At 43.8% G+C, this 129,567-nt stretch overlaps 1 protein-coding gene across 1 annotated transcript; it reads left to right on the forward strand.

Moving 5' to 3' along the window:
• The first annotated feature begins 28,130 nt into the window (after nucleotides 1–28,130).
• Nucleotides 28,131–100,586, forward strand: TET2 (tet methylcytosine dioxygenase 2). Its single transcript, XM_082051735.1, has 10 exons — nucleotides 28,131–28,230; nucleotides 76,111–79,495; nucleotides 81,712–81,802; nucleotides 85,289–85,382; nucleotides 86,503–86,711; nucleotides 87,514–87,664; nucleotides 89,791–89,880; nucleotides 92,355–92,492; nucleotides 94,210–94,570; nucleotides 95,847–100,586. The coding sequence occupies exons 1-10, from the start codon at nucleotides 28,201–28,203 to the stop codon at nucleotides 97,256–97,258; spliced, it is 5,961 nt and encodes a 1,986-aa protein (XP_081907861.1). The 5' UTR covers nucleotides 28,131–28,200; the 3' UTR covers nucleotides 97,259–100,586.
• Nucleotides 100,587–129,567: the final 28,981 nt, after the last annotated feature.

A 129,567-nucleotide genomic window follows, 5' to 3' on the forward strand; every position in this document is an offset into this window, starting at 1 on the left:
CGTGCACCAGCACAGACACTTCTGGTTAATCCACCAAGGAGAACGTGCAGTTTCATCGCTTTTCCCTCCAGTGCATCACCGCCAGCCCCTGCAGCGCTTTGCTGTTAGAAGCGGCAGATCCCGAATCCCACCGGAGCAGGTACCACCAGTTTGCACCACTGAAGCGGGGAAGGTTGAGGCCAGTGAGCGATGCAAAGGGCAGCGAAAGCCTCGCCACCTCCCCTGCCCGCTTCCAGCCAAGCGCGAGGCTGCAGGAGCAGCCGTTTCCTCAGGTTTGTACATGCCTAAGAACTAGTCGGATGTTAGGCTCAGCGAATTGTCGGTCTCGTTGAAGCGCAAACGCGGTTCCCCATGAAAACATGTGATCTCGGTCTCGACCTGTTGGTTCAGGTTGGCGCTCCCAGTACCACCTTAGCAAAAAGCTATCAGGGAAGGAGGGAGGTAGCTATTAGGCTTCTGAGTGCTTTGATCTGCTCTATTACGTTTTACAAGGCTTTGGAGCCGGACAAAAGTTAGGCGCCTGTGCCTCTCATCCACCGCCGGCTTGGGAGGGAGCGAAGCAGCAAATGCAGCCGGGTGAGCCCTCCCCGCCTGTCCTAGGGGCATCCTTTGGTCTTCACGTTTTTTTTGGGATGCATTGCAGTCGGTCCAGGGACCTGGAATGGGAATTAGCTCTGCGAGGGCAGGGCAGACAACAATCCTGCTCCATCCCGGCCACACAGCACTGCCCCAGGACGCCCTCACCCCATCCCATCCATAGCGAAGCTTTCAGGGTCTGCAAGGGAAGGAAGAGCTGGACCAGGCAGCAGGGCTTGACAGCAAGCCCTCCTCCGACCAGCCATCTCTTTGCTTTTAAGGGTTTGCATAGGTAGACTTTGCCACGATATGGCTTTTCTTGAAGTTTAGTTGAAACGTAGCATGTCTGACCTCACTCAAACGCAGCCTGTTGCTTTCCTGGTATTGATGCTGTGCTTTGATACAAACTGAAGTTGTTTAGTTGGATATTTTTTAGTGCCTGGCAAGATTTCCCTCTGTGTGTTTTCCTATGATACAGATCTCTTTAAGCAAAACTATTTTCTATTTAGCAAAAGCTTGAAATATTTTCAAGACACTGCATGCCAAAAAAATAAAATAAATAAAATAAAATAAAATAAAATAAAATAAAATAAAATAAAATAAAATAAAATAAAATAAAATAAAATAAAATAAAATAAAATAAAATAGTGTCTACCAAATAGCCGCAGCTACTGGGAGAGCTGTTTGTGCACTTCATAAAACACAGCCTCCTTTGGGCCAGGAGAAACAAAATGGGTGAGCACATTGCAACAAAGAGGTCAGAGTATGTGGCTCTTTCTTCCCTTTTGTTTAAAACATCTACAAAGTGGCTGCTATTGTTTTCCCATGTTGGTTGTGGCCTGCTCAGCCAGTGGGCTTGTTTTGGAGCTGCAGAGGATCCCATGGGGGCCTGGGGCAGCCACAGCTCCGCACCTCTGCCAGCTGACAGCAGAATGACTGTCCCAAATGCACACAGCTCTGCATGTTGGGTGCTGCTTCTGAAAGTGTGGGGCTGAAGGAGTGAGGTTCTCCACTGCAGAGAACCATAAAGTCAGTTGCAATGAGCTTGGGATGTATCATAGTGGCCTCACTCTAAAAAAAGCCTTTATGTTCTTTTATAGAGTAAAGACAAGACAAGACCTCTCTGCTCCGCAGAGAAAACTCTGTCTCTAGCATAAAACATCTGCAGAGTTTCAGAGTTCTGTAGCATGCAAAAACACCACAACTATGGTTGTGTTATAAACACCTGGAAAAGCAGATTACATCCATCTGATTAAATGCTTAAACAATACCCCAGGTTAATTTTAGTGCAGTTAAAATTTCCTACAGCAGTCCATTAATGGAGATGTCAGTGACATTTTACTGTACAGCATGTCTTGCAATAACTCACAGTGACCCTTGCCAACCCCTCTCATACCAGTCCTCGGAGCAGCAGCAAGTTTGCATCAAAGCATCCATTCCCTTGCACTGAATCCCATAAAATAACAAGGAGAGCATCTGAAAAAGCACTGAGCTCTTTCATTTGACAGTATCACATTAACATTAATGAGGATGGCTCTCACTCAGACTGTAAAACTAATCAATAAGCTGTGAAGTTTAGCTATTGGCAGGAGTAACACAAGTCCTACAAACAATAAACATCATGGTCAGCTGTCAATTAAACTTTATAATAAAAAATAAAAAGCCCTTTTGGCCATTACGGATATTAGTGCTTCCTCATCAGAAAGTCTTAATGACCTTCAGAAAGGGAAAACATCCTGTGGCTATTCTAGCTCCGGCTGATTTCTCTGGTGGGGAATTCTTCAGCACATCCCTGAGCTGCCCATCCATGGAAAGGCAGCTCCAACACAAGGACGTGCAGATGGGACTTTTAGTGCCACCTAAAGACTAAAGCAGAGGTGAGGAATAAAGTTGCAAAGCAAGAAATGCAGAAGACTGCATTACATTCACCCCTCAGGATGACAGATGGAGATCTGGATGCAGGAAGAGAGGCAGGGAGGGTGCAGAGTTTGGCCACCCCTCTCTTTCCCATCCTGGAGAAAAGCAGAGGGGTGCTCAGTTCCCATCAGCACTGGCTCGCCGTCTCTTCCCATGCCCAGCACCTGGCTCAACCTTCTCAGCATCCTGATGGAAAATTTGCTTCCACTCCAGCCCTGGCCCTGAGGTAGGATATTTGTCTTCACCGTATTTAATATGGAGAAGGGCATATCCTCCTGTTGAAGGATAGCAATGTCTTGGCATACATTCCAAGAAGGAAAGTTAAACTCTGCCTATTTTCCATCTGAGTTGCGTCCATCAGAGCCAACTCTGCTCCGCCTGGGTGAGAAGTACAGCTGCTTTGCTTCTGCTCAGTGTCAGTGAAAAGTCTCACATAAAAAAAGAGCACCTCCTCTTGGCTGAAGTCTACAGGTAAGATACATCTCTGGCAAGTTGCTCTAATGGAGATAGAAATATTTTAAACATTTTCATCTGCTGAGGAATCTGGCCATTGATTTGTCCTTGTAAATTCCTAAGTGGCATTGGTTTTCCAGCACTGAAAAAAGGGAAGCAGTATTTGTGGGAATATCCAAATCCATAAATGTTGCACAGACATGCACACACACTCATAGAAAAAAAGTGTGGCTTGTAATGGAAAGGCTTGCTCTTGCCAGTTAGTGTGAGGATTTTAGGAGTGCTCACAAACTCTTCATGAAAATGGCCTTTTAGGCTGGCTGACATCACCCAGATGTTTTTAATTACAATGACTCTGGGACTAATTTCTCTGCTTATCTGTTACTGCCCTCCAGCACTGGTTCCTGTTGATTAAATCTGCCTCAGTAACACAGTACAACTTTGCTTCTGGATACAAAATGGCTGGAGATCTTCAGTTTCCTGATGCCTGGGTGTTAAGTATTTGCTGCATTTTCACATAAGCTAACACGAATAAGGGAGATCAGATCCATAGCATGCTACTCCTTTGCCCTACCATGGGTTCAGAGTGCATTCCTGTCCCTCTCTCTTCTCAAAAGTTGCCCTGTGTGTCAGAAGCCAGTGGCCATGGTTTCCAGAGTTGACCAGGACCCACAGCTTCACTTTGAAAAGCAAGAAGATAATCTTCTTTGAACACAAGGTCTTGTGTCCTTAGTGGTGGAAATAGCTCATCCCACAAGTGCAAGCTCTTCTCCCATTCACAGGCATACATGAGATTTCATAGTTTCAGACCAAGAATGTCATTCAGTTCAAGTCGATGATGAATTGAATGAAATGAAATGAATTGCCATTGAATCTTCTATTTTAGGCTGTGGCGAGAAGGGCTGGGTAACACATCCTGCCATGCATGACGTTTGATGCACTAAGTAGCTGCAACTGTACTTTCAAAAGGGAGTTTTGCAGGAACCAGCTTGCCAATATGCACGCTTGCTTTGTGTAGGAGATGACACGACCTGCATGGACATCCCTAGACACCATCTGTGGTACCTGAGCTCCCAGAGCTTGTCTTCTAGCTGTAGTCAAGGGCTTCACACACATGGCAGCCCTCTCCCGGATAGAATCATAGAATTATGTAATGTTTAGTTTGGAAGAGACCCTCAGGATCATCGAGTCCAACCATAATCCAACCAAACTCCGGCACTAACCCATGCCCCTGAGAACCTCAGTCTAAATGCCTTTTAAACCCCTCCAGGGATGGTGACTCCACCACTGCCCTGGGCAGCCCATTCCAATGCCCGACAGATCGTGCCTGCCAGGAGAAGCCCCTCTCGTGATGGGCAGTGAAACGTTTTCACAATGCAGAAAATGATAGTTTCTCCAGGCAGACAGCTGCTGTGCCCGAATGGAGGGGGAAGGAAGGATTATGGACCGAGGCCAGGGCTCTGAGCTGGAGCGAAGCAGCTGTACTGATGCAGTTTGATAAGAAAGCAAAAGCAACATGGGAGACTAGCAGCCCAGGATCCCAGCAGCAGCCCCCGAGTGGTGGTTTTTCTTCTAAATCATTAGTGATTATTTGAGTTTCAGGGCACTTTAAAAAGCCCTTATGAGTGTGGAGCAGGGTTTGGATTTATTAAATTAAGTGCTGTTTGTATTTTGCAAATATCTGGGAGGACATCGCATCAAAGCCTGATCTTTAGAGGTATTTAGAGTCATTAATTTTCACTGGCTTCAGCAGAGAGCTGCATATCGCATACAGCTTGGAAGTGGTTTCTCCCAGCAGCATCGAGAAAGCCATAGAGAAGAAATGCCTCTCCTGTCCACAGATGCAGCTCCATTTGAAACACCCATTCAGTACCTAACACAGGGTCTGGGGTGGCCTTCCTCTCTGTTTTGTCCCAAGAAATCCCTTTCCATGGTAACATTGTTAGCTTTTATGGACCTCCCTTTACATATTTAAAGTGACTGTAGTTCCACTAATGACTCTAATTGTTCCAGACACCCATTAATTTTGATTTATTAACTTATTCAATTTCCCATATTGTAGTCTTGCCCACTCTATAAGTAATTTACTGTTTTAATATTGTGGGTCAATACTAATCATATAATCTGTAAGTTGTTTAATTAATAACTATTAGCACTTCCCATGAAGAGCTCATTTTCCTGCATGAACACTGTTAATGTGATTTTTCAGAATAAATCTACCTGTTTCCTCCCCCAGCTGTCTAGTCAACTCATTTCACTAGAAAAGATGCTTTAAGCAGCCACAGTAGATTGCCATATTCCATTATTTTATCAAGCATCTTGTCATATTTGCTTTTCTTTAAGCCTTGGCCCTTCAACAGAGTAATATCACAGGAGTCTGGTTTTAAATATAGCAAAAATCGTTGATATAGCATATGAGCGTAGGAAAGCCCTTGCAAGCACAAACAGCAGTCTCAAAAAACAGAAGGTAAATAAGAACTAAAGATGTATATGTATTCCTTTCATTCTTATGATTTCGGGCTGACTTCTGTTTTTTCTGAGCCTATCATATTTTTTTAATATATTGGCCAGCGGTGTTCCTGCAGTATTTAACAACGACTGTACCAGTCTAACAGTATTTAAGCCCCTTTTGTAAAGACCTCTGCAATCCCTCTATGGTGTGGCCACTTAGCAATTGCTTCTCATCCCACTTCCTACTAGTATTTCGCTATGAGGATGCTGTCTGCTAGAGGTAACCAGGTTAAGCCACTCGCAAACCACACGTTGCTTTTATTGTCACGTTAGTGTAAACGTGGACTTTCCATGTGGTCAAGAGAAATGCACACGGGGCAGCACACACAGCAGCTATTACGCTCTTGGTCCCTCCTGAACCAGCCCAGGAAATGTGGTTAACCCCACACGTGGTACGTCAGCACTAGCAGTGACATAGCAAATGAAACAATATGGAAAAAAGAAGATCAATATTACTATTTTTACACAGATAAGCAAAGAGAGCTCAAGCACCACAGAGAAAGCCTGTGACAGACATTATCCAGGTCCTCCATCCATCCTTCCTCCTCATGTTCCCCAGTGGGATGGTCCCTGCTCTGCGTGGTTCCACCACATCCTCACCTTTCCTCCCCTGCAAGCGGCTTTGATGCAGCAGGTGTCCACCCCTAGTTTGCTCTTTCCCAAAGGAACAGGAGGCAATGAAGCAATTAATACAAACACTCAAGTTTTCAGAAAAATACCAGACATGGGAGTTAACATTAACTGCTCCCAGGAAGCTTTAACACTGTCAAAAAGATGTTTACCCCAAGGTAGCTGGAAAAGGTGTTACAATGGCAGTTGCTTTATCTTAATCTTCCATGTTAAAAATTAAAGACTGTATTAATACAATGTCAGACTTACTTAATAGTACTCTTTTATCAAGTTGATATGATGGTAGCTAATTATTAAATGAGTTAATGTATGTCTTGTTGTTTAATCTACCGTGACTGATAATGAACTGTGTCAAATACTTATTAGGCACACGCTCCCTCTACACCTGGCTGACACTAACATGGCCCACAATTAAACACCAATGCTCTCTCACTGCCAGCACAATCGTGCTGTCAAACATGATCCCACCAGCTATTCCTTGCTCCTAAGTGGGAGATGTGTCATCCTCCATTTTTCTGGTCCCAGAAACCGTCCAAGGAAGAAGAAAACCAGAGAAAGTCTGAGGGAAAGCCATCAAAGTGGCTTAGGTATGCCCGGAGGAACCCAAAACCATTGTCTTATGCAGACCTTCCTTCATCCAGTTCAACATCAACCTTTTCATTAAGGTGGCAGCTGTGTCTCAAACAGAGCCCAGATACTTAAGAAACTCTAGGGTTCATCAGGCTCTAGAAACTTCATTGAAACATCTTTGAAGCTTCCTTGCAAGAAGCAGAGCTGCAACCGATTCAGACGTGGCTTTCGGTCACAGTCCTGCCAAGACTGAGATTTTCTTTGACCACAAGAAGTCTTGCATTGCCAAAGGGTCACCACCCCTCATCAAGTGGCAGCTACCACAAGGCCACTAAGGACTGCTTGGGGTAAGCACATTTCTTGAGCCACGTTCTTATTGCCTCTCTGCACCACCATTCAGCCCTCCCTCACCCCCAGTATCAGCATCCCCCCAAAAAAGGTAGACCAGCCACCCACCCTCATCTTCAGCCGGACTGACTGATCCCCCCTTTTGGGCTTGCTGTCAGGGCCAAACTGAGCCTGGAGGTAGAAGCGGTGAATGCTGTTGGACTGGAGCAAGGCTACAGCTCTTGGAACCAGAAAGAGTAGAGAAGGAGAGAAAGAGCAAGATACAAAGCTCCACACGTGTGATTTGCTTTAGGCCTTCTCAAATAGCTGCTCTCTCACCACTAGAAGAAGAATTTAGTCAAGCTGTCAAGCAGCCTTCTATTGTGCTCACTTTGCACATTAAAAAATATATCTTTCCCTAGCAGAAACCTCTGAAATTTCTCACAGTCATCTAGAAACACCAATACAGTGGGGAGATTTCAGCCAGAGGAGCATTTTCTGAAACACTGTGTGGGACACACTAGCTTAGCAACCTGCCCCATGGTTTTGACTTTGTTTCAGGGAGCTGAAGCTGGGATATCAAATGCTTGACTTCATCAGTTAGTTATGGAGCTGACTTTGGCTTGCGTCTACTTTTGAACATCCTGGCCAGGGGAATGTTCCTGCGAGCAGCCTTCAAGTCCCGGTTGCGTGTTAGCTTGCTAAGCACATGGGGTGCATGGGGTTTAGCGAGGCATCTGTGTCTCTGTTTATACCTCTGGAAAGCAGCCCAGTGGGCTTTCATAGGAATCTGAAGGCTGGGAAAATGAAGAGTTTGAGTTATTGGCACACTATTCTCATTTATCTGGAGAAGTTTATATAGCATCTAGCAGAGTTATGATAAATCTTGGCCAGCACTGTTGGCCCCTACCTTGTAATAAGGCCTTGTAAGATGCAAGGGCATTTTGGAGTTCTTTTTACAGGAGAAAATCAAGAATGAAGCAACAGGGTATTTTATTTGCTGACTTACTTTGGCAAAAGGGCACAAATCAGAACGTATAATATTAAAGCCCATACAAAGCCTCAGGAACAGGTTTAGTCCTAAAAATGGAAGAAAGTTGTTTGTTTGCTTGTCAAGAAGTCAGTGGAAAATAAATGAAAATACAGCCTGTATAAGAATAGCTTCCCACCTGCTTGTGAATGCCTAAGGGAAATTACCTGAAAATGCAGAAACTGTTATACAGATCAAACAAAAGTACTTATCTATAATTACTGGACTTATCTGTTTGTCTCGGGACTAGCAGCAACAGCTCCCTTTGTTAGGAATAAATTTGGAGCTGTGATTTGTATTCTCTTCTTCTATCTCTTCCACCAAGATCACTCAGGAAGGATTCCGTTTATAAAAGAAAATGGTTTCCTTAACTTTACTAAATAAAGGCAGATTGGAGAGATTTGGCCAGGTAAATAAGGGAGGGGAAAAAGAGCGAGAAAAACAGTCAAAAGTTCTTCAGAGAATATTCTCTTTTAATAACTTTACAGCTGGACCTGCTAGTATCTCAAAGACTGGAAGGTCTCCTGAGAAACTCCTCACATTTCTGCTATGTCCTGGCTCTCATCCTACCTATTCAATAAATAATTATTAAAGTTTTAAGTATTTGCAGAAGAAGCTTCCTGTTGCTAAGACCGCATGGGCTCCTGCCAACTCAACAAGACGTTGCACTGATGATACCAGCATCAAAGCCAAAGTGTAATTATCTGGTTTATATGAAGCTGAAGGAAGTGGGTGCCCCTGTAGTTTGTAATCGTTTGCCGTTGGCCAGTGGCCACAAGGATTTGTCTCCATTGTACGCCCTCAAGTTTACAGCTTTTTGTTGGGAAAAGCTGTGCTTGTGCAGCTCCCACTCAAAGACAAGAGCAGTTAATCATGCTTCGCTAAGCATATTAGAGTTTAGGGAGGTAATTTTAAAGTGAATCGAAGAAATCTGTCTGCTGTGTCCTAGGTATGTCCAAAACACATCTTTAAACAGGGCAGGATGGACAATGTACAACATTGACATCCGGACACCTGGATGACACCTGCCCCATCCTCCATGAGTCCTTGCACCTCCAACTGCAAACACACATGACCCTACAGCTGCTGAGAGAAGACACGTCACTCCTACCTGAGCTTCTGCACAGCGTTGCTGAGCCTCCAGTGTCAGCAAACGTCAAGATCCTGGGTGAGAAATGAGACGTCTGTGCCCCAACTCCAGTGCCCAGCGGCCACCCCCACCTCTGCCAGCACCTCCCTCCAGGAGGGGTAAAAGGCACAGAGGTGGGGATCAGAGCTGCTCCCAGTAACTTCTAAGCCATGAAACTGTCATTTTGGAGAGGATGTAATTGCTAGAGGAATTTCTTAGTTAATCATCAGGGGACAGATCCATTACACAGACACAAAAAAAAGAAAAGCTCTATCCGCAGGGCTCCCAAAAAATCAATTACTGGAAATGGTCTGCTGTGGCTCTCCGCAACTGCTGTTGGCTTAACTGATTATTTCTAATTTAATACAAATCACACATTCCCCCTCACACTTCCATCCACCCACTTCCTTGAGGTCAACCTGCCTGTGCCTGGATAAAATATTCGATGGATCCCAAATCAGCATTGCTGCCGCCTTTCAGAGAGGAGAATTTAGCTGTTACATGTTTCTGAGGACTTGATTATGCCCTTAGGCTCATTCTCCAGCCCCCTGTGCAAGAGCAGGTCCCGGGAAACACTCAGATCATCATCTGTTTCCAAGGGTAGTGTTTCCATCTTTCTTCCTTCTTCCCCAAAGGCAGGGGAAGTCTGTACTGATGTGCATCAACAGCAAACTGTGGTGTTCTTCCCTGGAGAAAGGTCCAGGCTCTGTTCATCTTTCTCCCGCTTGTTTCTCAGAGGAAAAGTGTAAGCAGATAAATACATGTGACTTGGTACGGCGAGTCTTCTGACCAGGGTTAAGATGCATTTCTCAGTCAAACACAGTTTGGGGATAAAATTAGATTTTTCCGCTAAGCAATGTTTTTGCAGCCACTTGGAAAGCTTGCTTTTTCATTCAACACCTAACATCAGAATCCTTGGATGAGGAGGAGGGAGAAACTGAGAAATTTTGGCTATAAAGTTCTGTATTTTAAATCTCTTTCACAGGAGATGGAATTCCTTTCTCCAGTGCCTTTTCCCCCCGACCTCAGGCTCCCTGGACAGACATATTTCTGCATTTTCCATGCTGGAGTGTCCCACACATCCCACCAGTAACCCTGGGGGTGGTACCTGAAGGAGGTGGTGCACCTGCTTAGCAATGCAACACGACACAGCAGCACATGGAGACCACGGAGGTGAACCCCACAGGTCGCTTTGAGGAACCTCAGAGTTTCCCAGAACACAGTCACCACCTCCCCTGCTCCCCACCAGCAACAAGCCCTGGCTTCAGCTGCCGAGGAGGAGCAGTTCATCACACACCGTGACCGGGGAGCCAACAGGGGAAAAGCCATATAGAAAGAAAACCTGGATCCTGACAGCTCTGGAGAATTTCTAAGCAAGTATTTTTATATTTATAAGGAAACCAGCTTCTGTCTGCATGCAGCTGTAATGGTTATTCAGGCCCAGTTGCGGCAGATGTAAAACCCATCAGTTTGCCTCTGCATGCTCCCATCCCACGGGTTTCGGTCACTCGCCCGCCCACCTTCTCACATTGCTTTCTCCAGCCTCGCTGCAATGGCTTGCAAAACAAAACGCTGCACGCTGGGAGGACAGTTAGCAAAATTTAGCCCTTTCTGTTTTGCTTTAATAATGACTAAAGTCACAGGCCAGGTGTATTTCTATGGTGAGAGTGCAGAAGGCTGTATGATGTCAATGTTTTCCCCTTTGAGGGTGAGTGATACTGAAACTAACCTCTCTTTCTTAACTTCATCTATTTTTACTAGCTTTTTCTTTTAACATGCAGGACAGGGTGTTTTAGGAAATGTTTCCTCTTCATAGTTTTTTTTTTTTCCCCTACAGTAACCCTTTTAAAATTCAGAGTATATGCTTGCTCAGATAAATGTGTATCTGAACACACTGATTATCCTATTTTCATATAATTAATTTTTTTTTTTGTTTCCATGTGCATTTCCTGCTCATTTGACCATGTAATAATTAATTAGCATTAATTATCTTAGATTGCACTTTCACTGTCTACACATACACACAATTAGAAAGGCAGGCTTTTTACAGCCCTCTGCTTTTCAGAGGGGGCACCCACAAGCAGTGAAAACACATCTGTGGCAAGGACACATTTCACGCTTGCTAGGGTAGTCTGAAAAACTATTACTATTTGACAAAAAACACTTAAAATCTAAGCCATGAGCCCACATGGTTTCTGCCACATCCATGTCAGGGCCTGTGGACTTTCCCTCCTCTCCCTCATTCTCCCCATTCCCTGCATCCGTGGGAAATGGGGATGGCAAGGGAGAAAACCCAACTTTTAGATATTTCCTTCCTCAAAGGAAGGATATTTCCTTCCTCTGGATATTTCTTTATCTTCAAAGTCCTCTCTCTGCACTAATCCCAGGGCTCTTTGACCTCTACCCGCCCTTCTTCCATCTCCCATCATCTCCAGCTGGTGCTGGCAAACACCCAGTTTAAAGCCCTCATGCCCCTCACCCTTCTTATCTTCAGCAGCTCTTTCTCCCCACCTCATGGACCACCAAGTACATCAGAGGACCGATATCTAACTAGATTCATTGCTGTCAGCTGAAAGGGTTTCACCTCAGCACCCTGAAAAGCTGAGTATGGGCTTTATTTTGGTTTTCTTCAAGGGGGAATGTGCCCGCTCACTCCAGGGAAGACCCTTCTGGTAGCGTGACATGTTTTCAGCCAAACCATCTCACCACCTTCAGCCAAGTCCTGTAGGAGCACATCTGCAAGATGCCATGGTAATCACTGCCCTCCTAAAATACAAGGGATGAGACGTCAAGGAAAACTGTTGCCCCCAGATAACTGATACTGTCTGGATGCCACATAACCCCAACTCTCAGGAAATAAGAAAGCAAAGAGCAGAGAGTACAAAAAACCCAGATGGTGCTGCTCAGCAGGGAGGGAGGGAAGCGGTGGCACAACTTTCCTAGAAGACCGACTAGAGGAGACGGTGCCCCTGGGACTGAAGCATTTGAAGCACCAACACGAGGAGATGATTCATCTGGGCATTGAAATAAAAAATCTAACCTGAGACTGTGCAGATGAGCACCGTGCTGATGCCAGAGATGAATCATCTGCCACCTGCAGTGACTCAGAGAAGTGACAGCCACATGTCACGGGAAGCAGCTGGTGCCGACAGCAGCGCTGCTGAGCCCCTGTGCCTGCACACCAACAAGACCACGCTAAACCCCTCAGAGGGACGGGGGGAGGGACACAGGGATGGCGGGGGATGTGATCCGCTTCATCTCTGTGTCACTGAGCCAGACCCTGGTGCACGGGTGCATGTGCTATATATACACATATGTGTGTGTGTATATATGTACATATATGTGAATGTATGAACATATTTGTGTGACTGCCTGTATAGTCATACATATACCCACAGGAAGCACGCATAGTTTGGCAGTTATTTGCACTGATTGCCATTTGTGACTTATGAGCATCTTTAAGGTGCATGTCACAAACCTGTCACCAGGAAGAGGGAACGGAGTTTTCCCTCAGAGGCAGGTAAGTGGCTTTATGCTGCTCCCCAAGAACAGATGAAGCTCTGGCAGATGCCTGTGGTGGCAAAGGGATACTCCCGCTGGAAATAATTTTTCTCTAGTAAAATTAACATCTTTACCAAAAGAGGGTACCACAAAATGAACCAAACCCACGTGTCATCATCAGTGGGCTCCAAGCGAAGGGCTGCCTGCACCCCATGCCACCCCCTTCCCATCCCACACCTACCAGGGAGCTCTCGGTCCATCCTCAGCAGCCTGGTCCAGCCACCCCTTCCCTGCCCTGTCTCTGCACAGGGGATTTATTTCACCATCAGCATTTTGTGGTGCTCCTGAGGTTTCGCTTCCTCGGAGGGGAAGTGGCAGCGAGGTGAAGCCCCTTCCTCTGGGAGGCAGGGCTCTTTCTGTGGTGGGGGCCATTTCCTCCCCAAATAGGTGCTGTGAGGAACAAACCTGGCCTCTAGGAACAGCCACAGGTGTGACAGCTCCAAGCTGGAAGCTCAGCTGTGGCGGGGAGGGCACCATCAGCACTTCTCTGCCCCCAGCAAAAGCACAGGAGATGGGAAAGCAGGGGGAGAGAGGTGAAGGGGCTGCTCCTTCTGTCTGGTCCCTCGCAGGGCAGGGGGAGGAAGCCCAGGGAGTGGTGAAAGGGAAACGCTGAGCGGGGTGGCAAACCCCTGGACTGTTTTTTCCAGCTAAAATCATGCACTGACACATATGTATGTTTTTTTTTCACAGAGTCACAGAATGTCAGGGATCAGAAGGGACCTCGAAAGCTCATCCAGTCCAATCCCCCTGCCAGAGCAGGAACACCCAGATGAGGTTACACAGGAAGGTGTCCAGGCAGGTTTGAATGTCTGCAGAGAAGGAGACTCCACAACCTCCCTGGGCAGCCTGGGCCAGTGTCCGTCCCTCTCACTGAGAAGAAGTTTCTTCTCATATTTAAGTGGAACCTCTTGTGTTTCAGTTTGCACCCATTACCCCTTGTCTTATCATTAGTTGTCACCGAGAAGAGCCTGGCTCCATCCTTGTGACACTCACCCTTTATATATTTATAAACATTAATGAGGTCACCCCTCAGTCTCCTCCAAACTAAACAGACACAGCTCCCTCAGCCTCTCCTCATAAGGGAGATGCTCCACTCCCTTAATCACGTCTTTATATACCATTCTTGCTTCAGCTACCTCCAGGTTTCCCATGGCCAAGGCCCCAGGCACTCAACCCTTCTCTCCTGATGGCTCCATCACCTTCTCCTCCCAAACAAGCTGGTGCAGGGCAGAGAAGCAGGTGATGTTGTCACTGCTAATGTCCTCGAGCAAAGGGGTGTAAAACTAGGGTAAGGGCAAGGACAGAGAGCCCCTCTCTGGAGCACATCCCGGGCTCACACCCCTCCTGCTGGCACTGGGACACCACGGTCCTGACGGCAAAGGGGGTTTTGCTGCCTCTTTCTCACGTTATGTTGTTCTTTGCTGCTTTCCTGAAGTAAAGTCATCTAACTTCTGCAGCTTTTCCTTTTCAGTTCCACCCCACACACACTGCAAATAACAGCCCTCCTAAGAATAGCAAGTGTTTCTTCCTTGGTGGGCTTGTCGGTATGAGAGCACATGGGGAAGGGGATGTCCACATCTCATGCCAGCACCTGCTTTGGACTAAAGCAACGTAGTCCCATCCACATGAAGATGGGGGGTCTCTGCTCCTTCCAGGGGGGACTGGCCTCCCTGTCCCCTGCCACTCCAACTGATTTTTCTTGAGCTAAAAGAGCAAACCTACTTTGATCCTCCCACACAGCAAGAGCCACCCTCCCTCTCGGGCTGCCCTTGCTGCAGGCTACATCAGCCCAAAAACGGGCTCCTGGTGCTCAGCCCCATGGGAGATCAAGCTCTTCCCCGGGCTGATCTCTGGGAGCCGCAATGTTCTCATGGGAGCAGGGAAAAAAGCCAGAAAAAGGAGAACAAAAAATAAGCCCCCACCCAAGCACTCCTGGATTTTTCTAAATTAGAATTTAAACGGCCGTGAGCCTATCTGCTGATAGCAGAAAGCAGATTGTGAGTGTAACAGGATGCAATTGAGTCAGACAATTCCAGGGAGAGCACCAGAAGGCTTAATATTAGCACTACTGGCATTCACAGCCTTTGCTAATGACTTAACGATTGTTTGTGCTGATTTGTGTTGGCTTCGATACTCAGAGAGCAACACTTTCTGTTTAAAACTGGGAGAGGCCATCAGGGTTCTTTACTATCTGATGGCTGCTTTCTCATAAATATATATTTTCAACACCTTATTGTTAAATAAATATGTGGAGGAAATGAACAAAACCCCTTAAAAAAACAACAACAAAAAAGCCAAGTCTCCAGATTGCACGCTGAAAGGATGGGCACTTTATAGGCCATTTCCTAGCCAGCAGCATTACCTCAGGAGATGGAACACACCTGCAGGACTCCACAGGATTTAGTGCCATTGAAATCCAGCAAAAAGCACCCAAAGGAGAGAAATTGTTTCAGTTGTGCAAGGCTACGTCTCTCTGCGGGGAAACCCCTCTCTAAATCCCCACTCCTGCAATGACGAGCATTTAAGAGGATTTGGATGGGTTAAAGCCCAGATGTGTTGGACCACGCTGTTGCTCTCAGAGATTTCTCCTCTGACTTTAAGAGCCTGTATATTAAAAGCATTTCTCTGTGCTTAGGATGTGAGTTTTGCTACTCATGCCAGTCTGAGCCCGTTCCTCCTCAGGACACCTGCCCTGAAGGACACTTTGCCCTTATGGTTCATCTTTTACGAGCAGAGAGGCACTTTGGGAAGAGGTCCCCATCCCTCACCTCAGGAGAAGCATCCCTGATCACAGCGGGCACATGGGGATGGCCACCCTGTGGGTGCACACTCCCAGCCACATATATGAGACTAATTAGTGTGCATGAGGTAAATAATGACAGCTCAGCGCCTATTGTTGAGCTCCTAACAGCAGGAAGAGTGTCAACACTTGGTTTTTGGGAGGGTGGGGGGCTTGGAAATAGATGTTGATTCGTAATTCCTGTTTAGCACTTCCCTTGGGATGAGGCCTTGCGTACTGCAAGTGTGTGTTCAAAATCCACTGCGGGAACGAAAGCCTAAAATTTAAGTGGGGAAAAATAAAGGAATAAATAAATAAATAAATAAATAAATAAACCAAACAACCTGCAAAACAACACAGCAAGCAATAAATCTATTAGGAGGGACAACCCCAGCCCCTTGGGAGCCTGCAGCATCCCACTTAGGGCACCTGGCCTGTTTCTTCTCCCCTCACTGAGTGGTAGCACCGATAGCGTCCCACTTGCCCCGCGCTTGGGCTGATCAAAATTTGGGAGCCCTTAAAAGGTCTGGGCTGATCAGATCATGGGGTTCTGTATTTTTTGTTTTAATACTTGACAGCACACTGGCACATTCCTGTGCTGCAATCCATCATGGTCAGGAGGAAAACAACATCCTTTTTGACAAGGCTACTAAAAACCCTTCCAGAGCAGATATATCATGCCCCAAGCAGCTGGTGGGTTCTCTGCCCCATGGTCTCTCCTATGGATGGCCCCACAAGGGGCACACATGAGGCCATCCATGGGGATGGGGAAACCCCCCAGAGCGGGAAAACAATACTGCCAGGGCCAGAGGGGTGAGGACATCACCGGTGCTTCCCTTCAAATGCTGGGCAAATATGAAACAGGAGCAAGCCGTGCCTGTGTGGTTACCTGTGCGCCAGGGAAGCAAGAAAGGAGGTAACGAGAGAATCAGTTAAAAAGTTTCAAACTCCTTGTGGCTCCTGGATAAAAAGAACATACACACAAGGTGTCCGTGCTGCCATGTGGCTCTTCTCTATTCACCCCCCGCCAGATACTGCTGCAGATGTGCATGACCCAAAAGGGTCCAAAGACATCGCAAAATCAGGCTGTCCCCTCCAGACATCAGGTGGTGCACATGTCAGGTACAGCGGTGGCACGAGGAGGCTTCAGAAAGGGATTTTTGCCTCCCCCATTGCCACTGATTTGGATGTAGCAAAAATGAAGTTGGGAGAAAAATATCAATTAGTTTAAACAGACTGAAATGAAAAAAAAAATCTGTTCTTGATGATGTTCAGCTCCAAGACCAAATCCTTCCCTCCTCGCCTTGGCAAAGCTTGTCCTCAGTGAGCCTTATGGACTCTGATCCATATTGAAACCCCCATTGACAAAACACAAGAGCTTTGCTGGAGAAGATCTGGATGAAAAAAGCAGCAGCACTGGGGGCCATGATGAGTGCTATCTGCCAGGAAAACATTGCATTTGAAAGGTCAGAGGAGGAAAACAGAAATTAAGAGCTTGTTTTCCAACGTGGAAAGTGTGAGTCTCACCTAAGTTTGGAGTAAAACAGTATACATTTCATCAGCTGAAAACTTTTAGGCTAAAATGTCTTTCCTGAGAAGAAAACATTTATGCATATGTATATGTAGATATCCTTGTCACATATGTAGATATCCAGTCTAGTATAGACACATATGTACATAGATGGCACCTACTTTTACTTGAGAGAAGCATCTTTACCTTTGGCGCAGCTGACCCAGCAAAATCCCCCAGCAGACACCCAGAGCTGCTACAAGCAACCAGCCCCAGCAAACATCAGCTCTGTTGCTTGTTCGTTCCCCCTAATGAAATTAGAACAGATTACCATGGGTGACTAGATGTGAAAGGCAAACGCACCTCACTATCTCCATCCCACCCGCATTTATTAATTTGAGTCCTGCCCTTTTCATAAACTTGTTGCTCTCTTGACCTCCCTCAGATGGAGAACCCTTTTTTTTGTTGCTTGAAAATTAAAAAGAGCTCTGTCAGGGAGGGACAACCAGCTGAAGCCACCAAATCCATTAGTCCCACAGCAGCACAAAGTCCCTTTTACCAAGCTAGGCACAAGTGGGAGCTTCAGGGGCTCAAAGTGAGCCAGCAGCTGCTTTCTTGACTCCTTTGGCAATCCCTGGCTTCAAAAGTCCTTGAAGGACTGTGCAATTAATACCTTTACAATTCTTTTGCATGGGGTGTCTTGCACTTTATCTCTCGAATGCCAGACATCTCCTCACTGAATAGGCCTCCAGTGCACATATCTTCAGGTTAACCACTCACATTGCACTATAGTCACAGTAACAGAACAAAAGACAAAAAATCGTGATACATGGACTAGATTAGACCCCACTAACCATCTCGCCTGACCTCTCACACAGGTAACCTTAAGGTAACCAGCTAAAGCAAGCCATGACATGTATTTTGGACAAAACCTTGATGGGAAGGCTCTGCCATTTCCCCTGCTAAATCGTTGCACAATTTAGGAAAATAATATTGCTCTTAAAAAGAAGAACCTTTTGGACTGAATTTGTCTCGATTTAGCCCATGCCCATGGTGTTTTGTTTTGCCTTTCTCTGCCTGATTAAAGAACTGGCAGCTACTGAGAACTTTTCCCTTTGTAGACATTTGAAGACTGTGATCTTAACCTTGCCTTTCTTAAAATAAGTAGGTTGAACTTCTTTACATCTCTCAGAGGGAGACAAGTATTTCTGACCTCAGAAAAAAGGTCAGGAACTGATGGCAAGCTGGCAGGTCCTCTCCAAAGCCTTTCCAACCTGTCAGCATCATTTGGATGCATGTCCCACTCCCAAACGGGTATAACCTTTCAGTAATTACATTGAATGTTCTTGCTTCCCTCTGTATTTCCCACTAGAATTTTATTTCCTTAATTTCAGTTCACATTTACACAGTTTCTGAAGCTTGGCTTTCTTGGACTGCTATCTCTAGAAATCAAAGAATGTCTTCCATCCATGTCACTCCTCAGTTTACTAGTCATATTTTTTCAAAGCATATTTTAATATTCCAGGTTCAGTCCACTCCTCAGCATTTCAGAAAAAAAAGTGGTGTAAATTGTGACCCTTTCTTCATCCCTGACCATGTGGCCAGTAACTCTACAAGTGAGAATAGCCCAGGAAATGGCACATCTCCACTATTCTTACTTTCAGCACCCAGATTTTATTTTCCATATGGTCTTCCAACTGGGATGCTGTGGTTCTTCCTGGGGCTCTTTAAAAAAGTCCATAATTTTCACATTGTGATGGAAACGTGGCTCTGAGAAGGTCTGCAGGTGGTTTCCTGGTCCACCCTCAGCCTGCGTGGGTGGACGTATCCTGACAAGCTCTGTCCTGCTGAGTCTCCACTGCAATCCCAAACATACTGTGATACTGTGATATCTTCTCTAGGCAACTTGTTTCAGCACAGAACTACCTTTACAGTCAGAAATTATTGTCTTGGCAAGAGATGTGTCTTGCTGCCAATTACCCCAGGTTTTTCTTGCTTTATTTCCAGCGGATGTGATGCTCAGCTTTTGAACAGAATTTAACACGGAGCAGATAATTTACCACGTCCTTACATCTGCCCAAACCCCGATTCAGCTGCCCCAAGCCTTTCTGCTCGGGGGGAGAGCTTCACTGTATGAGCTGTCATTCCCGCAGACCATATCTGAACTCCCTGCTCTGCTATATTGCTGGAAGCACAGCTCTCCAGCTGGCTGCATTTCTCCACCTGAAGCCTCACCAAGCAGTGAACAGCAGAGATTTCCCCATGGCAAATTCACCATGGGGCGCAGTTTGCCCTTGGACAGCACTGTCTGGCTGCTGGCCCCAGAGCAGCACCCACCTTTGGAGCCTTTTCTGCCGTACATCCCTGGTGTCCCCAGGCACAAAAAGCCTGTGCCCCTCTCAGGGATTGTCCCCATGAGGTAGGGGGTAGGTGAAGTCCTTCATCACCAGTGGGTGACCGCTTAGGAGCTGCTTATGTGGTACCACCCCAAAATCTCCCTTCTGATCAACTGGGCTGTAACAACCCTCCTCTTGCCATCCTCCACTTTTGCCTCTTTATCTGTCTCCAAAATCCTTCAATAAATCTTCCTTTTGCTTCCTCGGGAACGTCAGATGAAAAACAGCCTTTCTTGGTGTTTGCTGCAAAATTTAACCCCTGTTTTCTCTGCTTAGTTTTCTTAAATCTGCCATGCCCTTTCTTGTCTGTCTTCCCAAGCTGTGGCCTGTCCTCCAGAGTCTCTGTGGTGCCTTTTAAATCCCGGTTTGCTTCTGTGCTGAGTCTCCAAATATTTCCTGTTTATTTTCTGTAATTCTGGCATGATTTCTGAAGGAATTAAAAACAAATCTGTTTATCTTTGCTAAATCCCTCTGCTGATAAGGGTATTAGTGGTCTTATTTACAAATGGAAAAGCAAGGCTGAGTGGGACTGGAAGTAAAAATCTCATGAAGCAGGTCCCTAATTTGAGATGTTCTGAAAGCATCTGGCAGTTGAATTTTCTGAAAACACCAAATAACTATCCTCTAAAAGTCATGCCCCTTAAACCGCTTCTCTTTAGGGACCTCCAATTAGTGGCACCCCCACTTCCTTGGCACTGCAGAAAACCCAGGATGCTGTCACACAGGTGGGGAGCTCATCCACGGCTTTTTCCTGGATGGAAATAAAACAAATACAGCGCAGACTATGTGGCCATCAGAGTCTGCAGCCACAGACGATCTCCTTCTCTCACAGCGATCGCTTTTTAATGCATCTTTTTTCAGTGACGGAATTAACAAGGCACAGATTGTCCCAGCAGCTATTTTATATATATATATATATGTATATATATATATATTTTTTTTTTTTTACCAGCATTTTTTCATTATCTCTCAACACCCCATTAAGGGAAGGAGAAGCCAGGGCAGGTTGTCACCACCGAGCAGCGCCACGGCTATTTTTCATTTTGACAGCCAGTGGCACATTACATTGGAGGCACCAGCTGCACGCAAAGGTGCACGATGCCAACTGAGGGCTGAACACGGGCTGTGTTTTGGCCAACAGCCCCCACCCCCCCCCTTTAGGAACCCGCTGACACCAGTGACCAAAACTGACTCCCACCTGCTGCCACATCACCCCGCTGCCTGCCAAAAAGGGGCACGGGATGGTACATTTTTCCCCACAGAGAAAGGCTGGAAAGGGCAACAACTGTGCCAATGGGCTGTGAAAGGCAGACAGATTTCCCCACTGTCCAAATCCCCCCAAAACAGACAGATTTTTAAATTTTATTTTATTAAGTTGCTCAGGGCAGTGAGGACTCTGCTGGTGCCTCACAGCTGCGGAGCCCTGCCAGGCTATTTCTCTTGCTCTTCAAATCTCCAGACATAAAATGTACCTTATAATACATATAATGTGGTGACTGTGTGTCTGATGTATGTCTGCAGCTTTCAGTAGAGCTTTTTACAGCTTTTTGAAGAAGGGAGGAAGGAAGATCGTATTTACCATCCCCACATTGACAAAAAAAATCCAGGACCAAACGCAGAGGTCCTTCCCAAAGCTGCAAAACCCCAGGCTATTGCCAGGTCATGTCCGAACCCAGACCTCTTGCCCCCAAGGAGCTACGGTGCTGACTCTCTGCCTAAAACAGTAGCAGGCATGCAAGAAAAAATCAAAGCAAGCTGACAGCTCAGCTTGGACCACAGACGGTCTGCTCTGCCAGAGGAGGAAATCAAGAGACAAAGACAGCTATAACATCTTCTTTATGTATTGCTTCTAGATTAGAAAACCCGCACTAAGGAGATCACAAGTACACAAGCATTTACATTGCTTTTGAACACCACTTAGCTGCTAAAACGCAGGCTGCAATGCAGTTAGCTTTGCGTGTAGCTTTTCTGTGATTTAAGCAGAATTTAAGTCAGTATAATTGTGCCTGCACTAAGGGTATGAACAAAAGTGATGCTGTCACGTCTGCTCAGAGGCTGAGAGTTTCTGAATCACGGAGGTGATAGCAACCCTGTGATTCTGTTTGGGCTCCTCATCTAGATGTGCTCAGAGAAGGGAAACAAACAAGCTGAGTCCCACCAAGCTTGTTAAATAGGCAAATGATGATTAAAAACTAAACGGTAAAGCTTGTCACAAGTTGTCTGACCATGCAGCCCCTGCCTTTCCCAGCTCCTGCCTGGGTGCGCAGCTCAGGCTCCTTCTAAGGGCTGGCATTAGCCATGTTGCAGCCCAGGTCTTTGTGTGTCACCTGGTTTAGCTGTTTCATCAGCCCCCAATGGTTTTCCCTCAGCACTTTTCCCTTTGCAGGACTTTCTTGGGAGCCCGATTTTATGTCTGACAGGAAATCACAGGCTGCAATGCAAAAAGTGGGAAATCTCCTTGGCTTGTCCTGAGTCAACAGCAAGAAATTTTCCTTCCTACTTTTGAGATGAACAGTAGAAAATGACCAAATTCCCAAAATCTAAAGTTGCATGTTTAATCCCTATACTGGAAAATATTGAAGTAAAAGTGACTATTACTGATTCACTGACACTGTCACTAGTGACACCAGTGGATGTCAAACTCACCTGAAACAAAGCCACCTTTCCTCAGTGCTTAACTACAGATACACAGACCCTGGCTTCAGACACCTAATACGAAAATGTGGTTGCAGGAGGTAAGTGCTCAATCACTTCTTCATCTTCTACTCCAATTTTCTGAGGAAGCCAGAGTCAGTTTGCAGGGAGAAGGGACACCGAGCACCTCCCAGAGACCAGTACCCGCAGGAATTTTAGCCCTCCGTCATTCCCCTTAAATCCATACTTGATGAAAAGTCATGCCCAGGGACAGAGGGCAGAGTGGCCGCTGAAATCAAACCACTGTTTAAATTGAGACGCTTTTTGGTAAAGCCAAGGAGAAGGCAGGGCCCAGGAGCAACGTGGTGTTGGCTGGAGCCAGCGCTACCCATGTCCATGTCCATTCAGAAGCGCTGAAGTCCCCCACACCCATCCCTCTTCACATGGGCTCTGCTCACACAGATACCAAGGGCTCGTACACAAGGATCCTCCTCCATCCCCACCATCAGCAGAGACCAGGGAGAGCACGCAGGAGCTTTGCTACGGCAGGTACTTGTGTGTGGGAGAGCATCCAGCCACAGCAAGCAAGACTGATGGAGCAAGACTGGTCACCCCTCTGCTCCCAGAGGCAGATATTTTGGGGGAAGAGCTCCCACACTCTCTCTTGTCCCCCTGCACATGTTGGTGTATGGTACCAGGTTGATATAGTTGCTTTCTCGGCTTGGCTGCCCTCTCAAAGGCCCTGCAGTCCAGGGGTGGAGATGCCTGAGGGATGCTGGCAGGCTGGGGAGGGGGATGAGCAGAACAGGGAGAGCTGACTTTGGTCTTGAATGTCACCGACTCAGCTACAGTCAGGATCTATACACACTGCTGAGAGCTTTGGTCCTTTTTTTGGCAGATCATTCCTGGAAGTCAACAAAGTGCTGCTCCTCAGGAGAAAACAGAGAGCAAGTCTCCATCCCTCAGCTCTCACCTTTCCCTTTGAGCCCGTAGGAGGAGGCTCCACTTCCGTTGCATTAAGGATTCGGGATTTTACTACCACAGCCATGAAAAAGAAAACCTGTGGCCCCAAAAGGGTGAGCTGTACCTTCAGACCTGCAGAGGGTCATCCCGCTTCACGTCTCCTTAAACCTCCCTTACGCCTGCCTGCTCCAGGCCAGGGGCTTCCTTGCCCCAGGGTCTGTGTCCCAGCCACGGTCCTGGGGCAGTCGCTGCCCAGCAGGTGCCTGATGTGCCCAGATTCAGGCTCTCCAGCCACAAATGCCTGAGCAATAACGAGGCTACAGTCACTTTCAGAGCCACACACGCTGCAGAGCAGCTTAAAGACATCTACAACCGTCGGCAAATAGCCACGAGCTGAGAAGTTGGATCATCTGCAGCATGTCTCCATCACCAAGCAACACATGCATTCCACCAGCAGAACAATGGTGCTGGGCAGATAACATACAGAAGTTTCAATGTCATCCCAGCAGGCAGCCCAATCATTGGGCACTTTGCTCCCCAAACTCCACACCGAGATAACACATTTCCTCTACATCATCTCATCTGTGTTGTCCTGGAAAAGCCCCCTCCTGTCCAGGGAAGGAACACCAAGAAATGACAAATAGTGACCTTTGATGAATTCAGAGAGAAAATAAAGTGGTGTTCTGTTATGTTGGAACCCCAGGCCACCTCCAAGCCCCACCAGCAGAGCCACCCTCCTGCTGCCCACCAGCACCTGAAAAAGCCCTGCTGAAAGGATAAACCAAAGCAAAACGATGGCTCGCTGAGCTGGTCCCGTTGCCTTTCCCACCGGCAGTGTAACACCTCGTCGCTGTAGGGCTTCTGCTGGATGCTGCTGTGACCTGGACCTGGGCCCATAAGAAATCAGCGTCCCTTGGTGGAAGACAGAGATAAATGTTTACATGGAGAAAAGACCTATTGTGCCGCAGTTGCCAGTCCTCCAGACTGCCGGGTTTTGCTCAAGGAGGTGGAATGGGCTATCTAGCACATTTATTTTCCCTGACCTCATGTGGCTGTTCACACTTTATCGCAGCAGGGAGAAAACATGAATAAAAGAACATGGAGAGTTGCAGGCTCAGTAAAACAATTTAATTATGGCCCTGAACTTGTTTTTTTGAACAGAAATTTTGAGTCAGAGTTGAATTTGGCTCAGCGAGCTATGTGAAGTGGGTAGTTAATATAAACTCCCTTATTCTTCAGTGTGGGTAAAGGGTGAAAAATTATTTGCACTGTATATCTTTCTGAATGTTTCATGCAGGGATATGGGGGGGCGGGAAGTACATTTTATTCCTTCAGATAGTCCAAGTCAGGTTTGCTCATTGCAGTTTTTGAGTTAGGAGGAGACTTTGGCTGTGATTTATGCCCTGGTTGCCCCAATATCCTTCACAGGGAACGAGATTTCCCTCCAGCAGAGGGGTAAGGTCCAAAAATCTTTTAAACTGTTGATCTAATTGTGTGCAATTACACATTGTACACACAAAATGCTCTAATTGCCAAGTGACAGGATGCTTTTCACCTGCATTTGGCCCATGACATGTTTGCTTTGCCGCCGCGCCAGCTGGGGAAATAAGAAACACGGCTTCGGCTGAGACCTGCAGGGATTCCTCCCGAATCACACTGTGTGACAATCAGGCCTCTGGACCTTATTGCTATTAACCTTCTGCTCTGAAAGACAGATTGAAGCAGATTATTCTGTTCCCAGCAGATCTCAAAAGGAGCAAAAGCTGTTCCTGACAAGGACAGCAGTGGACACACATAGTGTGGAGAGGATTTTTTGGTAGGATTCTCAGTGCATTTAATCAGTTGTTGAAATGTCCTTTTTGTTTTTGCTTTTCATCGCTTGCAGATGCAAAGACCAACTGAGGAGATAAAGGCTGGGATAGCCTTAGAAACTGCTCCAAAATAACGCTTGAGCTGAGCGAGTTTCAGTGCATTTCTGAGGAAGATGCACATCTGTTCTTCACAGCAGGTACATCTCTTGAAAAACGCATGCAACTCCAGGCTGGGAACAGCATGTTCCAGAGTTTAAAAGTTTGGGGGGTTTTCCCCCCCAGTTCTTTAAGGGTGAAAGGGTGTGGGGTTTTTTTACATCACTACGGTCAAGTTCAGGCATATTTTTCTCCCCGTTTGATACGCAAAGACACGGCAACACAAAATGGGTCAAATTTTCTCATTAAATAGATATGTTGAAGCCAAAAGAGCTACTCCAAGAAAGAGATTAGATCCATATCCTTCCCATTAGGTTACTAACTGATACCAAGAAACGTGCATTGAAGAGCAAGCTGCATTTGACAGAGGCATGTGTACTAGAAAGCAGTTGTTCTGGAAGCCAAAAGATCCTGCGGTCTGTCAAAATGTGGCAGGGCTGTGGGAGGGCACCAGGTCAATTAGGAGGCTTGTAGGTCAAGAAAGCTGAGCACAACCCAGCCGAGCAGGGGAGGCTCCGGTAAATGTGCCTTGTGCTCCAGGAACAGCACTGCTGGTTCAGCAGGATCGCTCCTGCCGTTGTTGGCGCTGGTGATTACAACAGGCTGTCATTAGAACAGTAAAGGGTTGTTGTTTGTTTGTTTGTTTGTTTGTTTTGTTTTGTTTGTTTTGCTTTGTTTGGGGTTTTGTGTGTGTCTGTTTTTTGTTTGTTGTGTTGGGGGTTTTTTGTTTGTTTTTTTCTTTTTTAAGAAGAGAGAGGTAAAGAAAAGAATAGAGAAGTGAACCACACCTATGACAGGAAGCATTTAAAAAATGCATGCTTCTCTCACATTCATACATGCAGGTCAGATATACATGGGTTGTTTCTTTATCTTCAGCACAGGAGCACAGTCAGAAAAGAAAAGAATCCCAGCTCGGTGTAAAACCCCTGCTTGTGGCTTTGGGGTTGGTTTGTTGCTTATTGGGATTTTTTTTTCTTTCTGTTTTCATTTTACCCACCCAGTTTGCCAGGTTTGCAGCTGCTTGCTCATGCAAAGGGAAGAGAGGTCTGTGCTCCCATTAGCCGGCCTGGCAGAGCACTGGCAAAACCAGACACCTGCTCTTGCCAGCCGCAAAGGGTGGACGGGCACAGGGAGGATCTGAGCCATGCAATGGGGAGTCACCTCACCCAGCACAATGCAAATACTGGAGAAAAGCAGAAAGAGAGGCCTGGCTGAGCCCTGTCAATGCCGTGCCCTGGTTAGGCAGAACAAGATGGTGCAGAGAACAGAGGTGTGTGCAGGTGCTGTGAGAGCGGCTCAGCAGGAGACAGCACTTTGCACCCACTACGAGGTCGAGTGTGCTCGCTCCTGGTAATGTCAGCTGGATGTGCCACTGCAGGGGAAAAAGCAACCCTAGGCTTTAATAAATATGCACACTTAAGTGTTTGAAATAATGATTAAAGGTGCTGGAAACCAAGTAAGTACCATGAAAACACAACAAATCTGGCAACATTGAGGCAGATCTTGACCATTCTTCGCATCATTTACTCTTCAAAAGAGAGACACAGACTGAGCCTATTTGCACAGGTTTAGGCTGCACAAAACACTGCTGAAGTCAGTTCTGCGGAAGCAAAAACAAAGACCTTTGTCTAGAAAACTTGCTTATTTTCCTATGGGATAGGGCTAACTGGGCCAGCACCTTTCTGAGGGCTGTGGAGAGCGAGCACGGGTGCAGGAGTGACATCCTGCTGGCAGCGCAAAGAGATTTTAGCAAGTTGAAAGGGCAACCTTTTATCTCCAGTCTGCTTCTGAAATGTTTCGCAGAAATTAAAGCAAAACCAAAACCCAGAGAACAAGCTGTGATGTGAAAATCAAATTACTCAGTGATGACCTGAACTTCCTAGAAATCACTCTGATCTGCATCGAGCGCGCTGGGTTTGGTATCTTGCTAAAGACCTTTCTCACCATCCTGACTTCCCCAGGCACGGGAGAGCTGGGGACTCGGGCGCCGCTGGTCACCAGAGCGGCTGGAGATCCCTCCTGTCACCCCCGCGGTGAACGACACGTCCGCAGGTGGGAGACGGTGTGTCTGGGAAGCGAATTTTCGCCTAAAATTCCACCCCGGCCCCGCAGCGCGTCCGGGACAAGCCAGAATAGAGCAGCCTGGGGGATGCTCTAGTTCTCGCAGCGGTGGCGGTGCCGTGGAGGGGAGACCACCGGCTCAGCGCGGTGCCCAGGGCTCCGGTGCGGTGTTTCGGCCGTGAGAAGCGCCGGTTCCCACTGAGGCGGGTTTGCATACTCCCGCTCCCCGCAGCCGCTCCGGCGAAGGAGGGGCGGCGTGCGGAGGGGACGGCAGCGGCAACCTGCCGAGGGCTGGCCGGCCGGGGGGACACCGCACCCCGCACCGCGGGGCTGAGAGCGGCAGCCAAACCTCCAGCTGCCGCGGGCACGGAACCGCTTCTCTTGCGGAGAGCAATACAAGGGAGGGGGTCGGGAGGGGTGTAATTGGCCCCGTTCGCGAGGGACGCGGGAGGAATCACGCACACCGCGGGGCTGCGGCTTTGCGGAGTGGGGAAGCGGCGCTGGCCCGGACGGGTGTGCGGGGGCCCCGGCACAGCACGTGGGCCCTGGCGCCAGTGGGCACCGGACTTCCTTTTGGGGAAACCTGGGGAGATTTTGTTCTTTTCGTTACTTTAGCTTTTCTTTCACGCTGCCAGCCTCCCACCGAGCCGCAGCCCCCGCAGCTGCCCGCCGCCCCCCCGCGGGGACGGCAGACGGGCGGCCGTGGGAAAGCGCCGCCGGCGCCCGGGGAGGGGCTGCGTGCGGGAGGGGTGCCCCGCACCCCGCGGTATCCCGCGGTGCCCCACGGACCCACCAGCTCCCGCGCAGCGCGAAATCAAAAAGAAAGGCGGGGAGGGGGGAGTAGGAAGAGGGGGAAAGGGATGGAAAAAACCCCCAAAAGCCAAAAGCGGCAGCAGCCGGTACAAAAAGCCCCGGGCGGGGCGGCGGTCCCGCGGTCGGTGACGGGGACGGTGACGGGGGCGCCCCTCTCGCGCGCGCTGCACGGGGGCGCCACGCGGAGGGGGGCGCGGGGCAGGGGGGGTTGTGCCGCGCGCGCGGGGCGGCGCGGAGCGCGGGGCGGGCGCCGACGTCAGGGCGCCGCGCGCATATTGATGCGGGGGCCCGGCCGCTTTCGTCAAGGAGCAGAAGGAAGCAAGATGGCGGCCCTGTAGGAGCGGGGAGCGCGGCGCCCGGCTGTGCGTGCTGGATGTCGGCAAGGCTGAGGGACGCGGCAGAGGTCAGAGCGGGTCCGCCGCGCCGGACACCTTCCCCACGGGCTCCCCAGGGGTGTCGCGGGGCCGCGCCGCGCCGGTGGGCATCGGCGGGGGGGTGGGCGCCGCCGCGGCTCCCCCAACATGGCTGACTGACTGACAGAGGCGGCGGGGGGCCCGCAGCCCCCTCCCCGCGGGGCCGGCCCCCAACTTTGCCTCGCCGCCCCTCCCCGCGCCTTTGTCTGCGCGGCGGCGGCGGGGGGACGGGGACAGCGGCGGGAGACGCCCCGCCGCCTTCCAGCCCGCGGGGCTCCCGCCGCGGGGCTGTCCCGCCGTCCCTCCGCCCCGCGGGGACCCGGCGTTCGGGCCGGCCCCGCGCACAGCCCCGCGGAGCGCGGCCGGGGGTCGGGCCCCGGCTTTGTGCCGCTCCACGGCCGCGGGAGGACACAAAGGCGGGCGCAGCCCTGGGGAAAGGGGGAGAGGGGAGGGGGCGTGAGGAGTTTGGGGAGAGCGGCGGGGGTGGGGGGCACGGAACCCGGCTCTGGGGGGTGAAGGGAGAAGTGTGTGCGGGTATGTGGGGGGGGCTCGCTGCGAGGCCTTTCCTTGTTCTGAGCGATCCACACGCGCGTTTTGTCCGCGTTGCTAAATGCTGCCGGCGGGGCCACTTGCACAATGTGGCCACGGGAAGGAGAAAAGAAAAAAAAAAAAAAAAAAAGAAGAGAAAAGAAAAAATTACTTTCTCGTGCATGCTCCCCTAAAATGACGCTTTCGGCGCGGTCGGACTTGTCCCCCGCCAGATGACAGACAAGAGCAACAACCTCCGCGCGTTTGTGAGCCGGACGCGCGGCTCCGTGCGCTCGCACCGTGAGATGTGTCGGCGTTCATCACCCCCTTACACACCAACGGGCATTTTCCTGCCCTTCCTTAAAATGAGGCTTTTCGGCTCGCGGTTTGAATCTTGGAGATTCAGCAGACCCTTTTTCTGCTAAGTGATTTTCCTTTTCAGAGAGTGAGGTGAAGGGAGAAGTGTTGCGGTCTAGCGTGCTTCCATTGAAATGTTGCAACCAAAGATCTCATGGCAAGATCTGTTCTCGATGCTGAGCAGCATGCAAATGTGCAGGCTTTGAGCAGAGATCAGTTCAGCTTTTTTTTTCTCTTCCTTTTTTGATTGTGAAGTTTAGGAGTTTCAGAGATGAGGAGATACTGTCCCTAGTGAAAGCAGGTCACAGGGTGTTGTTTGTCGGCTAATGAGGCCATTCTATTTGCATGTTAATGACAGGTTGACTTACTGCAGCAGGGGGTGAAGTGTAGTAACATGTATATTCGCTTGTGTATCTGCATGTGTATTCTGCTATGACACTTTCTCTGGAGGTTGTAAAGTGCAAAACAGGACGTGGTTGCCAAAGATATTCAATAGGGAGATGTTAATGTTCAAGGGTCATGTATAAACTCGACGTGGAGTGGGATCTGACTGAATAAAAGGTGACGAGAACACCACCTCGGTACATGCAGTGTCTTTTTAAGAGAAGCCCTTGGCATGGCAGACTGACCATAGATTATAAATCATTCCTTCTCTTATCTTTTGGGAGTTAGACAAATTTCCTTAAGTGGTGTGTGATGAATGTATTGGTTCCTTTTAACAGTAGCCACGGAAAATGAGTGCATTTCTTTGAGCCCTTAGGGCCACTTGCCCCCCAACTATTGTTACATTTCCCCAAACTTTAATTCTTGGTAGGTTTTTTCTTTTCCTTGTCACCTTGCAATCAATTTCTCTCACCTCTCCAAGTAAAGGGAAGCCTATGTAGTTTCTAGATAGATTACCATTTGTATATGGTTGCTAAAGGTCCGTGACCAACAATGGTCAGGTAACAGTTTTTAACCGACTATCATACAGAAACAGAACTTATTTTGGCTCTTTCTCCCTCAAACACATGGCGCTTTGGTTGCTGCTGTCCTTTGACACTTCAGTTCTCAGTTGCTAAATATCTGATATTTTTCAAAACACTCAAAAATGAATATAAACACTGATACTATTTTGCTGCCTCTCTGTTAAAGACAGTTTCGCATATTTCTTTTCCTGCTTCTAAATTATATTCTTTCTATTATATTTAAGTCTGTTGTGTCTTGAAAACATTAGTAAATCTAGCAGGTGAAGAACTTTTGGTCTGCCAGATCTGCTGCTGTTAACATTTTGAAAGAATGTGTGCATCTTGGATTTTATCTTGCAGAAAAACAACGCTTTTGAACCAATGTAAATAAATCACTGCTGGGCAATATTTTGTCTCTCTTCCTCAGTGTCATGGAAAGTGTAGTGTGAACCCTGCCAGTGAAGTCAGAAAACATTTAGATCTAGCGACCAGGGTGTAGGGAGAAGGGGGAAAAAAGAGGGGGGACAAATGATAGTGCTTAGGTGGTGGGACTAAACCGCTGTTCACATGAAGAACTCAAAAGTCATCTTTTAGTGGAGATTTTTGTTTCATTTTGGGAAGCAACATCAAAAAACTTTGTGAATGCATCCAAGGAACCTTATAAAGTGTTTTTGTATTGCGCGTTTCAGAACTAATTATTAACAAATCTTCAAAAGAAGAAAAGGTTAAATGGAAGACACTGAGGCTCCTGAATTTGCGGAGCTATCACTTCGTAGTAAGGCTTTTAACGAGGACTTTGGCATTGTGCTGATTCCTGGCTTTTAGCCAGGGAAACTGGTATTGTTTTGATATAGTGCGCATGGTCCTAGACTTTGGCACGTCAACATTGTTTAAAGAACAAGAAACGTGTACCCACTGAGGAGTTATTATGACGGACAGATTTCCAAGGTCTCTTGTTGGCACCAGTGCTGCGTTGGGTAACAGAAGTAGGTGGTTGTAAATATTTTGGTTTCTGCGTGCAGAATCGGGGGACCCCGTAGTTGCTGCTGGAATGGGGATTTCAGCTGCCAGAATTGGAGGGGACTGTTCCCACTTCCCCCAAGCACTTCAGATGCTGCTGGGACTCCATCTCCCATACAGTTCCTTTAAATACTAGCAACAGACAGACAGCCCTAAAGAGGAAAAAAGGAAAAAAAAAAAAACCCAAAACACAACAACCTTACTGTGTTTTGGAAACAATCTGCTGCTCAAGTGTTAAAAAACCTGAAGTTTGTGTTGGGCTGATGTTACGGACCCTGTTTGGGATTACGGGGAGTGCTTCACTTCTAAGTTACTTGCATGGGCAGTAGAGTGGTTTTCTCAGAGTGTGCTTAAGCAGTGCCTTTAAATCCCTTGCTCTGTTTCATTCCAAGTGGAAGGTGTGTCTCTTGTTTCTACTGGAGCCAGCTAAGGGCATTTTTTAAAAATTGCCCGTTCTTCAAGGTGGAATTTCAGATGAGCTGTCAAATTTGGCTTGTCACAGCAAGTGACCCTTCTACCTCTCTCACTTGACTACCACACAGTAGCTCTATGCGTGGTAGCAGCATCTGTAAGCCAGCTTCACAATTGGAGCCTCAAAGTGGTAGAACAAAGTTGCCAAGTTTCAAGTAGAGTTGGTGGTTATCTTGGAAACTGTGCTGGAGAACACAACCACAAATGATTTTGCCAAATAATATACAGTATTTATTTAGTCCAGCTCTCTGATTGCTGTTAAGGCAGACAGCCAGCAGCAGTAAGTGTTGTGACATCATTTTGAAAGGCAATGTGCTGGTTCTGAAATGGAGTGGGATGTACTATGATTCATTATTAAAAAAAAAAAAAAAAAAGCTGTAGTCTGAACAGAGATAAAGCATATGACTGCATTATGGCTGAAAGCCAAAAAGGGAATTATATGAATCAATCACACTTGTAGCATTTTTCCAATCCCATACTCCATAAGGCAGTGAATACCGTCTTACTCATTCAATTATATTCTGCAGGAAAAATATCCTTTTGAACAGTGAACAAGTGACTAGTAACAAGTTGCCATAGTTCCGGTTGTTGCACTTTCAGATCGTCACTGCTTGCATGTTCCATTTGCATAACTCGTCCCAATATCCCAGATAATAAAATGTTACAAATGGAAAGTACCGTGAGTAATCATCTTCTCAGTCATCCATGGAAGTCACTTCTGCCTTCCCTTAGGGTAGACAAGGCTCTTAAGATCGTCATTGATTTTCCCAAGGAATTGCTCAGTGGGTGGAGAAGACAGACGTGGTGGGGTTAAGGAATAGAATTCTGAACCTCCAGCATTAGTTGGACTAATCCCAAGGACAGCTGATGACTGGCCCAAAAAAAGTTGTTTGGATTAAAATACTGGGAATGTGCCTCGTATTACGTAGCAGGGAGTAACGGAAGGAAGGTAGAGAAAAACAAGGTTTGAGAAATAGGAAGAACAGCCAACTGATTTCACCCACGTATCTCACACTGTTCTTGAAATGAAGAAAAAAAATATCCTGCCTTATAAGAGGATCAGAAAGAGTTGTTCATAGGAAAGGATTTTACAGAAAGATGTTGTGTTTTGAAAAACACTTTAACAATTAGAAGCCATAAATATTTAGATTCCTGTCTGTCTTTTCAAGCAGGCTTGTTCATCTCCGTCAAACACCTTCCAGAAAGCTGAATCATCTTAGCAACCTGAACAAAATTCAGGCTGTCCTTCAAAAACAAAGTGCTCTGTGGAGGTGTGGATTCCAAGTTGGAGTGTTGTTGCCTTGTAGCATACATATGGCAAGAAACCCCAGTAGGATTATTCTTACAAATAAAGAAAGGCTTGCAGTATTGAGGCTTCAGTTTGACCTAATTCTTGGTGTGTGTGTTTTTTTCCTTTTTTTATTTATTATTTTGTTAAGGCAGCATTTCTATTGCAGTATGCAAAGGAATAGGCTTGTTCTATGCTTAAGTTCAGCAAGAAAGGAAAATTCAATGTTTTAATCCTAATCAAGTACATCATATCTTTTAAGACAGTTTCATAGAAGTAGCAAAGAGAGCAGGTGAGTGGTTAGATAGCTGAGATAACCAGGAATAGCTAAATAACCGAGTACCCCTTGGAAGTGTTTTCCATGGGTACAGAGCAGTAGCCTCGGCACCTTCCGATTAATTACTGTGATGTGATTTAGTCAACATGAAATATCTTCACGTGTTCTACAGCATTACCTCTAACAAATATATTCCATGTGGGTTCCCAGCATATGAATACTGGCTTTGCCAGGTGTACGCATGGGGGTGGAGAAGTTTCCAGGTTTAAGCTGAATTTTTCACAGACATATGAAGAGGATAATGACTTCCGCATTCTATACTCTACATGAGCTATCCTTAAACTTCGTTTTCAGTGATTAAAATTTAAACGACAACTCTGCTTAATCTATTTTCTAATTATGCATAAGCAGTCCAAGTTTTGTCTTCCAGTGTCCTGGCATGAGCTGCTTTAAGTCACATTGTGTTGGAAAAGGATTTAACTCCATTGCAGTAATACCCCGGCTTACGAAGCGGGTAGATGTTAGGTCAGGAGGATGACTCTCCATGCGGTTGCACACACGTGGTTAGAGTGTTTACAAACAGTGTCCCAGCACCCTCAGCAGCTGCCTTGACGCAGCCAGCGAGGACAGAGTTCTAGGAATGTCCCTAGTCCTCACGGGCAGCGGAGCAGGGGGAAAGAGATAAAAACCACAGAGTTTAAGAAAACATATTGTAGTTTGGGTTTTGGCTGAGCTTTCTGCGTCTGTGTTCCGTTCTAGATCACTGGTTCCTTTGTCAGATGCTGCTGTTTTTTTCCCCCCACTCAAGCGCAATCTGGGTTGTATTGATAAGTTTCCCTGGAACGGACTGACCTTAAGTGAGAGATGGGGCTTAACAGAATTGGTGCAAAGGTTTCCAATGATTTCCCTGCCCCCTTCCCTCTTAAAAAATGTATAAGGAATTCAATCCCTGAAAGGTTTTATGACAAAACAGCTCTTTACCATACAAGAATCCCACTGTAAATGGTTATATTTTTTCCTTAATTAGGCATGACTCACTGACTGTTAAAATATTAGAACAATTCCCTTTTTAAAGTTCAAAAAAATAATGAATCCGACTAACTTTATAAGTAAAATCAAATAGCTGAAAGTCTTTACTTAATGAGACATGTTGACACAAAGAGGCGTTGCTGTTACGAAAGCTAATACCACTGCAAGGCAAGTTTTGGATCTCCATTAGACATAAGAAGCTTGGTGGAGATTTCTGTATTTGCTCAACCAAACAAATAATGGCCACCAATCTGTTGCTTAAAAGTAAAAGGAGAGGGGAGAAGTGGTGGTAATTATTGGGGGTGTCTTGCCAAGATGGTTTCAGGAAGCACAGAAGAAAATACATAATAGCCTGTCAGAAGCACCCAACTGACAACGTGTTTCATGCCCGTGAACCTAAACCAAAGCTGCCAGACAGGTTCTGGTCTCTGGAGACACTTGAAGCCTGTGTTGTGAGTGCATTGTGAGACCTTGTTATTATAGGTTCTCTTCTTCACCCAGAAATACATATTTTCCAGTCCCATGCACATTTTTCAGACTTTCTTGTGTACTTTTGCAACAAGCACTCAAGACAGTGTGCAAAACACATGGATTGCTTTACAAAATTAATCCTAAAAAGTGGGTTTTCCTCACAGGAGAAGCAGTGGTGCAAGTGTCTCTTCCATATTCTGAACTTGTCTAAATGAGTCATAGTATTTACCATCATACAACAGAGAATGAAGGCCAGTCTGCAGGTCTTGTTATACACATGACTTCTGCTGTTAGTTGTATGTTCACACTGGTTGCCTCCATTTTTTGTTAAAAACACAATGACTTTAATTAACATTATTATTACACTCCAGTGGTTTGTTTCTCACCTGTCTTCTCATTTGTGAGACAGAATTTTTTGGGTCACAACCATAACCTGCTTCTCTTTCACTAAGCTCTTCACTCCTTTTTGTTTTTTTTTCTGACTACTTTTTGGCTTGCAGTTCCCATTACTCTTGCAGCAGCTGGGTAGCAGAAGGTAGCAAGCAGGAATAAAGAATATATGAGAGAATATGACAATGGCATTTTTGAGTTTGCACTGATTATTTGTTCCTTCTCTTGCCATTTTTAGTGCTGTTAGATCACAGGTTAAACATTAATCCTAGGCCTGATGCTGACAGGAGAGTTTTGCCCTCAATTTCAGTGTCCTTTAATAACTTTCCATATTTGTCCCTTAGCTTGAGAGACAACAACTGTTCGTGCAGAACTCACCCCCATTTCATGCCCCTGATACTTTTTTTCATCTTTGTTTAATCTATTTGTTCTTTCTGTGCTACTTCACTTGTGTTTGAAGTCACATACTTTGAAGTTATACAATTTTTATACTTGCCAAAGGACACAAAACTCTTTCAGCTCTTATGTAAGCAAAAAACAGAAAAGAATGATTGAATATTTCCTCTTGTGTGCAAGTAGCGTTACTGTCCTGCCCATGTTAAAATTAGGAAAATGAGGAGTTGCAGTAAAACAAGAGTTGCTTCCCTTCCCCCAAAGTTACTGAAGTTCACAAAAATGAGATATTTCCTTGAAACTTAAACTGCGTGTATATAATAGCTTAATAAAAAGAATGCAATTTATCCCTGAAAGAGAACATAAGAAAGCTGGAAAATACATTGGACTCGCCTCTCCCCTGGATTTGAAGTGGGGGTGCACGTGTGTGTGTATTACAGACCTTCACATAATTTATTTTCAAATGACCAATTTTCTCTTCCCACTGCAGTCCTTTGCTTGCCTGTCTAAGTTTGTGTGTCCAAAAAGGCCTGAAGTATTACTAAAATGGGAACAGTAAAAATCAAAACCACAAAAGCTAAGCAACTGAAAAGGGTCAGTTTTAACACTTATTTAACTCATAAAACCAGTAGACATTTTTGGGGAAAGAAAACCTATGCTAGTGAGTCTCTGTTCCACACACAGTCAGTTTGCCAGTGTACACATCACACACTCAGAAGCAAATAAAAATATTGACCGAATCGGGAAGAGCACTTGTGATATTTATAAACAGGAAAAATGCACAAAACAGAAAAATACAGCCTTTCAGTTCTCTGTTTCTATGGTGCTCTCCATACTTTCCACAGAACGTTTGTTCTCTTTAAATGAGTTTAGACCTGTTATTTTCTGCTTCCCTGTAATCGTTAATGCAGAGAAGCAGCTTTTGTAGCTGTGAGAAAGTAGTAAGAAAAATAAGAATTGTGCTGATCTATTTTCTTTCTCTCTGTTACTACATGTAGTGCCTGAGAAGTGGGAGACCAGGTAGGAAAACACACATTTCTATATATTTTTCTATTGTGCCTATCTTGTGCAGTTGACAATATGTTAGCTATAGGTAGCTTTTTTCCTTTTCCCCCCCAGTGCTGTCAGCTGACTCGTGATCCTGCAAACTGATGGCAGCCCTTGCCATTTCCACAAAGCTCTTTTCATTTTCCTTGGGCTCGCAGAGCTCTAACAGTCTGCCTATGTACAGACACTTGCAGGAGGACGACGCCCAGCCAGTCACATACTTTGTAGCAACTGAAGAAAAATACTTCTGGGAGTATTTTTTCTTTGATGGACCACAAAGAGAAAATGGAGGAAAGACTTATAGGCAGGTATAGAAGCTAAAAACTAATTTTTACTTAAAAACTGGGATAAAACCTTCTTCAGGGCAATTGCAAGATAACATGTTTTTTATAGTAAAATATAAACTCTAGCTTATGGATTGGAAAGAAGTTTTGTCTCTGGAAGAGTGAGTCTGTAACTACCTACTGAATAGCTGCTTTTTCTTGAATCAACTGCTACTAGCTGGTTGGAGATATTTTGTTGGACAAGCTGGAGCATGAGTCTAATTCAGGATGGCAACTCTGCTTCTAAATATAAGGAGAGTGGATAGAGTGAAATTAATTATTGCATGTTAGGAGGCATCTCATATTCCAGCCACAAAACAGAATCCCACTGTGCTTGAAGCTGTACAGACATAAGCCATTTTTGTACTATTTTGCTGTTTAATTCAGAGAAAGGGGGTCTGGCTGCACACAAGGGGCCAGAGTGTTAGTAGCTCTTGTTTATAATGCAAAGCAGAGGCAGGCAGCTCCCTTCCAAAAAACTAAATATTTGCAGTAAATAAAGCAAAGCTGCTATTGCTACCTGCTCTGTGTGTGTGCGCAGAGGAGTTCCTAACCAGCATAGCTGCAGTCTTTTCCCTAGGGTGCTAATATAAATTATCAGGCAAAACGTGCAAAGAGTAAGAGGAAAGGGTACAAAATTAACAAGCAGCAACTGAGAGCCAAAGCACACAGCAGAGATCATGCAATGTGGTACAAACCCTGCTGGAACCATTCATTTCAGTGCCTTTTTTTTTTTCTTTTACTCCTAAAAGTCATACAGGAAAGCTGTGGTATAGCTGGGAACTGAACCCATATCTCCGAAGCCCCAGTGCTTTACCCATGATACCCTCCTTCCTGCTCATTCAGAGGTTTACAGATAGTTTTCTCTGCTTACTAAGATAACAGAAGTATCAATTTTAAGAAACAGAAACTAGACTCAGAAACAAGTAGCTTTTCACTTTTTTTTCACAAGTTGGTTTTCAGTAGCCTTTTCTGTTGATTGACAACACATACTTTTTTTTTTTTTTTCTCTGCATAAGCCTTTGGACCTTTAAACTATCAGTGTGCTCATCCAAAAAAAGCCCTCCAAACTAAATACTGTTGCTTATCTCCTCAATGAAGAGGACAGCTTTTTGTGCACTGCCTTGACTGCAGCACTGTTGAAACCCTCCACTCCCAGTGAAAAAGGGTGCAGGAAAGGATGTTATCTCAGTTTTACTGGCACTGCAGATGTCTCCGTGCACCTCCAAACAAATAAGCAAAATTTCACAATGAGCTAATTGTAATTAAAAATAGTATGTTGTGTCAGTTAATTGCAGTGCGTGAAACCAAGTTGTGTAATGTCATTTCAATAAGTAGGTACTCCAGTAACTCCCATTAACCTTTAATACCCTTGATCCTCCTATTCATTCAGGCAAGATTTCCCACAGTCTGCAAAGTGTTCCCGTACACCAGCTCCAACCTACCACACGACTCCTGTTTTGTTCTGTTTTATGAGTTCAATGTTTGTCAAGGTTCCTCAGCCTTCATGCTGACAACATAATTGGTAGTGGAGCTTAAGCATGGGGGGAAGAACAACAAAAAACAAAAAAAAAACCACCCCAAAACAATAAAACAACCACCAAACCAACTTTCATTTGTTGCCAGAAATCTCTGTGCTGGAGATGGGATGCACAAACACGTGCAGGTGACACAACCTTTGCAGCATTCATAGCCACCTGTGCAACAGTCACCTTTTACCTCCTAGACCTGAACTAGAGATGGTACATTTTAATGGTATCTCTCTCTGGTCTTAGAGAGTTCTTTTGCTGTGAGTAGTCATAGCTCAGCCTGCCTGGTTTGGAACGTAGTGCATTTAGCTGAGAGCCTACCCTAAGTAACTTCACATTCACAGACTCGTGATACAATCCATGATGAAATGCATTTGGAAATAAAATCCGATGGGTGATTTAGCTCATGCAGTGTCTCTGGATGCTGACCGAGGCAGTTGACTGTGAAGGACAGGTGGGTTTTACCCTGTCATGTTTGCAGATCCAATAGCGCCGCAAGCCCCTTTGGAAAAAGATGGAGCGGGAGCATTCAGACTCGCTTCCCCCAGTTGCTCGTCTCTCCATGTGGTTTGGAGGTTCAGCGGCCAAGCCCACACGTGGCTGGGGTGCACGTGGCCAGGGTGCACGTGGCCGCACTGTTTACAAACACCCTCCCAGGCATCCCCCGGGTGCCATGCTGTGGGGACAAGCTGCCTTCGTGTGGCCTGTGCGAGCCCGTTTTTCACCCACGTCCGGGGCTGCTCGTAGCAGTCACGGCCAAAGGCAGGGCTGTGACGGGCTGGCGGAGGCTGCTGCCTCGTCTGGGTTTGCTTGCTTCACATTTAAGCAATATTCAGGCCAGGGGGTTAGAGCAAGGTCGTCCACAGTGAGTGAAAAATAGAAACTTTATTGCTTGATAGAGTAGCAGCGCTGACTAGACATATGCACAACAGCGAGGAACGTACTTTTCTGCTTTCCAGAGATGCTATTAGGGAATTGGGTAACACTTACAGTAGTGCAGGATTTCAGAAAGCCTGTGGAAATCAATGGGCACATTTTTATTTCCTGCTAACAAACCAGGGACCACCTTTTGTCCGGGTTTGAGAGATGGGTTTAAATGAAACACAAGTAGCTTGGAGCAGCTAGTATTTGAAACCACAGTTGCATTATCCCTCAGAGAAAGAAGACTGCCTTGTCTTGGCTTTGTTTTAGCAGGCCATTGGCATACAGCAAGAGGTTTGAACAGCTGTGTGTTGCTGCATTAAATGGCCTCCCATAGCTGAGCCACAAAAAGACAAAGCATGCTTCTTTCCAGTCGCTCAGCTAAAATTGTATTGACTTACTTTTGCTACTCTCCTCATGAGTTCGGAGTTCAAGGACTCATGTATCTACTGTACCTTGAGTTCAGATAAGAAGATATAACTCCACGGAGGGAAACAAACAGAAAAGCTCGTGTTCTTGAAAAGACGAGCATTTTTCTGTGCCTGTTCCCCTGTTTTGTTTCGGGGTGTGCACTGTTTATTTTTCTCCTTTTGTTTTACTGTCCCTCCTGGCGCTGGTTCCCGCTCACCCTCTGCTGCGTGCACACCCTCTCGCAGCCGCCTCCCCGCCTGCCCGGCCCGCAAGTGCAGACTCAGCAGGGACTGGTAACGCTTTAACTCTTTGTCCTATTCTCAGCTCTCCCAGCAAAGGTCACAGCAAATGAGACTTACAGCTGCACTTGAAACAGAGCCCTATAGGAGGGAGGGACTCTGACCTCAAACTGTTGCCCTGCTCCCGTGTTTTTTTTCTTGACGCGTATGAAGTATGTGGCTAGAGTGAGATGAAACTTTCTGTAGGTTTAGTGTGACTGCATCTGCTAATTTCTCATTAAGAGGAAATGAAAGACTTGTGACTTTTGTTTGTACTGGCCATATCTAGCTTTATGCAACCTCTGCTGATACACAGAAATAATTTAGAAGTTACTTCCTCAAATGCCTGAAACGTGGTCTTAATTTCACCAGTGCAAAGCCAGCAAAAAGCTATTACAGACATGAAGTCTTAGTTATCTGTCTTTGAAGTCATTTTGGAAACTTTGGCAACGTTCCCTTATACAATTCTTTTTCCTAATAGCCATAGTTTTGCATTGTGTTGTGGGACCACATTGGCTCCAATTTCAGTGACTTAGGGCAGAAATGAGGTTTATTTTTCTCGAGAACAATTCAGTGCTGCCATTAGCTTACAGCTGAGAGAAGGAACCTGCCTGGAGACCGTCAACACTCGCACACATCCACATGTGCCATGTATAGGGAAGAGGTTCCCGTCTACCCTTCGAATAGCCCGCCGCAGCGTTTCGCAGGGCTGCGAGGGGCACGTGCCAGCCGCCGAGCTGGCGCTCGCTGGTTCAGCGACATCGCCGCTGACGCCAAGGTTCACCTCTCCGCTCGGCGCTCCAGGTCATGCTGGTGTCTCACCACGTGCTGCCGCGCACATGGCAGCAGTGTTTACAAACATGACCCCAGAACTCCAACGGGCAGCTATGAAAGAGCCAGCGAATGCCACATCCCCGCGTACGAGGGTGACCCGGATCGCCGGCGCTGGGAGCGGACAGCGAGGTGCTCATACCAAACGCAGGCTGTGAGAGCACGTGCGATGTTCAAAGTGGATGATTTTGCTCCCAAACTGTTTTGAAATATCATTGCCACCATGAGAGAGTTTTCCACCGTAAACTAAAAATAGCTACTATTAACCAGCAGGAGCGGCGGGTGATTCAGCAACTCGGGGATAGAAGTGACTCTGTTCTTCGGCACCATAAGTGTGTTTCTGTGTTGAACTGAGTCAGAAAGTACATAAAATTTTCAAAGCAGGAAGGAACTGCAAAGCTGGCTTACTTTGGCTGAAAGAAAAGGACACTGTGTGATCCTGTGGTTCCTGATTGACAGTTCCTTTTTTGTTCCTTTTATTAACGCTTGCACTTGGGCACTATTGGACACTTTGTAGTCCGGTTGCGACAATCTATTTAGGAAAAGGATGCTTTAGTAGTTTCAAGTGACATACCTCCATCTACAAAATACGAACACCACTGTATGAAAAGAAAAAAATGCATAGCTGAAACGCCCCTTTAGCAAACCAGGCATTGTATGCTCAGCTGTCAAATGTCCATATCCTATCTTCATATATAATTTTTAAAAATCACTTTTGGATGCAGTAGATGTCTACTTAAAAAAAAAAAAAAAAAAAAAAAAGGAAAAATAAAAGGAAAAAAAGTATCTCTTCCTTACCCTTGAAGTTTTTCAAAGAAGTTTGTGTTGTATGCCAAGTTACTGTAAAGCAGTTTGCTTCCTAGAAGTTAGTAGCTTATTATAAAATGGAAGTATGTGGTCAGACAATTAGTTTTTGACAGATTCTACTGTTCCAGTTTTCACAGAAACACACGTATGTGGAGGAAGACAGGCTACATAACTGTGACTGGCTGTGAAAGATAATCAGAACTTTCTTGAAAAAGCTGCTAAACTAGCAAAAATAACCCATACTTGTTAATAAATCACTTCCAGTTTTTACTTTTGGAATAAAAGAATTTAAGCCTAGCTTTACAAAAGCCTACTAAATGGTGAAGGATTTTTTTTTCCCCTCCCAAATAGAAAGATTGACCTTTTAGAGGGGTCAAGATGGTAGAAAGATAGTAGTTCTATTTTATATTAGTTACTATGATACATCTCAGTGTTTGTCAATATCATAATGACAAAGCCCTTAGGAAAGATACACTACAAGCTTCTCTGTGCATCTTTTCCAATGCGATTCACTCCCATTACTGAATAAAACTTTTAGTAAGTATAAAGCTAGTCCATAGTCTTCACCTTTTCCATCCAGCTCTGCATTAGAGGTGTCAAAGCTCCTGCAGAGTAAACAAAATAAAACAGGAGAAAGCCAATATGTGTCCACTCTGGTCTGGTCGCTAACTCATTTCATATGGTGAGATAGCCCCAACCTGAGCAGGTCAGCCCCTGATCCACTGCTGGTTTTGTCCAGTCTTGTAGCCGATTTCTAATGTCACATTCAGAATGTGAGCGAATGTGCTTGCGTCAGTTTTCGATGTCTTTTCACTGCTGCAAGTTCATTACAATGTTCATTACAGTGTATATAATAGACCTAGAAATAAGAATGGAAGTACTGAAAAGAGGTCACTGCTGTGCTCCTATTTTAAGAGTTCTTTGTGGCATTTCTGCTGCCTGAGGAAAGCAAATCCACCTTGCTGTGAAACTGTGCAGGTATGGGCAGACTTGGAGAAAGGAGAACCAGAGCCTCACTGTAAAATCTTCTCTATATCTGTATAGCTTTTTTCCTGAGTACATAATTGCACGTTTTCTGGAGTCTTTCTTCAGAAGCCCTGAAGCACTTTTTACAATGTTCTGAATCAGAAAGTACTGAGGTTTACAAGGACTGGTTTATTTATGATGTCTGTGGGCTTTAGCAGTACATTTAATTTTACTGGTGTAAGATCTATACAGATACATAAATTCTGTGTCTGGTGCATCTTTGACTCAGAGAATCTTATTATTTTTACCATGTATGATGTTTTCTTACATTATATGAAGACCTTCTTTAGTCACCGAAATAAGAGAATATAAGGGAAGAAATGCTGCTTATGATGAGGATTGTTTTAGTCAATACTTTTAGTTGGGGGCTAGATGTAAGTGAATAGTGTAAGATTACCATTGTATTCTACAGAGTGAATACAGCCATTGTGTCAGTATCTCGAAATAAATACAGACTCTGTCATGGGTTTGTCCTCTAGGTAAAAAAGTAATGGAAATCTTGTTTAACAAGTTCAGCGAAGGCACACCTAAAGTGTAATTATGTCTTCAGATGCATGGGTGCAATTCTTACTAAAGAGTTGTACCCAACTAACAGAGAACAGACTTGGGACTTTTGGTTTTTCTTAGATCAGATGCTGATGAATAATCCTGCCAGTGCATAGTTTTTGGAAAAGAATCCTTTGGCAGAGTTAACAACTATCCTTAGCCATAGCTTTTTCTGCCAGTCCACTTGTCATTGTTGCCCCCCCCCGCCTCCCTTCTTCCCAAAGCAAATCTACCAAAAGCAAGGGGAGATGGAGAAGAGATGAAACAGCATCAGTGGTAGTTACCAGAGGGATTTTTCATTGGTGTCTCTTGGAGCTGGGAAACTTGGATGGGATCTGAATTGCGCTACCAAAATTTGCAGCACTGAATGAGGCAGCAGGAGGACTCTCTGACCTGGCAGGTGGACAGAGACCAAGTTGTTCCTCTATCCCTTCTCTTACTCATTGCTTTCTCAGCAGAATGTGGTTCCTTATCAGACCAACTGCTTATTCTTTTTGTGGACAGAGAATAAAGTATACATAACATCTGCTGGACAACACGTTATGTTAACAACTGTCCACAGCACTCAAAGGCAAGGTAGGAGCATGCAACAGGCCTGCACAATATCTGCTCAGCACAAACCACAGGCAGAAAATGCTTCCCATCACCCTACTTAAAAACAAAGCAAGTCCTGTTAATTCAAGAGTCACAAGGACTACCATGTGTGGCAAAAGAGAACAAAGATAGTGAAGGGAACAAGAAGTATTTAAGATTTTTACAGTCCTGGGGAACGTATGTGGAAAAACACCCAGAGATGTTTTTAAGAAGGCAAGAAAATCCTACGTTATAGAGTAAGTTTAAAAAGAGTTGGCTGAGTCATACCAGCAATGGCTCTTCATGTTCACAGGATTAAACCAAAGAGGTGCTGACGTTTCTTCCCACATCTTTCAGTACCAGAACAAACACTACTGTGCTTTGCCCACCAGCCTGCCTTTGGCCAGGGCCAACCTCCAGAGCTTCAAAATATGATGAAACCCCCATTTCTAGAAGCTAAATTATACATCAGCAAAATAAAACAGCCTTTAGTATCTAACAGGCAAAGCACAGAAGCCATGATTTATTAATTCAATAGAGATATACCAGACACAGCAAAATCAGGCCTTCTCTTCTACTCATGTTCCACTATCCTGGCAGCTTTTTTTCTTTTACTAGTTATTTTTCCTTGCCATAGGTCCACAAGTGCGGAGACAACGGATGTCTCAAGAACAGCAAATATCATGAAACTCCACATGAAAGAATGTTGTGCTCCGGCATAAAGTTTTGAGGTGGAAAACTGGGGTTTGTTAAATTTTAGGGGGAAGAGCGGTCATTGTCTTCCCTTTGTGAGCCCCTTAAGGCCTCTGCAAATTTGCTTGCACCCTTGTCCAGGAAGATTCCCACCAGGATATACTAAATGGAGTTTTGATCAGCTTTTTTCCTTTTGGGCAGATAGAGCATACCAGCTGAGGCCTTGCGAGGGCTGAGAGAAAGGTAACTTAATGCTTGACAAAGCCACACAAACAGGACTGTAGCCTGTGCAAAAATTGCCTTTTTTTCTCAAAAGGATTGACATCAGCAGTTCAGCTTGATATTCACTGTGACTCTGGGAACTGCTGTTCCTCATTCAGTGATTGTTCCTGCCTTTTGAGACATTGCCCTTGGGCTACCAATGCGAGAAACCCCAGAAGAACTTCAGAAAAAAAGCTAGTGTGAAAACAGAAGTTGGTGTCATCAAGGAGGAGGAAATGCATACTGAGGGAATCTTAAAATAAGTAATTATACTTTTTTTGTGAGGATCTGGTGATCCACTAGACTGTAAATTTGTTGGACAAGGACCGTATCTGTGTTACCTGGGCACACTGCTGCTGTTCCATGCATAATACAAAGAGTTCTCTCCTGCCAAAGATGATCTGGACAATATCATGAATAGCTTAGTGTAGTCACTTGCTCAATGTAGCACTAAAGAGAAGTGGGAAAAACAGAGGCAATATAGTACTTAACCTTAGTAGTATGTGCGGTTTTGTTAAGCTGTAGTGGATAGAGATAGAAGTGTGTTTCAGGGAACCCAAAACACTAGAAAAGATTTATCTTGAGCTCCAGTCCCAGAGGTGTGTGGTTTTTGCCATGGGAAGAACTAAGATCTCCTCCTCTTGTTCCAGCGAAATTTTCAGATGAAATTTGCAAATTAGGAGCATGCCCATGTATTCTGACTTCAAATACAGACCCAGGCTGTGCTGGGTCAGGGACTCAAAATGGGCAGCACGAAGTAGAGCACAGTGAAAATGATGTTGGAAGGTGAGCTAGGTACCATACGATAAAGGCAGAGAAGGGCTCTCAGGAGCTTACCTTTGGCCCTCTAGCACAGTTTGAGGAAAGAGAGTGTTTGAAGAAAGAAATTATTTGAAGAAGTAACAGCCAACATACTTCAAACTGCTGAATCTAGGGACCTTGCTGTCACAACCTATTGCTGGTGCAGGTTCTTCTGTAAGTAGCAGGCGTTTCTGTGAATTAGGAGAACGTCTAGGCTCCTGCTCCTTAGGATACAATCTACAGGGGGCTTTAAGTCTCATGGTTTTGGCTCTAAGCTGGAGGTTGGCTGAACACATTGCTGAGTGTTTATACCTTTTCGCTGAGGCATCTGCCCTTTAGCAGACTATGATAAAAACAGACAGTTGTTTGCTGCAGTGTGGCACTTCTCAGCTGCTGCTGGCTGTTGCCTTGCGTGCTCTCTCCTCTGAAGACTTGGGAGAGTACTGCTATGAAAACAGAGACAAGAAAATCTCCTATTAGGAGGAACATATACAAAGTGACCACCTACCCCAAGAAGCTATCTTCTTCATTTGCTTGTTTTTGGAACACCCAGAGAGTTGTTTTTTATGCCACCAGCAGCTAGTGTGGTCATTTAAACAGTTCTTTCTAGAGCAGTGGCATGAACTGTTAAATTATCTAAAAAGAGCAAACCAGTGTTGGGGGTTTTTTTGAAGATTAGATTGAAAAGAAAAGGCTCTCTGCTGTAGTTCTCTCCTTTTGTTTCTAGTTTTAATATTTAATGAACATGTGATATTGTTCTAAGCTAGTCCTGATAGTCTTGTGAAGTTAATATTTAAAGCAGATGGCTGCAGCGCTTTAATAAGATGGTTACCATAAAGACACAGCACTGTGAAAGCAATAGTTTCTGTAATGCATGGTCTCCTCACTAAACATTTTAAAGACTCCTGATCTACACGTAGCAGGCCCAAAGAGGACTAACCAAGAAATGGAAAAGACAGACAGTGTTCTTGTGTGCAGTATTTACTTCAGCTGGGGTCCACTCAAACCTAGCTGGATAGCTAACATTTTTGTGGCTCATTAAAGAGCTGCTTGAAACAACATGAAACATGAGAAGAGAGATAAGCAAAAATATTGATGGAGGAGACAACTGTGGGCAGGAGATAGATTATTTCAGTTATCTCATTTTGGAAGGTGAGTTGGACTCAAACGTTGATACAAACAACTTTAAAAGCACAAAACACCCACAAACAGTTAGCTAATACACCCAAATATTTACTTTGCAATCCTCCGGCTTCTTGTTTACTTCATGCTTGTATATCTAACATGGCCTTTCAACACACTTGTTGCAGCCTAATGCATGGGGAAGGACACATTGTGTGCTTTCAGGGATTTGGGCTTTTTATTACTGCTTCTAGTTTTCTTTATTCTGCCAAAACTGTTTTAACCTGAAAGTACCTAAATTCCCCTGCATGTGCCAAAGAATTTTATAGGCTATGACACAGACTTCAGAAATCCTTTTAAAATGTTAATTATATCTATGAATATGAGTTTGCACTAAATCAGGATATTCAGGGGGGTAAATGGCATCCTTTTTGGAAGGGTTACTGGTCTCCTGTGCAGAACTGGGCAGGAAAGTGCTGCCTCATCTGCCTGTTTCTCTTCCTCCAGGGAATTAAGAAGTAGTTTTCAGCAGTCACAGAGGACCAGTACACAGAGATATTGGTTGTAGGTTGTAGAAATTATGAAGCAAAGGAGGTTTCAAAGCAACAGTAACCAGAAGTGAAGATAGCACTTGTGAGAAATATCCATCCTTTCATAAAATATGGGCGTCCTGCTGGAACTCTGTCTTGCGGTATAGCTAGCAACAGTGCTGAGTTGGAGTAGGTTCAGAGGGAACTGGAGACAACCTGGGCATTTTCTTTGCTTCATCCTTTCTCTTGTTTCTTTCTGTTCTCCTAAACTCAGCAGGTGTTTGTGTTTGCATTTGCATGTTTTTGCTTCCCTTTGCACTTTAAAACACCTCAGCTGGGCAGGCCCAGTTGCAGGGTTTGCCACTTCTATGAAGCTGAACACATCATCATTTAAATAAAAAGAAGGGGAAAAAAGCTGTAAGAAACCCTCAACTAATAGGGTTTTCCTCCACCCTGAGACTTAATTTGTTTCATTGGTTCTTTTTTCTGTATGGTCATATCTGATTCCTATATGGGCTTTTTCTATGACTTAAAACTTTCAGAGAAAGAAAACCACATATGACCTAAAACACCTCCCACCTTTCTGCTTTGTCACTATGGTCCTCACCACTATCATCCTCTACACACCAAAGTACATCTTGCCTACTTCTCACTGTCCTTTAGTTTCTTTCCTTGTAGGCTTTCATGTATCCTACCTCATCTCACTTGTGAGGCTCAGCCTGTTGCATTCCTGGTGGTATTTTTCTCTCTCACTCCTGTGAAGTGTTACTGTGAGAAACACTGCCCACAGCTTTGCAAGTTTAGCAAGTCTAGAAGTCAGAGGTATTCCCTGCTCTGCTTTACATATTGTCTGCTTTGGCTAGAAGTATTATAGTGCAGCAGTAGAGCTATAGACAAATACTCTGAAACCAACATCAAGCCCTTATTCATGAAACTCATTGTTGTAGATAATTCTTCAGTACAGCGTTGGCGCTCCATGGATGAGGACACTCACCCTCAGACTTACTCCAAATGCACTTACACTAACATAGAGGCACAGCACACAAAACCAGGCATAGTATCTCTGTCTCTATTTTCATAACAGGAATATTTTTAGGCATGACAGATATTATGAAGGAACTCTGCCCAGCTGCACTCAGGATGGATGGGGCAGGCTATTTTAGGTTATTACATAGCACTTCTCAAAAAAGAAAGCTTTGTAGCATGCAAGCGAAAGCTTAGCAGGGAGATCTCTCCCTGGGACACCAGCAAAAGGAGCCCTAGGGGAATGGGTAGCCCTGTGGTCTATGTAGATTTAGCCTTGGACCCACTTGATGGCCCCAGGAGGGCTTGATATATGAGCACCTGTTTCCAGTCCCAGCCTTTGCTGATCTGTGTAGGAGCGTAGTCCCTGAAGAGCTTTTTCTCCTTTTCCCTTCATTAACTATAAACCTGAACATGAGCACTTTTCCACAGTGATGGTTAGTTAATCTCACAAATAATGTCATTGACTGCAGTGAGATCCCATGTGGTTTTAACTGCATCCATGTAAGAAACTCACAATATAGCCCTTTGGGAAGAAACAGATAACAGTAAGGGGAATCAAAAGCACATTATATATCTTTACAGTGCCTAACAGAATGAGGCCCCAAGCTCAGCTGAGGCTTGAAGACATTGCTTTGGCACATAAATATTTTTTTTTCTTTATAAGCTGTTAATTATTTGTAAGTGCAAATACTGGATAGAGCTGCAAAAGTCAGGACCCCACCAAGTGAGACAGCATAAAGTTGAGAAAATCCTTGCACCCTAGAGATTAAAATACTGCTTTTGTGGCAGAATATAAGAGTCAGAAGAGGCAGATAGCTCTTTGTAGGAAGATAACAATGGAAAAAAACAAGCCCAGGCTTAGTAACGCTTGCAGTAGTAACATTTTGCCACTTGTCTGTGGCGCAGTGGCTTATCATTCACACAAGCAGAAGCTGCAAAAAAGTTTGGTGATCACAACCTCTGGGAGCACTGCTGTTGTGATTATCTCATAGCACTATCTGTTTTAGTCCTAAAGGGCTGGAAATCTTTTACGTTGATGCAGTCATAATTAAATGTGATCCCATTGCAGTCAGTGGAGCTATTTGTGGAACTAACTAATCACCGGTATGAGTAAGGGGCTCATAAGTCAGCCAGTAGTTACAGTGGAAAACCTCTGTGGGTTAAACTGAAAGCTGTTGAGAAATGTTGATATTTAAATGGCAGACACAGTAGCTCAAGAACATGGGGAATAAGAAACTCTGCTTCTAACATTTCCTGGCATATGACAGTTTTGATAAGGGGATTACTCTAAACAAATTTCTCAGTCTCAAGTATGTTCGTGGCTTTAATTAGACCAAGTGTAGATGGAAATTCACAGCCTGCTTAACCTTCTATTTAAGTCTGTCTGATATATTCGCTTTGCACACGTGTTTGAAATAAAGTGTGAGTGGAAAGAATAACCTCGTGGTGCTCTTTCAGGCTTTCATTGTACAAGATAGGTGGCTGTGTCCGGGTAAGTTGTCGTAGTTAGTTGGTATTTGAATTTTGTACTAGACAACTGGGATCTGTATGTGGAGAATGCTTGTTAGTGGGTGCAGCAGGCAACTGCAAGGCAGTGGCTACAAAAGGAAACTGTGACCTAAGTAGCGTGAAGACTCTCCACTACCTAAGTTTCATAAGTTGCCATGATAATATGCACCAGATGTATAACCCTGTCCCAGTTCTGTCTGTAAATTATATTTTATTGAGTAAAAATACACTGTTCACTCTTCTAAAACCATGAATTTGAATGTTACAAACTAAGGGGGTTACTTCTGAGGGAACAGACCTACCTTCATAGGTGGAAGTGTGAATATCAATTATTGAAATGCGATTTCACGTTAACTTTGTAATACACTCTGTGTTTGCTAAAAGAGGGTCTTACATTTGTTTAATTTTGGAAAAGCTATATGCAAGGAGGCTGAAGATCTACTACAAAATAAAAATTCACCATTATGTGGTAAAATTAAAGGCCTGAAGTGGCAGCTGACAGATTACAGCATTGCAAGGATTACACAGCTGTACCCACCACAACCCGTGACCTGTGTTCTACATCACAGGCATTGCCTATATGCTGACACTCTTATACATAAATTCTGAAAAGACCTTCTCACAAGATGTAACCACATGAGAAGACTCTTGATTTATTAAAAAGAAAAAAAAGTGTGCTCCTTAAATGCCCCCAACTAGCCCCCATAAAAACGGTGCTTTTCCAAACGTAATCCTAAAACCACTGAAGTAACTGAAACAAATCTGATTTCAGTGACCTTGGGATCAAATCATTATGTTCGATTAAGCAAATGCTGCCCAAGTGTAAGGATATAAAGAACTGCATTGACTTTTCATTAGAAACTCCTGTTAAAATCCCCCCTGAATTGTGTTTCTAATGAGCCCGCCAACCTTTGGGATCAAAGTTTCTGATGATTTATAGTTTAGCAGCGAGCTTGCTTAGATGCTGAGTATTCTCTTTTCTGTGCCTGCTGGCTTCCCTTCTCCCCTTTCTCCCCCCCCTTATTTACTCTGTTCTTTTGCTATCAGTACGTGACACTGTACTGTACATTGTGCAGCTACATTACCATTTATCTGATGGAGCTGAAAGCCTAGATCTTTCTCTGTAACTTTTGTAAGCCAAACTTTAAAAGCTTCTCCTTCTCCTCCCCCTCCCAGATCCCTTCAGGGAAGAAGCAATATGAACAAGAATATGCACATATCTCTCAAGAATACAAATTATGTTCTGAACAGAAAGTTGGCTCATGCATGTCAATTACTTGTTACAAAGAGTAAAACGTTCACCTATAGTTAACCTTTAGAGGGAATGGAAAAAATAAAGTTATTGCTTGCTATATGCTATTTACTAAAGTGGCAACTGGCAGGATGAACTGTAGAGGGGAAAAAAAATAAGTTGCTCTGGAGCATTCTGGGAGAGTAATTTTGAGCTGGCGGAGAGAGAGAAAGTCTCACAGCAAAAGACAAAATTGATTTGTTGCCAGGGTGTGCAGCATGGGAAGAATAGACATGCTCAGCAGTGCTGCTTAATTGTCCTTTTTGTACTCTGTGCACTGTCTGTAGTCAGGCAGAAATAAAAGCCCAGTCCTGAGTCAACTAATGCAAATGCAGTGGAGTTTTGGCCTGCCTGATCCAAAGGCCCTGCTTAAGCTCATTGCTTATGTGTGTTAATAAAACACTTGTGGTTTCGGTCACTAGGAGATATGCCATGGATTATTTGCTTCAGAGAAAGCCTGTTTCTGGCGTATCTACTGTTATGTGCCTTTACAGAACACTTTTGCTTTTTCATTGAAGAGGATCCCTCCCTTTGTCTTAATGCAAGTAGCATTTGAGGTGTGCTTTATTTCTTTCTTTATTGTGGATTTTTGCCCTCTATTGCAGGTTCTTTAAGAAGTAATATCTTCAGGAGAAGATTGCATTGGTCTGTAGTGGCATAATCGTAAATCTGCCACTCTCATTAGATAGGATTAGCATACTCCATGACTTACTAATATAAGCATCTGCAGAAGTAATAGTTAGGAGGGCAGGGGGAATAGAAATTGCCTTGCCAGTCATAAAAGCATCAGAGCTGCTGGACGAGGTAGTGAAACGTGTTGCCAACAGAAATCAGATATAACATTTTTTGTGAAGATGCATAAATACAATTTTAGCACCTAAGTTTGAAACTTTTTTTGCACAATGTTCGTGAGAAACTGGACCTCAGTGAGTTCTCCCCTTCGCTTGAACCCGTGCTGCTCCACAGCGCCATGGAGAACAGACTTACACCCTTCGCACTGGAGTTGTGCTCTGTGTCTCTTCATACCTGGCAAGGTCCAAAACATCCACTACAATTTAGTGGATAAAATAAACCTCTTAGGGCACACTGTAAGACACAAATGAATAGTGAGGTGGTGGAGTTTTATAAAATTTATTTTTATTTTTGGTTGGTTGGTTTTTGTTGTTGGTAGTGGTGGGCTTTTTTTGTTTGTTTTCTTTTGTTGTTTTGTTTGTTTGTTTGCTTAATAGAAATGTTATTTGCTTGGGATCTCTCCGGTGTCTGAATACAGGTATAAAGTCTGGCTTAATAACAGAAGCCACAGGTTTCTCTGTTCACAGTTCAGACCCAAGTGGCAAGTTGCTGTGTGAAGTTATTTGGTATCTAGATCCTGATCTGCTGATGTGTGCCTCAAAAGGCACGAGGAGTAGTTCAGTCCCACACTTGCTCCAGACACTCACATTCCTGAGAGAGAGGCTGATGCATAGCTGTAATATTACCCATGGTGACAGTCAGGTGATGGGGAGGTGGCTGGGACTGCTCAGGTCTTTATATTACTCTTGACTTCTGGTCACCTTCTGGAGGTGAAAGCAGAGCACTTGAGCCAGTCATCCAGCTAGACCACTGGGTGCACAGGAGCTGCGATAAGTCACTCCTGGTTTGTTTGGGGTGGAAGGTGTTAAACAAGGGCATTTCCTTCTTCGGGAAATGGGTACTTGCAATAGAAAGTTATTTTTAGTCTCTCTGTGCTCCAGGAGTTGATACATAGAGCCCTGACCTGTCTGCTGATAACACATTACCTCATTTGCAGCTCTACTGTTGACGTGCGCTCCACTATGTCCTTGCTTGAACCTGGCAGGCACCATGTGGTACAGTTGTCATGGCACTGTCTGACGGATTAAACTGCAGCAGTGAGGTTGCTACCTGTTCAAACCGACACAAGAACCCCAAACAAACTCCCAGCAGCAAGGTATCTTAGCAGTAACACATGAGGGAACAGGGTTACATCTGTGTTATACCAGAAATATCTGGAATGGTACTGTTTTACAGCAGCATAGCTGACAGAGTCTCATGATGTTAACACCATTGCTCAGACCTTGAGCCAAAACTCAACCAGTATGGCTCTGCTGAAATCAGTGGAGCTACCCTGATCTACCGCAGTGCAATATCTGCCCTTGTCTCCTCGACGTCTTGCAAAATTACTGAATTTTTTTGGCCAAAGCAAACAGGGCATCTTCGACAAGTGTTTCGTCTCCTTAGAAAGCTGGACATGAACAGCCATTGACTACCCAACAGCCTCCCTTCTCGCCTCCGCCAGGTTTTCACTGCTGCCAGCACAGCGCCACATCCATCTGGACAGCCAGACGAGTCGCTCTCTTTGGAGGCGGCCCGGTTGCCTTTCCATGAATTGGCGCGGAGATGGCGTGGCGGCGTGCCGATCGGCTGGAACCCTTCCGCCAGGAGGACGCGCGTCACCTCTGTGGCACGCTCGACATCCCTTGGCCCGAGGCCCATGGCCTGCAATCCCGAGTCAATGCTCAAACTAGGTTTGTCACCCAGCTGACAGTGTAGTGACCTTACTCCGTGACACAGATTCAGTTCCACGGGTCACAGAAAAGATATCGTATAAGCCATTTGATCGTTTTGAATGGGATGTTCATAGCAGCTATTACGAACTAGTTAGATGGGTACATTCATCCTTATGCGTATTTTTGCCTATGTAGTCGCTAGAAACCTTTCTCTGATCACGTGCATCACTATTACCATTTGGTCACATGCTAACTCTGAAAGTAGGTGAGATTGACAATTGTCATTCACAGAAATTTTGGTGGTGGCATGGCTTTAAAAGGAAAGAAAGAGAAAGTCTTATTTCTTTATCCTCTCCTTTCTTGGCTGTATAAACTTTGTTTCACCTCTTGCTTGCTCTGTTCTCTTTCTATAAGCTGAAAAGCATTACTGCTTTATTTCAAAGCCTGCTTTTGAAAGCTTTTACTTCCACTGTATCCAGAACCTCTTTTTTCATATCTAGCCTTCTTCATTTCACATTCTAACTCATCTATTCTTCCCCTCCTTTAAGATCCTTCCTTTTATCTGACTGCTTTTTTTTTTCCCAAGGGCCAGATATCTGATTAATCTAACCAAGGTCTGCATCTGTATCTGGATACACACAGCACTCTCCTAACTTAATTCTTTGCAGCCTGCTTGCTCCCAAAGCACCTACACATGTTCTGGTTGCGTGACCACCCTGCTTCCCTTCACATCCTTTGAACTTCTCTCTACAGTTCCCACCACCAACCTTTGCAACTACATTCAACTGTTTCTGAAACAGTTCCCTTCCTAAATTAAAAATTAGGAAGGGACTTCTAATACACTAACAGCTTTCTGCCCCTTTTGGCTTTGAGACTCTCCAGTCTTTCACATGTGTGTCACTTTAATGTGTGTAAAATTGCTCTCTGGGAAAACTTGTTGACTGGCACGAAATTCCTACCCTGCAGTTGCATGACTTAACATGCATTCAAACCACCCAGAATTTTTCTAAACTGCACCACCTCTCTGCCCTTCCCCTTTCAGAAACACTGCTCTAGGTGCACTGCCGAACACTTCTGATTTGCTTTCCCCAAAACATCAGTTCCCGAGCTTCTCTCCATAGAAGACAAGAAAGCTATCAATCCAAAGTACTGTCCTCTAGTCAGTCCCAATTACAGTAAGTCTATTTCTTGAAAAAGCCAGGCTTGGTTTTACTTCTTACCTTCTCACCTCTCTCTGTGAACTCAGACAGTGATTGTCTTCCATTAAACCATTCCATTTGCCTCCAGAGGAGCCCTGCACACAATCCTCACTGACCTTGTAGGGTCCAGGAGTCAACTACTGTCCAGGCTTGCTTGTGGATTACCCTTCTCTGTTGCCTTCTCTCCACTTCCAGTTCTTGCAGATAGTGTTCCCTGGTGTCTTCTGACTTGTGGCTAAGGTGGTATGTCTGAGAGCTTTCTGCTCTTTGGTTTAAATAGATTTCCCTTACTCATTTTTACCAGCAACCATTCTGCTCACTACCACCAGCTACTGCTGTCATACATCCCTCTTGTGACTAGAAAAATATATATTAAACTAGTTTCCCAGCAAAATTAATAATACAGGATGATACCATGCCTGTCCATCCCCCACAAAGAGAGTCTGAGTCAACTGGCTGGTTTCAGCCATGTGTGATAAATTTAGTGCTCCTACTGTTGTGCATATCGGAAGCTGGGTAAAGGAGAAAAAAAACCCTGTAAACATCCCAAATGGGGGAACAGCAAATGCATGACTTCACATGTTATTAAACGCCAGAAAACCCTCATGGGATAGAGCCCTTATACATGTTTCAGCCATGGGAAAAGCTGCTTCTGAAATTCACAGTTGCCCAAGAAAAGCAAACCAGTGGGACTCTCAGGCTTCCTGAGACTTGCTGCTCCCACAACTACCTGCTTGGAAGCACGACACGGGGCCCAAATCAGGAACAGTTCCCACTCCAGTCAGAATCATTAAGTGTTTTGCATTTCAGCTCAGGAATAACAAATACTAGCTCACAGCATTGTGTTCTTAAACTTCAAAATACAAGTAACAGTACTGAAATCCCTTGTGTGGTTGTATGGCCTGGAAAGATGTTATTTCTCAGGTGAATGTTCAGGTCTAAAAAGCTCTGTAAGTAATTCTGGATAATGAATGGTATGCACCAATTCTGGAGGAATCATCAGCCTGTTGGAGTTATTGCTACTGACTCTCATGTCACAGCATTTCTCGAGCAATGAGTTTTTCTATAAACTGCTCGCTGCAGAACAACTTACTTCAATGGGATAGAGTTAGAGATTTACAATATACTAATAAAGGTAGAAATTTCAAGACAAACTGGGAGGTTTTGAGCAAGTCTCAGACTAACTAGTATTCATAAAGCAATAACTACTGTAAAAGCAAGAAAAAATATTTTACATAATGCTAAAGTGATTTAGAATAATCTGTGCAGTCTAAAGAGGGGAAGGAAAGCACATGGCTGAAGCCACTTGGGAATATCCTGGCTTGCACACAGCATCACGCTCACTAATAGAGTTACTCACATTTCTATATATAGCTCTGTGTATCCCAAAGATTCTCAAGGTGTTCTGTATAGTTTATATAAATAAAAACCCAACATGTAAAGATCATTCCTTTCACTTCCTGCCCCCTGCTTACTCTGAGCAAAAATGTAGTTAACTGTTTCAGAGGAAGACAGATTTTTTTGCCTGTAGATGAAGCTACATAGTCTTTCCATGTTGAGGCTTTGGTGTTAACAAAAGGGGAATGTGGTTTTACATATGGAAATGAGCCCTGCTTCCTGCTCATTTGACTTTTCCTTGCAACTGAATTAGTTCACCTGCGTAGCAAGGGAGGTCCAGGGTGGACTAAGGCAGAGGGTGGAACTGACCAGTGGCTCAAGCTGGAATTGCTACTGCATTTTGTTTTGCATAACTCTTTGACCTCAGCTTCACGGGGCTGATTCTGGCGACTGTCCACATATTGACAGGATCTCGCTGAGGTCGATGGCAGTTCCACCAACTATATATGAGCCTGCTGATCAAGTGCCAGAGGCAGGTGTTTTGGAAATCTGGCTACCAAAACACCAGCAGTACGCAGCAGAGTTCAGGTTCCCTGCAGTGGAGTTGCATTCGCAAGCAACTGATGTGTGCATACTGTTGGTCACCAAACCTGCATGCCTGACTTCTGGTAAAGCAGGCCCTAAGGACCGTCCCTCTGGAGGCATTTAGATGTCTAGAGAGTCATATGGATGCTTCTGTAATTCTCAGGAAGTTTCTAATTACGTTAACTACCAAAATGATTTTGTAAACCCCTTTGAGGTGCCCATCTGCATGTCTATGTGCTTAAACACCACTGCACCTTTGGGCCCACCTTTTGTTCATTTCTTCAGTCTCGTATTCAAGTTTTGTTAAGGTTTCCCGAGCAGTTGCTGGGAAGAACAGCCACCAGCCAGCTGGAGGGTGGGCCCTGTGCCACACCGTGTCCCTTCCTAGCCCGGGCAGGAATAAACACGGCTTCCCCTCCATGTCCCTGTGCATTGCGGGCGCTCGACCAGCAGCCGGGCTGCACGTGGAGCCGAGAGCTGCTTCCTCAGCATGTTCCTATCGGGCAGCTGGCCGCAGCCCAGCGAGGAGGCTGCCTCCAAAGCACGTGGATGCACATGCAGCTTTTTCCAGCGCAGCAAAGCTGATCCTCTCCAAGTCTAGAGATCAAGGTCCTCACAAAGAGCCAACTCCTTTCTCTCTTGGGGATTTGTCCGCCCTGCCTACAGCAAAACTCTTACGCGCTTGAAAGTTTCACAGCAATTATTCCCAAGTTTAGACAACAACGAACGCACATGTAGCAGAGTAACAGTGAAAGCAGTTCCTCAGCTTTTCATGTATGCATGGAACTCCTATTAGTCACGTACAACAGCTGCGTAGAAGTCCAGCCTGCTCTTCATGATCACCAGTCAAAGTGGAAATCATTCTGTTGCCTGCTTTGCAGCAGTCACCTCACCATTGCATTCTTCTCTTGCATTTGCTGGTTTTCCCCATTACACAACCCGGTTAGCTATTTTTCCTGAATTAAAGCTAGTCCCATTCCTTGCATGTTTCCGTGATTACACCACGTTTATGATGTAATTAAGAGCTCTGCCCATTTGGCATCATGCGTGCTTTCTGGAGTAACGCGGCACTCCACACTCCTACTTGTGCTTTCTGGTTTCCAAGCAAGGCCGTGGGAGGACAGACTGAGCAGCAGAATCCAAAGGGTTTCCTCACCGACACCCAACCTTTTTGGCTTCACCAAAAATCTTTTTATTCTCATATTGAATACTCAGAGAAACAGAAGTCTTACACCTAAGCATATTTCCTCCTTTTTCACTGTAATTAGAAGTTGCCTGGAACAACCCACCTTTCCCCATCCACCCCCTCTTGCACGACTTCCTTCTGGTTTGTACCTTCCCATCAGGGTGTGGGAGAAGAAAGGAACAACCACCCTTGGTATTTTCTTCAGACAAAACTGTTCCCGAAGTGCTCTTTCCTTAGCATGTTGGTTATTGTTGTCCATAAAATAATGAAAGGAAAAACGTGCCTATGTGAACTTGTCGAGGGAAGGAAGCAGGGCAAGAGGCTTGTTTTTAATTAGTCATTTTGTGAACGTTTGTGCAAGGACAGAGTCTGCTGCCAAACAGCATCTCAATTAGCATGTCCCTGTGGGCAGACCTCGCTTGGGCTGATCTGCGGCTGACAAAGGTGGCAAGGGGAGAAGACACAGAAAGGATTTGTTTGCTTTTTATATTCCAGCTCCCCCTTCCCTTCCCTTTTTGTGTTGCTAGGAGAGGAGACTGGTACAGTGGGTGGTGTCTGACTGGGACCAGTGACCCAGTTCGATAAACCTGGCTTGGCTTCTGTGAGACTGGAGCAGAGCAGTGCAGAAGAGCAGGCTGGGATCCCACCAGGCACGGAGCAAGAAGCTGTTTCTAGTGCTTTGTTAGGGAAGAGAGGTGAAACGTGAATAAGTAAGACAGGGATGAGGAAAGATCTGAGAAAGTACAAGGACACTGAGCAAAGACATGATGCAAACGTAGCCAGCAGTTTTCACTGACCAGTATTTCTTCACAAAGACCACTGTATTTATCAAGTTCTCCAGACTTGGAGGGGATATTGGGTAGTGGGGGGGAGAGGAACTGAAGGAAAGGAATATTTTTTTCTCAAGAAAAAGTTCATGAAGATTATTTTTTCTTGGGGAAAACAAGGTGTGCCTCCAGGCTTCAGAAAACCACTCAGGATATTTCACCACCCAGGATATTTTAAAGGTTTTGGCATTTTCGTCACATAGCAAAAGAGTGTTTTGCATGGCTGGAACTCCCTGAGGAGTGCAGTAGCATTTCTCAGCATGTTAATTATCAGATAATGCAGCCGGTAGCTTCTGCTCAGGAGAGGGGGGGGTGGCAGTGAAGAGATTAAAATGATGATTCAATCAGGAGACTCTCAGAAATCTGCCTAGTGACAACATTTTTTTTTTAAAGACTCAGGCTGTGTGGCATAGTTACAAAGGAGGGATCTTAATTAAAATTAGCAGGCAGATGAAGCATTTGAATGGGCATCTTTCAATTCTTCTCCCTTTCAGCTCGCAGTAAACCCTCTTCTCCTTCTCTGTCTTTCTCACAACAGCTTAAGTTTGCTTCAACAGTTTCGCTTGTCCATTTTCTTCCCTTAAATTATACTCTCTCTAGAATGCAATGCAAATAACTTGTATTTCTATGATGCATTTCAGCCAGGAGCAATTTAAGAGGCAGTTCTGATTCTTACCAACCTCTGAGTTAGTCTATATGTCACTCACTATCCCCCGTTGCAGCTTGTGAAACAGGGACAGAAATTAACTTAGGGTCTGCATCATGATTTGCTTTTGCTGGGCAGCCATAACAGAAGTTACATGTGGTTTATTTGCAAGTTTATCAGATCAGAACAGAAATGCTGTTCAGCTCTGGCTCCAGCTGCTTCTGTTTCTGACACCTGTTGACAGTTAGGGATAAAATTTCCTGCACTAGGAGAGGCAAGCAAAAACTCGAACTGTGCACATCGTGAAGCTAAAATAAGCCCTTGGGCATTCATACATATATATAAATACGCAAGGTTCTCCTGTTAGCGGCAAAAATCATGTCATACTACATGAATTCAGATTATAGGCATTATAAATGAGGGTAATCATCAATTTAATTTGCACCCTCTGTTTCACTACCATTAATCACGCAGGAGAGCAGGCAAAGCTCCATTGCCTGCTTTCACCAGAGAAATGAAGCGGGGTTGCATTTTCCTAGTTACAGTGTCACTTCCTTAAACCAAATTGTCCTGACAGAGCAGATAGCAAAGCAAGCACGTACTCTTGAGTAAGTGACAACATTTGAAGGACAGACTGATGAAATTCATTTTCTGATTATCATCATTGTACGATTAAACAGAGCACAAAGCCAGGTAACTTGGCTTTTAAGTTTGTTACATTCCTGGCTTTTGGAACAGCTTTCAGCTCAGCAACTTGCTATGCATGTGCTTTGCCAGGCAGAGCAAGCCAGCTTGCTTCATTTCTTGCTAGGGTTTGGAATTGAAATGTAGATTCAAAGCAGATGGGGATGTTTCTGCAGCAGCTGAATAGAAATACACAGAAATTGAGAAAACTCCCTCCTTCCCCTCCCCCTCCCAAACAAAGTCAGCTATCATCTCACTCTGACAAAGGCCTATTCTTCTGCGGGCCACATAAAATTATCTGTCTGCTGAGGATCTGAATTTATGTACTATCGGGGCTTTTTGTGAAGTGCTGGCCAGCCCTTGGGCCAGCAGCAGCCGCATTTATTACAGATGGGCAGGACGACCTCTGTTCAGGAACTCCTTGAACGCCTGTTTTACATACAAAGAGAGGGGAAAACAAAACAGTAAGAACCGAAAATCAGTGAAACTGAAAATGATTTCCTAGATGGCCGGTACCCCCCATGGGCATTCAGTCTAACCTGATCTGTGCACAACAAAGCCGTCCTCCTGGATTAGAGGTTAGTAAGTACAGACAGCTGGTCTCCCCTTGGATCTCTCCCCCACACTGACCTTGCACAGGGAATCCCTTCCTCCTTTATCCTTAGATAAACTCCCATCGTCCCTGAAACGGGAGTAACTGTGCCATCTCACAGTCATATTGCTTCTGCATCTGTCATGCATCGTTGTGAACCACCTTTATTTTCAGCAGGGAGTTTCAAGTCACTACGTGCCTATACCAGGGTTTATTCAATGTGTTAGTGACTGAGGGTTTTCTTAACCCAAGCACAGGAAGATTTCCCGTATTTGCATTTTTCTTCTCTGTTGAATAAACATTTCATCAGATGATGAAAAAAAAAACCAATAAACCTCATCCCTTCCTTTCTTTATCTAAAAAAACAGCATCTGAATGCTGATCTCTACCCTTCTACCCTTGGTGGGTGCATTTTCCTTCTACAAACTTCAGGACCCCCACACACACTTTCTCCATCTCTTTCTTTTACAGTCTTTTCGGTGTAGTTGACCTTAGCTGTGATACTATGTATTTTCTCATTCCCCTGAGCAAAACATCCCCCCCAAGCAGTTTCTGTCTGTTCTTTTCCTCCCTCCTTACATAGTAATTTACCTTTTAGGAAAACACAACTGCCTCCCCTCTGATACTGTCCTTATCTCCTCCATGCACAGCAAGAACAAGAATTTCTGCTTCTTGGGAAAACACCCATGAGCTCAAGGAGAGAAAAGGTCAACTGTGACAAGGATTATGCATTTCTGTAACTCCTTTTTGCTCCTGATCTAGAAAGATTCCTATTGTATGTCTGATCTACAGAACTAGAGTTTACCCTTGCAAAAACAATAATCTTACTACACCACTTGTGTTGCCTACTACAAAGTGAAGTCATTTTGACTTTCCTGGGCTTTGACACAAATTTAGATGCTAAATTGTCACAAGCAGAAATGCAGCAACACAGACAGGTGGGATTTTGGAAACGCATTCAGGAGCAACATTGTACAGGCAGGAAACTAATTCAACTACTTTGTACATTTTAATATCGCCAAAGATTTTAAGTGCAGAAATACAGTTTCTCATTTGCCATCTGTGGTGACTTAACTAAGCTTTGTGTCCTGACTAAAAGATAACAAGTGAGAGAGCTGCATAAATCTTCCCAGCAGATGATCTATTCGACAAGAAAACTTTGTCGAATACACTTTGTAACACTGAAAGAGAAAGCTGATGATCTTTGCAGTGTCAGGTACTTAATATTATCCATATTTTTTTCTTTATTCAGATCCTATAAATCTATTTTTCCCTTTAAGAAGGTGAGAAATACAGAAACTAGACTTCAAAATCAAAGTGTGGGGTTTTCTTTTAAAAAAAAGAAGTCTCCCAGAAGTGTTTCCCTTCAAGCAAAAATTACAAAGAATGCAAATAAACATTGTCAAGCAATGAAAGAGTCGGTATTACAAAAGAAAAGCACTGCGGGAGTTACTGGGGCATAACCAATATAAAAAAATACCACCACTGACTACTTTTCCTGTTCTTGAAAGTAGCACTTCTAAGTTGCTAGAGTCTCTGTGTAAAATCTGGGCTCTGGTCTAGTCACTGCCAGTTTTCCTGTCCATTGCAATGGAAGCAAAAGTTTATGGTCTGCTTTTCCATGTATAGTACATGTAAATAGAAGTGTAAAAAATAAGTGCAAATTGATTTATTACTTTAAAGTAGTTGTGCCTGAAACTAAATTTAAATGATGATAAGGCCATGAAAGACGACAAAAGTTAACAACGAGTGTTACTGCTGCTCCTGTTGAAGACACGCTAAATCTCAAGTTAGCAAAGTTCATTTAAAACTTAAAAGGATAGCTGTTTCTTTCACAATGTCTATGAATAGTTCATCTCTGAAAATAAACCCACCCTATATCCTGTCCTGTGTGCTCTGCCGTTTGCCGTGCCAGGTGAGTGGCCTGTGGCCACTGTTTCACAGACAGGCGAGCTGTGATTTGAACAAGCAGATGCTTCCCGCTCGCTGCTCATGCGAGATCCTAAACCTCCTGAGTATTGAAACAAAAAAACCTGTGTAGATACAGATACGGTGCCTACCAGGTGTCCAGAGGGGAGACAAAGGTGGGAACAGCAGTTTGCAAGCTGCTTTCCCCAGGGATGGCAAAGCTCCTGGGGTTTCCCAGCCACGTCAGTCTGGGCTGCGGTGGCAGTCTGGCCACCCTAAATCCTACAGGGAGGGTTACTGTTCAGCTTTACACGTGCACTGGTTACCATCCTCATGCCTTCGTGCGTGAAATGCAAATCAGTTCTTAAAAGACACCGTTGGCAGTACTTGCCTTAATTAACCCGGTTCTGTATAATAGAAGTATGTTCTGTACCTTTAAGTGAAAGAGGTAACAGTAATTAAAATGCTTACAAAACGTGTTTCCTAAGTTTTGCACGTGGTTACGTATTGGTTACTGTAATTCCTTGTGAATCTGTGTCTGCCGTTGTGACTGATAGGAGCAAAATATCGAGCAAAGGCTGATGCTGTTTCAGCCCGATATGAGCAAAATAACGAGCAAAGGCTGATGCTGTTTCAGCCCAGACGTAAAGTGAAGGCTCAGTGGTGTCACACACAAGCCCCTGTATCATCCAGTAACCCACTGCAGGAGACAGGAGGGCTCCCCAGGGACAGCCGACCTCAAAGAAGGGGCTTCCTAAATCCACAGTTGGTATCTCGGGTCAAATGAGCGCATCTCCTGGTACCAGGCTAGAGCAGAAGAGGGGATTTCAGAGCAAGTGGACAGGATCAGGGAAATGTGTGGAGTTGCTCTGCACTGGGAGATACAGGGCGTCCTGTGGGCCAGTTCCTATAAAGACTGATTTGCATCAAAGTTACTTCACTCACTTGGAAATGAGTGCCATAGTTGCGAAGCATGCGCCTAAACTTCCAATTCAGAAGGAAAGCTTTTCTCATCAGCTATATCTGGAGGAATTTGCTTGATTCTCCTGCCTTTTTGGGCCCTTGAATCACTGTTATAATTCTAAGCAACAGACAAGCAGCACACAAGATATGATGCTGCAGTCATTTCAGCCAGAATAAGAGTAATTTTTAGTTCCACAGTCAACATGAAGCAATGCAGTAAGTTCCTAGCTGACCTGAGCAGGGGGAAGCCTTCTGTAATAAACACCCAGCGAAGGTCACTGCCTGCCCAGTGGAAACATCAGTATTTTCATCTCCAAAAGCTACTGTCAGTGTTTGTACTCAAAGTCTTTAGCTCTAGTCGCTGCTCTGTCTTCCTCCAGCTTCCTGCATTCCCCCGTCCCCATCGCTTCCTCTTGTTAACCTTGCCATGGAAAATCTCTCTCAAAACCTCTCTCCCTCTTCCTCGCTGCTATCTGAAGTACACCAATCTTTCCTCCAACACAGATACAATCTGAGGCAACAAACAGAGAGGGCGTTATTACTGCTGACCACATATTTTAATCTTCTGTAGCAATTTCCTTTGTAATGCTCATCGAGCTCTTCAGTATTCGGTAGATGCAGACTCTCCCCAACAGGTCCCTTGTAAAAGGGACTGCAAATCCTTGAGCTGTGTATTTCCCTCCTCCCAATCTAAAGCAATAGTGATGACTACTAGCATCTAGTTATTTGCAAGATAGCCTGTTCAATCAAAGCAGGATTTAAAACCTAACATCAAAGCAGCGTCTCGTATCGTGGAAGTTCTCTTCTTTTGCAAGGCTGTGTGCATTGTTATAAAGCAGTTCCTCAGCATAGTCTCAGGATCTTTTCTCAAACTCATTGGCAGCAGCACCACTAGAGTTAAAGTGTTTTGGTTTTCTGTTTTCTGTTTGGTTTTTCTGTTTTTCTTTTTGCTGATTTCTGAGTATCTTGCTTTACAATAGCCTCCTTCAGGCAATAGACTCCAGAACAAAATTTAATCTTCAGAGCTCTTAACAAAAGAAATCAGCCTTAGTTACCAAAAGATCATTAAGTAGTAGCAGCTGTTTTTAAGACATTGAATTTTTTCAACGAAGCCAGAAAAACTGAATCATAGACTGAGACTTTGTGCTGCTTGGTTATATTGCGGCATATGAAGAATCTCATCAGCCAGTAAAAGAACCTTAATGGTTCCTTAGAACCATTAAGAACCTTAATGGTGCCAAAGGGAAAAGGTGGGAAACGGGATGAGCTGGGAGGCCTCAGCACCCTGAACATGGACTCTCAACAACTTCGTGCCCGGATTTCTCTGAAGGAGTTGATGCAGAGTTGATGCACAGCAGTAGGGGAACACATGTCACCTCATTCGCTTAAGACTTCTACATGCTTTTTTCAAGGTTAATTGCAGGTATTCCAGAATATTTTTTCTGCCCATCTCATTTTTAGTTCTAATTTTAAGCGCAAACTATCTTTCCAGACATTTGCTTAATCATCAATACCTATCACAAACTTTTAATATCATTTTGGTTTGAGGGGCTGAGGCATACTTCTGATTTATTACACATCAATTACATGCAAGCTTTTGGGAGCTAGATGATGATGTTAGGAAGGGTTGTTTGCTGGGGAGCGTAACGCGCAGGTAAACGTTGCCATTCATCGTTGTCCCCCACCCTTCCCACAGTAAAATTATTAGCTCATTTTCTCATAATCAACTCGACTGACCCTCACATTGTTAACAAACCAAAGATAAAGTGTCCTGATGTGCATTCAACAGTGGCATGCAGTTTGGGTTAAATGACTGTTAGAGATTTAGTATCCCGATAGCTGTACTCTTTTCTCCCAATCCCCACGTTTTTCCACAAGGAAAAGCAGCTGTTCTTTGCCCCCAAAGGCTGTATAGAAGTTTCCTTTTTCTTTGCATTTTCTTCTGAGAAAAACTGGTTGTATATGTCAGAACTTGATGCCTATCGCCATTACTTTTCCCCCAACCCTGTTTTCTCCCTGATGTGTTTTGGGGGAAGGAGGGTGGAAGCCGGAATGAAGGTTTGTATTGGCAAGAGAAGCAGCGGCTGTGCTGCGCAATCACACTTCACATACAAGGACACACACAGGCTTACGGGAACTCCACCAGCACAATGCGAGGCGTTCATCCCTTCACCTGCATTCCTGAGCTCAAGACCACCACAGCTATTAGACTTCTGGCTGCAGGACTAGCCTGGCAAACACTTCGCATACCTTTGCCAGCGAGGAGCAGTTCTGCAGGACTTGCGGGATCAGGTCCTTGTTGCTGGAGGTGTGGATTTAAATAACGAAAAGTCACCTGACCCTTTTGAGGAGAACTCACCTGCCACCCTTCCAAGGAAGAGTAAAGAGAGGCATTTAAAATGCTTTCATTAAATTTCACCATCTATAGTAAAGATGTTTGCTTAAGCTGAAAAAAGCGTCAGCTATGATTTATGAGTTTCACTCAAAGCAGTCCTGTATATTAGATTTGTCTGTAGTTCCCAGCTTTCTAAATCCAGTTGAGTGTGTACTTTACAATGGTGAGCTTTTCATCCACACTGCTTCTTTGTGCACCGAGAGCGTGACTGTTATGGACAGACAATAATCAATTAGTGAAACGGTATCTCGTGACTCAGAACATGAAGTGGGCTTTGCGGGAGCTGACAACAGCTCTTTTAACTCACCCATTTCTGTACGTCTCTTAAATACCGCGAAATAGCTAAGGTCTTTCATTAGAGCTTCAGACTCTCTCAAATCCACGCGGGCCACTGGATACCTCAGAAAACTATGAACTGATGTGAGCCGGCAGCAAATGGCGAGTTGCCAGAACGAAGAACAACCGACTGTTTTCAAAGCTTTGAAAATATTTGAAAAGGAAGGACAGAGAGAGGAGTGTTGCGGTTCCCTTCAGGACTGCTCAAATGCTGCTCTTCCAAGTGTCAGCTGCGGGAGGCTCAAAGTCTTAGCGAGAGTTAAAACACAATCTGCCAGTTCTTCCTCCTCCTACCCCTTTTAGCTTGGCAGCAGCACATTTTCTGTTTCTTCATGTTGCATCTCGCCGTAAAGAGGAAAATTTAAACAGGAGAAAGAATGTGCTTTGAATTATTGGAAATTAAAGCAGGAATGCCAGCTCGTTCTGGGATCCCAACCCTCTCTCGGCACAGCAGTCCCAGGTTTTTATCCAGTTTTGTAATTTAGTTAAAGCGAGAAACCTTCACATTAGAGCTGTGTTTTTAAACAAACATCCCATTTGCAAAATCTAGTCTTTTTGTTGGTTTCCAGTTTCCCTGAAACACCAAAGGGAGATTCCAAAGAAAGACAAATGTCTGTTTCCCTGTAATAAGTTTCTTTCTGTAATTGCTCTCTAACTAAATTTTTCTTGCTACAAAATACATAAAATTCCTTGTCTACTGCCCATTTATGCTTAAATGTTAGAAAATTTTAAATTGCTCTAGGTAAAAACCACATTCACTGTAAGCGAGGCTCTAACAAGGTAAGAAGGAACTCAGAAATGGCTGCAGTTGTGTGGAAGCAGGAACTGGAGCCTCAGAACAGGGTTAATAGTGGCCTTCTAAGAATAAGCTTAACACTCTCTTGCCAAGTGATAAACAGCTAGAATTAGAAAGGGGAGAAAATTACTGTAGCCAAGATGGTGACTACAGAAAAATCTGGTTTTCAAGCCAACCTTAAGAAGTTAGGCTGTAACTCCTTGATAGGTGCTGGCATGATGTGAATTGGATGTCTCTTGCCTTACAATTTGTTAAGTATTCAAAATGAAAAAGTAGTCCCACGTCTTCATCTCCAATGTAAAACTGAAGGGGATGGTAACAGTACCCATGCTTAGAACCGTGGCAAGGCAGCACTGCTCCCACAATTTTGTTTCTCTCGCAGAGTTGTGCTTTTATCCGGGTTAGATCTCGACTGCTCTTTGGTCATCAGCTGGCTCTGGTCATCAAAAACACCTTGTCTTTCATCTCTTGTACATCTGGAGGGGCAAATGGAACTGTTTTCTCAGATGTAGATTTCAACACGATAATCCGTGCCATTGTTACATGTAGATTGCAATAACCCACATGAAAACTGTTCCTGAAGACCACACATGGAGGCAGAAAGAAGCTGAATGGCAACCATAGCTCCAGGGGGCATCTTCTAATAGACATCTAAAAATGCATTAGATTCTTATCTTCTGTAGTGCCTCAGCAACAGGGGAAGTCAGAAGAGATGTTTGTGCCAATAGCTCACAGACTTTAACACACTGAAGTTAGAGGTTTTAAGGAAACATCCTTCTCTATAAAGCTCTGCTAGAAGTAAGGAGCCTGTCCTGTGCATTTCAGTGCAATTTATACATTCCCTCTCTGTGCTGGGGGAATAAAACTGATTTTAGTTACCGGGGGGAAAGCCAAGTTAATTCATACAGGTATTTAAAATGTTATATAGGCACATATTAATAGCTGCTTGTATATAAATCTAGCAGCATGTGGCATGTGTATAAGGTCTCCGAAGAACAGACTGTTTCATTTGCTTTGTGACCCTGGTGCATCTGGTCAGGGAACAAATGGTATGGATATAGATCCACTCGGGGAGGAGATCGGATGTCACAAACTGGGTTGTTTATTCTGTCTAAGAGGAGGGCATTAATAACAGTCTTCGGTTACACAGGGAGAAAGAAGCCATAGCACAGAGAAAAAACAACTACTCTGTGGTAGATGGGAAGAGATGATCTAGGGTTATGTTTTAAATGGTAGAAGCTTTCTAGTAAGTGAGGTTACTGAAGCGCTGCGTGTAACTGTGGGTTCTTATGCATCCCTCATCATTAGAGACCTTTGAAAACAGGTTGGAATGGGCTGGTACAGGTCTGGGTGGCGCCCTGGAGCCGAGGAACAGGGCACTCGTCTCCTCAGGCCCCTGGCAAACCTGTTTTCCCCATGTGTTTATGAGTGATTGGTTTGGTTTGCCAAGCACAGGAGCTCTTTCTCTACTGCCTCTTGTTTCTCAATGGTCAAGACCAGTAGCCAAAAACTGAGTTCACTACAGGATCGCAGCCTAGGTGTGGCAGAGCCATGAGAAGAAATGTGTACAGGGGTGTAAAGGCGACCACAGTGAGACTGGCAAAGGGGCCGACAGCTCCGCTTTATCATCTGGACATGCAGGAGCAACAGAGTCATCATCCCTGATCTCTGTATTCTCCCCACTCCCATGTTGGCAGAACCTTCACATTCAACTTTTGAAGAAGAAATTTAAGATAACTGAATTTCATCCAAAATTCTCTTTTCATCAGAGATGGGAGACCAACAGGATTTCCTATTTGAAGTTCAAAGGATAATGGAAAACAGAGCTGTGTAAATAGGTTTTCTGAGGATGCTGCAGCCCATGTTTTACTCTCTTCTATCAGTTCTTCCATCCACTTGCCAGACAGGACCATTTTTGTTCCTATTTTCTAATGTTACTGTCCCAACATGATGAAACGCCAAAATCTTTAGCTTGCCAGCGGTTTTTCCTTTGGCTCCTCCATTTCTTTGTAGTATGGGGTGAAAAGAGCCAAGAGAATCTGTTTCACTGCTTCTAGTTCTCGAGGAGGATGTACTACTTAATAGCAAATTACTTAACTCTGCCAACAGCTGCGATGAAATCATCACGGATAACCGACCTTCAGCTGGTGTTGGGAAGTGATCTACCCAAGAAATCCATGCTATATCCAGGTCCGAAGCCAGATGGAGAAAGATCACAGAAACTGGAAGATAATGATGACGCTGACCTCTTGGTAACCTTCCCTAAGCGGCAGGTTGATAACATCAAGTGTTTCTCGAAGAACGGTTCAGCCACCAAGGCTTGCTTATTCTGGCGTGCTTACCCAGAGCTCGGTCAAAAGAGCCTGAACAGTTTGCTGTTGCTCTCGGGTAGCTGATTTTAATCAGCGGCCAGTATTATAATTACTGTTTGACATACGGGGTAGCCGAAGTACCAAGAGGAAAATCATCCCTCAAATTCTACCATTTGTCAAGAATCAAATATATGTCTGAATACCAGTTGTGCACCTGGCAGCAAAGCCCACCCTGTCTTGCCAGCCTTTGCTCAACACACCTAACCTAGCAAGATAACGGGCTGAGATGAAGGAAAAAGAGACGTGGTTCTTCTTTCCTAACACAACATGTTTGCCAGCATTGAATTCACAGGCATTGGTGAATTACCCAAATGATGCCCTGTGTGGATTGCTATTTGAAACAATTTTGCTAGTCCAAACTTCACAGGCACACAAAAGAAGTTTCTTATGATACCCAGACATACAAGTATCTCAGCGCACGCTTCTTTGAGCATCCCAAGTGTTTGAGAATCACTTCCATCCCCACAGCCTTCCTATTACAGTTATCAACTGCACTGTCTCTCAAAAACAGCAAAGGCAAAAAAGGGTGTTCTAGTTCAGCTTCCCTGTATTTGTGAAAGACGTATTAATAGTCAAGGTGGTGCTTAAGAAATTGAGCAATATTGGTTTTAGAGTATGTCGGCCATTACACCCAGGGTAATGTCAACCAGGCTAATGGGGAAGCAATACAGATCAGTGTGGCGGTCTGGCGGTGTAAACCACCTGGATCCACCACACTCCAAATCTAAACCACAGAAATGAGCCCACAAGCAGCAAGAACAAGCGTAGATACCAACCTCATCTTGAGCACTCTGCTTGAGCAGGAAAGTCCTTTTGTCTCTTAAATACAACCTGGTTCCAAAGTTCGGCTTTTTGGGAAACAATTCTAATTTGGTCATACTATGGTGGCATTAGAAGCAACTTCAAGAGTTGTGTTCTTCTGCTAGAGAAGTGCCGCATGGTACAATTAGGCACAAAGTTTGTACAGGACATAAATCAGAAAAAAATAGGAACTGGAGAGCGGTGTGATGGAACATTGTAATTCCTGTTTACTCGCATTTTATGTTCCTTAATTTATTTCCTTCACGTAATTGTTTTTTTCCACCTATATTGTAGAGGCACTTAATTTTGGCTCTCCTCGATTTTATGCAATTGTTAAAATAGTGCAGTTATTCATGTCTGGGTAGATATTATGCAGCATCCGGTCTTGTTGATGTTTATGTAATGTAGCAAGGGGAAATCACTGTGCAGACCAGTTTAGCTTTATTCTCTGTATTAAGGTCAAAAAAAATCAAACTGATTCAAGTGCTTTGCAATTAGATCATTGCATCACTAAAATGCAAGAACTGGTTTCAATAAATTGAGGGGGGGGTTAGCACTAGTTGATTTAAAAATGCATGAATTATGAGGCTTCCGGCTTGCGGAGGATTTAATGAATTATTAATCCTTATATTTCACAAATCCCATGCTCTTCATTCCCTTATGTCTGCTTATGTCTATATTCGCTACTCACCATTTTCCCTGCAAATTAAGGATAAATTAGCTATAAATTAGGTAAGAAATTTTAGCCATACCACATTTTCTCTTCTGTTTGACACAAATTATTCGTAGATCTAAATGCCAGAGAAGACAATTATATTCATGTAACATGACCTCCTGCAGAATACAGTCAGTCTCATCCAGTAGTTTCTAGATTAACCCCTTAACTGCTATTTAAAGCTACAATGAAAAAGAAATATACATATTAGAAAGAAATACAGCCTTAATTTCAAAACTTCAAGGGTCAGAGAAGGCACAGCATCTTATGTGAGTTTCTTCCAAAGCATTGCTAATGCACTGAATAAATACACTATCCAAAAGAAGAGACAGCTGAATGCGGTGCAAAAGGACCCCATTGTAAGCCACGGAGCCCAGCTAACAACAGAGTGTCCTTGTCCTTCTCAGGCCTCCTTCACGTCTGCCTTCAAGTTTCCCTGTGTTTTCCTGAGCCGCCACACTTGCAGCAGAGCAGCAGCGATGCTGGGGGGGAGCAGAGCAGATCCCTAGGGCGGGTTGTGGGGTTCAGAGCCTCAAATCACTGTAGGCATGAATGCAATCTCTCTTTCGAATCTCCCTTAGATAACAGCATTAAAATTCTCTGTCATGGGTGGCTTAGTTTCAGAAAAGCGTGTTAAACCTATATTTAAACAACAGGCCCAAACGGGGTTTGCTTGCTGATGATACTGTATTTATTACAAACTACCAGCAAGCCTGGCCTGGGAAGAGGCTGTTCTGCGAATGGCAAACCACCCAGAGTTTCAGGAGGTGTAGTCTGGGCTTACCTCTCCCATTAGTTTCCATGGGGAAGCTTGTTTTGTTTCTCATTGTGTAACACCTTCAGTGTGAAACATATACAGAATCTTTAAACTATACCTCATTTTTCATGTGTGCAACGTCTTATCCCAGCAATAATGGAAATGTCTCACTGATAAGCTTTGATGTGTTACATGGCCCAATAACTGTCTGAGCTAACTGCACATCTTTTCTCCTCTGGTGACATTTGCAGCTTGCTTACAGGTCTGAACCCAAGAAGCTGATACTTAGGCCAGAGAAAAATGACATCCCATGATAACCACAGTCATAAAACACAGTAAAAAAAAACAACAAACCAAACCCTTCTCTTCAGGAGTTTTTTCACTTGTTGGAAGTTCAGGATTTAGAGCTCTTTGCCAGCAGCATGAGCTTCAGAGAAGAGAAGCAACTTCACAACAGCACATAACACTACGTAGCAAATTAAGCCAGAAGTGAAGTCAACTACTGTATCCAGGTGATAGGAGCAGGAGAGTGCAAGCACAAAGTACAGCTTACCAAACTGGAGTTTGGCAAGGCATATAGGTAAATTCACTTGCCGTCTAGAAAGTGCTAGAGGTTTCCTCTCTGGGAGCAATTGAGACCTCTGTGTCATCTGGCAGTGGCAGAAGGTGCCAGCAGGACGGAGGCTGTGGCAGCACTCCAGGAACAACCTGGCGAAACATTGACAAGCTCCCAAGTATCCGACTTCTGCTTTCTTCAGTCTCATCTTGCTAATCACTTGAGCACAAGTCAGCTGAGGTCATGGTCTGAGGAGGTGTATTTCTGCCAGGGAGATATATTTCTATCCCAGCTAATGCCAGGAGGGGAACCAGCCCCTCTGACACCCCACCTTTTGGCCCTCTCAGGGCCACAGATACTCTAACACAGCATCCTCTCACCTTTTTTTCTACTGGGAATCTCGCCCAGCTTTGCAGATAACCCTGCAGTGGATGGATTCATCCATTCATTCATCTGAGCTGCTTTGCATTCACAAACTCCCCAGATACAGGTTCTATATAAAATAAGGTATGAACCGCTAGAAGTAAAGAAAGATTTTCCATGAAAGAAAATGCCATCACCAAGAACACTTCTGTTGCTGCAGAAATGTTGTGCTCCTAACACCACCTTCCACAGTCTTTTGGTATTCCCATATTAATAGTGGTTGTCAGGAATATGCCAAACTTGACCATAAAACAGAAAAAAAAAACCTTAAACTCTCTCTTTCAATACCTGGTTTCCAATTTGTGCGCCATACATGGCAAGAAATAAATGTACATACATTGTTTGCATCTGAAAAAGTCAAACAGCGGTGGACTGAATTATTACTTGAATGCATATTGGTGGGATGAGATGCTGATCCATTTGCACAGTAATGTGCTATATTTAAGTCACGCATCGTGGCATCTTCAAAGAGGCCAGTCATAATTATGATGGATTAGACTGCAGAGTCAGTCCTACACGCAGTAATTGTTTCACAGATGCTGCTGATGTGACTTGAATTTCTAATGAATTATAGCTGAAGAAAAATATGTGGAGCTACTAAATGGTCCGGATAAAATACAGTTATGGGAAAGAGAAAAAAGGCTAACTGCTAGACACAGGGAGATGTAGATTTCCTTTGAGAGGCTGACAGTTCACCCCTCAACAATTACAAAGAAGAGCACAGAGACTTTGTAAGGTGTGACCAGGTCTGCTTAGTAGTAGCATCAAGAATATCTTCATGGTGTCCCAATTAAAACCAGTAATAAAGGTATTGCTGCTTTTTGTCTTTTGCCAATTCTATATTGCAAATAATTGCTGTGATTTGTGGCTGCTTGAGCAAGCTTTGTACTCAAGTGTGACTTGAGGATTGTGAATAACTGAGTGTAGACAGAGAGAGAAAAGAAAGAAGTATAACAGAAAGCCACCACGATCCTAGATGCATTTCAAAGAATGCAAATCTGGCACTTGTAATCAATGACCTAGCTTTGTATTTTAAAGAAACAAATGATTCCCTTGTCCTCTGCAATGTCTAACACCAGTGCCTTTTACACCGGAGGTGATCAGAGTGTGGGGAAACTGGTTGACTCATACCGTGAGGTCTTTGAGAATATCATGAATAATAATCCATGTCACATAGTGAACATAACCTCACAGGTTTTGAGGACATCGTGAACCTAAGACCTTTCTGAAGCACAGTTGTGCTCATTCGAGGAGTTTGTAGCTAAGTTTAGAGAAGTCGGGCAGCCCCCACCTCTAAACAAAAGGTGTTTTCACCTGTCAGGAGGCGAGAAGATTGTCTGGGAACTCTGGGAAGGAATTTGCTTGCAACCCACACGGCACACCAGGACACAAGCGGCAAGGCGGACTTTGAGGACAATGGGAAGCTTCTCGTGGCTCAGTCACACAGACTAAAACTTCTTTAAAATAAATAAATACTTTAGAAGCAGCTTGACAGCACAGTGTTCATTACTATGATGCCTTTTACTTCATTTCCTACTTGTGAAATACAGCAGCCTACACACTCATGTCTGAGTTGTGGTTCGGCTTCAGTTTCTAGGTAGGAAAGGTGTGAAGGCAAAGAACGGTTTCCAAATTAGGCTGACATTTTATTTTTGAGACACTTTGGGAGTATCATTCTTCCACCTGGCCCAGACTGACACAGCAGAGGAATCCTTTTCACACTGCCTTCTGTTAAGCATGGAATATTGTCTCCTTGGGAAAGCTGCTAAGGCTTGTGTCTTGTGGTGCTTTAAAGCTAGGTTGGGAAATATACTGAAATATATCTACCTTACCTTGTCAAAAAAGTAGGTAAGACGGACAAGCATTCTTTTCCATCTCCCTGTTCTTAGCTTTCCCTTTTTTTAAAGTGCTGTTAACTTGCAGAGATAACTTCTTTACTTGTCATACAAAACATACATTGAGTACAGAAGCAAAATAAAAAAACTTCAGGAGGTCAAAAGTAAATCTAAAACCAGGTTTGAGACAAGGAAGGAGTGGATACAAATCATCATATAGGTGCTTTCCAGTCAAAATATCTGTTTGAATTGTCCTGATACTGAGCTGCAAGCAGAGGGGATTCAGCTGGATGTAATCAATCTCATGAATTAAGATTACTTTTAAAAGCATTTTAGAATCATATTACTCAACTGAGTAAGGCAATACTGCACTGAAAACTGTATAAATTAGATGTTCCTTAGCATTTAAAGAAAAACAAATATTAGCATAGGATAAATACATAAGCAGAGCAACCACGATAGGAGAAATGGTTCAGTATAGTAGTTCTTCCCACGTTGTGGCAACACCAGCCACGCGTCGTGCTTTTCCTGACTTTGCATTCCAACCAGGGGTGACCTGGGCATGGAGAACCCTTTGTGTTCCCCTTTGTGCAGACCGAAAATAAAAGCTGCAGGACAAAGACGCGTATGAGTCCAGATTTCCTCTGTGCAGTCTCACATCTGTAAGAACTTCTGTTGGTCTGTCTTCTGTCATTTGTGACTGGCTGAGAACCATAAAGCCAACAACAAATAAATTACAAGCAGAGTCAAACAAGGGCTTTATCTATGTTAACTGGGACTGTGAATCCTGGGAACATCCATGTGAACAGGATTAGCTTGTCATTACATGGAATTTGTTCACTGCACAGTGTCAGTACTTTTATCCAACTAAAAACTTCATTTTATAAATAAAATATAAAGGGTATATGAGAAAATGGGATTTTCCATCCAAACAAAGAAAAGAAATAATCCTGGCTCCACAGCTGTGGGGCTCAGTTCAAAACCCAAATGCATAGATTAAGCCATGCTTGATGTCTGTATTGTACATTTGAAAGGAAATTAATACCTGTAAAAACATGACTTCCATCAGACCTTTCCGAAGTCTCTCACCTTGTTTCTGTCAACATCCCCAAGATGTTGATGAACTGTAGGATTTCCTATGGACAGCAGTCAGGCATGGCTTTGTCTCACAAGGATCAAGCCACTTGCGTGGTCTTTAGGAACGCCAGTTTTAAAAGACCTTGTCAGACAGCTGAAGACAGAAAAAAGGAGGTTTTCCCCTCTAATTGGCAAGCTTGGTGACAATAACCCTTCTAGTCATACAAAAGAGGTTTGGCACACTTAATCAAATAATGGGATTAGCACCAAGTCTGGGAGCCGTGGTTTCGGCATGACTTTCTGCCTTACCAGGGAAGAAAAGTGACAACACAGGAGTCTATGTACATCATTCAAAAGCAGAGAATATTTTTTGCAATATTAGGAGAGATTTTTTTTGTAAAATATCTGCTTGGGTGTTAAACGGGGGTAAGGAGCTGCTCTGTATTTTCACTCTCTTTTCACCTTGAAGAACAAGCCTTCAAGAAAAAGGGAGACACGGGGCTGCAAAGTGTGATAGGACAGTGAAACTCCGCTCGGGTGCTCGTGCAAGCTCACATGTGTTCACGCTGGTCAGGGTGACGGGTGCTCGAATACTGCAGGAATTGTCAATAACTGTCTGTCCATCGATGCAAACTAAAACTGACTTAGATTCTCTCTGGTTTCTTTTCTCTTTCAGATACATTCAGGGGGTAACCTTGTGGATGGCCCCGGAGCAGGCCAGATGGAACAGGACAGAACCAACCATGTTGACGGCCATAGATTGAGTCCATTTCTAATACCGCAATCTTCTCACGTTTGCCAGGCAGAGCCTTCTGCGGTGAAGCTACAGAATGGAAGTCCAGCAACAGAGAGGCCTGAAGTTGAAGTCAATGGAGACCACAAGCAGCTATTCATTAAAAGCAACTACGGAGTGCCCCACCTGAAGGGAAGCCCAAACAACTGTGTTAGCCCCGACCTTTTACATGAAAAGAAAGTCTATTCCAAATATATGCAAAATGGTGGGATAAAACGCACTTTTAGTGAGCCCTCTCTGTATGGACTTCATGAGAGCAAGAAAGTGAAACAAGACAAAGAGGTAAATGGAGAAAAAGCTGAGCCAGAGGATAATAATGAAAAACCAAGCGTCTCCAATTGTTATAGTGAGAAGAAACCCGAGAGTTTTACAGGACACGAAAATGAAGCTTCGGATTTGATACAGCCTACAAGATACAACAGTGGTGGTTCAGAAAACCCTCGTGACCTCCTGATCCAGGATGAGCAGGAGCGGGAAAATGTTCATTGCCACAACAGGGACATTGTCTTACTACTTAAGAACAAGGCGGTGCCAATGCCTAATGGTGCTACAGTTTCTGCCTCTTCCATGGAAAGCATGCGTGGTGAACTCCTGGAGAAAACACTGTCTCAATATTATCCAGAACATGTTTCCATAGCAATGCAGAAGAACACATCTCATATCAATGCCATTACCAGTCAGGCTACTAATGAGTTGTCCTACGAGACAACACATTCATCCCATACCTCAGGGCAGATCACTTCCCCACAGACCTCAAACTCTGAGCTGCCTCAAGTGCCAGCTGTAGTGGTTACTGAGGTCTACAGTGCAGAAGACTCCAGTAAACCACCTGTATTGCCAGGTAGCTGTTCTTTTCAGAAACCAGAGCTACAGCAACAGATTCCAGGCTATGATCCACACCACTTACCCACAGTGAACAGTACTGTTCATGGAAGTGTAGGGCAGGTTCCCAACCCAGACCTCTCTCTATGTTCCAGCAGTAACCTGCAAGCTCAGAGTGCCACTCTGGAAAGGTTTTCTGAGCAAGCAGAAAAAAATGGTGCTTTCTTTACACAGAACTCAACGTTTCACAAAGATTCCTCCACCCCTCCTGCTCCGGAAATGAACAGTGCACTGCCCGTCATGGTGCGAGAAGGACACCATTCCTTTGGCAACAGATGTGATGAAACTCTTCCTGGGGAGATAAAGAACGAAGGGCAACAGCAGGGACCAATGTCAGAAAGTCCCAGCCTCGGCCAACAACAACTTCACCCTCAGCAGAGACTTCCGCAGCAGGCGCAAACGTCGCAGCAAGATGTCAGTGAAAGCAGCCCGCAAGCTGCTGTGGCCGCCTCGATTCAGCAGCACCCCGAAGAAACGCCGCCGGCATCAGAGCCTCCGCTCCAAAACCCGCAAGCGCGCGGAAGTGAGGGTGAGTTGCAGCAACACTATCAGCATTTCCCAGGACAGAGAGAACCTGAGATTCCTCCCAACAAAGAAAAGGACCAAGCGAAAGAGCCTGCGCAACAGGCTCAACATCATTCAAAAACAGCCTGGATAGAACTGGTTTCCACCCAGTTCCGCCAGGGAGAGCCTCCCCAAAAGCCCAGCGAAGCATTATTGCGATCAATTCTTCAGTTCCGGGCAAACACAGCCGAAAGAGCCTATACCAAACAGTATGCTGGAAGTCCTGATGCATTAAAGGGGCCTTCAGGGCAGCCCCAGAGCCAGAAGATAATGCAACAGGAACAAATTCCTCCGCTGTACAAAAGCGAGACCTCCCAGCTGCAGCCGCGTCCCGCAGCTGACCAGCAGCTGCCGTTCCAGAAACACTCACCGCAGCCACAGCTCACAAAGGTGGATTCCCTACTCAAGTCCCAAGTGCAGCAACAGCCTCCGCAGCAGCTCCATTTCCAGCAAAGACCGGAACAACAAGCCGAACAGCCTTTAGGGGTCCCGCTGAAACAGCAGCACTTGAATCCCCAGCCAGGGGAAAACGAGCAATTCTTGCATTCACACATTTTGCAACAGATGCTTCAGAAGCAGGCACAGCAGGTACAACTGCCGTGCAATCCGCAGCTAACCCCAAACCAGCAACGGGCTCTGCAGATGAAAAATAAAGACCTGCCTCAAACCATTTCCCACTCCCAAAGCAATGCTGAGCAGCCGCTAGACAGGACATCCTTCAGTCAGCTTAAAGCAGATGAGTGTTTTCAAACTGGGAATAAGTACATGAAATCAAGTGCATTCCCACTGCATAACCCTCAGCTAGGCCTGGAGCAGGTACAGAGCGTAAACAACAAAGCTCCCCTTTACACCCAGAAAGCAAACGCTAATCTGCAGCATCCCTGCCCAAACAACGTGCACTCGATTTCTGAGAAGAAAGAAAACGCCGGGAATATTGAGCGCTTTGTAGCCAACAAAGTGCAGGACTTGCAGCACGCGCAGTATTTTTCAAAAAACTTGACTGCAAAGCAAGATGTGAATCACTCTTTTCAAGAACAAGAGCAGCAGACACAACAAGCTTCAGTTATACAGCTCCCACCAGTCCAGCAGACACCGTGCTACGGTGGTAGCCTGAACCAAGATCTCCCGAGCCAGCAAGCTACACAGATTCCTCAGCGGTACTTACCACACGGCCAGCAAACTGCCCCACACTCCCAAGACCAGAGAGGCTGTCATTTGCAGTCCCAGACCCCTAAGGATTTTCAAAAGCACGCTGCTCTAAGGTGGCATCTCCTGCAAAAACAGGAGCAACAAGCATACCAGCAACCCAAAACAGAGATTGGTCACAGTGCAGCGCGCAAGCCCATAAAAATTGAAGCTGGCACAAAGTCTAATGTCTGCATGCGTCTATCAGCTGGACAACTGGAAAACAAAATGTGGAAAAAAACAATTAAACAAGAGAATCAGCACTTTGGCTGTGCGAACATGCAACAAAAGAGCATCATCGAGACAATGGAACAGCAGCTAAAACAGATACAGGTCAAATCACTGTTTGATCATAAGACTTTTACTATCAAATCACCTAAACATGTGAAGGTTGAAACAGCAGGCCCTATTACCATCCTATCAAGAAATACTGGTGCTGCAGATTTTGACACTCAGACCTCAACCTCAGATCAGCAAGCAAACTTATCTGCTGAGAAAACCCCGACCAAAAGAACAGCTGGAACTGTTCTCAATAATTTTTTAGACTCACCTTCCAAGTTATTGGATACTCCTGTAAAAAATTTATTGGACACACCTGCCAAAACCCAGTATGATTTTCCATCTTGCAGCTGTGTTGGTAAGTGCTGAGATGTACTAAAAATGTACTAGTTCACAGGAAGGAAATGAGCCTTCAAGTTGGGGTCGCGGGGTTAGATGGATGTTTTTCTTGGAGGATTTTTCGGTTTGCTTTTTTTAGAAGAGTAATTAGTAAAGACTTATAAACTTGCAATTTTACACACTTATGCCGACTCCACTTACCCAACCCTACACACATGCCCTTTCTCCATATTTCATAAAGCAATTACCTATTTGCTTTTTCAGTCAGAATGCTTATGGCCAGAAATATGTCCCCTCACGTCCATTCTCCTTGAGCAGCAGGCATGTAATGACAACATGCTGATAAAAAGTAGGTCTTAACTTTATAATCTATTTGTCAAGGTTAGATAGAGCATTTCCAAAACATGTCCTGTGTCCCAAACTTGAGATCCTTACACCACTTTCTGCCCTAACAGTGGAATTGCTGAAGCTTCCCTCAGTAAAGTCCAAGCAAAGAAGGGATGACAGATTATTCCTTGCTTGTTGCAAGAGTTTATCCTCCCTTTCCCACATTTGTCTCCTGCAAGGCTAAAGGCATCAGCAGTTTCTTAGAGAAGCTACACAAGCAGCAATAAAAAGGCAGCAAGGGGGACCCTCGGTGTTTCTTCACAGCATTCCCAGTCCCCAAAAGCTGGAAGAATGGAGCAGAGGGAAGCAAAGCAGCGTGACAAGCATGGCCCTATAGCTCGAGCCTCCTCCATCCAGCACTGACACTGCACACAGCTCTAACAGGCACTTTCAGACTCAATAAACTATTAAGGCTGAAGCGAAAGGTTCAGCACCAAAAACAGGGGGTGGAGGAGTGGGGTGAAAATAATAATCCTTGTTATAGTTTCACTTACTGGGATTTTGTACCAACTATAAAAGAGGAACGTTAAACCAATGCTCCTCCAAAACTGCAAAATGGAACTTCTTGTGTTTCTGAAGGCTTGGGGCTGTGTCTCAGAGACGATCCATGGGAACTAAAACAGAGGCAGTGGATTTCCAAAGCAAAAACTGGAAGCATGTTCCTTGCTGTTTTTTAAGAAACAACCTACAAAATGTAGGTTTTTTTAAAAACACTGAAGTTGGGTTTATTTCTTGAGACGGTTTCTCCAATGTAGTTGGCACAGGTTTTTCTGACAATCGTTTCATTATTTTCACCGTTTTTCTAGCCAGTACTGCAACTGCAACCTAAGTAAAATAGCTTATTCTCTGCTTGCATTTTAATTCTTCATTCCAACCAGACTCTCTAGGAAATAAAGGAGCATGAAAATTAGTTCCTGTCGTCTTTGAAGAACCCAGTGCCAGAACATAACTGATAGGATTTATTGCTGTTTCCTACTAATACTTGTCCTTAGGAAGATGAAATGAAGCCATTCCCCCATTGACACGTTCAGGTTTATAGCACGTCTCCATCAGGTTTCTGGAGGCTGTACGTCAAGAGCAGCATCACCTCATCCAGCCTTTGGAGTTAAGGTGGCAGAAAGCATAAAATCAGCCCTCGGACAAGCAAGCACAGTTCCAGCAGCTCCTCCTGAGCCCTCCGCCCTGCCGGAGCCTGCCTCCCGCTACCAAACCAAACATGCAGCGTCTATTGGGAATGCTGACATGGTCCTACCTACACGCGGAAAACTGAGGCCACATTCATAGCATACAAGTAATTTGAGTAAGCCTTGTGCGGGATTTCTTACAGCAAACTTGCTTTTTTTCATTACACAACATCTTTCTGAGGATGGCAGAAATTCCCTATGTAAACTTACTGGCCAATTTTTCAAGCTGCAGGTTCCTCCACTGTAACACGTCTGCTGAAAAACAAGTACTGTACAGCTCCCTAATATCAATATTTACTGTTGTTATCCCATTTGTCTTCCTTTCTAGATACTGGGAGAGGAGGAAGTGGGAGAAGGAGAAACAATTGTTCAGTGATAACAGGAAAATGCCTTTTAAATTTCAGTGTAGAGCCTGAGACATGAACCAACTGTTTGTGGTAGCAAATGGCACACAGTCCATATCACAGCTATTTGGAGGATTAGCCACGTGTTTTGCATGTTTTGTACAAATTGCGTGGGCATGTTTTAGACAGAAGGGTTTGAAAACTCTGACCCCAGACCCATACAGCAGTATTCTCACAACCTAGATGTAAGCTTTGCAATGTGACTTTTTACATTAAAGAATTAAGCTTCGAAGTAATAACCTTTATTTTGTTTTAAACAGAGCAAATTATTGAAAAAGATGAAGGTCCTTTCTATACCCATCTAGGAGCCGGTCCTAATGTGGCAGCTATTAGAGAAATCATGGAAGAAAGGTAATTAGCGCAAAGGCACAGGGCAGATTACCGTTTAGCCTTTTGTGGATGTCAGAATTTTTCCAGCTTTTGCACATAAAGAAATAAACAATTGCAAACCAAGTAATTACTTGTAGGCTTAGCCACTCCAGTGTTGCCAACATGACGCGCTGTGCTATTCACCAGAGAGTCACAATATTTGACAGGGCTAATAGTCTGCTGGCTGGCACGGGCGCTGCGCTTTGAGACAGATGCCAGCAAAGCCGAGCAGGAACAAGCAGCCACCAGCCTGCCAAGCAGGATGGTTGGCAATGGCTGCAAAAGCAGGCACGGGCCTGGCGGTCCCTCTGGGGAGGAGAATGCCGAGGTACAACGAAAATGAAGAGCAGAATGCCGAACTCCAGAAGCTCCAAAATTAGCTTCTCCCAACACCCTCCCCAAATTACTAAGTATTTAGCCCTAAAAAGGGCTAAATCTAACTCAGTCGCGTACAGGAGTGCCACAATGTTGTTGGATGGGATTTCAGCCCAAGAATTGATAAGTATTTCTGTGAAAAAACGTCCCCTTTTCTCAGAGGATTGCACAAAACCAGCCTTATCTTGATCCTGGACAGTCCCTCTATCGTGTTGCATTCTGTGGTATATTTATTACACCAAAGCCAACCAAACTAGGAATTTTGAACAGCACAGAATGGGTACATGAGCTGTGCTATTTAAAAATATGTGTAAGCACAAACCCCACAGCCCTTCTGAGGTATTTAAATTTAAAACTCTTTCACAGAAGTGACTTCTGCACTGTGAATTCTGCATTGCTTGTAGCTTTTGGTGTGCTTAGGCATTAATGGACAGATTTTTAGAGGTATCTGGGGATTCAGTTCTGCTCTGCACCAACAAGCAAGCAAAAAGCTCCCCAGTAAGTCAAAGACAGATGGGAATTTGATTTGTCAATACCTTAAAAGTCTGGACTTCAGAACTGCAAAGCAGCTCCAGCTGGTTGCAGAACCAGGAGCACACGGGTGTCCTTGCAGTGCCGGCTCTGAGCTGAGCAGCAGCATTTCTCAGCGAGGTCTGTTCATTTGTGCTCATCCCCGCCAAGCCCTCAGGTCCTTTCTCTTTCTGAGCACCTCCTCCCTGGCTCTGCTGTGCAGGGCTTGTCCCCAGACTTGTTTTCAGCCTTGTGAGCAGCTCACATGCATGCAAGTGACATAAATCAGCTTCTTCCTGTGAAGGGGGAGTGAATACTGACCCTTCTGAGAAGCTGCTTACAAGTTGTTATCTCCAGAGCCCTCGTTGACTGGTTAATTCTTTAGCATTTACAAACAATAAATAAAATTTGAAAGTCATTCTTGTCATGATGTCAATTATGAGCGATGAAACTTTTTTTATTTCTTTCCTTTGGAATGTAATTTTTCATCCTTAATATTGACCTCACCTTTTTTTTTTTTTTTTGCATTTAATTTCATGTTGGCAAAAGGAAATCCTGAGAGATTATAGATAACATGCATCTGCTCAGCCAGGTTCAGCACAGTATAGCTGCAGCACCACTGGAATAATGGCTAGTTTTCAACTGTTCATATGGTATGAACTGTGCAATTCCCTGACTGAAGAATTCCATAAATCCTCCTTGTTAATTTTGTATCTCTAAGTAAACAAAGCACTTAATTATAAAGTTACTCTCAAGCACATGTGTGCAGTTGGTGACACTAATCACAACTGAAGCACTTTTAAACTGGCTTTCCATTAATATGGATTGACTTCTAAGGTATCGGCACTGCCAAACAAACCAGCATTTGGATTCAGACTTGCAATTAATATTTTAGCTGTACTAGAACAAATTTCTTGCAGAATCCATGGTGGGTGTATATATTTTACCTCTTATTTCTCCCAATCCCTACTTTATGCTCAGTGAGTTTTTGCTCTGGTTTTAAAGCCAACCGGCTTTGGCCTGAAAGCAAACGTGACAAACATCAGGCACAAATTCCTTTGTGACAGCTGAAAAGATTTGAGACAAAGTCCATTTCATTGCCAGTGTGTAATGTACAACGTCTATAGCAGCATCCACATAGTTGTCCTGTAATCCAGATTAGTGAACTGATAGAAACCATTAAGATTTAATTTTTTTAATGTAGTTAATTAAAGAAGCAGACATATGCTAACATCCAAGCCTAAGTAGGAAAAAGTGACCCAACAGTTGCCTGCAGAACATGTGTAGTACAACTTGATTTTATTTGTATAATTTCCTGTGACACTGAAATTTCACAATGAGATCACATCTAAAAATAAGCATTTTTCATTTCCTTTACAGGACAGAAGCTTAAATAGAAATATTTGCTCTCAAATACCTCACCGAGATTTTAGTGCAAAAACAAGAGGGATGAAAGGTCTAAAGTTCTCAAGGCATCAGTAAACTGCTGCATAACAGGAAGGAACTATATTGATTGCTCTATAGGTAACAGGCAAGGAACAAGGAGATTGTGATTTAGTCCCCACACTTGGTTATTTAAAAAAAAAAAAAAAAAAAAAGTAATGCAAATGAGAGCGGCAGAATTCAAGAAATAGTGATGGAATTGCCATTTGCCCAGTCCCCAGAATGCAGCCGGGTCAACACGGTAGCTGGATCTGTAGCGTTGCAGGCACAGAGGTCTCAGACTCACAACCTGACCACAGAACGTGTCTGGAAAATGGCTTAACAGGTCTGACACTTATTATCAAGTCAAGATTTGCTTTGCTTAGTGTTTGCTGCATTATTTCCACCTGGTCCATCAGAGGACGTGGCAAGCGCAGCCCCTTTGCTCTGGGTAACAACACTTACTTGCATTTGGGGCTAGATTGTGCCTTGATGGCATAATCACTTTGATTAAATGCTTCAGCGAGAGCCGAGCTTGCCCACCTCAGTTACAAAAAGACACACGCAAACAGTGTCGTTTGATGAAAGTTTGTGATTCTAACTCAGTATAGAAGTCAGGCAGAAGTAAATTAGTAACAATTTATGAGTGGATGATAAATAGATACAATGCAAGTTAATCACGACTTAACTGATTGACACTGTATCTAAGCCAGAAACAAGCGCAGAAAATTAATAGAGTGACTACTGCATGCCAGCTGTTCCATGACAATTTAATTACATAAATTTCAGAGTAATAACTGGAAGTTTAACCCATAAATTAAAGAAAAACGTAAAATTCCTCTCCAGAATAGAGACCCTGCAAGTCCACTTTTCAAAATGTCATGTATAACAAATTCTCTACAGAAACGGTTAAAAGGTTTGCAAATATTAATGTCATATGCATAATTTTTTACTCATCTGAGATGTATTAAAGACATTTGCCTCTCTTAACATATCAATCCACTACTGTAATAAAATCAGCAAGATAAACTGCATTGCACATCCCTCCCTGTAATTAATAGTGTTTATTTTTTAAGATAAGACTGGCAAATGTGCTCCATTTTTTTAGTGTTCATGCAGAACCAAATGAAATCTTATTTTACATATTTTTGTTTGTTTAAGATTTGGACAGAAGGGTAAAGCTATAAGGATTGAGAGGGTTGTCTACACTGGGAAAGAAGGCAAAAGTTCTCAAGGATGTCCAATTGCTAAATGGGTAAGTGATGCACACAAATGTTAAGACTAATCTAGTTCAGCGTGGTGGTTGCTGTAAGCAGACAGCAGTGACATGTCCTTCTGTAGCTGACACTGTGAAACTTAAAATAGCTCAATGGCAGCAGTATCACAGGACCCCTGTAGCCTGCTGCCACCCGTCTCTCGCACTCCATTTACTTCTTGCGTGGAGAACAGCAAGAATGTGTCTTAAAGGTATGAAAACCTGAGAAAGAAGGGCATTTCACTTAGGTTTAAGACACCAGACATTCTCATTGCTGTTTAATTTTAGCTTACAAATAAGTCCAGTAAGTGCACCACTGTGATGTTTGTAAAATGCACTCCCAGTTCGAGAGAGGCATAGAACACCCTCTTAGCAAACACCATCGTACTTTGGCACAAGTTACCGAGTGGTTTGGGTAGGCTGGGAAAGATGGGATGAGGAAAAACCGGTACGTGATTATAGTCTTTATCTGTGCCAAACTGCACCATTTTTTCAGACATACCCACAGTAGCACAAGCACTGACAAGCAAGGATACTTATATTTGAACATCTACTGCTTTCCTCTCCCCTCATCACCGTTATGCTTGTATGTAGTAAGGGCAAGTGAAAAGTTTACAAGTTTAACTGCTTAAGTTTGGGAGAGAAAGGAGAGACCTCCCGTGTCCATTTATTTAGTCCCTTCTTTAACTGCCTGCCTTTCCCCACATGGCTCCTGCCCTCAGAGCAGGTGTGCAGCATCCAGCTCTGCGCAGGGACGCATCTCACAGCTCACTTCTTTTTGCCCACTAGTCAAACTGCGCCACTTGTGCCATAGCGCAGATTCAGGAGAATATTTCTGCTGAATCAGAGCCTGGGAGATACCTTTACAGAGCTGCTTTCTGCCACCATGGCTTTCCGTGCCATCAGTCAAGCTTCGCCTCTTCAGCTTCACTAAACAGAAGGGGTAGCCGCAGTCTGTATCACTAAATGGGAAAAATGGACCGTGTTGCCAGAGACAAAGACGACAGAAATAACCTCCCCACACGGGGTAACGCTGAGGTTTCCTATTCTCTTGCTGTTCACATTAAGAAATGCGTTGTTTGTGTTGGGGCTCCGGGGGTGTGTGTTGCTGTGCATGCAGGTAGTCCGCAGAAGCAGTCAGGAGGAAAAGCTACTCTGTCTGGTGCGTGAGCGAGCGGGCCACACGTGTGAGACGGCCGTGATCGTGATTCTCATCCTGGTCTGGGAGGGAATCCCAACAAGCTTGGCTGACAAGCTCTACACCGAGCTCACCGACACCCTGCGGAAGTACGGCACGCTCACGAACCGGCGCTGTGCCCTCAACGAAGAGTAAGTGGAACAAGCTTGCAACCCCACCTTCAGCCTCGGACCTCGCACCTTCGCTCATGCTATTACCCTGAAATACGCGTAACTTTTCCCACTATTTCAGGCAGTTCGAAAACCCACAAACCTGTGAGGAAAGGAAAGTAAACATTCTTAAAAATCAGGGAAAAACATCTTCCCAGAGTTGTGAAGCATCTCCGTATATGTAAAGGAAGAGATCTCAGCTGGGCCCAGGACAGCAGATGCCTCAACCTTGAAATAAAAACTAGATGCGCTAAATCATACTATAAGCCTGTAGAAGCCAGCCTGAATCTAAAGCAATTGCACTATATCGTTTTCCCATGTCTTTCTGATAGCAAAGAACATTTAGATCAAAATTAACGTCATTATCACTCTACATTACTTTGGCCTCCTGAGTAGGGTCATATTTCAGGAATTATTGCTTAGCCCCTGTCAGAGGGTTCCCACATTCTTGCAGTGCTGTTCGCATGTACCCCTTTCATGTCCCACGAACATCACTGCCTAGCAAGGCACCCCACACGTACCCTCTTTGGAGCAAAGCCAGTTTTTTTTACAGGAGTATAGATACCCCTTAGCTCTTGCTTTGCAACCACGAAACTATTCACTACGATAAATCCTTCTGTCATAATGTGTTTGCCTCCATCTTTCATTTTTTCATTATCCACTGATGGAAGACAATCCAAGAGCAGTGATTCCCCAGAGAGCTGGCAGAACACTGATGTCCACAGCAGGACTGCTGTGGAGTGACCCACCTGCAGCTAACAGCCATCTTCTCTTATTGTTTCAGACGGACTTGCGCATGTCAAGGGCTGGACCCTGAAACTTGTGGTGCTTCATTTTCCTTTGGTTGCTCCTGGAGCATGTACTACAATGGTTGTAAGTTTGCCAGAAGCAAGATTCCAAGAAAGTTTAAGCTGATGGGGGATGACCCAAAAGAGGTTGGTGTTCATTTCTAAATGAGCCTCATTTGCAAGGAAATGTTTTCTGTCACTCTGCAAATAGAGATACAGTCCAAGAGACCAGGGGCCAGAGCCCTGCCTGAATGGCATACATGTAGGGTAATTAAATAACTGCCAGTCAAAACTGATTGATTCCAGTCACTGAGCCAGCTGAATTGACTGTCCAAATTCTGACAGCTGGTAAAAGCCCTGAGACTTGGAAACCGTATTTGCAGGCTACAATTAGAGGAGAGGGCACAGCCTGAATAATTGTGGGTGTATTAGGCCCACAACGGGGCATTCCCTAGCATCAGAGCGGGAAATTTGCCAACTGCAGGCACATAACGTTGCAACTGGGAACCAGTAGCAGCCTGCGTGAAGACACATGATCAGACTCTGAGATGACAATAAGGGGAGGAGGATAGGAAGACCCATTCTACATGCAGTTCCACCCTGCTGAATATTTCCAGACCGGCCTCTGTGTTACAGCAAACTGGCAACTGTTTAAAATGAGTCAGAGTAATAAAAACATTGACCTTAACCTGGGCACAAGATACCTCTGAAGTCACGACTGCAGCGACTCCTGGACACCCCCAGCCAGTCATGTGTCTGGGGGGCTCCAATGGCTAAGTCTGGTTTTTGGCAAGCACATGCAAATTTAGGCTCTTGCTTGTGTACTGGTGCAGAGGCTGACAACTTTCAGTCTCTTCTGGTGTCTTACACAAACCTAAGCCTTACTTTCACATGATCAGAGAGCCAGGTACCTCTGCAGCCTGTGCTGATAGTAGCACACCATTTAGAATATCATCATAATCAACATACAGTTTTTCCTCCCCACTGCTCTTCTACAGCCCTGAGAATTACACAATAGTTCCCCTTTAGTCGTGTTGTGGCACAAAGCCTTCTTTATCATAGCCTGCAATCCTAAACCCCCTAAATTTTCCAAGCTGGATACCTGGCCAGAGCCCACCAGGGCACTCTTCCAATTTGCATTCCTGGATTTACTTCCCATGGAAGCCAGAGCTGGGCGAGGAAGATGATTTTACCCTCCAGTCTTGTTCCCACACAAAGTCAGGGCAGCCAAGGCATGCATCCAGGAGCACAGCATAGACACAGTTGATAGACAACACAAATAGGATCCTCACTAATAAAAACTAGAAGTAACACTTAAAAACGATAACCTACAGGCCATACAAAGGCTCCAAAGTTCTGGCAGCAGCCACACGGTCACAGCGAGATATTTTTGACAATTTGATAATGTCATTTTGGAACCCCAAACTAGGATATAGTCCCATAAGGGGAGATACAAACTTTGAGTGCACCAAACAAGCCTCTCTCAAACCCATAGGTTTTCCACAGCTCTTCACATATTCCTAAAATACACAAACTCCCAAAAACAAGCACACCACTCCAGTATGCCACTGTTCTTTATGCCCTTGAAATTAATAATAAGGGCTTCATATAAGCAAGGTTTTGAATTTGGAATTCTCATCCTGAGAGGAAGGAGAGCAACTTTGGAGTGTCTTATTAGAGTATTTCATTTGTAAAGAGCCCTTCATTTCCTGACTGTGTACCTCTCCTTACAGTAAAAAAGAAGTGTGGTCATTCCTGCCTCTGTATCACCAACTGCAAGACATGTCCATAGTTCCTCATTGCTGAAGACTGGGAACTTTTCCAAGTCTGAAATATTTAAATAAGTTACTGCATGAAAAGATATTTCAGTGTGTTGTGGTACTCTCGTTGCAATGTGCAAAATCCTTAAAATAGCCAGATTGTCTTGATGCACCACTCTGATATTATTAATATTTTTCTCAAGCTTTCTGAAGAGTATTTCATTTTCCCAAAACTGCAACGGGGAAAATAATGAGGATCATTGCACTTGGATCTAAAACATCTCCGTGTTAAAGAATGTGTAAAGATCACACTACACCACTTTACTACTCCTTTACTTTAAAGGCTGTGAAACAACAAAATTAAAAGCAGATTCACAACAGTTGTTGTCTAAACAATAATGGTAACAGTCTAGGCCTTTACACAACTTGTCAGTATAAACAGAATTGTGTAAAGACTCTAACTTCTTAGATCCCATACATACAATATTGAAGTGTCATTTCATCTCCTAACAGGAAGAAAAACTAGAATCCAATTTGCAGAACCTGTCAACCCTGATGGCACCTACCTACAAGAAGCTTGCACCTGATGCATATAACAACCAGGTACGCTGGGGAAAAAAGGAATTGGAGCAGTCATGCAAATAACCTGATTTTTATCACACTTCCCAACGCTTCAACCTTGCACCAAACTATTATGTATGTTTTGTGCCAGCATTCCTTTCACATCAGGGTAAAGATGAATGGAAATTAACAATTCCACTTAAAATGCTTTCAAAAGAAAAACCAGCAGTATTTAGTCTGCTAAATAGAACTAATCTTTCCATCTACATCAACACTAAAATTACTGCACAGTCGAGCAGAACTCTTCAGCTCTACAACACCAATGTCTGGATTTAGCATGATTCACCAGCCAAGCCAGCAAAACAGCCACGAAGATGGTGTGAGATTGGGAACAGCGTCAGCAGGCAGCGTCTCATATTGCACTCGAGTCCTGTAGCCACAGTTTCAGTTCTGCTCTCTCAATTTCACCAAAACAGCCATTACAAACATGCCTTTGAAGCAAAGTTTATGTTTGAACACAGTGTTGCATACGTACACGAGTGCCTGTACCAGCCTTCTTGCACGAGGGGATCGTGCGTGCACCCTTTTTGTGACACAGTGTTCACAGAAACACTCAAAGCTTTTATGAGGCTCCTAGTCTCTCATCGGCATTTATCAAACATCTTTCAGATGTTTACATCAAAATTTGACGGCATAACTCTTGCAAACACATAGCTGTTGGCCTTCATTTTCACCGCTAAGGTTCACTACCGTTACAAACGCAGAACTTAGAGTTTCCAAACTATCAGCATCACTGCAAACTCTGACATCATCTTCCCTGTTGGCAGTGCTGTGGCAACCAGCACAAGACAGATTTTCAACTGTAAACTGTCATTAAACTGTCCGGTTTTATTTGCTGTAAAATTCACTCCTATGCTGCATATTTAGTAGCAACTAGACAGGATAACCCGATTCAGTATGGAGTTACCCAGTTTCACTTACCTGTTCAGATGATGTTTGGAGACTCATTCTGGAGGAAACTGTGGCCATGTGCCCACTAGCTGTGGTTATCTGTCCAAATATCTGCGAGGCATTCTGCAGGAGAAGAAAGGAAGAGGAAGAAGAAAGAATGAGGGGGTGGTGAACAATAAAATGGTTCTTTGCTTGGGCTGCTTTTCTTTTCCCACAAAAATTCACAAAAGAACTTTTCTCCGTGTAAGCTGCGGTCCTGCCCAACACTTGTGGCACATACGTGCTTTTACAAGTTTCAGTTTTTCCCTTGTGTAATAAGGTGTGTGCACAGATTGGAGTTTCACACAGAGCTTGTGTTTGTAGGGAATCCCTGATCAAGCTACAGTAAGTGGCTTTAAAGAGAGATGAATGAGACCTAATTCATATGGTATTGTAAAGGGTTGGAAAACCAATCCCCTGAACCCTGAAAAGAAATTCCAAATTCCCGTATTTATTCTAATCCAAGTCTGGATTGCTACTGGATTAAAATCTAGAATTGGAAAGGGTCTGTTTTTCCAGCCAGACCCAACAGAACATCTGAGAGACCAGTTGCACCAGTATACTTTAATCAGACAGTTATAGTCTGGCTGTTGTTTCAGATCGCTCTCATTTAATTCCAAAGTAGTTTACCCATTTCAAGTTTTGGTTTGCTTTTATTTTCAGATTCCAGGGAAGTAAGTATTCCAGATTTTAAAAATCAAGGTTTGCGGGCAAACTATGTTTTTGGTGATCTTGGATCAAGACTTGACAAAACTTCTGATTTCACCTTAACTCAAAATGGGATCTACTAGGCATAGACTTCTTGCACTCACTTGAAAGGTTCAGGAATTCCAGCAAAGCGTTTTACCAATGTGGTTTCATTTCCTGAGTAAAATATGAAACTGTCATTTGTCTAAGGCATGATCTTCTGTTACAAAAATCTTTTCTTTTCGTGTAAGGTTTATTGTTGCATTATCAACTCTTTGTAAAGCTCCTTAAATAATGAGTACATGTGTAGAAAGTACTGTCTTGACTGAATTATCTCTCTTTTTGGTCAGGGGTTAGAGTTGTACTTCAGCTAATGAAATTTACATCGAGTGTGCCAAAATATTACAAATCAAAAAGCAAGTTATTATTTTTCATTAAGTCATCCTGAAGTCAGTTTTCTAAAGCCATTTGACCTTAATAGCTTGGTATATTTCCAGGCTACACAAACATCTCACTCTTACAGTGCCAGCACTGCATTTGTCATGTAAAAACACCAACCACTGGCAAAGAATCAAAAGTAACACGCGAGGAAAAGTATTATTGGCCAATTTCCCAATCACGCCAGAGACAGGAGGTAACAAGGAGCAAAGCAGCGAGGGATCAAGTATGGACACAACATTGCCATCAAATTGCTTGATTTTATTTGCCTTCAAGATGTGTACGTTTCCACCTCCAAGATGTTAGGAGACGCACACATGGTCACAGCGGAGTGTTCAGTGCTAATTCCACGTACTGGAGCACCCAGCTCAGTCACAGTGATACTTGTCATCTCTTTCCAGATCGAGTATGAACACAGAGCACCCGAGTGTCGCCTGGGTTTAAAAGAAGGTCGCCCATTCTCTGGGGTCACTGCTTGCCTGGATTTTTGCGCTCATGCTCACAGAGACTTGCACAATATGCAGAACGGGAGTACACTGGTAAGTCCCTGATTCATAGTCTTCTTACTCCAGCACTAATTTCATGTATTCAATTCATTATCTCCCGTCTGTTCAAATTTGTACTTGCATAACACAGATTGCCAAGAAAAGAAACACGAGGCAGTAATTGAGCTAAGTTATTACCCCCTACACAATTTTTCATTCAGATGAATGAGACTTACGGTGTATTAAAGAAAGGTTTCATATAGAACTGGTAAAAGAAATGGTGGACACAACGGGAAGAAGGTCCCAGCAGGGTGGAGATACCTGTTTCAGCCTTCTTGGAACAAAATGGTTTATACTTGTCCTCTCAAAACGCTTTTTTTCCTAACAATTTTGAATTATATCGTCTAATAAAATGGAAACAACTTCTTTCCAGAAGCGTTTTGGAAGTTGTACATTTCATTCCTGCTTGGGATGAGCAGAAAGCCTGCAAGCCTTGCCATCCGTCGTGTTGTACACGCACCCTTTACTCTTCAGTTCTCACCTCTAGCGTGTACAGCAAAAATTCTGTAGAAGGTACCAGAAAAACAAGCTGGTTTTCAATGTGTATTGGATAATTTCTGTTCCCTACATACTCTTTCTGTAAAAATACAGTTGGGGTAAACGTGAGAAGGAATAATCTTCAGTTTTGAATAATCGTCATGGTTGTCATTTGAAGAAACTAGAAACTAGATTCACAGTGCAGCTCTTATTATGACCAAAGAGAAAAACTTCTTTTTAATGCCAACTAAATTTTTCCTGTTCCCAGGGTCTGACTTGACAAGTCAACCACCACCCATGCAATATATATTCCTAGCTGAGCTTTCTTCCTAAAACTGGCTGATGCAATGATTTTGCTACATAATATGTCTTTATCAGCATATTTTTTTCTGCTGAGATCCTCCCAATACCTGTTTTAGCTGAAGCTAACACAATGAGTAAGCTGCACAATACAACAGGAACTTCCTTAGATATTATTATTAACATTACAGTGACTTGCTCCTTTGCAAAGTCCTGAAAGTTGCCATTCTAAAGGGGTGTGAAATGCAATGGCGCTGTGTTATATTCCACACTATTTTTAATAGGTAGTTAGCTAATGTATTACAGTAAAAAAATCTTCAGCACGAAGTCCCAGGTTTCATAGAATCATAAAATCATAGAATGTCAGGGGTTGGAAGGGACCTCAAAAGATCATTTAGTCCAATCCCCCCATGGAGCAGGAACACCCAGATGAGGTTACACAGGAAGGTGTCCAGGCGGGTTGGAATGTCTGCAGAGAAGGAGACTCCACAACCCCCTGGGCAGCCTGGGCCAGGCTCTGCCACCCTCACTGAGAAGAAGTTTCCTCTCATATTTAAGTGGAGTCTCCTATGTTCCAGTTTGTATCCATTGCTCCTTGTCCTACCATTGGTTATCACCAAGAAGACTGTTTGATCTCTCTGGCCACAGTATGATGGATTTCACGTTAGGGTAATCCCTGCCTACGCTGTTCATTTCAGCAACATTACAAGACATATACACATAAATACCTTCTGTTTCTATTAACTCCATCTGACAGAGCAATGGAAGAAATGGAATTGCAGGCTTGCCGTGATATGCATAAACTGCACAGAAACTTGGCTTTTACAAATAGCTTGCCAGGTGCCAACACCGACAGTGGCCGGGGAAGGTAAAATGCACAAGATCTCTTCTCAGACTGGTTTGAGAGGGTTATTCTAACGCACCTTTCTGACAGGTTTGCACACTAACAAGAGAAGACAATCGCGAAATTGGCCAAACACCAGAAGACGAGCAGCTCCACGTGCTCCCGTTGTACAAAGTCTCTGATGTGGATGAGTTCGGAAGCACTGAAGGCCAGGAGGAAAAGAAGAGGAACGGCAGCATCCAGGTCCTTACCTCCTTTCGCCGGAAAGTAAGGATGTTAGCAGAGCCCGCTAAGACGTGTCGGCAAAGGAAGCTGGAAGCAAAGAAGGCAGCTGCGGAAAAGCTTTCCTCCCTGGAGAATGGGTCTAGCAAAGCTGAAAGAGAGAAGTCTGCTGCAGCACGCAACAAGCAAGGCAATTCGGAGGCGGCGGGTCATGCAAAGCAGCTAGCAGGTAAACACATAGATCTGATTGCGATCTGTATTAACAGTGGTAAGCTGCCTAGAAATTAGGCCATTTGTAATAAGTCTCAAGAAAACCATTATTCTCAGCCCAAGAACATTTTAAAGTAAAAAGGATAGCATTCTTGAGAGTAGATACCAATATTGTATATTTATAAACAGAGTGCCAAATCGCGGTACACTCTGAAGAAGGAGGAAAAAAAAAGATGTTGTATGAGAAGTTCTTTATTGTTTGATAGTTAACACCTGTAGAAGTTGGTGCTTTTGCAAACTCTGCTTGCCATCCACTCTGCTGTAAAGTACCTTTAAAAGACTGTAGTGCTGGAAGCCACAAAGTGTATGATGCTGCTGCCGAAGAAAGAATAACCTGTGCATCACTCACTGTGTGCCGCTGTAACAGACAAATTCCTAATTTGAGGGAATTCAAGCTTAACCTCTTCACCACTACTTATACTCTGTTTCAAGACCAAAAGCAGAGCAGGTTTTTCCATAGCAGAGTAAGAGTTTAAAAATCCACTTAACAATTACTGGCAGTTTTCATCAGTAGATCTGAGAGTCCTGAGCAAAGGAGTTCATCATGACTATTTTATTGTTACAGCAGCTTCCTCAGGAGTAAAGCAATACATCCAAGGCCACCCAGAAGGTCACTGAAATACCTATGAGTAAAAGTCAGCGGTCCCATGACCTCGCCAAGGGTTGTAACCATTAAACGATCCCATTTCACTTTAATTAATGATGGTTTTGCACTTCAGTTAATCTCACTTGTTACTGAACTGTTCTCTCTATCAGTGAATGTCACCATTGTTGATTTTTTTTTGCATAAAGTTAGGGACATTTTTTGAAACGGTTCTATTAATATAAATGAGAAGAATTATTTATTCTTGGGGAGAAGAAGGGCACCTTGTGCGCGGCTGTTTTGGAGCACTTTGATGCTCTATTTCATGGGCTACTTAAATGATGATTCAACTCTTTGGATTTTGTGCATATGACTCTGAACAGATTGCACTGTCCTCCGTTTCCCCATTGCCATTAGCATCTGATCTCACTGGATACATGCCAAAAAGGATGAGTAGCTTTAGTATTTATTCAGCTTCTTAACGGACGGTATTTGAGATGCAAGAAAGGGAACCTCTGTTAACATGTCATATGAGATACTTTTCATGATGCGTATTTATGACATTTCTAAGAAAAGTCTGTAAAGTATGTGGTTTGTTGGGTTTAATGTTTTGTATGTTTTGTATGGTTTTTTTCTCTTTTCATATCTACAGATCTTTTACGCCTTTCAGGACCAGCCACACAACAACAGCAGCAGCAACACCCACAGCGCACTCTCCCCAACAACCCTCAGTCCAATCCTATGAACTCTTACTCGGGTTCAGGTTCTGCAAATCCCTATGTAAGGTTGCCTAATCCAGCCACTGCTTATCCAAGCTCTTCATACACTTCAGATCCCTATGGAGGGTCCAGTCCCATGAACCTCTACACAACCTCATCACAGCCTGCGGGGTCTTATTTGAATTCTTCCAGTCCCATGAACCCTTATTCAGGATCGTTAAGTCAAAATAACCAATATCCACCCTACCAATGCAATGGAAACGTATCTGTGGACAACTGCCCCTCTTACTTGAGCTCGTACCCTTCCCAGCATCAGCACGTGGACTTGTATAGTTGCCAGAGCCAAGACCCTATGTCTAAGCTAAGTCTACCACCCATTCAAACATTATACCAGCATAGGTTTGGGAATAACCAGAGCTTTGGTCCCAAGTACTTGAATTATGGAAACCAAAATATGCAGGTAGACTCCTTCAGTAATTGCACCATCAGACCAAATGTACACCACGTAGGGTCTTTTTCCTCTTACTCCACCCATGAGGCTGATGGCCACTTTATGGAGGTTGCCTCAAGGTTAAAATCCAATCTGAGCAATCCGAGCATGGACTATGCCTCCGTCAGTAAAGCCAGTGAACACCATCAAGTGCAACCCCCTCCACATTTAACACACGACTACCATTCGGTTCCAAGCATGTTTAGCGGTCCTCCTAATTCACTGCATCTCCAGAATAATAAGGAGAGTGAAATGATTTCACACGGAGTTAATGGTCTGTCTAACATGCTTCCAGGTCAAAACCATGATAGGACTACTCCCCAGGGTGGTTTAGATAAAACCGATGTGCCGAATCCAGAAAAAGCAGAGGATCCCGATGAAGTGTGGTCAGATAGCGAGCAGAGCTTTCTGGACCCAGAAATTGGAGGAGTGGCAGTTGCTCCATCTCACGGCTCAATTCTCATAGAGTGTGCAAAACGTGAGCTCCACGCAACAACTCCCTTAAAAAACCCCAACAGGAACCATCCCACCAGAATATCCCTTGTCTTTTACCAGCACAAGAGCATGAACGAGCCAAAACACGGCCTGGCTCTGTGGGAGGCGAAGATGGCTGAGAAGGCGAGAGAGAAAGAGGAGGAATGCGAGAAGTATGGTCCGGACTACGTGCCTCAGAAATCTCACGGCAAAAAAGCCAAGCGGGAGCCTGCGGAGCCACACGAGCCCTCGGAGCCAACGTACGTGCGCTTCATCAAGTCTCTTGCACAAAGGACGCTGTCGGTCACCACGGACTCCACAGTAACTACATCTCCATATGCCTTTACACGGGTTACAGGGCCTTACAACCGATATATCTAACTTCACACCTTTGTTGGTTACCTCATTCGCAAAAACACCTTGTCGGTAGGGTAGTTCTTTAGGTTTTGGGGAAGGCAAGGGTGGAGAAGAAAACAGTGTTTTAACGAAACTCGTCAGTGGAAGAAGCCTCGGCACACCAGCAAAAAGAGGTAATCTCGCTAGCGCGCTTATTTGCCACTGATTTTTAAGTGGTCACAGATGGCACGTAGGAAACAAGACCAAAGCATCCTATGCAAAAACAAAAAACAAAACAAGTGTTTCACAATTTACATTTGAAAACACTGGCTCCATTACTGAAAGAGATAATCTGCAAATGGATTTTTTTTTTCCTTACAGTTTTGCACATCTGTGGCCACTTTTAATGTCATCGAGTTTGCGTAGTCATGGAACAGGAGCAAAAAAAACCTTACAAAAATAACACTGTAGTATTACAACTGCAGGAATCTTAAAATAACATCTGGTGCTGAATCTATGATGTACTGAAATACTGGAATTATGGCTTTTTAACATGCAGTTTTTACTGTAATCTTATTAGTCTCTTGATTTTATTTAACAAAGTAGATAACATAACGAGTAGACAGCAAAACACTGAATTTGTTTGGATATTCTAAAACCATGGTGCTATCTAAGAGAATGGTGTCTTTATTTTAAGTCAAACAGTTAATGCCTTTATAACAAAATGTCAATGATGTAGTCAAATGTTCTTCAACAACAGGGAGGACCTTTTCATTCATGTATGTATTGAATTTACCAGGTGTTAAAATAAGCTTACTTTTTAACATATGGGAATTACAGAGACCTCTGGATTTTGCTCATCCAGTCAAGTCCTAGAAAAGGACAATAAAATAGATATTTTTTTTAAATAGTGTTTCAAAAGCACTTTGTCTACCTAAGCTTGGCAACTTGAACAATGCTAAGGTACTAAGACATTAAAAAAAAAAGAAAAAAAAAGAGTTTACTTTGATTTTAAAATGCAAAGATAATTTTTTTAAACTAAAAAAAAAAGCTTTTAAATACTTTTGTTTTAGCCATGCATCTGCTAGTGGGCTACATATCCATTTTTAATACAGTCATTTATGGTAAAAATGGGGCTTACTGGATATAAGGGAATTACTTTAGTACACAAAACACATGTTCTTCTGGTGCTCATCTCACACAGCTATACTGTAAACTGTTTTCTACAATTACTATGACAAGTTCATTGCTCAAATATGTACAGTTTTAAGGAAGGAGTTTTCTATTAACCACAGGTAATAACTAGCAGCATGTGACAGACTACAACTAGTTAGCTTGGGCTTCTGCTGTTTTTAGAGACCTGTACGCTCTTTGAATCCCCAATGGCAGATCACTTTGTGTTCACCATGACATACTATGTGGTGTCAGTCATTTCTGGGTGCAAGTGGAAGATTGAGCAGACCGATGCCTACGCGAGATGAACGAAACAGGGTTAGTTCTGTGTGATTCCGTTGATTAAATAGAAAATTAAAAATAAAATAGGCAGCTGGCTTGCTGTGGTGGTTTTAAATCGTTAATTTCTATTAAAAGAAAAAAAAAAAGCAGGAGAGTTGTATAGTAAATTAAATTGTAAACAAAACTTTTTTTAACGCAATGCTTTAGTATTTTAGTACTGTAAAAATATTAAATCTATATATATTTGGGTTTTGAGCTGAATTCACATCATGGTGCTACTCAGCCTGCTACAAATATATCATAATGTGAGCTAAAAAAATACATTAAAAGGTTTGAGTGATGTTCCTACTTGTCATATACCTCAACACTAGTTTGGCAATAGGATATTGAACTGAGTGTGAAAACTTATATATTGTATACCATCTTTGTTCCCCCCAATAGCCTTCAAAGAAAAAAAAAAAAGAAAAAAAGAAAAAAAAAAAGAAAAACAAAACAAAAAACTCTCTCAATACTTGACATTTTAGCAAGTACAACTTGAACTGCAACTTTGTTGTTTTTTTGGTTCTAAAAATTCAGGGATATTTCAGCTCATGTTCTCCTATGCCAACGTGTCACCTGTGTGTATGTAAAGCTGTTGTAGGTTAAATATTTTATTCTCGGGTTTTTCGTTTTGTTTTGGTTTTCTTTTCAGGGATTTAACGCTTTTCTTTTGAATCCCTTTCTCTAAGTTTTTCTTGTACCTGTATTGATGTAACTAAAACTAATTTTGTAAATTCGTTAGCTCTTTTTATTGTGATGAAAGTGTTTAAGAGATTTAGAATGTTTTGCCTGTTTCAAACAAATAAACAAAAAGAAAGTAGAATGCACTGAGCTGATTAAAGGGAAAAACGTAAGGCAGGGGTTTGGCAAGTGACTGTTTGCTAGAGTTGTTCAAGTCACTCTCTAAACAAGGCTTCTTGGATACTGTAATGAATAAGATAAACTATTAAAAGGTACAGTCTGTACAAGGGCTTCCCTAAACACGCAAACCTCCATGTCCCAGATGTATCTTGTGCAATATACTGTAAGATTAAGTTTGGTCGAAAGAAATTTTATCTAACAGAATCACAACCTAACTCGAGCAAATCAAAGGAGGCCTTTGGGTTTAATGGGCAAATATTTATTATGGAAATTTTGTTTCGAATTCTCAGTCTGTGACTTTACCCATTGCATTGAAACTAAAGTTTTGCCTTTAAAAAAAAAAAAAAATTATGGTTATATGTCAGATTAATTAAATCATTATAAATCTTCATCTTTCAATGATTTCTTTTTTTAAGTCCTATATTATTCATGTAATTCATAGTAGATGTTTGGTTAATATGCCGTGCACTGTCATTTGCCAAACTGCTGGCAGCAGGAGCAGGAAGCTTTGTTGGTGAATCAGTTTTGTATTGTAAATACCTGAAGTGTAATTTTTGGTGTACAGAACCCTGCCTCAGTTGGAACGAATGACAAAGCAGACATAAGATTGCTTGTATAGGATTATCAGGTTGACTATAGCCATACTTGAAGATGCTTCTGAGTGGTGTCAACTTTACTTGAATGAATTTTTCATCTTGATTGACGCACAGTGGTATAAAGTTCACTTCTAAAGCTAGTGGTTAACTTGTGTAGGAAACTTTAGCAGTTTGACACTAAGGTAATGAACTTCTGTGTGCATTTTCTATGCTTATGTTATACTTTTTTTTTTACTTTAGCTTCATTCATTTTCATGAAATGTTTGGTATGTCTATAAAAAGAATCTGAGGATGGTTATAAATACTGTAAGTATTGTAATGTAATGCAGGTTATTTGAAAGCTGTTTATTATTATATCATTCCTGATAACGCTGAGATGTGGGTGTTTTTAATAAAATTTATATTTATTTAATGCACTCTAAGTCTGTCTTGCAGAAACTTGTCTTTCCCTGTCATTTTCATCAGCTAACAACGCCAGAGCAGTGAAAGGGTGGGTGTCAAAAGGATGGGACCAGAGTCTCTTCAGTGGTGTGCAGCAAAAGGATGGGGGGCAGTGGGCACAGAATGAAGCACAGGAGGTTCCATCTAAAGATGAGGAGAAACTTCTTTACTTTGAGGTGCCAGAGCCTGGAACAGGCTGCCCAGAGAGGTTGTGGAGTCTCCTTCTCTGGAGAGATTCAAACCTACCTGGACACCTTCCTGTGTGATCTGCTCTGGTGACCCTGCTCTAGCAGGTGGGTTGGACTGGATGATCTCCAGAGGTCCCTTCCAACCCCAACCATGCTGTGATTCCATGAAGTGTGGCCTCTAGTACCAGCCGTGGGGTCAAGAGCCCCAGGGAAACCAGATCACAGCCACAGGGCCAGGGAAACTGCTGGTCTGGAGAACTTAAATCTCAAGTGGGTTATGAGAAATAGAGGACGTTGCATACTTTAGCAGCTTAGAAATTGAAAGCATCAACCAACAGAGCAGGACAACCCAAACTTTGCAACGAAGCAGGGCAACACACAACCCACCTCCATCTTCCCACCCCAGCGTCACACTCAAAATGCATCACCAGGGATGTCAAAACAGGAGCTCTAGACAGCACGTATTCCCAGCTCTGCTTTGACTCTTGCCTGTAACAGGTTGGGACACCAGCTACCCAGCCCAGCCCACTGCTCAAGAAAATCTGTATTGGCAGTGAAGGAGGGAGGAAGAGGGTGCAGAGCATCACTGCTGGTTTCCTACTGGTGTTTGTGGACATAGATGAACATTCACTGCTGGTGTTTCCTTACTGCTCGAGTAGCAGCCGCAAATGCACACCCGGCAGAGGCAGCACAAGGGGGAGACTCCAGGGGTTCATTGGTTTATTTGGGATATTTATCTCTACCTGTTCATGTGGGGTTTTTTCAGTTGATTTCAAATTATTGCCAAATGGTGGGATGCTCCAACAGTATTGTGCTAGGGGAGGTTTATATCGGATATTAGGAAAACATTCTTCACCCAAAGGGCTGTCAGGCATTGGAACAGGCTGGAGTTACCATCCGGGGAGATATTTAAAAGACATGTAGATGTGGCACTTAGGGACATGGTTTGGTGGTGGACTTGGCAGTGCCAGGTTAATGGTTGGACTCAATGACCTTAAGAGTCTTCTCCAACTTAAATGATTCCATGATTAAGAAAAAAAATTATAAAAGCCTAAAACCTCTCATATAATCCAAATCACATGTAATCTAGACAAAAGCAGAAGCAATAAGAGTGTCTGAACCAATACCAGGACATAGATTCTTGCAGGCATCAGACAAACGTTGATTTTCATGGTCCTGTCGTTTAACTTCAAGGGATATCAGGACAGAATCCTGAAATACTCTCTTCTCTTGAAAGGCCCTGAGTTTGTTGTCAGCCCTGGTTAGTCCATCCATCAATGCCACACGCCTTGGGAAGGCGCCCTGCTCTGTGCATTCAATGGCTGAGGGTCCCAGGGAGGCAATGATTTAAAACTAAGAAGACTGATGTTCACCCAGCTCTCAGCATATTCACAGATGGGAAGGTTTTGAGGCAGGCTGGCAACCTGGGTGCCCCTTAACGCGTTACACAGCTGGAACCCACAGGTGCGCTCCCTTTAACAAAGGCCTGTTGCCCCTTCAGCTTTGCCCAGAATAAAAAACAGCCATTAAAAGGCAGCTTGTGGGAATGTTCACTAACATGAGCAGCTCTCTTGGGTGACTTCCACAGTTCTCACTGCAGAGGTGGTGCTGCCATCGGCACAACACAGCGGGAAATCAAACCCACCCTGCCGACCGTGCTGTCCCCACAAACACGCTGTCCCCGAGTGAGACGAGGGTGGTTTCCTCATGTGGCTCAGGTGGCAGTGACCGCCACTCACCATCGCTACCCAGACCACAGGCTGCCAGCCCTGATACACCGGTTACAACTGGGGATGCCCAGCTGAGCATCCAGCTCCCAGAGGTGGTGCCTTGCCTTTCCTTTACCCACTTGTTCTGTTGGCTTCTGCCTTTGGACATCTCATAGAGGACAACACAGCTTTGTTATGGAAATGACTGAAAAGCCTGTGATGACAAGCCAAGCCAGGGTGAACAAACCCCAGGCAACATTGAAGAGGAACAGGTGGCCAACAATACAGGAAAGTATCCAGCATAGAAGAGTGGGAAAAGAAAAACAAACCAACCAACCCCAAAAACCCCACATACTTAAACAAAAGGATTTCTTTCGGAGAGGTAAAACACCTTATGGAAGATAGCAGAGATTCAGAGGTGGTGGATAATGGTGATTCCTCCGTATGCATGTTTTCACCACTACATTCAAATACAAATCAGGAACTATTTTCAAAACCTCCAGTCTTTTCACTCAAGTAAAACTTGAAGCAGGGTAACAAGACCTTGGATTTAAATGTGAACCCTGTGGTTCACACCTCTCTGCAAAGCGCAGCCCCTAGAAATGCTCATTCTCCGGCCCGCAGGCTGTCCAGGAGCACACAGCACCGTGTCCACCAGCAGAGCCAGGCAGGACCCACCGTTAATTCTACACTTGGTGACAAGTGTCACATCAGCCTCCCTGAGGCTTGCCGATAGCCCAGCAGCACCGCCATTAGAATGGGGAGCTATCATCATTAATACTCTGCTACTTCACTGACACAGTAACATGTTTTTTTCAGAAAAACATGCATCTGCCAAGTTTGTTGCACACAACAAATACCTTGTAAATGAGCATTTTGTCTCAGAGGACTGAGTTTTACCCGCACCACCCCATAAGCTACAACAACAGCTCTTCCTCCATCAACCGTGTGTGAGACATTTCATTTTTCAACTAAGTTTATGTATTAAGTGGGTCCCTTTACTTCGACCTGTAAATGATTCCCTAAGTTAGTTTCATTACGGCAAATACTGTACTAGGAAAAATTCATGCAGAACTTACAAATAAGTCCATCAGCTCCATGTTTTACTTGTCTCGCCTCCAACCGGCAAAGTGAATAACTAATGTGTATCAAGTTAGCGCAGAAAGTGTTGCTGATTTTAAAGAAAAAAATCCTTCTGTTTCAAGGGAAGAAAAGATAAAAACTGAGATAAAAAAAAAAAAAAAAAAAACAGAGAAAAGAGAAGGCAAAGGTCTGTTAAAGATCTACTGCTGCTCTTCTGATCAGAGAAACCTGTGGCTGGAAGCAGCGTACTTGACTTGCACGTTGCTGGCAGCGCCTGCAGGGAACACAAGGGAGGGATCCCTGGATGCCAGGCCATAGGGAAGGGAATTGTATACTTCCCACAACATGGTATACAACCAGAGCAAAGCCTTTCAGTTTAGAGATCTCCTTATTCTTGACTTCAAAACACTGCCTTCCTTCCAGCTTTGACACCTGCCCCCGTTCCTTTCAGATGTAGGAATGAGGCACCACACTTTCTCCCCCAGACCATCTGGCCCTTAGTTCAGTGGTCCAAGTACTCACAACCTTGACATTCAGGTCCTCCTTGTCTGAAGGAATTCAGAGGACCTCCTCACAGGATGCAAAAGGCTTTAAATACTCTGGGGTACACACAGGCACATCCATCACCCCACTCCTTTCCACATCACATTAAAAAAAACCCTTTAAATCCTTATGTAAAGCAGTGGGAGGAGGGAGAGCCTGCTGTCCCACCTCCTTTTGAGATGCAGTAAAACCCGTGCCCCTCTCCTGGCTCGTGGTCCCAGCAGAAGCACAGCACTCACTGCTGGAAGACACCAAGAGAGGCTTTGCAGGTCTTTCTTTTCCAACCCAGCAAAGCTAATCAAGGTTAACCTGTTTCTCCCACTCATTATTTGCTTCAACTAGCACATCAAATATTTTGCCTTGATAGTATTTTACACAAGGAAAACCACCCCAGGGTAAGCACATTTCCTTCCAATGTCACGGCAACACAGCTGTACGCTCCTAAATCAGAGCAGAGAAGCCAGCCCGGTGCCTTGCAGGAGCAGCTTGGGACTGGAGTTCAGCTTCCTTGGAGCTTCCACTGCATTAGCAACTGGAACCTCATTGGATTTTCAGGCGTAATCGTCTTCCTCTTATTTTTCTGCTCCTGTTGTGATTATTTGTAGAAATGACAGCACCATTATCTTCTTGTATGCAAGCCTTCATACAGACCACTTTGGTAAAGAGATTTAACTGGAGGGGATGGCTTAAAGTGCAGTCTGCTCTGAAAAGGGATGGGGAAAGTGGCATCCTGGGGCTCCCAGTCTGTATTGTCAATTATTGTTGTAGCTAATGTGCCCAATTTGGAAGGGGGGGTGGCATTTTCCCCCATCTATTCCTCCCTAAACAGATGCAACATATCTCCTCTGACTAGCCCTTCTCCCCACCTGTGTAGTCCTGGCTCTGTTGACATTTGTACAGGCACAAAGCTGGTCGGATGGCAGGAATCCAGTTCTAATTAATGGGAGCAAACGGTTTGCTATAAACAGAGGAAGGGTTGGCATGGGGGGAGGTGACAGATGTCAAGCAAGGGGAAAACATCTATTAGCTGCTCCCCTCCCCCACCACCACCCCCAGCACATTTGTTTTGCATGACAGCCCTTCAGTTCAGGCCCTGGTTTCAGACATCCAGGCTTTGTATATTAGATCTGTATTTGAACCTTTGCAGCATCCACGCAGCCTCCTAAGGCAGAAGGACACGATACTGGAAGGGACCGTATAAGGCAGAATTTTAAAACCTCAAGCTTGCCTGCTCTTCAAGAATTTATATAGTCTTCTAATCAGTAACCCTGGCAAATCTCCCCTCTGTCTCTCTGCTGTTAACACTCTCCATACCAGATGCAAGCACGCATTTTATCAGAGGGCTGCCGTCTGCATGCATTTATTCTCCCAGCTCTTAGAGCACTCCAGCGTCTCCGGCACAGGATGCAAACGAGAGCAGCCCGTTCCCACCTTGGCCCAGGTGGTGCAGCACCCTCAGTCGAGCTGCAGAGACTCCTCAGCCGAGCTGTGCCAAGGAAGACAGGGGGCAAGGCCACGGCACGACACACATGCCTTGCAGAGGACGCCTTGACCTCCTCCTGTCCAAATCCCCAGGCAATAATTACAGCTGATTTAACGGTAGCACTCAGAAAACTCACTGGTATCGAGACAACGACACTGTGAGGAGGTGACAGGCAAAACTGAAGCAGTACAAAGAGGAAAAGGGGGTCTGAGAGTTCCCTGCAGTGCTCAAATTGCCAGGTGCAAATCCCAGACGTGTAAGGTGACAAGCCAAAGGTGAACCTCTCTCACAGGGCTGCCAAGAGGACATGGGGAGCATTTTACATCTGGTATCTCGGTCATTTTCCCAGCAGCAGCACACCATCATTTTACAGCAGGATTTGTGACCCAGGATACCTAGCCCTGGCACAGGCAGAAACATGGTTTCCAGGTTAAATAAAACTGCAAACCAGATGTGCTTCTGTCAAGGAAACCAGGTCAAGCAGAGCTGCTGCTGCTGTGTCTGTTATGTGAAGAAAGCAGTGCCTCCTCTTCCTCCTCCATGTTCACTATCATTGCACAGCAGCAGCTGCTCCCTTGGGCAAGGCAGGCAAGCAGCTTCCTTACACATACTTAGACCCAAAACCACCCCATATCTTAAGTGCATGGGAAAGAAGAAAACTTCACAAAGTCTGAAGAGGACCTGACAAGTTTCTTGAACCCAGTAAGTATTCCTGTGTGGTCTCCTCATATATTTGTAGTAAGGTGCTGTAGAACTACTCAAATACACAGCTGAGTATGCACACAGTCAGGTATAGCTGACATTTGACCAGTGGGGAGCTTTAGGAGCCGTTTTCTTCCTCTTCCCGAGAAAGCAGAGTTTGTTGCCAGTTGACGGTCACCAGTTACACCCAGCTGATAGATTTCTCTGTAGATAGATCTCCACAGTGTAATTTATTGACTATGGCTCTAGGAAAGCCACTGCCCTCTTTTGGAGGGGTTATGTGTTGTGCTGATAAAAACAAACCAAAGAGATTTGGTGCTTATTTGATGTCTGCCTGCTTGCATCTAGAGCACAGACGGACAGCAAGCAGATACTCTTTGATCCGTGGAGGGCCCTGCTGCTAGTGAGTGTTCCCAAACAGCTCCTGGGAAAGAGCAAAGTTCTTGCTTGTTCAGTTAGCCCTGATCAATCAATTACAGTTAAGAAGAGAGATGATACATTACACACGACCTCTTGCCACACCGTCCAGAAAGAGATCTCTTGCCTATCACGCATGCAAACGTCTTCCAAAAACGCAGCTGGGTTCCTGTGTGGAGGCATGGTCACCATTTTTAAATGACTGCCAGAAGTCATTCAAGCCTTTAGTGCAGGGGTGAAAGCAAGAGCATTAGTCCAAGACGGTCCCCTCCTGCAGGAAGGAGATTGCGCCCACCACTCAGCCCAAATTATAATAATGTATTTACTGGGCCAGAGGGAGAGAACTGCCTAAGGGGAAGCATGACTTTGTAGTGCAGGAATGGAGAGCTCTGCTGCCTGTTCTCATTTCGGCTCATGGATGTGACGCTAATATTAAACAGCACATTAAAAGACAGTGCTCAGAGACAGCACTTGACCCCTGCCTTCCTCTTCGTAGACAAGCCCCTTCCCCAGTGGGCTCTCTCCTTCCCCAGTTATACTTTAAAAACAGCCAGAAGAGCGACGTGATGCTTGTCAGGAGCTCAGCCTCCCTGAGCAATAACTAAGCTTTGATCAGCACTTAGGCAGAGGAACACTTGGCTGTGGGGTCAGGTCACGCTCCTCCAAGAGCTGTGCTGCAGGCCTCCCATTCTGAGCGGTCCCGGCAAGATGAAAGCAAAATCCAGCTGTTTGCAGATGGTGGGGAGATGGATCACTTCAGCAGCGACTGAACAAGGAACATAGGGACCACAGTTATGGATTTCAGCATCTAAACTGTGCTTAGAACATGCTTTAGGCACCCAAGCCCATTACTGTGTTTCTGGGTCACAGTTTCCTTGCAAAAAAGTCTCTTCCAAACCACACACAAATGTTATAGCAATAAAGACATTAACAATTTAGGTGTTTGGACACTATGGTAACTGCACCTGAATTACATATCCTTGAACTGGGAGAGCTCAACTGTTTTTTTCCTGTTTATGTTAACTTTCTTCTTTCCTGCGTTAAACTTTCACCCCTTATGAGACAGGGCCTATTAAAACACTTGGCTTTTCCATATTTTCACCTTAAATATACCTCCTTTAGAAGACTGTTCCATTGTTAATCTGCAGTTTATTAAAAAAAAATAAAAGGGGGGGGAAGGGAAGAAAGAATGAAAGGGACTGTTTTCTGTAAAACCTTCCAGTTCATCTAGCCCATCTCAAAGCAGGTATAGACAAGAATAGCTGCTCAGCGTGCGTGGAAAATTGTTTTACTAAATGTGGAAGGAAAAGCATTGATTCAATCTCATGGACATGAGAAGTCAAAATTGCACAGAGTAGCCATTAGTGCTCTTGCTGCTGTGAAATCTGAAAGGATGGAACGGCCACTCGTTCAGAGGCCAACATGAAGGCAATGAAGGAAGCCAAAATTACTCTTCTGAATTTCCTCTTGCTGCTGCTGTAATTGGGCACCCCAAGGTTTTCTCTTCTCAGCCACAATGGTGAGCAGTCAAACCTGTCACTGCACATACAGTAGGTAGCACAGAATTGACAGCCAGGGAAACTTTTGCATTGATTTTTCATAATAAGATCAATAAAATATTTTGTTATGACCTGTTCAATCCTATTTGCATCATCAAGAGATGGGAAGGACGCTGCCATGTCTGAAAACAACAACAAACCAAAAAACAAGAACCAAAAGACAGCACATACCCCAAAACTTAGTGATGCAGATCTGCCGTAAAAATCAGTAAAAATCCATACAGAATGATTTATTTCTCAGTTCTAATCACACCATGTTAAGTACTGGCTATCTGCAAGGATAAAAAACCACTCTGTAATCCCTTGGGGTAAGGTGGTCAGAAGTAAAGATATTTACATTCTCTTCCTTTAGTTTAACTCATGTATGTGGAAAGTAAACCCCCCAGTTTTGGCATTTCCCCCCCCCCACACACACTATCACTATAGTTTAAGTGAAATAAAGAAGCAACATCTTGAAGTCTATAGAAAGAACACGGCTAAATAAGCTACAAGCTCTTGGAGCCTTGCGAGGCTTTCAGAGCGCGCAGCTTGAAAGCTTTTAAAGCCGCCTGATATTGGAATACAGACAGCTACTTCAGCTTCTTTTTGACGTCTCACATTAACCACGCAACACTCAGCCAGCCACTTTGAAAATTATTTGAGCATAGACCAACTGTAGATCAGACTACATAAACATCTAATTCCATACTTATTAATGTTTTTTCTTCCTTCAATTACAGATTTAGAAAGGTACACCTTGTTCATACAATTTGTGATTGCTCACAAAATAGCCTATGGCACACTGCAAAACCTAGGATGCGAGTAGTACATATTCTGGGAGCTGTTTTATGAAATGTATGGTTTTCTCAAAGCCTTGGCTTACAAGACTAAGCTCAGACTGAGAGAGCTATTCAAGACACTGCTGCCCTGACCCTCTTGCCTTTTCAAGACGCAAGAAACTCTCACAACAGCTTAGTTCTCCAAAGGTCCTTCCCAAAAGGCGATTCATAAAGTTTTAAAGCACTTGGTTGCACTGGATATAGGACTTGTGGGAAAGTTCAAGGCGACACAATGCAGCCATTCTGCAGAGCACTACAGAATAAACCTGGAGGTGTAAGAAATGACACCAAAAGTGAGTGAGCTGCCCTCACCCTTGCCTATTTGTCAGTAATAGAACAACCGAGAAATTTTTTTGCAGAACTCTAGCCAGACTAATTTTTTACTCCAAGATGCACATAAGCTGCACTGAACAAGAAGCACCACCTTGTAACTGCTACGAGTCAAAGCAAGACACGGACCGAGGATTTCTGGATGTATCATATGTGACAGAGGAAAGACTGTCTTGAGAGACAAAAAAAGGAGAAAACTCATTCAATCTCATTCAATTTCCTCCTTAAAAGAAAAAAAAAAAGTGAAATAGTGAAAAATCAGCATAATCCTGGCATAACACAGAAGGGGCGAGGAGAGGAAGGACTATCTGAGGAGAGAGATTGCAACACTTTCGTGCTGTGGATGCGATTTTACAGTTGCCTGTTGCAATGCTGCAGGAAGTGAGGCCGAGACAAAGCGGATCGTTTACACAGCAAATGGAATCTACTGAGTGTCTGGGGTCTCATTTATAACATAGGGCTCCCTCTGATACACTCCACAAGCTGGGACCTGAATGCAAACTATGACCAGACAACACTACCTACAAATTGTGCCCCTGGGAACGGAGCACAAGAAGGTTGGGTGTAAAGTGAATCCACAGGAATGGCAGAGAAATGGATCTGGGTGGCCAGAAAACAAATCTCAGAGCTGGCACCACATCTAGCGTGGGAGCACCCAGATGTCAATAATGACCGCAAAGAGTCTCAATCTCTTGGGGCCACATCAGTTTCTGCAGTTTCCAAATTCCTCCAAGGGATTTGCAGATTTGCTTCTCTGCATCCCTTCTTCAGGTGCTGATGGGATCTATTAATATTTGCTCAACACACTAGAAGTTAGGCAGTGCCATTACCCAGGCTGATATTTCTTTAACTGTCCAGACTTCTTGGCATCAGTAACAAGACCTCTTCTTTTTACTAAGAAATCACACTCAGTCTCAGCAGTTTAAACCTCACCATACACTGAGTGCAGCTTTGCAGGACACACAGTACCTTCCAGAGCTCTCCACTCTTCTGTGAAGCTCACCACCCTGACCAGCTCAACAGCATCAGCTGGCAAACAAATGCAGAGAGAGCTTGCTTTTTGTAAAGGCATTATGAGATTATTAGATTAGGGGGGACCTTATTAATGTTTATAAACATATAAAGGGTGAGTGCCACGAGGATGGAGCCAGGCTCTTCTCGGTGGCAAACAATGATAGGACAAGGGGTAATGGGATCAAGCTGGAACACAAGAGGTTCCACTTAAATTTGAGAAGAAACTTCTTCTCAGTAAGGGTGGCAGAGCACTGGAACAGGCTGCCCAGGGGGGTTGTGGAGTCTCCTTCGCTGGAGACATTCAAAACCCGCCTGGACATGTTCCTGTGCGACGTCACCGAGGTGTTCCTGCTCCAGCAGGGGGATTGGACTAGATGATCTTTTGAGGTCCCTTCCAATCCCAAATATACTGAGATACTGTGAGATACTGAGATGATCCCTATTTATCAGATTATTTTAGTAAGTTGATTTGAAGCCTTGCTATGTATACTTGTCCACTACACTCCATCAGTCAAGAGAAAAACCTGCTTATGCCTTCATGATATTTTCCTGCCATGGAGCTTTATTACTATGAACACCCATACCAATTCCAGAAAATGAACAAAAAAAATCTCTGCCATTGACAGGAGCTCACACACGACTGCAGAAGGGAACATCCTACCAGGTTCTGCAGGCACTGAAATGCAGCTCTTGGTCCTTGTGATTCAAAATGTTTACAGAAGACCAGAAATCATACCTATGGTCTCTATTTCCCTTCCTTTTTTTTGATCCTCTCTACCTCCCTTCATAGCAACTCAATAATCAGTTTACCATACCTATAAAAACCAGCATTATAAAGAGAATAGCTGTAACCTGTAAGGAAATTAATAGAAAGGTTTTTCACACAAAGCGGCAACGAACAGGATCCAAAACGATGCCCTGTATAGGATCCAAAACGATGCCTTTCATTTTAAAAGCAGCACAAAAATACGAACATTAAAGCTCCTCACTTTGGATATTTTCAAAGGAAAGTCAATGAACAACAAATCACTTCAAGTAATCTCACATGGGAGCCACACCCAAACTGTGGTGGTTTATATTTGATTTTAAGGAACCTTGAAAATGAGAAAGGAAGAAAGGAGTTGGAGGATGACTAATTCCCTTAGGCTGGACGATGGCAGGATGACTGAATCACTAATAAATTATATTCAGAAAGTCTAGAAAAAAGTTACTTTAAGGTAACAAGCAAACAGGAGGTAAGAAAACCCCAGGAGTGAATGCCAGAACTTCCACACACATTAGAAGAAAGTCAGCCTCACTCTTTTTCACAAGAAGAAAACGCTTCTGTAACCAAAATAGACACTTTGCAAAATGACCTGACTCATTCTGGATACAGTCAACACACAAGTTTATTTGTTTGGTTAGTAAACTGTCCCTAAGTTGTCTAAACAGGTTAAGAACACACAGTTCCTCCACCTGCCCTGCCGAAACGTGGGGTGACCCAACCATTGCTAATCAGCCTCCACCCAGCACAACTGGAGCTGTGTCTTGGTCTGAATATCTGCCCTTCCGACACAGTTTGCTCCTTATCAGCCAAAGCAAGAGGTTTCACGCGGCAAAGTAAACTCTTGTGAGCTGCACAGGAAGAAAGTGTAAGGTATGGTTTCTTGCTGTAATGCACAGAAAGCATTAGCCAGAGAAGTAAACAGAAAGAAAGGTCAGTAACAGCCAGTTAATAAACCATACTTCTTTGCTGGAACACAGTCTCTTAAAATTAGTAATAATTTAGCTGTAGCCTGAAATGCTTCCAGACACAGGCAGTTTCTCCTTTGTTTACTATCTCAGGTTTCTCTTTGGTAACCCACGATTAAATGGCATCATCTTGCTAAAACCAAGAGGTTTTACCTGTTTTCTTGGGCCCCAAGACACTAACCTAGTTTGGACATACAAGCTCTTGTGCTCAACCACATATTTACTTCCAAAATGTGTTGATTTATTACACTAACAAAGCATTCCTATCAATGCTGCATTAAAAAATTCAGGCATTCATTAGCTGGAAGAGCATTTAATCACAGGATTCAATGCAGGGACAGACTCTTCCATACATCACAAAGCTCCTTTTCTGCTTCCACCACCACACACAAGCCTTTCACTTTCTCATGGCATATCACAAGAGCCTTAATCACAGCCTCACATCAAACCCTAACGCCTGACACACATCACAGCTCATCTCTGCTTTTGCTTATGGAACAGCCCCAGGCAGGGAGCCAGGGGTTACAGACACCCAGCTCTCTCCCAGGTTACTTTATCACACATGGAACACAGAAACAACATGGATAGTTACACCGCAGGATGAAGCAGCACAACCCAGAGTGCTTTTGTCATTGATGACTGGATTATTTTTTCATTTAATGAATTAAGCTATGTTTTGCACACCCCACCCTCCTTTTTAATATAAATTATATAGTGAAAACAAGCAAAAAAACCACCCCACCCAGCTATGCCAAATCAGTTGCCAGGCACTCAATTACACAAAGTATTTTCACATGTTTCAGTGATTTCTCCCCTGGCGGGGCTGATGGCTAACAACAAGGAATTTAGCCCAAACAGGGACTCAAGCAGCTCCACATTGCAAAATCTAACTGATCACCAGGCCTTGAGTGGAAATTGGGACTGCGATGACACAACCCCTGAGCTTACCCAAAGCCCAGGGACAATCAGGTACCTCAAGAGAAGATGCAAGGGTAGACAAGCAGCAGAAGCTCTTACAGCTTGCCCAGGGCCTTCAAGAGTTTATTAAGAAGCAGCATCACTGGTTCACAATGCATATCCTCTGATTAAAAGCACCTCTAGTTCTACCCTTAGTGCTAGACTCACTTCCTTCAGACCACAGCTAGTTTGGCATTTGAGATGTGGCAGACTAAGCCTTAAAGCCCCTCTTTTTCTGGAAGAGATCCAAATTTGTAATTCTTAGTTCCCAAGAAAGCATCCTCACAATTAAGCTAACGCTATCCCAGAGCTGAGATATCCACTCCTTTCCAAGGGCTTCTAGTGCATCCATCACTACATAAAGAAGAGCATGAAACACCAGAGCCTCCCTCTCCTCCCCAACCCATTCCCACCTCACCAGAGAACCCCATTGTGAGGCACGAGGTGGGGACTCCAAACTCTGAGCTTAAGGAAAAAAATGACACTTTCTACACTTCTCAACATTACCTACTATCATAATCTCCCTTTTTCTATTGAGCTTTACCCCTCAGCCCAACTGGGAAATGCCCCTGTACAGCTGCCATTTTACCAAGGGAATTACACTTCTGTAGCACCACAGCAATGATATCTGAGATGGCCGTAAAAAAAACCCAACAGTCCTGTTAAATCTTGTCAGTCCAGTCGCACTACAAGGAAATGCAACACATGGTCTGAGGTACAAATGTAGGGTAAGACAACAAAAAGGCAGCTGTTAGTGCCCTTCAACATACACTTCAGCTTCTTCAAGTTTAAGCTTCAAGACTTCTTGCCAGTTAAAGCTGCTCAGTGCTTTCCAGACACACCAGTAGCATAGCCACATCTTTTTTAAAGTAAACATTAGCTTTAACTAGGCTTATTTGAGATCTCAGAAACAGAGCATTGCATTTAAAAAACATTGAAGCTTCATGAAAACCAAAGGTACTAAAACCAAACTCACCGTCTTAACTCATTTCCCCCAAAGGCTGCTCAGATCTACCTTGAAAAGAGTCCTCCTCTCCTTGGCTTTTGTTCTGTAGCCTCTGTTCAGAGGCAGCTGGCCTGGGGAGGGAAAGCCCACCTACACCTGGGCACAGCAGCCCCCACCCCAGCCCTCCATTAGTCCCAGTTACACCCACCCTGCACAGCTGTAAACACTCTCAATCAGCCCTCAGGGAGCAGCTGAACTCATTAATAAAAAGCTGCAGCATTGTATCAAAACAGTTTCATTTGGATACCCTCCTCCTCAATACTGAGATTTTCACCTATGGATTGAAACACTGTGCCCTTAAATGATTCTACCTCATAAGCTTGCCAATTTATCTTTAAAAAAAAAAAGTAGAAATGACAGAACCTGCTTTTTGTATTCCTCCCAGTTAATTGGATTTAACTGGGTGGGGAGGAAGGGAACTCTCTGCTGGTCTGGTGACTTTGAGTGATGCTGTAATTCAGCTTTTCCCCAACACTCCAGAACGTGCCATTCCTTGCTCATCAGCAAACTCCCATTCCTGCCATCCAGACCGTTTCTGTGGCTCCACAGCAGACTGTCTGAGATTTCTGTCTAGGGTACAGAAGCATAATTATACTAATTATGAGAGAGAAAAAATAATAGACACAGAAGTCCTTTTCCCTAATCAGCTCTAGGTCAAAGCTTTACCTACAGCTAACAAGGAAATAATCTATTAATGAGGAACCAGCATAGTCACAGCAGTGCAAACATAGAAAGCCATAATTTGCAACAAATGGGTTAGAGCTACGTTTTAAAAAACGGCAGAGTCTTGGGTTTATTTAACTAAAGACATTATTATCTTGAAACTAGAACTGCCTCAGTGCTTGGTCTTGGCTTAGAAAGATGCTTTGGCATCCATCCAAAGCAATGGGTGCAATATACTGAAACTTCAGAGTTCAGGGCTGCCAGAGTAAGTGCTGAAAGTCCAGAAAAATCTTTGAAAATGCCAATGCATTATATTGGCCATTTGAAAAGATACTTTTTTTCTTATTTATCCTGCTAAGCATGCTGCTTATTCAATACAAAGCTGCCATCCATTCTTGAATTACGGTAATGTGTAGATCACCAGGACTCTGGGCATTAAACCACCCCAGGCAGTATAGAGCTTTCTAGAGAAAGTGGGCTGTTTTGTTTTCTTGTACAAATATTTCATTACATATCTTATATGCAAGCGGGATGCTGAGAAATTGTTAGGTTCACAGAAATATCAGTGCGGGCTTTGCATATGCTACAGGTGGATTATTTTGGTAACTGCTGGGAGATGTCCCACCCACAGCAAAAGTGCAACAAGATGCAAGGAACTGATTTTCAGTGCTGTGTCATCTATGCTTCCAAGAGCAAAGTGATGCAAGCGTTATAAGCTATCCTTGCTGTGCCTTCGCTGTTGCAATGATAAGCTTTATCAGGGCAGCAGTCTGGAAGGAAGCCTGCTTTTTGTTTTGCTTTTTTACAGGAAAGAAACCCGTGCACAGATGCAAATCATGACTGACAGGTGCAGTGCAGATGGGACACAGACTCTGGCTTTATGTTACCTCCTTTAATTCTGTTTCAACTGTTGAAATTGTGTAGTTATTGGGGGGTTAATGTATATTTAATATGCAGACTGCTCGGAGGAATGTTTGGGAGGAAAGTAGCACCAAACACATACTCAGTACAAGCACATACTGCTCTTCAAAAGTATTAATGCCCCCTAAGGAACAAGCTATTGATCTACTTGTGGACCCAGGTTTGTGGCACAGCAGCGCCACACAAAAGCACTCAACTATTCCAGCCTGTGGATTCTGCAGCAGAAGCAATTGTTGTGATTTCAGCAAGTAGGTTCCCCATGCAACATGCAGGAAAGGGTTCAAAGCTTCAGAGCGCGATGCACACAAACAACTCACTGCACGGTAAGCTGCTTCAACCAGCACCAGGGAGCACCGAGGAGCTTAAACCCACCTCTTCGGGGGGCTTAGGCTCTTCTTCATCTGCAGTTCAGCATGTTGAGCTCTGCCTTGCCTGCCCCTTTGCTCTTATGAGGAAGGGCAACATCTTTACTGCACAGAGTGGCCAGAGGAAGCAGCAGTTTCCTTGCCCTTCCTCAGCAGTTAGAGCACTCGTTCAGGATGTGGGAATTAAACACAGCTCCCTGCCTACTTGCTGGGACTCAGATCCATCTGTTCAGCTTCACAGCAGCTGAATTTTCTCAGAAATTAGAGGCCTGAACACGCTGACCTCTGAGCCGTCTTGTAAAAGGACAGGTCCGAAAGCTGCCTGAATGGAGCACTGCAGGGAGAGCAGCCTGGCCGCGGCTCAGGTGAGAGGCGGCTGTGCCACACCACTTAGCCCTGAAGAAAAGGCTGGTGGCTTCTGAGAATGGCAACAGCAGGACCGTCTGCGGCTGAGGATCAAATAGTTTTTGAGCTCAGATGATTGCAAACTGGCTGGGATGGGAGGTGTGCTGGTCCTTCCTCCAGACAAGTGCCTGCGACATCAGTGCTCCAAATTAGAGGCAGGGAGAGGCAGCATTTCTTGTCTACGATAAGCAGACCCACCAGAACAGAGCCCAAGCACAATGCTTCCCACCAACCAAGAAATAAATAAATCGAAGGACTATCTGCCTCTTCAGGAAATTAAACAAACAATATCCAAGGCCATTCTTGTTGCCTTTTTACTTATTAAAATTTCCAAACAAAAATGAGGCTAAAACTCCGAATGTCTGCTACTTTTATTTGCCCATTTCCTCCCACTTTGTTGGTTAGGTGACATATGTAAGAGCAGACACATGACACAGTTTACTTTGCATCTTCCCTGGGATAACCTTCCGTGTTTATGGCTGACCAGCAACCCAGGATCATAACCTGACAAACACTAATGTAATGAAGGATCTTCAGATACCACCATCCCTTCTAAAAATATATATTTCATTTCCAAAGATAATGGGGAACAGCTGTTGAAAGCAAGGCGAGGCAGCATCCCCTGTCTGATATTAAGAGAAGTCTGACAATCTCACATCAAAGACAGAGGTCATAGCTGTTTTGTTTGTGATTGTAGCTAAGAGTTGAGAGACAAATAAGGAAAGCATTCACTGTAATGGAATTGTTAGATTCAGTTGCGGGAATGGGAGAACTAGCTTACACTCTAAACAGGATAAACCAGCTCATACTGGTTTACATAAAACGCCCTAAATAACAATGCCAACACGGTGTGTCAAATCACCGAACTAACAGAGCATGAGATCAAATTGCTGTTGGATAATCAACAAGTCCTCTGAGAGACTCTGCTTATCTTCAAAGAACTGGTATTCACCTACCGACTCCTCAGGGTGTCTCAGGCTCCTACACCCCAATTTTCTTCATAAAAGCTTTCAACGTTGAAAGGATGGTAAAGAGAAGGGACAGGGTGTTATAAGGCAGGCTATTCCCTAACACATGGCATGGAGAACATGTCATCTCTGCTAAAATGCACCTTTTTTGGCTATGGCTGGCACTCTATGTATATAGCATGGTGCAAAGCACTACTCGCTTTCCAAGTCCCCTCCTCGTGCCTCTGCTGTCTCCACTTCTCCTCATATCACCTTGCAGGCTCCCACTGCGTGCAAGCAGGCAGCTGGAATGGCCGCGCTGGTGTGCGTGTGAGAGCACAGACATCAGCCAGAAACGACTGTGTAGAGCCACATACAGAATTTAAAAGTATCTACAGTGCTCTGAGTTTCTGGTCTAGCAACTCTGCCTCAGTACATCCCTGCGCTTTTATTTCTGTAAGGCAGCAACAATTCAATCACAGTTCCAATCTCAAATCTTGTTCTAGAAATGACACAGCAGAAGCCCATTTTTATTTGTCCCTGTAACTACAGATCATAGCTACCTGCTTCTCAGCTTTTGGGGTAGTTTGCTTGTTCCTGAGTTTTCGGTGTTTTTCAAGGTAGGTTCTGTTTTGATTTGAAAGCAGGAGAAAGAGAAGAGAAAGTAACCATTAACCTTAAAAAATCTGTGAACATGAAAGTTGTGTGTTCCTTTTCAAGTAATGCATGTTATTTCCTGTCTTTTTATTTGTGACTGCAATTATTCTTGTGTTGATAATGTAGGAGGCAGAAGGCAATCTGTTCGCTTTCAACTATGTTGACCATGCAAAGCAGATTTTAATCTAAACAATAAGCAGATTCAAGCCAGAAATAAACATGTTGGTCTCCAAGTAAAGGAAGCCTACAGGACATTCTCAGAGTAAGATTTTTCAGGATTAGTTCTACTGGTATCTGTTAAGTGAAGTAAACTGGCAGCAGCCCCTTTATTGACAATAACACCACAAAATACAGCAATGCCAATCACTATTTCAATTTCTTAACATTTGTACAGACCACCGGTTTTTTGGGCTTTTTGGAGTTCGGTTGGGGCTTTTTTTATAAGTCATTACACAGCACACACATAGTTAAACAGAGGATCCAAAATGCGTCTACCCACCCTTGTCATTGTTGCATTTCCCCTGACCTATTTACTAAAGAACAAATTACACTACAGATCTATGGGGTCTGAAAAAAGCTATTAGTGAGAATTTGATTTGCATAATTCAAGTATCACCATTTAAAAGTAAATGTTGTTTATTATCACAAAAAAGCAACAAAATTGAAGTGGTGTTACCAGGTGGTCACTTGCATTGCAATGGGGAGAAAGGTCAAAACCATTTAGTGCTTTTAAAAAAGGAAAAATATCTTCAGAGTAGGTCACTTCCAAACACCTAATTCATCCCTAATAGCAGTTCACTGTAGCTTCTGTTATTTATGAGTCCCAAGGATGTACTTAAACATCTGCAATTTCATTATTTCATTTTTTTATACCATTAGCTTAAAATTTTGATGAGCCATTGTGCAGGTAACAAGTCGAGAAATTGAGGATTACTACTGCAGGAAAAGCAATGAACCCAGCTGTTCCCCATGATCAAGAAAGGATTATTTCCTGTGACAGGTCATAGCTGAGGATTTTCTTGCTGTCCTTTAATACCTGCAGCAGCTGAAAAAACAGCTGCTTCATTTGAACATTTCAAAATTCCCCAATGAAAAAAATAACCTTTGTTTTTAGGGGTTTTTGTGTTTTGAGGAGTTTTGTTTTGTGTTTTGGGGGGGACTTGGGGGAGTGTTGTTGCTAATTTGTTTGTGTGTGTTGGGTTTTTTTAAAGAAAGAAAGAAGAAAAAGCTGCAGAGCTCACAATCAACTCATTCGAGATCTCTCCAATTCATACAATCCCACTCCTCTCTAACAAAAACACAGTCTTTCATGAAATACAGCAGAGTAGGCATGTCATAACAGCCTCTTGAAATAACCAAGGCTGTTGTAAATACATTCGGCATAAGGTACTGAAGTCTTGGAGCATTTCCAGAAGAAAGGCAGAAAAGAATATTACATAGCCAGTCACAAAGAGCCACTCACTTCTCCCACTCTTCCATGGCCACAGCCACCCCAACACATTAGGGCAGCGTCCTGCCCTTCTGCCCAGTCTCATCATCTCTTTAGGACACCCCTTTGCCTCCTGGAAGACAGACTCCCCTTTAGCCAGGGTCAGATCCCTTATTCCAGTTTCTTCTCCTGGTAATTATGGGAAGGGAAGCTGGTGTCTCAATGACTCCACAGCCTGGAGATTCACACGCTTTCTCCAGAAGTTGCTCCATCACCACATCCAGCCACACGTGCCCCTCCTGTCCTTTTCTGATGTATTCCGTGAAGCCAAAGGATCACAGCAACAGAACTAAATTAGCCACTCCCTGTCTGCTTTTCCCTCCTCTACCTGATTTTCACATTTAGTGTTGGACTAAGTTTAGAGAATGCAAACAGCAGGTCTGATTCAGCAACGGACTGCTACTAATCAGAGAAGTAGCACCACCGCTGGCCTGCTGCACCTTGCTGGTAACAACTCCTTTGAGAAGCAGCATTCACTCCTGGCACCGCAGTTTCAAACAGGCTGAGTTCCCTTCATCCAGGTCAGTGCTTCCCAAGCTGTGTCACACACCCCACGCACTATTTGCAAAGCCAGTTTGAAGAGATATGCGCTAAAACCAGACGTGCCCGCCGTTGTTTCTCTGGGGGAAATGGGAACAGTAAATGCAGCCCATGCTGCTGAATGCTTCTTCCTCTGCCTGCCAGCAGCCTCGGACCTGCCACTACCTTTGTATGAAAAAAGTCAACGCTGCAGGTGGAAATTAGCAATCTTTGAGCATTTACTGGTCTGCACAAGAATTCTTTATGCTGCTTTGCCCTCTCAGCCTGCATTTTCACAGAATTAGGCTCTGTGCACAAAGGTATTTCACTGTTCACTGTTTTCACGTCTCCCAGTATGGAGCACACCACCAGAGACCCTCCTGTACCATATGACAGTGGGTCCCAGGAATATCTTTGCCTTTCCCTTCCTCAACTTGTTCTTCTGCAGTAATCAACAAACTACTTAGTGACAATGAGGATAATGTGACCATGCAGCTGTGCTCAGTCATCTGACTGCCATGTGGTTTTAACTTGGAAGTTAGTCTGGATGAAGCTGTGAATTCTCCTCATCTTACCTTCTCTCTTCCCTCACCTCCTGTAAGTCTCCTAGAGATTAAAATGGCATTTCCCCACTCAGGGTATTGAAACATTTCTCACAAACTCATTTCAACATCCAGAAAGCAAATTGCAGGACATTCAACCAGAATTCTTGCATCAGTGGGGGAAGAAAAGGCGATGACAGTAACACACAGCCCTCCATGGGAAGCAGCTTCCAGGAAAGCTGCCCTCTGAGCTGACACACTGCACCACTTCCCCTTTCTCCATCCCAGCGCTGTGGTTTCTCTTGGCCCCTTCTGCCAGGCAAGGAAGGGGAAGGAAAGGGAAGGAAGAAGGGCCGCCAGGAAGGCAGCAGCTGAGCTACCCCTGCTGATGGCAGGCAGAAGTGTGGGGTGTCACAGGAACCCCCGGCCCGTCACCGCTGTGCCCGTCTTGGCCAAGCCAAAGGGTGCCTGGGGAAGCTGCAGCTGACCCTCACTGCTCAAGATCAAGCTCCCTATGTAGGTGCTTAACCAAGAGTCACCCAAAGGTTGCTACAATTAAACTTGAAAGTCCCAATGCTGTAAGTCTGCTGCTTGCTGTAACCACTAAATCACATATAGAATCAACATCTGCAATAAGTCTTCAGTTTCACAAAGCATGACTGCACTTTACATTTGGGATCTGGAACGCAAGAGGCAGTTTTCCAACTACTTTAAAAGGAAAAATTAACTCAGACTTAAGCCCCCTGTTTGTTTTGGATAATGTTTTCATTTTAACTTAATCTTTATGCAGCTCTCTCCTCTCAAACTTATTTTCTTAAGGTTGCCTGCATCCCTGAACTATGCTTTCTAACCAACTTCTACATGTAATCACCTTAACGAAAAAAACATTGTCTATTCTAACTCATACAAGGAATTGGACAAAGTCACTGAATACAGGGGGAAAAAAATAATGACAAAAAAATTTGGAGAACCATAGAAAATGCATGGCCAAATGTTAAAGTTTCTGCAAACATGGAAGTACTCTTGCCGTTCCTCCTGACATTTCCAACTACTGTTTTCCTTCTTGGGTCAGTGCCTGCATTGTACAGGATCTTTTCTTGAGAAGACACTAAAACTAGGAAAATAACACAAGATGGCTTGAGAGCTCGATGGCTTTCAGAAGTGCATGAATCAACTGTTCCCCCTAAGCTCATCCTCCTTTCAGAAGTTGTTGGGGAAGCTGAGGCTACCATCTGTATAAACCCTTTCTAAGCATGGCCACAGTCCCACCATATTCTCAGAATTAGAAACAAGCTACCATGGTCAAAGTGTGTGTCACCGGGGTTTTGCCCAGCGATACAGAAAAGCTGATGGGCACTGAGAAAAGAAAAAAAACAACAAGGGAAAGAGGGGTCTCTTTCATTTGCTCCCACTCATGAGTATAAAACCAGAGCAGTAACACACAAGGTGGGAAAAAAGATCCCTCAAAAAAAAAAAATACACTTATTTCTTCCATCTCCATAGTCTCCTTAAAACCCTAATCTCTCTCTCTCTCTCTCCTTTCCATATATTTCACCTCCTCTCATCTTGAGCACCCAGACAACTCCAGTTCCAACACTCCTACAAATCTGTGCTCTCCAAAAATGAGTGCACAAGCCTTGCCTGAACACCCACCCCCCAGCCTCAGCAAGGAGAAAACTGTTTACAGCTCTATCGCTGCCTAATCCCATGTGGCAGATCAATTTTTCCTTTACGTTCCTCAGCTTTTCATTCTCCGCTGTGCACCCTTTCTGCTGACTTCTTGTCTCAACAAAAAGGCAGAACTCCTCTGAGGGCAGCCATATGGCATATGAAATACACATGGGATGCCAAATGTCCATCATCTGCAGAAATCGGTTGTGGCTGGATCATACTATAATGCTAACTCCCTGTCAGCCCTCTACAAGATCATCTGCAATGGGCCTAACCAGAATTAACAACTTTGGAAGGGGAAAGAGGAGAGGGGAAAAAAACAAAGAAAAATAAAGAACAAAATGGCCTCGTGTTTGCCAACAAACCAACCATAAAAGTGTGGTTGAACTTCTCCTTTCTGTGCTCCTCGGATGGTTCTCTTTTTCAGATGGAAAGAGGAACTGTAAAAAGAAAGACTTTTCTCATCCTCTTTCCAAACTGGCATGATGAACATCCAGAGTTGCGGTTGTTGTTAGTTTTGTTTTGTTTAGTTTTTAAGGATGAATACTTCTTAAAATTCTGAGCTCCACAGTCACATCATCCTACCAGTAGCTGGGACTCCACTAGAGAATAACCTGTTTTCTTACTGTTTAAAACAAAGCAGAGAGATTTTATTCCTGCATTGCAGCCCCAGTTCTGACACTATCTATGAACAGACCACTTCTCCTGGCTGCAAGAGAGCAGAAGACACGTCCATCACTAACCGTTCAGTTACCACTTCCTCAAACCCGCTGACTTCTTTACTCTGGTTATCCCTCCATTAGCCATTTCTAGCAAAATGCCCTTGGTTCAGTTATACAATCAAAACTCCCAACAAGAGCAGATCTGCCTGAGCCTGTTCTGAAAATTAAAGAGGAAAAAAAGCAAGAGATCACTCAATTGATTATCACAGCTGGGTTTTGCTGATAATACTGTAATCCAGTTAATGAAGTTGCAATTGAGTTTAACTTGGCTCCACATCCTTCAACATAAATATTCTGCCGCTAGCATTAAACATGTTAACATTTGAACATATGGTCCAACCACCACACTTTTACTAAAAGCCAAATACACACACTCCTAAACCAGAATTTCTTATTAATGAAAAACTATTAACAAATGTAGTTAATTATTTGGACTGTATGAATACTTCAACTGAGATGGCTCAGTCCCATCACAAGTACTTTCAGTCACGCTGCCTAAAGTATTGTCTCTAGTGACAAGATTGGAAATAAGCAGAAAGACGAGACCTCGGCAGGTCTGCATTAGATGCAGAAGTTCCTTCATGTAATAAAGGATTTTAACCTCCTGTCCCTGGCACCAGCTGTGAGGTGACAGGTCTCTGTCAACACCGTAGAAGTGTTTTGCAGTAACATAGTGTAGGTCAGTAATCTCCAAATGCCAGCTCAAAGAGTTTGTGAAAACAATCCAAGTGATGCCGGCTTAACTCCCGAAGGGCAGCAACTCATCATAGTTTGGTGGCACATTAGAGAAATACATGTTGGTTGGTGTCATTTGTGGAAGCTCTAGGATTCAGTTGGCAAAAGGACACAATAGACAGGTTTTAGTCCAGGGAAAAGTACTTCCTCAAGGTGAGTCATGTTTCATTTACTTTTGCCTCCTTTGTGAATACAAGGCTGACTTTTCTGGGCCTCAGCAACATGTGGTACATAGGCCATCAACACACTGAGATACAACACCATGGAGGTCCCAATATCCTACATTTTTACTATTTAGAGTATGCTACATTTATCACTTAAACTTTGGTCCTGCTTCCGTGACTGCTTTGTGTTACAAACAGCCATTATCGCTCCATATAATATATAGCTGTTTGTCAAACAATAGCACTGTGATATTACAGTACAGAGGTTGAAGAGTCAGGATAAGCCTCTGTAGAGTTCACTCCCTTCACATATCAGCCACTGCCCCTATGTAAGTAACCCACTAATGTTACCTGCTCCCCTCCAGTTCTCTCTATAGCAGAACAGGAATTGCATTTTATTCTTGTCCCGTCTCTTATCTGTCTCTTCTGTTTAGATTGTCAGCTCTTTGAGGTGCTATGTGTATTTCAACATACCTACTACAAAGCTCCTGATCATGATTCCAAGTTTTAATAGATGAATAAAATGGTTATGGCTGCAAAATTTGTTTTGTTTTGTTTTTTTCATTATTTGTATTTTGGAAAACAGCATCTTTAAAATCAGAAAAAAAATAGCTTCCTAGTTGTAATATGGAATGAGTATTTCATTTTTATGGATACTCTGTATCACTCAATGGGTCAGAAGACTTCAGTGTAACACTGTTTCAAAATCAAGCATTTTAAAATAGGCATTTTTAAAGCGAAAAATTTACAATTGGAGCATTCAGAATGTAAAACCCAATTATTACAAAAGAGAAATGGAAATGAGTCAGCTATTCCTATTCACTATGCAACTAATCACCATAAAGAAACAATTTTTGCTACACTTATTTTAATAAACCTTTATTTAGAAAGGGATCAGACTTTAAAGTTACAAGGAAAAAAGATCCTGAAGTTTCAGGAGCTGATGTGCATTAACAGCTACAGTTGACTTGGTCCCTTCCTGCTAAAGGGCACTTCCCCCATTTTTCTCCCTTCTCTGAAACAATAACTTTTGGTTTGTTATGTGAGATCACCAGATCATGCATTCAGTGACAAATATCACCCGCTGTGCAACTTGCATACATTACACTTTCAGGCAGACCATAAGCATACTGGTATGATTCAGATGAGCTATACTACATATATAATCAAGAGCCTGCACGTCATAGAAACATCATTATGGTATTTTCAAGAATTGTGTCACTTCTTCCAAGAAGCGTGAATTGAAAAGAGACATCTAAAACTAATTTGCATTTTAATTTTAGTTGGAGGTCCCACAAACCATTCCGGCTCAAGACAGCTCAGTTCCAGCTAAGTAATCAAGAGAGCTACTTTTATAAAGCAGATTGTCATAACCAGGCAGCAACACCCGTACAAGGTTTGTAGATAACAAGGATGTTCTGATGACACTTAGGTCCACAGAAACACGAATCTCAAATCTCGTATTTGGACAGAAGATGCCATTTCCCTTTCCCTCATTCTCCTCTTGTTCGCCCAGTCAGCTGCATGACAAGCTACAACTTTTCATATACACTTCACAATGACCCTTGCTCAGCTGCCCTGCTCTTACCCTGACTCCTTTTCTCTTGCAGGATTTCCCTTCCGTGCTCACACAGCTATAGGAACTTTGACACGATTCCAAAACTCTCCATCTGAATACTCAGAATGTTTCTGCTGCCAACCTGTAGGGTCAGAGCAACATCTGTTAGTAATAAGGCTTCCTTGATGTTTAAGTTTTTAAAGCAACTAACGCTCACACCATTACTGTAACATAAACAGACACTGTTCCTATTTAGAGACAAACACAAAAAGAGATTTATATGGTTTGTCCAAGTCAGAAAACTGCCCAGGTAAAGGCCTAGGAATTCCTAAATTTTCGATTCCCAAATTATCACATCCAGGGAATAAATAATCTAATTAAAGTAAGGCAATAATGAGGCAAGAAGTAAATTTCAGTGAACAGCTCTGTCAGGGGAATTTTGTCCTCACCTGACTGCACCTCCCCTCTGCTCCCAGACCTCCAGGGAAAGCAGGCTGCCAAACCCAACTTTTTATCACATAATAGGTCTTCTGAATAGCAGGAACTAGCAGGTTATTTTCACTTTGTCTCTTGAATCAGCTTTGTTCTCAGGCCTTCTATGATTTAGAGTTGAAACACTCAAAACTCCCAGGTGGTCACAAGTTACGCTTTGAAATTGTCTTTCTGTGCTCCCAAAACACCATGCACAGGCCATTAGGGCACTTAAAGACCTGCTTAAGAATTGAGTCTAGTCTCCTGCACAACTCACAAGGACAAAGATGCCAATTTACACCTTGCACTTTCACTACCATTGATGCTCTTTTCACTCTTAAGATAATTACGCCATCAGACAACCCTCGGGCAGATCAGTCTCCATCTGAAGTCCTTCAGAAAGCCTGGCAGTGTAGCCAACCTTCTCACTGTACACAAACCTGAACGCATCCTGCGTTTTCCTAAACACTGAAGGAGTTCCCTTCTCAATGTTGCGCAAGTGTCAGGTCTCTGTTTGGTAGAAATCAGACCACTCACAGAAGAAATCTTTCTACCCATTTTACAGGTTGCATAAAGATTACATGGTCTGTCCAAGTCCACAAGGTACACTACAGAAAAGCAGAATTTAAAGTTAAATTTTTGTATTCCAACCCAGGGCTTTTGACACCAGCTAGATGTTTACTCTTCAGCATATTTAAAATGTGAAATACAAGATGCTTTAGAAAAAACCCTGTAGCTGGTATAACAGTAGCAGACAGCAGTCAGATACACTGATAAACCAGTTTCATAACGCTCCAATATCCCTGTCCTACTGTAAGCACCAATAAATGAGTATAAAGCTAATTATGGCTATGAAGTGCAGCTATTTCAGTGACTACATTTACTCTCTTCATCCCGCAAGAAAAGCTTAGAGGACCATCCAGTGATCCACTAGCATGGAACACTGCACACAAACCCTTATCTTCAGGTCTGAAAAAAATCCCTTAATTTCCAGGCAAGCATTCATGCATATACAGAAGCAAATCACAAGGAGTACAAACAAACACAAACATTTTGCATGTGTGCTGTAACATCCACATAATGCAAGTATTATTCTTCCAAACAAAAAAGTTAGTATTAAACTTCGTGACATCTGTGAAGAATCTAAAAACTTTGAGGATGTTCCAAGGGAAAAAGCTAATGAGCACCAGTGTTCTGGCACAGAAGATACAATCTTCATGCCCAGAATAGTGCAATTCTTTTTAGCTTCTGCATTTTACAAAGGGAAACCCTTTGTTGATTCTTCCAGTAGACCAACCCATCAACAAAAATCTTACATTTGACTTAGCATACTGAATCACCGGTAAGACTTCAGTTGTAACATCAGACAAATGACAGAAAACATGCAGCAGTATCTGAGTTCTGCCCATAGCTCTTAAAAGCTACTGCTGGAAGAATTAGGAATGAATGAATGAATTAGCCAAAGCCAACAAATCATCACAAAGCAACAACCTCCTGCAGTGAGCTTGACTTTTTTTGGTCTATCCTCTAGACCCCATGTGTGGATGGAACAGCAGAGCACTGTGTACACCCAGCATCCTCTGCACAGAACAGGAAGCTGCAAGACATCAAAGGCTGCGACTGGATCAGACAGTCAAGGTTTGCTGAGCACCCAGGTCATGGCTGCACAACCCAAACAATACCCAGAAAGTCAACTCAGCAATAAATATAACTGCTGCTTTACATTGTATTCCCCCACACAAGACACCAAAGATTAAAGTATTACGTGGCTTCCAGGAGCTCAGGGATGCAATCCCAACTTCTGTGTGGTAGATACGGCATCTTCTTCCTTGCAAATGCATCCTATTGACCTCTCCAGTCATGTGAAATCAGCATCAATAAATATTGCTGCAGTATTTAGGCAAAATTGTTTTAAAGCATTTCAGTCACTGCTATTTAATATTAATTAATATTAATTTGCCTGAACCTCCTAGATCTGACTTCCATTCTTCCAGCTAACTTTTTCACCTCTGCTTCTTTAAATCCCTGATCTCTTGTCCCCAAGAGGTGGAACCCAGGTTATCAAACCTGGTAAGAAATCACCTTAAGCTTTACAGCAAGGGCAGAAAACTAACAAACAAAACCGCAACAACCCACAAACTAACGAAAAAACCCACCCAAACTATTTTGAACCCAATGACTTCATATTGGTTTTGCCTTTTAACTGGACTAAAAGAGAACTACAACCCATTAGAAGACTCAATCCCAGTAAAAGCAAAGAGAAGCATGAAATCATAGTTTGGTCAGTTTAGGATCACTTCACGCCATAGCTCTCAAGTGTTAAAATAAGTGGCAACCCCAGGCAAGTTACGGTGAGGCACTCTCCTTGCATAACATCTATGAACAGTTCTCCCAAACACACTTCAGATTTACTTTCTATTCTTTTGGGGGTTCTCAGAGACTGCCTGTTGTTACTAACAGCATGAAATAACATCCTGACAGTGACAATTGCATACTATTTTCACAGTCCTTTTATTTTCACACTTTAAAGAATAATGAACATTATTTCCACCTAAGTAAAATTCAAACCCCATTTTTGACTGGGGGGACTAGAGTATGGACTCTATGTCAGTAATATGTACTATTTTAAGCAGCAGCTAATGATTTATGTATGTAAAAAGAACCTTCACCATCACAATAGCGGGCGGGGCAGGGAGAAGCAACCTCTCCTTTCTCTCCAAAACAGACAAAAAGAGGAAATCAAGATCCAAAGTTAAAGTTATCCTTGAAAGATATATATTGAACAGAGAAAATACAGTTCAGATTATTTATTTCCTATGGAAAACTAAAAAAAAACCCCAAACTTATTTCCCTTCAAGACTTCTTTGCAGGATGTATTAGTATCAGATACAAAAGAGTTGTTTTCATAGAACTACTGAGAAGTGAACACTGCTACGCTAAGCTTCCCACTACAATGAAACCAATTTTAAACACAATATAAGCATATAAATGCAGCCAAACAGAAGACCGAGCCTGCAAAAAAAGTCAAAATAAAATTAAAAATGTGTTTATTGCACAGACTGTTTTTTCCTGAGAAGATCTGAAAAATATATTCTAGTTTCTCTTGTCCCATCCGCCTAATCCTCTTATTAGCAGACATTCTCTCCACAGGTATTTCATTACGCTACATGTCAGTAGCTTTCAGTACATTTTAGTAGCAAGGTTACACATGATGGGAAAAACCTCTAGAAAATGTACATAAACACCTGTTGAAAGTAGCCCAAAGGTCAGCTGTTTATATACTCTATATCTAAGAAATATTTTACCATTTTCAAATTATGCAAATATTGGGCGTTTTCTGATCACTTCAACTTTCAGCTTTCCCAAGTACTACCTGTTATTTTCCAGCACAAGGTCTAATCTGATCTAGAAATTTCTCTTTCTGAATTCCTAACCACATGCTATTAACACAGTTATAAATGAAAAAACACTACTAAAGTGATTTGAAGTAAAAATGAAGTAACTTCTATCTATTCTTGATAGTTCAGCATGGGTAATTTCTTATTTCATATGGGTAGATCCTATCATTCTATGTCTCAAAAGAAAAAAAGGAC

This window comes from Streptopelia decaocto (assembly GCF_964273445.1).
Source record: "Streptopelia decaocto genome assembly, chromosome: 4".
Taxonomy (NCBI): domain Eukaryota; kingdom Metazoa; phylum Chordata; class Aves; order Columbiformes; family Columbidae; genus Streptopelia; species Streptopelia decaocto.

What these genes read in the sequence shown, in the direction of transcription:
- TET2 (XM_082051735.1), top strand. Translation starts at nt 28,201, where the DNA reads ATGTCGGCAAGGCTGAGGGACGCGGCAGAG. An exon ending in CGCTGTGCCCTCAACGAAGA is followed by an intron (nt 86,712 to 87,513) that starts GTAAGTGGAACA and finishes TTATTGTTTCAG; the next exon opens with ACGGACTTGCGCATGTCAAG. An exon ending in TGCAGAACGGGAGTACACTG is followed by an intron (nt 92,493 to 94,209) that starts GTAAGTCCCTGA and finishes CCTTTCTGACAG; the next exon opens with GTTTGCACACTAACAAGAGA.